The sequence below is a fragment of the Neomonachus schauinslandi genome, chromosome X (genome assembly GCF_002201575.2).
Source record: "Neomonachus schauinslandi chromosome X, ASM220157v2, whole genome shotgun sequence".
Taxonomy (NCBI): domain Eukaryota; kingdom Metazoa; phylum Chordata; class Mammalia; order Carnivora; family Phocidae; genus Neomonachus; species Neomonachus schauinslandi.
Window position 1 is genome coordinate 97,226,763 of NC_058419.1, and position 144,179 is coordinate 97,370,941.

A 144,179-nucleotide genomic window follows, 5' to 3' on the forward strand; every position below is an offset into this window, starting at 1 on the left:
TGGGGTGGCAATCCTTATAGCAGACAAATTAGATTTTAAACTAAAGACTGTAATAAGAGATGAGGAAGGACATTATATCCTACTTAAAGGATCTATCCAACAAGAAGATCTAACAATTGTAAATATCTATGCCCCTAACATGGGAGCAGCCAATTATATAAGGCAATTAATAACAAAAGCAAAGAAACACATCGACAACAATACAATAATAGTGGGGGACTTTAACACCCCCCTCACTGAAATGGACAGATCGTCTAAGCAAAAGATCAACAAGGAAATAAAGACTTTAAATGACACACTGGACCAAATGGACTTCACAGACCTATTCAGAACATTCCACCCCAAAGCAACGGAATACACATTCTTCTCTAGTGCCCATGGAACATTCTCCAGAATAGATCACATCCTAGGTCATAAATCAGGTCTCAACCGGTACCAAAAGATTGGGATCATTCCCTGCCTATTTTCAGACCACAATGCTTTGAAACTAGAACTCAATCACAAGAGGAAAGTCGGAAAGAACTCAAATATATGGAGGCTAAAGAGCATCCTACTGAAGAATGAATGGGTCAACCAGGAAATTAAAGAAGAATTAAAAAAATACATGGAAACCAATGAAAATGAAAACACAACTGTTCAAAATCTTTGGGATGCAGCAAAGGCAGTCCTAAGAGGAAACTATATAGCAATACAAGCCTTTCTCAAGAAACAAGAAAGGTCTCAAGTACACAACCTAACCCTACACCTAAAGGAGCTGGAGAAAGAACAGCAAATAAAGCCTAAACCCAGCAAGAGAAGAGAAATAATCAAGATCAGAGCAGAAATCAATGAAATAGAAACTAAAAGAACAGTAGAACAGATCAACGAAACTAGGAGCTGGTTCTTTGAAAGAATTAACAAGATTGATAAACCCCTGGCCAGACTTATCAAAAACAGAAGAGAAATGATCCAAATCAACAAAATCATGAATGAAAGAGGAGAGATCACAACCAACACCAAAGAAATACAAACAATGATAAGAACATATTATGAGCAACTCTATGCCAGCAAATTAGATAACCTGGAAGAAATGGAGGCATTCCTAGAGATGTATCAACTACCAAAACTGAACCAGGAAGAAATAGAAAACCTGAACAGACCTGTAACCACTAAGGAAATTGAAGCAGTCATCAAAAATCTCCCAAAAAACAAAAGCCCAGGGCCAGATGGCTTCCCAGGGGAATTCTACCAAACATTTCAAGAAGAATTAATACCTATTCTTCTGAAACTGTTCCAAAAAATAGAAATGGAAGGAAAACTTCCAAACTCATTTTATGAGGCCAGCATTACCTTGATCCCAAAACCAGACAAAGACCCCATCAAAAAGGAGAATTACAGACCAATATCCCTGATGAACATGGATGCAAAAATTCTCACCAAAATACTAGCCAATAGGATCCAACAGTACATTAAAAGGATTATTCGCCATGACCAAGTGGGATTTATCCCTGGGCTGCAAGGTTGGTTCAATATCCGCAAATCAATCAATGTGATTCAATACATTAACAAAAGAAAGAACAAGAATCATATGATCCTCTCAATAGATGCAGAAAAAGCTTTTGACAAAGTACAGCATCCTTTCTTGATCAAAACTCTTCAGAGTATAGGGATAGAGGGTACATACCTCAATATCATAAAAGCCATCTATGAAAAACCTACAGCGAATACCATTCTCAATGGGGAAAAACTGAGAGCTTTCCCCCTAAGGTCAGGAACGTGGCAGGGATGTCCACTATCACCACTGCTATTCAACATAGTATTGGAAGTCCTAGCCACAGCAATCAGACAACAAAAAGAAATCAAAGGCATCCAAATTGGCAAAGAAGAAGTCAAACTCTCACTCTTTGCAGATGATATGATACTTTATGTGGTAAACCCAAAAGACTCCACCCCAAAACTGCTAGAACTCATACAGGAATTCAGTAAAGTGGCAGGATATAAAATCAATGCACAGAAGTCAGTGGCATTCCTATACACCAACAACAAGACAGAAGAAAGAGACATTAAGGAGTTGATCCCATTTACAATTGCACCCAAAACCATAAGATACCTAGGAATAAATCTAACCAAAGAGACAAAGGATCTGTACTCAGAAAACTATCAAATACTCATGAAAGAAATTGAGGAAGACACAAAGAAATGGAAAAATGTTCCATGCTCATGGATTGGAAGAACAAATATTGTGAAGATGTCAATGCTACCTAGAGCAATCTACACATTCAATGCAATCCCCATCAAAATACCATCCACTTTTTTCAAAGAAATGGAACAGATAATCCTAAAATTTGTATGGAACCAGAAAAGACCCTGAATAGCCAGAGGAATGTTGAAAAAGAAGAGCAAAGCCAGCGGCATCACAATTCCGGACTTCCAGCTCTATTACAAAGCTGTCATCATCAAGACAGCATGGTACTGGCACAAAAACAGACACATAGATCAAGGGAACAGAATAGAGAGCCCAGAAATGGACCCTCAACTCTATGGTCAACTCATCTTTGACACAGCAGGAAAGAATGTCCAATGGAACAAAGACAGTCTCTTCAACAAATGGTGTTGTGAAAATTGGATAGCCACATGCAGAAGAATGAAACTGGACCATTTCCTTACACCACACACAAAAATAGACTCCAAATGGTTGAAAGACCTCAATGTGAGACAGGAGTCCATCAAAATCCTAAAGGAGAACACAGGCAGCAACCTCTTTGACCTCAGCCGAAGCAACTTCTTCCTAGAAACATCGCCAAAGGCAAGGGAAGCAAGGGCAAAAATGAACTATTGGGACTTCATCAAGATAAAAACTTTTGCAAAGCAAAGGAAACAGTCAACAAAACCAAAAGACAACCGACAGAATGGGAGAAGATATTTGCAAATGACATATCCGATAAAGGGCTAGTATCCAAAATCTATAAAGAACTCATCAAACTCAACACCCAAAGAACAAAGAATCCAATCAAGAAATGGGCAGAAGACATGAACAGACATTTTTCCAAAGAACACATCCAAATGGCCAACAGACACATGAAAAAGTGCTCAATATCGCTCGGCATCAGGGAAATCCAAATCAAAACCTCAATGAGATACCACCTCACACCAGTCAGAATGGCTAAAATTAACAAGTCAGGAAACGACAGATGTTGGCGGGGATGCAGAGAAAGGGGAACCCTCCTACACTGTTGGTGGGAATGCAAGCTGGTGCAGCCACTCTGGAAAACGGTATGAAGGTTCCTCAAAAAGTTGAAAATAGAGCTACCATATGATCCAGCAATTGCACTACTGGGTATTTACCCCAAAGATACAAAAGTAGGGATCCGAAGGGGTACGTGCACCCCGATGTTTATAGCAGCAATGTCCACAATAGCCAAACTGTGGAAAGAGCCAAGATGTCCATCGACTGATGAATGGGTAAAGAAGAGGTGGTATATATATACAATGGAATATTATGCAGCCATCAAAAAGAATGAGATCTTGCCATTTGCAATGACGTGGATGGAACTGGAGGGTATTATGTTGAGTGAAATAAGTCATACAGAGAAGGACATGTATCATATGATCTCACTGATATGAGGAATTCTTAATTGTAGGAAACAAACTGAGGGTTGCTGGAGTGGGGTGTGGGGTGGGTGGATGGGGTGACTGGGTGATGGACACTGGGGAGGGTATGTGCTCTGGTAAGCGCTGTGAATTGTGCAAGACTGTTGAATCTCAGATCTGTACCTCTGAAACAAATAATGCAATATATGTTAAGAATAAAAGAAGAAGAAGAAGGTAGCGGGTGGGGAAGAATGAAGCGGGGGAAATCGGAGGGGTAGACGAACCATGAGGGATGATGGACTCTGAAAAACAAACAGGGTTCTATAGGGGAGTGGGGTGGGAGGATGGGTTAGCCTGGTGGTGGGTATTGAGGAGGGCACATTCTGCATGGAGCACTGGGTGTTATGCACAAACAATGAATCATGGAACACTTCATCTAAAACTAATGATGTAATGTATGGGGATTAACATAAGAATAAAAAAAAATAAATTAAGAATGTTGCCTATGCATGATCCTCAATAGCAGGTAAATCCTCTAGTTTTACTCACAGTTCCTTGGCTTTGCATTTCAAGGACTCTTCACAGCCAATGAAAAGGGAGAGTCACAGTTTCCTTTAGAAGCTGGAATCTTCTGTAACTAAGTGGAGAGGTTTTAGATTGGTTAGTTCTGTTGAAACTAAAAATAGGTCTAAGTCAGAGGTATCAGAAAGGTTAAGATGAAAGAAAGGACATTGTGGTTAAAGATCTTGTAAGGGCTAATGAGATTATCTAGATAGGAGGATTAGGTCCAATAGGAAGTTAGATACCAATAAAATTGGTTTCCACAGGCACAATAAATATTACTGGGGGTTGTCTAAAGAGAGTAAAAATAATTATTAAGTAACTTTCCAGTCAAGCTCTGCAGAATCAGGTTGAGATTTTGTTTCTTCTAAGAATGGATCTGGAGATGTGAGTTTTAAGGAAAAGGGCATCAAATTGTAAACAAGTCTATGAACACAGGGAAGGGGGTTGATGTTCTGAAGAACAGTGTTAGAAACCAGGTGGGTATCTAAAATTGAAAAAGGCAGTGGATACTAGGACTTAAGAGCTGATCAAGTAGTAATTCCCTCCTAAAGAAGGACTCAGTGAAATTGCTATAAAAACACAAGTTTCTATAAACTTAAGAGACAAGGATATTTAAAATATCAGGGCCCTCTTCAGAAATAAATTCATGGATAATCAACTGATCTTCAACAGTCTACTAAGGACACACAATGGGGAAAGGATAGTTTCTTCATTAAATAGTATTGGGAAAACTGGATATCCACATGCAGAATAATGAAATTGAACCCTTATCTACACCATATAGAAAAATCAACTCAAATTGGATTAAATACTTCATTTTTAAAGATTTTATTTATTTATTTGAGGGAGAGAGGTGAGCGAGAGAGAACATGAGCCAGGGGAGGGGCAGAGAAGCAGACTCCCCGCTGAGCAGGGAGCCTGGTGTGGGACTTGATCCTAGGACTCCAGGATTATGACCTGAGCTGAACTGACTGAGCCACCCAGGCATCCTGAAATACATATATCTGATAAAGAGTTAATATCTAAAATTTATAAGGAACTCATACAACTCAATAGCAAAATAAATTTAAAAAAAAACTAAAAAAAACCTAAAGATGGGCAAAGGACTTAAATAGACATTTCTCTGAAGAGTACATACAATTGGCAAACAGGTATATGAAAAGTCTTCATTATCACTAATAATCAGTGAAATGTAAATCATAACCTTGGTGAGATATCACTTCACACCTGTTAACAGTGTCTGGCTATAATCAAAAGGACACAAGATGAGAAATTCTGGCAAGGATTTAGGGAAAAGGGCACCTTAGTACACTGTTGGTGAGATATAAATTGGTACAGCTATTATGGAATACAGTATGGAGATTCCTCAAGAAATTAAGACTAGAACTACCACACCTTCCAGCAATTTTATTTCTGGGTATATATCCAAAGGAAATCAAATCTGGATCTCAAAAAGTTTTCTGTACACCCATGTTCATTGCAGCATTATTTACAGTAGCCAAGGTATGAAAACAATCTAAATGTTAGTCAACAGATGAATGGATAAATAAAATGTGGTCTATATATACACAATGAAATATTATTCAGCTTTAAAAAATAAAGGAAATCCCACCATTTGCAAATAGCCTGGATGAACCTGGAGGACATTATGCTAAGTAAAATAAGCCAGACACAGAAAGACAAATATTGCATGATCTCACTTATATGTGGAATGTAAATTAGTCAAACTCATAGAAGCAAAGAATAGAATGGTGGTTTCCAGGGGTGGGGAGAAGAGGATATGGAGAGATGTTGATCAAACATTATAAAGTTTCAGTTATGCAAGATGAATAAGTTCTGGAGATCTATTAAACAGCATGGTGACTACAGTTAACAATAGTGTATTATATACTTTAAATTTTCTAAGAGGGTAGATCTTTAGTGTTCTCACCACAAAGAAAGAAAGAAGAGAAAATGGTAACTATGTGAGGTGATGGATATATTAATTAGCTTGATTGTGGCAGTCATTTCATAGTATATACATATATCAAATGGTCGTGTTGTACATCTTAAATATATACAATTTCTTTTTCTGAGTTTACCTCAGTAAAGCTGAAAAAAGTATTATGGCCTTCTGTAGCTTATAATTGTGATTGTAAGCAGAGTATATTCCAAGAACAGTGTAAAGCTGGAAGATCATGTCTATAGTATTGGTTCCAGGTAGGGGAAGGAGTACTTATGGAAAGCTGGAAAACTCTAGGAGTACATAACCAACAATCAGAGCTAAGGTTATAGGTTAGAGGTATAAGCTGGGTAAAAGAATGCCATAATTTGGGGCGTCTTGGAAAGGATGGAGGAATGATCAGAAGAGGAACAGCTTGGGTAAAGGGGAGAGTAGGAAAATAATACAAGTGGAGAATCATCATGGAAAGCTGTGGAGAATTAAGTGGATGTCAAGGATGATGGTGGTAACAGAGAAGAAAGATGCAGCAAAGAAGGAAAATGGAATGGTATAGAAAGGAAGCAGACACTGAGAGGTCTTATTCTGACATTTTCAGTAGAATCTGACTGTGTGGAGATGTCATCTGCTTGATCTGCAGTTCTTAGGAAAGCTGTTTACTTCATGAAGCCTTCTATTTCTTCGGCTCTTGGGAGGGCTTCAGTTTAAGATCTCCAGGTGGAGTAGATTTCCATTCTATGTATATCTTGTGCCTTCTTAATTGTGCGATGTGGACACAGGGTTAGATCCCCTGAAGTTTGGTTGGAGTGATAGTGGTAAGAAAGATGGTGGGGTGCCTGGGTGGCTCAGTTGTTAAGTGTCTGCCTTCGGCTCAGGTCATGATCCCAGGGTCCTGGGATCGAGCCCCACATCGGGCTCCTTGCTCAGCGGGAAGCCTGCTTCTCCCTCTCCCACTCCCCCTGCCTTTGTTCCCTCTCTCGCTGTGTCTCTCTCTGTCAAATAAATAAATAAAATCTTAAAAAAAAAAAGATGGTATAGATGCCCTACCAGAGTATTTCAAGGTTAGTTTTTTGGTGATGTCATCTCCAGAGGAAAAAGTGTCCAGTTTCTAGATTGTGAAGTAGTTTTGGTGACTGCAGGAAAAGCAACCCCAACTTACTTACTTACTTACTTACCTACTTATTTATTTATTTATTTATTTATTTATTTATTTATTATTACATTCAGTTAGCAAGTATTTAGTATATAGTTTTTTATGTATTTATTTATTATTTATTTTTTTATTATGTTTAGTTAGCCAGTATTTAGTACATCATTTTTGATGTAGTATTCGATGATTCATTAGTTGCATATAACACCCAGTGCTCATCATAACACGTGCCCTCCTTAATGCCCATCACCCAGCAACCCTAGCTTATTAATAATAAATATAGGTATAGTTAATAAGTCCCTCACAATTTTAAGAATATTTGAGTTAATTAGATTGAATTCTTTCATCGCCCATGTGGAGTATGGATTTCTTACAGGCCTGCCAGTAATTATTTCCTAGGTGAATAAAGGTGAGGTTCAGTAAAAGAGGACCTGAGACCAATCAGGGCCAAAGTCAAGATGTTGGGCCATGAAAGATTGAGTTCTTCCAAGAGTTTTGCAAATTTTAGTTTTAATTGTCTGGGCACGGAATCATTTCAGATAACTAGGTGTGGTGAGTACAGTGTTATTTGTAGGACAAAGGAAGAACTCAGATTTCTATGGTAACTTTACCAGTGAAATAAATTCCCTGTTCACTTGAGAGGGCGAGTGGAATGCCCTAGGTGGGGAAAATTCCTGCTACAGAAGTGTGACAGTAGTAATAATGGCCCTTTTACATGGGGAAGCTTCTAGCCACTGAGAGGACATGCAAATAATGGTAAGGAGAGCCATCAGATTTAGGGAGTTAAAGAAAATCTAATTTTCAATGGAGAAAGGGTACCACTGAAGGTGTGGCTCTCTTCCTTAATCTACCCTTACAGCTTTGCCAAGATTTTGGTTTTTGGCAGATGTGGCAAGAGAGTACCACTTGTTCCAGGTAAGGAGTGAAGTTTACATACCAAAATTTGTGGAAAAATTGATTTTTTCCCATGATTGGTAATCTTGTGAAGGTCATAGGGCAAATTTCGAGTAAGGGAACTGAGTAGAGATGAAGTGGTCTTCTGGGTGTCTCAGAATCTCATCTGAGTGGATACAATATCCATTTTGTTTCTAATTGACCTTTTAATTTTCAGGAGCCTTAAAACAAGAGATTTTGATTTCCTTGATTAGAGGATCAGGTGGTAAGTGGAATGAATAATATCTTGTCTGATTATAATGGGATTAGGACAGATTTATAAACTGCTAACTCACATATTATAAGCTAATGAGTTTCCCCTTGCCTCAAGTGTTTTATTGCCAATATGGGCATTGATTTTGAGTATAATCACCTCTTATGGTAATAATAAAGCTTTAGAAGGTCAGCCAACTATTTCCCATTTTTGATTGGTGTTCTAGCTGCACTCATAAATCCCTTGGCTTTCCATAACATACTGAGTCATGGAATACTCCAGGCAATTCGTGTAGACATTAACTCTCCTATCTTTAGCTAAAGTAGAAGCTCTGGCAAAAGCCATGAATTTTGCTATCTTAGTTGATTTTGCATTAGAGGTTCATATTCTACAGGGTTTTGGAAATTTGTGATGGCATATTTTACCTGGAAACACTGTTTTGATCTGTGGAGGTATGAACCATCAGCAAAGAGAATGGGATCTGGATCTACAAGAGGAATTTCAGCAAGACCAGGGTGGGGATGGGTTGAAGTTTGGGTGGCTGCAATGCATTTCATGTGATCACTCTGCAGTCAGAAGAGAAAGGTTATGGGATTAAGATTTTAAAAACACTTTAAGAATGTGAGAAAGAGTAGAAAATAATGTTAAAAATAGAAGCAATATGGATCTCACTAGAGAAGGGAAGAGTTTGAAAAATGTTGCATACTTTCAGTCAGGAGAAAATTTTGGACAACATGGGGTGTATGAATATTCAAAGTATGACCTAGCACATAAACTGTGGTTTGAGCACAGATCTAGAATGAGGGTAAGTATCCAATGTGCCTCTGGTTCCCATTATGATTCTGAGATGCTTAAAGTATGTCCTTTCTTACAAACAAATAGAAAAAAGGGCAAAGGAATTTGGGAGCTCCAAATTGAAGGCAGAGGAAAGGGAGATTTTTAAGGATTCAAATGCTCTTCACATATTGAGACCCATTGTATGGATTCAGACACTGTTTCCATAATCATATAAAGGAAATCTTATAGTAGAGAAATTAGGAATCAACATCCTACAATAGCTAATCAATCCCAGAAAGCTCGGAATTTATCTGTTCATTTCAAGTACAGGCTAATTCAGAATGACCTTGGTATACTCTGGGGACAAAGTTTTTCCCTTAAGGAAGATATCATGTCCTAAATAATGAGCCTAAGGACTGCAGTATTGTATTTTTTTTTCTCAAAACTTTATACCCCTTTCAAGCCAGAGCTTCTAATAGGTATTTGCCTGTCAGTGAATTATCAATTTTACTGGAGAAAAGAATGAGGTGATCTACATATTGAAGGAGTGTTGAATTATGTGGGAAAATAAAATCCTTTAAATTAATTTAATACCTGAGGAAAAATAGGTGGGGGCTTCCATAAACCCCTGAGACATAACACTCCAAACACGTTGTTTTTCCAAAGTGAAGGCAAATAGGTCTTGGAAATCATAGTGGAGGAATATACTGAAGAAGCTGGAACATAAGTCCACAAAAGTGAAGTAATGGTAACAGGGAGTGTAGAAGTGAGAAGGCTATTAAATTTGGGACTAGAAGGAATCTAAGTCTTAGTAGTTTATTTTTGGCCCCCAGGTTTGGAACCAATGGATATTCTTTTTTGTTAGGCTTTTTCACAGGAACAGTTGGGGTATTACAGAAGCTTGAGTAGGGACCAGGAATTCTTTGCTAAAAAGTCCTTAAATAATAGGTCTAAAACCTTCAATTGCTTTAGGTTTTAAAGAATACTGGGGTAGCTTAAGGAGGGACACAGTGACACCTATTTCCACTTTCAAGGACTCTGATTGTCAAAATATAGTCTGTGTCTGTTGATCCTATATCCCAAAGAGACTCAAGAATATGAGCAAACATATTCTGAATGCAAAAACTGTCAAGGGATCGGGGAAGTACAATGAGAGCAAGGAAATTCGGGGTGACAAAGCTGTTAGAGAAAAGGTGAGTAGGGGAGGATTCCAGGTCTTCAAGAGTTAGTCCTTCAGGGGGTGCCTGGGTGGCTCAGTTGGTTAAGCATCTTCCTTTGGCTTGGGTCATGACCCCAGGGTCCTGGGATCGAGCCCCACATCGGGCTCCTGGCTCAGCAGGGAGCCTGCTTCTCCCTCTCCCTCTGCTCCTCCCCCTGCACATTCTTTCTCCTGTTCTCTTTCTCTCAAGTAAATAAAATCTTTAAAAAAAAAAAAGAGTCCTTCAGTAGAATATACACATTAATATTCCAATTAGGAAGTAAGTATCTGCCTCACAGATTAACAGTTTGTAGAATTATCTATGTTGGGTGTCATGATCATGGAGTCCAAGAAATAGATGAAATAGTTTAGAAAGAGACAAATCATGTTTATCTAACACCACCACCAGGATGGTTTGTGTACTCTGAGCCATCATGGTGGGGAATTGTAAAGTATTAAGGGTGGAATAGGTGGCTCCAGTGTCTACGAGGAAGTTGGTTGGGAGCCCACTGGCTGGGAATTATTTTATCCAGTGTGTTTAAGAGTATTTGGGGGCAGACAGAAGCAGATCCCTTTGAGAGAGTCATTGAGACTTCGATTTATTTTTCTTTTTGGTTAATCTTTAGTCCAATAAACCTTTTTCCTTACAGTATCTACAGGTCTTCTGATCTATGGGAGATTGAAGGGAAGCTGAGGATGGCTTGAAGTCCTTCGTATGATTACCCTCAATTGGTTTCAGTTGGAGAGCCGTGAGTAAATACTTTTAGATTAAGCTTTAGTAGCCTGTACATCTTCATGGTATTTTGCTAAAGCATGGATCTCAGGGATGCAATTAATGCAGTATTTTTAATATGTTCTCTCAGTTCAGCATGGAACCCATTAACAACACTGGTGACTAAAGTGAATGTCATGTGATCATTTAGGATTCTATCTGAATGATTCTTCCAAATGTTTTCTAAGCAGTGCCTACAGTTAGAAACTGATCCATCTCTTTGCTGTCTGCACTCCTGAATCTTTGACTATTTACTTTTAGATGGGAATGGAATCTAACATTTTTCCTTTTATTTCCTTATCCCTGTTGTAGGTTATGGATATATTTTAGTTTAATTGTAAGTCATCATTAATTTTGACACATTCGGCCTTAAGGCCATAGGACCACAAGGCCATAGGGACATCTTCAAGTCCTTGAAGAAGTTGGACTAATTGGCACAAATCAGGAAGCTCAGGAAAATATACCACTAGCAGTAACTTAAATTTTATAGAAAATTCATCCCTATTCTTTTTTGGATAAGGGAAATCCTTTATGATGGCATATAAGTCAACTCAAGACCAAGGCTTAAATATGACTTGTTGTGGGGGCTGGCAATTGAGGTTCTGTAGCTTCTTGTCCATGGGAACCCAGCACTGGGGGAACAGAATCAAGGACTTGAGTAACTGTAGGAAGTGAGAGGGCTGGAAAAGCAGTGTTAAATTCAGGAAAGGCAGGTAAATACAAGGAGAGTGGAACCTGGAAGTGAAGGAGACAGAAACAGATTTGGAGGAGCTGAGGATGAAGGAGAGGGAATTGAGGAACATGTAAGTGCCTTTGTGTTTGGAGTGGGTGATAGGGCAACAGTTGAGGTTGGCAGATGATCCTTCAGAGACCGAATGGACTCAGATAAGATAGACTAATATTACTAAATGGGCTGATTAAGCTTGGACCGAGAAAGAAAGTACTTATTCACCTTCCTAATACCATGAGAAATATGCAAATTGTTCAGAGGGCGTTTTGGATTACCAGGATTCAAGGGACCCCCAGAGATGAACACATTTAGGGAGATCACAAGAATCCTAGAGAGTCATTGCAGTTCCAAATTAACCTTAGTGAAATAATGTTACATTTAGAGATGTTTAACTGAATTAGTGCCATAATGTTGAAGCATAGTCAGTGGGAGGAGCAGAGGGAGGGCAATTGATAGAGGTCCCCATGGGATTAGAAAATGGAATCAGAGCTAAGATCTTAAATGAAACAGTAAACAGTCCTGCTTGATTAATTTTCCGGCACAATGTTCTGGTCAGAGAAAATCCCCACCCCAAGCTTCCCATCCCTGCCAAGGAAATTTGTTTAAATGATCTCCAAATTTAAGAGCAAAGGAAAAACCAGAAGAGTTCACACAGAAGGGCCAAAGAAAAGTTTCTTAAGGAATCAAAGTAACTCCTTACAACAGATAGGACATGGCAGAACACTGGTTTGAGAGTGGAATTCATCAAATATAGTTGAATTGCTGAACAGACGACCAGTTTGAAGGACCTACAAAGTGCCATTACTGCCACAGAGATGGTGGGAGTCTGTAAATGAGGCCCATTCTCCATTGGAGTCAGGGCACCAATAACTGTCAAGTGAAAATAAATCCAGATTTTGGTAAGGAGAGTACTTGAAAGACTTAATTGCAATAAGGGGAGGAGGACTATTGCAATAGGGAAAATTTTCAGACCATAAAATCTGCAATCATCTCAAAGGTTGGGCAGAAACGGCTTTTCTTTTTAGGGAGGAGTGAACAAGGCTTAGGGCTAGAAAGGACCAGGTAGAGGAAAGTGGGAGGAGAGAGAGGTGTGATTGAAAAAAAGATCAGAGATGATTTTACCCTGAAGTCAGCCTATTTTCAGAAGGGGCCATTAAGCAGGGGCTACATGCTGATTCCGGGTAAGAGTGGGTCACAGTTCAGGAACCTAGGGAAGGAGAGAAACTTAACCAAAGTTTATGTAACAAATATTTGGTTCTGTTTGATCAGTGGGGACAAAACAGTTTAGCTGATCATTTATGAGGCAAAGAATGGACATTTGGAGGGTCTGTGTTTTTCCTTGTCATATAGGGGCAAGGGGACGTTTTTGAGTCTTAGGTCATATAAGGAAGGTTGTTTCTTTGTGGTAAGCTGTTTCCTATAACACAAATGGGTGGGGATATTTCTATCTTTCTTCTTATTATTGAAGTATAATTGACCTACAATGTTATATTGGTTTTAGGCGTACAATATAGTGATTTAACAATTCTATATATTACTCACTGCTCACCACAATAGCTGCAGTCACCATCTGTCACCATATGTTATTACAGTATTTGACTATATTCCTTATGCTGTGCCTTTCATCTCCGTGACTTATTTTATAACTGGAAGGTTGTACCTCTTAATCCCTTTTATCTATTTTGCTCATGTGCCCACCTACCTCCCTCTGGCAATCACCAGTTTGTTTTCTGTATTTAAGCGTCTGTTTGTTTTTTATTTGTTTGTTTTGTTTTTTAGATTCCACATATAAGTGAAACTATATGGCATTTGTCTTTCTCTGACTCATTTCACTTAGCATAATACTCTCTAGGTCCATCCATGTTGTCGCAAATAGCAAGATCTCATTCTTTTTTATGGAGTATTTTTCCATTGTATATACATACCACTTCTTTATCTATTCATCTATCAGTACACATTTCATTCCCTCTCTTATCTTGGCTATTGTAAATCATCTGCAATGAACATAGGGGTGCATATACCTTTTCAAATTAGTGTTTTCATTTTCCTTGGATAAATACCCAGTAGTAGAATTACTTGATCATATGGTATTTTATTTTTAACTTTTTGAGGAACCTCCATACTCTTTTTCATAGTGGCTGCACCAATTTACATTCCTACCAACAGTGCACAAGAGTTCCTTTTTCTCCACATCCTCATCAACACTTATTTCTTTTTGTTACTAGGCATTCTAACTGGTTTGAGGTAATATCTCATTGTGGTTTTGATTTGTATTTCCCTGATGATGAGTGATGAGCATCTTTTCATGTGTCTGTTGACCATCTGTATGTCTTCTTTGGAAAATGTCTCTTCAGGTCCTCTGCCCATTTTTTAACTGGATTGTTTGTGGGGTTTTTTTTTTTTTTTTTTTTTTTTTGGTATTGCGTTCCTTATATACCATTGGATATACCATTGGAAAATATCTTCATCCATTTACTAGGTTGCCTTTTTGTTTTGTTGATGGCTTCCTTTGCTGTGTAATTTTTTTTTTTATTTTGGTGTAATCTCAATAGTTTATTTTTGCTTTTGTTTTGCCTGAGGAGACATATCCATAAATATGTTGCTAAGGGCAATGTCCAAGAGATTGCTGCCTATGTTTTCTTTAAGGAGTTTCAGGTCTCACATTTAGGTCTTTAACTCATTTTGAGTTTATTTTTGTGTATGGTGTAAGAAAGTGGTCCAGTTTCATTCTTTTGCATATAGCTGTCCAGTGTTCCCAACACCATTTATTGAAAAGACTGTTTTTTTTTCCCCCATTGTACATTCTTGCCTCCTTTGTTATACATTAATTGACCATATAGGCTTGGGTTTATTTCTGGGGTGTCTATCCTATTCCATTGATAAATGTGTCTATTTTTTGTGCCGTTACCATACTGTTTTGATGACTACAGCTTTGTAGTATATATTGAAATCTGGGATTGTGATACCTACAGCTTTGTTCTTTCTTAAGATTGCTTTGACTATCCAAGGATTTTTTGTGGTTCCATACAAATTTTAGTATTATTTGTTCTAGTTCTGTGAAAAATGCTATCGGTATTTTGACAGGGATTGCACTGATTCTATAGATTGCTTTGGGTAGTATGTACATTTTAAGGATATTAATTCTTCCAGTCCATTAGCATGAAGTATCTTTCCATTTGTGTGTATCATCTTCAGTTTTTTTCATCATTCTCTTATAGTTTTCAGAGTATAGGTCTTTCACCTTTTTGGTTAAATTCATTCCTAGATATTTTATTCTTTTTTGGTGCAATTGTAAATGGAATTGTTTTCTCAGTTTCTCTTTTTGCTACTTCTTTATTAGTACATAGAAACACAACAGATTTCTTTATACATTAATTTTGTATCCTGTGACTTTACTGAATTCATTTATCAGTTTTAATAGTTTTTTGGTGGAGTGTTTAGGATTTTCTATATATAGTATAATGTCATCTGCAAATAGTGGATTTTACTTCTTCGTTACCAATTTGGATGCCTTTTATTTCTTTTTGTTGTCTGATTGCTCAGGCTAGGACTTCCAGTACTATGTTGAATAAAAGTGGTACAAGTGGACATCCTGATCTTAAAGGAAAATAGTTCAGTTTTTCATCATTGAGTATGATGTTAGCTGTGGGTTTTTCATGTATGGCCTTTATTATGTTGAGATATGTTCCCTCTAAACTCATTTTGTTAAGTTTTTATCATTAACAGATGCATTTTGTCAAATGCTTTTTCTGTATCTATTGGGATGATCATGATTTTTATCCTTCATCTTGTTCATGTGATATGTCACATTGACTTGCAAATATTGTACTACCCTTGCATCCCTGGAATAAATCACATTTGATCATAGTGAATGATTTTTTAATGTATTGTTAAATTTGATTTGCTAATATTTTGTTGAAGATTTTTCCATCTATGTTCATCAGAGATATTGGCTTATGGTTTTCTTTTTTATAGTGACTTTATTTGGTTTTGGTATCAGGGCAATGCTGGCCTTGTTAATAAATTTGGAAGTTTTCCTTCCTCTTCTATTTTTTTGGAATAGTTTGAGAAGAATAGGTATAAACTCTTCTTTAAATGTTTGGTAGAATTCACATGTGAAGTTATAGCATCCTGGACTCTTGGTTGTTGGGAATTTTTAAATTACTGATTCAATTTCATTGTTAGTAATTAGTCTGTTCAAATTTTCTACTTTTTCCTGATTTACTTTGGAAAATTATATATTTCTAGGAATTTATTCATTTCTCCTAGGTTGTCAAATTTGTTGGCATACATATAATTTTTCATAATATTCTCTTATAATATTTTTGGTGTTTCTGTGGTGTAAATTTTTATTTCACCTCCTTCAGTTCTGATTTTATTTATTTGAGTCTTCTCTCTTTTTCTTGATGAGTCTGGCTAAAGGTTTAAAAGTTGGTTTCATTGATCTTTGCTATTGTTTTTTAATCTTTATTTCACTTGTTTGTGCTCTAAGCTTTATTATTTCCTTCCTTTTACTGGCTTTGAGCTTTGTTTTTCTAGCTCCTGTAGGTGCAAGGTTTGGTTGTTTATTTGAGATTTTTCTTGTTTTCTTGAGTTAGTCCTGTCATTGCTATAAACTTCCTTCTTAGAACTGTTTTTGCTGGGTCATAAAGATTTCAGACTGTTGTGTTTTCACTTTCATTTCTGTCTATTTTTTTTCATCTTTGAGTTTTCCGTTGACCCATTGGTTGTTAAGTAGCATGTTGTTAACTTCCATGTGTTTGTATTTTTTCCAGTATTTATTCTTGTAATTGATTTCTAGTTTCATACCATTTTGGTTAGAAAAGACGCATGAATTGATTTCAGTCTTTTTGAATTTGAGACTTGTTTTATGGTATAACATGTGATCTGTCCTGGAGAATGTTCCATGTGCACTTGAAAAGAATGTGTACTCAGCTGTTTAGGGATGGAATGTTCTATATATATGTATGATAGGTCCATCTGGTCTAATGTGTCATTCAAAGGCTCTGTTTGTTGATTTTCCATCTGGATGATCTATCCATTGATGTAACTAGGGTATTAAAGTCCCCTACCATTACTGTATTACTGTCAATTTCCTGGGGAAATTTCTTTAATTGTATCTGTTTATAGGATCACAGGGCCTGAGTAAAAACAACATTGTCAATATCTTGATAGCTGTATACATTACACCCATGTATTGTAAGCTATTGTCAAAGCTCATCAATCTGTTCATTTAAGATCTATATATTTTATTATACGCAAATTTTCTTCTCTAAGAGGATACTAAAGAGTAGGAATATTATGGATATATGTGCGTGTGTATGTGTGTGTGTGTGTTTATGTGTAGCACTGAGGAAAGGAAAACAGAATACTTTCCATTCTAATGATTTAAAAGAAAAAGAAAATGATCAATGCTGATCTCAGAGATGTTGTATTTTTTGACAGTCAGTTTTTCTGGAAATTTCCAAGGTGTCCCTGTGAAATAAAATCCTTTTGAAAGATCAATATACATTGACAAACCAGGGTTAGCTGAAACTTTTGTAAAAAATCATAATCTATATTCTGCGTCTGTATTTGGGCCTGATTTATCCATGCTGATTATCTGCTTTGATCTACATTACTGGGTAATTTCTTTCATTGTGGCTAACTTCTTTTCATTCAGATCATATTCACATATGCAAACTGAATGGGCCACCCTCCTGACCCATATGATTATTTTGGCTGTCCTTATGATCTGTGCAGGTTATTGCATGATTAGTCCAGCTGTGACCAACAGTACAGATTTTAAAGATGGAATTATTGAGTCTGCACATATACTGACCCAGTCATGTGCTATTCACTTTTTCTCCTTAGATTCCATATTATTTGTTTTTTCTATTTATACTGATGAAAGAAATGGACAGTTAATTCCCAGTTCACTGTATGCTGTGAGGATACAGTAAGTATTTTAAGCTAAATGTTTCATTTGGTGTTGTATTTTACAAATAATAATGACCCAATTACATATTTTTGCATTAATAGAATTTTGAATCATTATACTTTATATGCAGTTCATTTTTTACTGTAATAACATAACATTTCAATCCCAATTTCTCATTTTCATTAACACTAGGACAATTTTCTTTGTGAGAGTTAAAAAGATAAATATAATTATAGGTTTTATAACTTGAATAATGGACTTTTTCCTTAGATTTTCTAAGCAATAGTTCAACTTTTTAAAGAGCACTTCTTATGCTAATCCAAGATTTAAGGCATCTCTCCATGTTGTTTGAGGACTGGATAAATAAATTTTTTGTGGTTTCTTTTGAGCCAGCATAATTTATATTTTCCCTTTTACTATATTTGGTGGATCCAGGAAGACACACACCTCTTTGTCTTAAGTGACTATTATACTTAACATTGTCTTCATGTTCACATCTTTATATTCTTTTAAGTTTTAATAGTAAATTACTTAAAGAAAGGGGATATCTGTAAAAGTTAAATATGTGTTAGCTTTTTCCATTGTATTTTTCTATTACTGTTATATAGCTACTGTGTTTATGGCCAAAGTGAAGATTGATGTAGGTTCAGGTACACTGATGATTACAATTGCACAAAACAAGGAGTTTTCAATTCACATGGAATTTCAGCCATCCTGTTAGTTGTTCCTTCCTATGAGTATGCACACTCTTTAACTTTGAAGTGTGAGCTTCTGACCATAGATGAATAATGTTCCAAACCGTAAAGTTATGATTAATCCATAACTTTTTATGACTTTGCAGAATGATGCAGTTCCCAATTTCATAGTCAGATTTCTTAATGCCTGAAATCAGATTGGTCATGAGTCATCCTAGAGAGGGCTTCCATAAAAGAAAAGAAAAAAAGGTGGGGAAGGATGTGTTATTTTATTTTGATTGTTGTTCTGTATTTGTGGGCCCCGCTGGTTAAAGGACATCTGCTTAAGAACAACAGAGATTCTTTTAAGTTTAGAAATCATGAAAGTTATTTTTAAAAAAAGCAATTTGCTAAGAAGTACTTATTTCACTTTATGGAATTAATCATATGTAAATACCTAACAGCCTCAACTTCAATATACACTACAGGTATACAGCAGGGTAAAAAAAAAAAAATCATACTGCATGGTTTCTAATTCTGATTTCTAACAGTCATGGCATAATCCATATCCATAGGAAGCAAAAATCTATACTGCTCTTTTCAAATTACAAAGACCAATGGGGGAGAGAGAAAAATACATGCAATTTTGCAGTTGCTTCCAATTGTTTTCTGATGCTAAAAGTGGAAACCCAGTTATTATGGCCCTTTGTCAAAGGATGCACAATGAATCCTTACAGAAAGTGTACTAAGAATAATTGAGCCTCTGATAGTAAGTGCAAAGACTTCCTGAAAATGGAGGAGTAAAGAGAAATGAGTTATCTTGAAGGGAAAGAAAGAATTTAGCAAATTGTTCTGGAGCCTGTTAAAGGTTAAGTTTCAAAAAAGTTTATAATAATGACTTTCACACAAATATAAAATGAACACATGTTAAAGATATTCTTTAACTCATTAATTAATAAGGAAATCAGTAAGATGTTACGACTAGTTTAAAAGAGATTTCAGGGAACCACCCATATACAAGCAATAAGTAATGCTTAAAAACATTTACAATGAAATGTAAAAGTGATTTATAGTGGGAGAGATCAATTGCATTTCTACTGAACAAAATTTACTTATATGTCTGTGGATAAGAGTCATTTGTATTGATATCTATGTGTGCTTATACAATGTCTAGCTTTCCTTTGAAGACATTCAGCAATTTTTTAGAACCTATATCCTGAGAAAAGTGGCCAGTAGAAAAACACCCGTCAAGTACTAAAAAAACTTTTGCAAACTGCAATTAATATCTAAATATAATATATTGATTGATATAAATCTTCTTCATGACTCCAAACTTTTTGTAAAATATGCTACATACAGAGATGATGTAAGCGAGTGATTTTTTTTTTTCCCTAGTAATCAAGGAACATAGGCTGAGTTGCACATCTGCATATTAGGTAACAAAAAGAAGACAAGAGCAGTGAAATGTAAGATCTGGAGTTTGCTAGTGGAAGGTACTAGGAACAAGAATTTACCATGAGAAAAAAAATTCTAGGATATTTACATAAGTCTGGAGGAGGCAAGTGAATTTCCCAAAGAATTAGAGATCTTAGACTTGAATCAATTATATATAAATGTGAAATAACAAGAGTGGTTTTAATTGCCATCTATATTTCAGTGCTTTTGTTGTTAATTAGTAAAACTTTTTACGAGTGTATTGGCAAAATCCTTAGTATTGAATGATTGAGATGATCTCTTTTCTACCCCAGTTTTTATTCCATCAGTCTAGTTGAGCACACTAACAGTGTCTTCCTGTTTATGTGCTTCCCTGGCTTGTGCAAGTTGTATTATTTCAGGCCGAGAGCTTCTCTAGGTCACCCCATCAAATTTCTTTACTTCTAGAGTTATTTCTTGTCTCATTTCAAATAGCCAGGAAGTTATTTGCCTGTGGGATTGAACTTCGACTCACCAGTTGAAGTAACACTTTGCTGTTTTGTGGTTTTATGCCAGCTACATTTGTGTGTATGTGTGTTTGCATGTTATAAAGTGTCTTGCAGAGTTGCTAGATTGCAATAACATTTAATTCCCTGACCATACCTGTCTTGTTTACTGCTGTATCCCCAGTGTATAATGTAGAGCCTGGCACATGGTATGTTAAAAAAATACTAGTTTTGTAAATGCATGCAGTAAAAGGTCACAACCAGAAGTTGTTTACAAAGCTAACTCTAGGGAAACAGATGGCAGATAGTGTCAGATTTTTTTTTCTCTTTCTATTCAGAGAATGGACATAGTGTACTTGAGGAAAACGAATCAATTAATAAACTTGAAGCAATCCTTTATGACTTTCTTTCTTTTTTAAAAAGATCTATTTATTTTTGAGAGAGAGAGAGAGTGAGCAGGGGGGAGGGGCAGAGGGCGAGAGAAACTTAAGCAGAATCCACGCCGAGCACAGAGCCGGACACAGGACTCAATCCCATGACCCTGAGATCACGACCTGAGTCAAAACCAAAAGTTGTATGTCCAACTGACTGTACCACCCAGGCTCTCCTCTTTTTTTTTTTTTTTTTTTAGAGAGAGAGCGTGTGAGAGCTCGAGAGCATGGGGGGCACTGAAGGAGTGGGAGAGAGAGAATCTTAAGCAGGTTCCACACTCAGCATGAAGCCTGACACAGTTCTTGATCTCACAACCCTGAAATCATGACCTGAGCTAAAATCAAGAGTTGGACACTTAACTGACTGAGCCACCCAGGCACCCCTATGACTTTCTAATATATATATATTTTTTTATATTTCAAGATGGTGTTGCAGATGGTTTGAATAAAATGTCCATGTTCAGCAATTTTTTTCAGCACATGTGATTAATATTAGTCCCATGACTGTATTTTGACAAATAGAGCCTGTTTATAAAGTGGCTGCCAGTGTGAGAAGTACACTTACAGAGCGTGGATAAACATAAGGCTAATAGGCTGGGCTTTCTGGTGCTGTAGATCATGGACTCAGTATAACTTAAAACATGCATACTTACACATACATATATATAACGTCCTGACTTTTAATACATTAAGAATGATGAGAAACAACAAAATGGTTTGATTCCTCTTAGCACATGGATGGCCTTTCAGAGTAATACTCCCTCTCACTCTCTGATATTAGCACATGTCACATTCTTTACTTCTAAGAGGCAGAGTATTAAACAGTTGAGACAGAAACATTTATGATGACGATCAGCAACACAATGAGCAGGATAAATTTTGTGTCTTTTTTTTTTTTTTAAGATTTTATTTATTTATTTGACAGAGAGAGACACAGCGAGAGAGGGAACACAAGCAGGGGGAGTGGGAGAGGGAGAAGCAGGCTTCCCGCAGAGCACGGAGCCCGATGCGGGGCTTGATCCCAGGACCCTGGGATCATGACCTGAGCCGAAGGCAGACGCTTAACAACTGAGCCACCCAGGCACCCCTAAATTTTGTGTCTTAATAATATGAGCCAAAATTCTCACTTAAGAATGTGTTTTCCAGGGACACCTGGGTGGCAGAGTTGGTTAAGCGTCCGACTCTTGGTTTCAGCTCAGGTCGTGACCTTGGGGTCATGAGATTGAGCTCCATGTCAGACTCTGTGCTCAGTGGGGAGTCTGCTTAAGTTTCTCTCTCCCTCTCCCCACTCTCTCTCTCTCTCTGTGTGTCTCTAAAATAAATCTTAAAAAAAAAAAAAAAAAGAATGTCTTCTCCATTGCTTAAATATAGTCACTTTTCTAAATGGAGCACAGGTAGTTCTTCCCTGAAAGATGAGGAAAATTTACAAATTTGAACTTTTTCAGGGCTTACAGCCTAACTTGGGGTGAAAAACAGTATGATATCTTAATATTGTCAAGTGGAAAGAGCTTCAATTTATAACTTCCTAAAAGATGGCTGCTCTGGCAATACTGGCCTGTCATCTGACCTGCACATGGAAAATCTAATAGTGAGTTGGGTTTTGAGTCAGACTGACTGAACAGGGTGATGTTGCATTCTTAGTCTCCAAAGCTTACAAGTAATCATACTAGTTTTCCATTGAAATTTGTCATTGAAGTACAAAAAATCAGTTTATGAGATCAGAAAAAAGATAGGACAATGAAGGTCACAGAGCCTACATTCTGTGTCTTAATTAAACATTTTCTGACACAAACATTTTTCCCCTAGGCCAAGTTCATTTCAGTGAAGAACACTTTAAAAGTCTTGTATAACAAGCAGCTTCTCTATGAATAAATATGATTTTTAATAAAAGCCAAAGAAGTAAACAAGCAACAAGTATATTTTACTCTTGTCCAATTCTAATAAAGTGATGTTATCAACATAAATGAAGACAAAATTTTATACATGCCAAACCTCTCATATAGTTACTTGCTAATTCTACACACATTTGGTATCATCATAATTAAGGACATATTACTTTTATTTTATTTATTTTTAAATTTTTGGACCTTTTTATTTTTTTTAATTTAAATTCAATTAGCCAGGTATAGTACATCACTGGCTTTTGATATAATGTTCAATGATTCATCAGTTCAGTATAACTTTTAAATCTCAGATTAGTAAAGTTTGGTTGCAGTAAAATACGATAATCTGAAATAAGATGACCGGCATCAATTTTAAGGAAATTGTTGAGGTCTGTCTTTTTTTTAAGGTTTTATTTATTCATTTCAGAGAGAGAGAGAGCACATAAGCGGGGGCGAGGGGCAGAGGAAGAGGGAGGAGCAGGCTGCTGGCTGAGCAGGGAGCCCGATGTGGGACTCTTTCCCAGGACCCTGGGATCATGACCTGAGCCGAAGGCAGATGCTTAACCTACTGAGCCACACAGGCACCCTGAGGTCTGTCTGATGCCTATTATCAAGTCCATCAACCTTTCATTACCATTATTATTTCTTCTAACATGTAACCATTTTTTTGTTGTTGTCATATGACTACCAAATGATCCATTACAGCCCCCTATATAGGTCTTTCCTTCTTTCTGACACATTATTAAACAAATACCAGAATTGTATTGTTCTTTTCCCCTCCTTCATATGCTGTCCCTCCTTATATTTTGTCAACTTACTTCTTAATAAAACTGATTAGCATATTTGTTATATATCATTTATAGATATTGAAGTATTAGATTGTTACCCTTCCCAGTTGACTAGCATGTATTATATAGAGACCTTCTGTGTGCAACACCAAAAAATTTTTTAAAAATATCTCTAAATTTAAGCATTATTGCATCCAGTGAGGGATATGCTCAAGGGGAAAATGGGACCATTAGAACACATAATATACACCATATAGTCAGTGTAGATGCAGAAGATTATATGGCCTATATTCTATTTGTTAACAATCCCATTCTGGCTCTTTCCTTTCTGGATCATAAAAATTTGCACTATTCCTGCTGGCCTTCTTTTTAAATCCACTTCTTAGCTTTATAAAACAAAAAGCATTGTAGTTTTTCCATGAAAAAATCTCCACGAAAAGGAAAAAATAGTCCCTCTCTAAAGATACAAAAAAAGGACATTCTTTCTTCATCTTAAAGCTTTTCTTGCTTAAAATTTTCCATACATCTGACAAAAATATTTAGGGCACCCTGAAACAAGATGGTTGCTAAAGCTTTTAAATGCTAACCTTTAAAAAGTTTGTAATTCTAATTGGATATCTAACTTAGTAACTGCAGCCCCAGTAATTCTGTTTAAATGGACATCTCTGTCTGATAGCTATAAACTTATCTGTTTTCTTTGCTAGGCCAGAAAAGCCTCATTCATATTTCACTTTTCTCTTATATTCATGGGGAATCCAAGTCTCTGTGGATTTCTTATTTAAAAAGAGTGACTGAGGGGTGCCTGGGTGGCTCAGTCGGTTAAGTGTCTGACTCTTGATTTTGGCTCAGGTCGTGATCTCACCATTGTGAGATGGAGCCTGGCTTCAGGCTCCATGGTCAGCGTGGAGTCTGCTTGAGATTCTTTCTCTCTCTCTTCCCATGCCCCTCCTCCTGCTTGCTCTCTCTCTCTCAAAATAAATAAATAAAATCTTTAAAAAAATAAAAAGAGTGAGTGAACTTTTTATCATTCAAATTAATAACAGTTATAGTGGGGACATTAGCACAACTCCCTAATATTTCCAGTTTTTCTCTTTGTGGGGATACTGAAGCATTGCATGGTCCTCTTCCCCTTTAAAGCTGAGAGGGGCCACATGACTTGCTTTGGCTAAAAAAGAGTGAGTGGAAGAAATATGTTCTACTTTCAGATGAAAGTAATCAAGAACTTTAACTTGGTTGACCAACCTGCTTTTTACTCTTTCATGACATGAGGTGTCATAAAATCCATGCATTCTGGAAAGCTGAGCCAACACATGGAAGACAGCTGAACTGGAATGTCAGTCAGAAATGCAACATACTTTGTACAAGATACTTTTATTAGATTAAGCCACTGAGATTTGGGGGCTGCCTGTTAATACAGCAAAGCTCATCTTTTGCTACCTCTATCTTCTATACCTGTAAAATATCTATGGTGATTATTAGAATATGTTTGAATATAGCTGAACTTACTTTATCAAATGTTAAATGCTGTGTTCTGATTAGGTGGAATTTGGAAATCTCTTAGTATCATGGATTTTTAAATTAGCACAAGTATTTGAAACACAGAGAATAGTATATAAGCACGGCAGTGATAGGACACATAATTTCGGAAGCCTGCTTTACTGTTTATAGTGCGTCTATCTGGGCACCTAGCTAGCTCAGTCAGTAGAGCATGACACTCTTGATATCAGGGTCATGAGTTGAAGCCCCATGTTGGGCATGGAGCCTACTTAAAAATATAAAATAATATAAAGTGCATCTATACAGTCTTTATTATCCTGAAATATTTAGTTCATTGAATACAATAGCATTATAGTAGAGAAAACATCATGAATAGATAAGATGTAGTTATTCATTTATTTTTTATTTATTTGTTCACCAGGAAAGTTTTTCAGTGTGTTCTTTTATTTGTAAACATCTCCTTGATAACTAAGAGACATTAAATTAAAAATTAAACTGACTTTGCCAGGTGATAAAATTCTGATCCATAATAAACTTTGTGTATGAATAAACAGCAGATCTGTTTTTTCCATCCAAGAGGTATTTCTTTACATTTCTAAATCCAAGTGTCTCAATATTAACTCCTTGTAGAATTTTTATAAGTGTATAAAGGTAAATGTGCAAATAGTCAAAGAACTATAAGAGGGTATTGTGGATTATTTGCAATGATGACTAGAATTATTCTCTCCCATTACCCATGCCCCTTTGAAATGTGACTTTGTAGCTCATCCCATCAAGAGAAAAATTCTGTTTCCCACCACACGGATCTAGGTTGTTCTTGTGACTTCTTTCACAGATAGAATGCAGCAAGAGTGACCTGACAGTTATAAACCTAGAACTCAAGAGGCATGGCATGCTTCCACTCACTCTCTTGGAACTCTGTCATTATCAAGCAGTGACCTCCAAGATAACCTGTTGAGTGATGAATGACAACGTAGCTCAGCCACCCTCGTCCCTGCGACCACCTATTTGTCCTATCTCCAGATATGTGAAGGAGACTATCCTATAAGAACCAGCCTATGGCCAACATATTTGCTAAACAAAGACATAGGAGCAAACCATCCAATATCAGTCATGGCTGGCCCAGATCAGCAGAACTGCCAACTCAGTCATAGGTTCAAGAACAATGACAAATTATTGTATTAAGCAAATATATTTTTTATTCTCAATGCATAATTATTGATACAGACCATTATTTTTTTTTAAAGATTTTATTTATTTATTTGACAGAGAGAGACACAACGAGAGAGGGAACACAAGCAGGGGGAGTGGGAGAGGGAGAAGCAGGCCTCCCGCCGAGCAGGGAGCCCGATGCGGGGCTCGATCCCAGGACCCTGGGATCATGACCTGAGCCGATGGCAGACGCTTAACGACTGAGCCACCCAGGCGCCCCAATACAGACCATTAATTTATATAGTTATCCTGTTTTTGTAAGATTTGGATAGCTGCAATGACATGCAACAGTGTATGAAAATTATGGATATACAATTAAAATATGTGTTCAGATTATACATAGAATCATTAGCATCATGACTTGGTGATTGATGGCCAGAAAATATAAGATATTTAAAATTAGTCTGGTATGCTATATAATATTAACAGAGATGTTTAGAAAAAGGTCAAAGTTTATCTTAATTCTTTGAAAAGTGAAAAAATCAGGAATTATTAGAAAAGCATATTTTATATAATCCTCAATTTTTTTTTTCCAACAGAGTTTTCTTGTCTAAATATTTACTCAAAAAGAGCAAAAAACAATGGGAATCTGGTAAAATGAAATATTATTCTTTCTTTCTCTCCTCATTTAATTTAATTATCCATAAGAGATCAATAAAACATCCAAATGGTAGGAATGTACCTGTAGACAGGAGGGCACAAGGAATTCTGGGAGCAAGGACCCATGTAGAAGTTATAAAGAGAAGTACAAAGCTACAGACTTTGGTAATAGTGATTTACTAAATAATCTCCAGTTACCTGAAAGAAAATACAGACAAAAAGGAATATTAAATACATCTTTGAAAGGTAACATGGAAAACATCTCATGATAATGGTCTCAATTTAATGATGTTTCCATATAGTCAAAGCTTACTTTTTAAATGAAAAAATAGATTAATATTAGCCATTTTGCATAGGAAAAATTAAAAGTGTTATATACATGCCAGCCTGTTATTGTTTATTTATTTAACATATTTTAACCTGAAAATTTGATTCATTTTATTGTCAAATCCAATAATTTGAGTGTAATAATAATTATAACAGTTATATTTACATAGCTCTTTCCATTTCATCTAATTTAAGGTTCAAAACAATCCTTTGAAGTAGATACTTTATTATCTGAGCAAACACTAAGGCACAGAGATGTTAAGTAACAGAGCTACTAATGACTCAAATTAGGGAGCGAGGTTCTAGATTCTGTGTCTAACGCCGACACCCTAAAGCAGATACATGGAGCAGTGTGGAGAGGATGATACTATGTTCTCATTTAAGTCAAAGTGTTAAATGTTGCCATAACGGACTAGCTATGTCTTTCATGGATGAAGAAGGATAGAGTGGCAATACTTGTGTTTTATATTTACTATTCCTCTGTATAAAGTAGTATAGTATTTATGCATATCTATTCAACTTGTGTGAATATGTGAGTCATAGCAGTTTTCATTTGCTTTTGAGATTTTTGTTTCTTTTTTTTTTAACCTTTTTCCCCCTCTGTTTTTCAAGTTATCAGCAGGATCTGCTCTGTGCTGTCTGTAAACCAGATTTTAACATCTTCCTCTATTTTACTGATCATAGTCTACCCTTCATTATGATTTATGCATATCATTAATAAAAATTGAGAAAACACAAACATATTTTGAAATTATTTGGTGAAATATTTATTATAATTAAGCATATTAATTGAGTTAAATAAAATAGCTGATCCTGTGTGCCTACTATACTGAGCTAAGAGAATTACATATATTTCTATGTAAATACTTCACCATAGTTCACCAAGAGGATGCAGGGGGAGATGGGGGTACATGGTAACTAGAGTTAAAATGGTTGAGGAACTTAAAATTTGCAGAAGACAATTTGAATTTGGCATTATAGAAACTAATTGAGCTGCTTTTCCTTAGGATTTGAAATTGGAAAAGCCTAGGTTTGAAGCCAGGGAGCCCAATTCTTGATCAGTGCATTATGTTGCCATTCAAGGAGAACACAAGTTTCCTCTTGGAATATCGTATCAGTATTTTGTGTGCTTAAAATTATTTGGCTCTTCACTCTTGTTTTGGGGCATTGCGTGTCAGAATTTGTAGATACAAAAATCTGAATTCTGAACCAATTAGTTGTCACTTTAATAACAAAAGGGCAACATAATGGATATGGAAACAATCTTGTTCAATTTTATATTACCTTACTATAGAGGGAAAAAATGGTTTTAAAATGCAAATATTTGGAATCTTTTTCAAGTATTCATCATCACAAAGAAGGAAATATAGTTTTTTACTACCATGGCCCTAAAGAATATGCCTTACACAGAGTAGGTGTTTAATGTTGTGTTCACAGAACACATACAAATAGTTACGCACATGTGCACACATATACACACATAAGTATCTTTTTTAAATATTTAAGTCTATGATACAAACCATGTTTTCTTTTTTGCAAATCGAGATACTCAAAATGATGATTTATGAGTAAAGAGAAAATGTTATAGCATTGAAGGGATTAAGAAATGCTTTGATTTCTGTGAAAAGAGCTATCACATACAGATTTACAGATAAGGTGCATAACATAATTCAACAGACTGCCTAATGTTCATGGGAGAGAAAAAATGGAATGAATTTTTAAAGTTTGATTTAATCAAAGAGATTATAACTGGATGTGAAGGAGTGCCATGATTGAAAACAATCTTGTTTCTTAAAAATGAACAATCTGAGGTAAAAAGAATATACTCAAATTAGATGAATGGTAGATTTTGTACTCTAATAAGCAGTCTTTATAGTGGAATCAACTGGAATCAGCAAAACAATTATTGGAAATCTATGTATGAGATGATGGTCCAGGGCCAGGTATAATTCTTTATCCTTTGTTTTATTTAAAATGGTAAAATTTTACTCTTCATGGATAGAAATACAAATGGAAACTTCCTGTAACATTAACAGTTTGATTTGATTCATTCTCTAAGAAGTGAGAATGTCCGTGGATTCACTTATCTATTTTATATCTGAAAGCACATATAATTTCAGTCCCTGCAAAAATCTGTGTGAGTTTTGTCTGAATGAACATCTAGTAGTGACTTATTCACACATCCAGTTAATCCTTTTGGCATTTATAGCATTAGAATTGTATTAAAATGAGGATAATAATTTTCATGTTTAATCTAGTGTAGTATCTAATGAGTGTCATCTCTAATATTTGTAAAATACTAGAATCCAATAATATCTTAGAATTATGACACAGCTCTCCGATAACATCAGTGCTTTTATTGTACATATGCTAATGGAATGTCATATGTTAATGAATCCTTCTTTTTATGTTGGATATATTGACCTGAAACCTAACCAGCTAAAGGATGCTGATTGGGAAAAGCCCTTTTATTTCCCTCACATAATGTTGTTTATTTATGTACTTCTGTAGGCTTTAGAAATGTTAGATATGGATCTACTAAGTACAAAAGGAAATTGGAGTTTTATTGATTGCAGTTTCTTTTTTTTTAAATTTTATTTTATTATGTTATGTTAGTCACCATACAATACATCATTAGTTTTTGATGTAGTGATCCACGATCCATTGTTTTCGTATAACACCCAGTGCTCCATGCACTACGTGCCCTCCTTAATACCCATGACCGGGCTAACCCATCCCCCCATCCCCTCCCCTCTAAAACCCTCAGTTTGTTTCTCAGAGTCCATAGTCTCTCATGGTTCATCTGTCCCTCTGATTTCCCCCCCTTCATTTTTCCCTTCCTTCTCCTAATGTCCTCCATGCTATTCCTTATGTTCCACAAATAAGTGAAACCATATGATAACTGACTTTCTCTGCTTGACTTGTTTCACTTAGCACAATCTCCTCCAGTTTCTTAAAGTCAATAGACAAAATCTAAAGAACAGTGGCTGAATTATTTTTCTAGGTAGACAATTTAAAGTTCTCCTTTGTGAGCTTTTATTTTCTTAGCTATTTTGATTCTATTTGCCAGGCATCCATACCTTTACCTGAATCCTAGTACTGGGTCTTCATTTAGTCATGCCTCGACTAACCCAACTATTTCTTCACACTGAGCAAACATATGAGAACCCCATGACCATCCAGTGGAACACACATGTCCTAAGTCTAAATCCATTGAACTCCCTATTCCCTTCACTACATAATATGTTCACATTAAAAATATGTAGTAAATTGACCTCCAGGGAAGATGGTAGAGTAAGAGGACCCTAAGCTCAACTTGTCCCACAGATAACAACTAGATAACACTTACATCAGTGTAAATAACCCAGAAAATGACCTGAAGACTGGCAGAAGACCCTCCGCAGCTAAGTGTAGAGAAGAGGCCACATTAAAGAATGTAGGAAAAGAAGAAACATGGTCCGGACCTAAACAGACACATGGGACTATCTGTGGGAAGGTCACCATAGGTGCAGAAAGGGGAGAGGACCAGACCAGACCCTCATAGCAAGCACATCAGGCACAGGGAACCCGCATGAAGACCAGAGGGGCGTGATTTCATGGGTTTTTACAGTCAGTTGGTCTCAACACTGAGAACTTTAAAAATCAGTGGGCTTGGCTCTGGAAGAGCCAGGAGGGCAAGAGGAAACTGAGTCCCTGCCCTTAAGGAGACAGCACAACAAGCAGCCCCACTGAGATGCAGCATAGAAACAGTAGTTTGAGGGCGCCTGGGTGGCTCAGTCGTTAAGCTCTGCCTTCGGCTTAGGTCATGATCCCAGGGTCCTGGGATCGAGTCCCACGACGGGCTCCCTGCTCAGCAGGGAAGCCTGCTTCTCCCTCTTCCACTCCCCCTGCTTGTGTTCCCTCTCTCGCTGTCTCTCTCTCTGTCAAATAAATAAATAAAATCTTTAATAATAAAAAAAAAAGAAACAGTAGTTTGAAAATGAAAAGGAGGGAGATTTATTTACTAATCTCAAAGCATATGCTGGATGGACACAGATCATTGGGAGACCTCCCCAGGAACGAAGGAGCTGGTGGGCACCATTTCCCTCCTCCACCCCCCAACCTAGACATAGGGATACCTGCCGGAACCAACACAGCACCCAAACTCTCCACCTAACTCACTAACAACAGGCCCACTGCTGAATTCTCCTGCAAAATGCCCCCTCCAGCCAGGCCCCAGCTCCAAGTCCCCTCCCACAGGAGACCATGCAAAGCTTGCTAACACTGTGCACCCCAACCCCATGTTTTCCTGTCGACCCGCCCCGTCCAGTATGCCCTTGGTCAGACCCCACCTAAAGCAGTACCACAAGCCTGTCAGTGTGCAAGCAGCCCTGACGGGCCAACACCACTCCAAAATGACTTGGGCCCTGGGGAGAGGGGACAATAACCACACACATATACCAGTCTGACTACAACCCCAGCAGTGGGCTGGGGGCAGACATCTGGTATGTCTTCAGGTTCCACCCACCAACTCCAAGCTTCTCAGGGATAACACAGGGACAGTGCCCAGCAGTACAGTGCTACTGTATCTCTGGAAAATGCCTGGTCTGACTCAACTTAAGCCCAAGGTGGCCCCAGACTGGCCCACTAACAACACAGGGACTAAAATCTTCCCACAACAGGCAGAGAGCCATTGTAGATGACTGGACTGAAGGTAAAAGTGGCTAAGCCACAACACCGGGGTGCATGCAACACACATAGGAGATATCCCTGAAGTGCCAGGTTCTGTCAACAGGGCACACTGCACTGCAGGGCAAATATTGGGAAAAACCTTAATAATGCCCATACAAAGAAAGCTGTTGAATAGACTATGGCACATACGCAGAAATGAGTACTAAAAAGGTATAAAAAAGAATTTTGGAGATTTTTATGACTTGACATGGATTAATTTCCAGTATATATATTGGTAAGTGAAAAAAATCAAAGTACAAAAAGTACCTGTAGTAGGCTGTCATTCATGTAACAATGAGGATGCACACAAGCACGCTCAACATAATTATGGAAAGGACAAAATAGAATCTGATGAGATTGATTACCTATAAGAGGTGGGTGGTTGTAAGAATGGAGGATGAGAATTGGGTAGTAAGGATAGAAGGGTGACACTTCTCTGATGATACCTATTAGTATAGCTTTGACTCTAAGCTGTGTTAATGTTGCACATACTCCCAAAATAAATAAAATTAAGACAGAGTTAAAAGCAACCCAAAATATGGGAACCAAAAAAATAGAATGCAAACAGTAATAAATGAATCTAACCCTATTATAATTGAAACTTATAGCCATACTGAAGGGAAAGAAGAAAAGAACTAACCCAACTAATTTTGAAAAACAGTAAATGTATCCTGTAGGGCAAAACAGAAACTGAAACACAAATACTCTAGTTAATAAATTTGTCCTCAAAAGAGTATGAGTTAGAAATACTAAACTACAATATGTATATACTAGAAATAAGTAAATATTTTGTGGATAATGAGAATTGGGTTTCTCAATGTCAGAGAAAGTTGTTACAAATAAGGAAAGAGAGAAGACTAAAATGGACCCTAGATGTTCTATTGGAATTGGATGTGTCAGTATGAAATAATGGGTATTACTATATATACTGATCAATAGATTTAGAAATAAATAAAGATGATTGTGTGTGAAGATGGATGGATGGATGGATAGATAGATAGGTAGATAGATAGATAGAGAGATTTCTTAGCTCTGTTTGATGAATGATCTAGAAGCAATGACAGCCCAGTAGCAATAAATGGTCAAACTTAGTGCTACTGTCTTAGTTTTTAAATACTATTCTCTAATTAAAGGAACCAAGGATTCTTGGAGAAATAGTTGATACCTGGGAGAGAGTAAGGAAAAGGGAAGATGATTTTCTTGGTACTTCTGGTACTGCCAGAAAGTAAGAAATCACTAAAAAATGATGGGTTTGCAGTAGGATGAATGTTTGTATTCCCTCAAAATTCATGTGTTGAAATCCTAACCCCCAATGTGATGGTATTAGGAAGTGGGGTCTTAGGGAGGTGATTAGGTCCTGAGGGTGGAAACTTCATGAATGAGATTAGTGCCCTCATAAAAGAGACCCCAGAGAACGCTCTAAATCTGCCATGTGAGCATACAATGAGAAGTTAGCAGTTTACAACCTAGAAGAGGACTCTCACCAGAATTAGGCCATGCTGGCACCCTGGTCTGGGACTTTCAGTCTCCAGAATTGTGAGAAATAAGTATCTGTTATTTATAAGGCACTCAGTCTATGTTTTTTTGGTGTAGCAGCCCAAACAGGGTGTATGACTAAAAGGTACACAGAAGCCAACTTCTTGGAGTTCCTAATGACCCATATAGGAATAAACATCCATGAGTCCATACTGACATAAATAATCATGTAAATAAATAAATAACGGGGGGGGGGAGGGACAGCTCTTCCTTACAGTAGAATTCCAGTTAATAAGTACAGGAAAAAATGATAGAAAATCATAATTAGGTAAATACTGCAATAATAATTGTTATAAGCAGGAATCATTAATGGTTACTAAAATTTGTGGGCAAAAGCAGGAGGGACACGATATTTATAGTCTTAGCTTATCATCATAAAGTATACTTATTAATGACAAAGGTGGAAAAATTGGCCAACACAACCTAAATTAAGGGACTAAATTAACATAACCAATAATAATACATGTTGATATCACATAGCCCCAGAAATGATGCACTGGCAAAGGGACATTGTCAATTCTGTTGCATTTGTGCCAAAAATGCATAATCTCTATGTAATCATTTTACAAAATAATTGGCCAGTAATCTTCAAAAGTGTCAATGTGTTGAAAGACAAAGTAAGGCTGAGGAACTATCATATAATAGAGGACTTAGGGAGACACAAAAATTTATGTGATCCTGAATTAGAATCTAGACTGCAGAAGAGGCATAAAGTAGAAAACTGGGCAAAAATAGCTCTAGATTAGTTAATAGCATTGAATCAGTGTTAATTTCCTGATGCTATAATAAGGTTATGTAAAATAAAACCATTTTGGTTTAGCTCAATTAAGGACATTTAGGTATCTACTATTTTTGCAACTTTTCAGTAAAATTTAAAATACTTAAAATTTTAAAAAGTAAAAAATCATTCTGTTAAATAATAAACCAGATGAGCCTCAAAAACAAGACATAAGTCATGAGTTTTTGGATAAACTAGAAATATGCTATCCCTATATGATGAGCCTTTAAAATTTTATATTACAAACATAAGAAGTATTTCAGAAAATAAAAGTCATCATAATTAAAAATTATATATATGATAAATAATATTTACAACAACATATTCATATTCAGCAAACATGAAATAGAGAAATATAATTCTTCAATATATTATTCTCCATATAACAAAATATGAACATAGCTATAATTTATTCTGTAATAGCAAGTTCATAAAAATGTAGATTTAACAAAAATAAGATAACTATTATATTTAGAGATAACATTTGAATCTGTAATTTTCAGTTGAGGAATATTTCAAATTTCACATTATGTACATTGTCCTATGAATTAGGAGAAATATTGATATTATTGCAACTTTCATATTTTCAATTCAAAATTTTAGAGTAAGTCCTTAAAAACTTATTTTGGAGTTTTGGATTTTATTTTCCCTGAGTAGCTGACTCATTCAAAGTTTGATATGAAATGCTAATGTCACCTCCATATCCTATTAAAAAAATCTCTGTCCTGCCAGAGGTATTTTTTCATGTAACATTCTGCCTCATAGCAAGAAGTAAAATAAGTCAAGTCACCCTTACATAACATTTTTCCTCTAGAGAGCCTAAAAAGTTTCCACAATTATTTCACATTTCAGATATTTTACCTATATAAATAATGTCTGTCTGAATGTTTTATTATATATATTTTCTGACTTACCATCGCCTTCTCATTTAACTTACTTATCATCATTTTGACTAATGTGTTCCTCCTCTCCTAGCTTTCTTCTCTGTCATCTTTTACCATGTCAGACTTATTTCTCCTTCCTTTAATTTCTTTCCTTAGCCATATTCTGATCCATTGTCCTGTGTAGCACTGCTTGCCTGAAATAACTTATTATTTTCTAAATCGGAAATCTACTTCCTTCTCTTCGGATGTGACCCACTTATTCTGGAACTGCTATCAAAAATTGGAAAAGGACAATAATAACTGTAGTTCTTAGACACTTTCAGGATTATGTATTTATTGTATTTATAGTTTTGTTTTTTCATATAACACATTTAATGTAAATTTATGAATTCAAGCAATTTTGGAAATTGATGTTTGTGTTAGATCAAACCATTGGCTATTTTTTTTTCAATGTAGCCTACCATAGCAACTAGACTACCAGAGGTCAAATCCTGCCTCTAATGCTTGATATCTGTGTAGACTTGGGAAAGTTAGAAAAACATGTTAGTAGTTATAAAGCAAAAGAAATGATTTCTTGAAACTAAAGCAAAAAAATCTACAAATAATAAATGGTATATGAATTTTTTAAAAAAATGAACAAGGTCCACTTCCAGTAAAAGTGGAGTAACTTGCATAATAATCCTCTCACAGATAATACCTATAAACTCCGGATAAAATAGGAAAACAAACAAAACCAAAATGAAACAAACAAAAACACTTGTTAAAATAATGGAGAATAATCAAAAGCAGGCAGAAACTCAGAAAATGGAAGGAATCCACACTTGGAAGAAGAGATTTACACTGGGTAACATTAGAGTTTAAACAGCTTTTTATAAGAGCAGCCACCCCAGATTATGGACAACATGAAATCACTAGGACTCAGAAATAAAGCTGTTATCTTGTTGGCAAAAGCAGTCAGAGAATGGAGGTTAGGGCTGCAAGAGCATCTAAAATGTGATGTAGGAAATCAGAAAACAAAGTGAACCACAGAAGAGAAAGCATCAAAATATGCATAAGATCACAGAAGAAAACAAGAAAAGAAGGCTTAAGGAACTGAGCAGACATTTCAACTACTTCCCACAACAAAGAAGACAGATTTGACAGCCTTTTAAAACAAAAAATAAAATCAACACTCATCAGAGGAAGATAAAATCAGAGTATTTACAATGTAACATTCACAAGTCAAGCAAAGAAATGGGAAAATGTGACCTGTAGTGAAGAGTCAAAGAGTAAAAGCAGTTAATAGACACAGACTCTGAGGTAAGTCAGATGTATTATTTTTTAAAGATTATTTATTTATTTATTTGGAGGGGGAGGGGCAGAGGGACATGCAGATTCCCTGCTGAGAAGGGAGCCTGATATGGGGCTCCATCCCTGGACTCTGGGATCATGACCTGTGTTGAAGGCAGACACTTAACTAAGCCACGCAGGTGCCCCAACTCAGATGTTTTAATAAACAAACTAGGACTTATAACTATTGTAAATGTGCTTCAGTATTTTAAGGAATAAAAATGGTCTAAATGAGTGAATAGATACAGAAAAATAAGTGGACACAGAAAAATAACAGAAATTCTAGATTTAAATGTACAAAATACAAAATTAAAAATCTCTTTAAAGGATTAACAGGAAAAAGGAGATGACAGAAGAAAAAGTCAGTGAATTTAAAGATAGATCAACAGAAAGAATAAAACCTGAAGAAAATGGAGGATAAAGAGTAAAAAGAAATGAACACTACTTCAGTGATATGTAGGACAATATCAAACAGTTTAACATACATGTTTGCACTCCCCAAAGGAGAGAAGAAAGAGAATGGGATAGAAAAATATATGAAGGCATAATAGCTGAAAACTGACCAATTTTATGAAAAACAGACTGAAAAACCCAAGTGTCCCATCAAGCCCAAAGAGGAATAAATAAGAAAATCAGATCTAAGTACAGCATATCTGATTTCTCATCAGAAACAACAGAGGCCAGATATCAAAGGAATTACATATTTAAAGTGCAGGAAGCAAGAAAAAAAGTCAACCTATAATTTTATACCCAATGAAAATATCTTTCAAAATACCTATCTTAAGATGGGTGGCTCACTTGGTTAAGCGTTTGCCTTCAGCTCAGGTCATGTTCCCAGAGTCCTGGGATCAAGTCCCTAATCAGGCTCCTTGCTCAGTGGGGAGCCTGCTTCTCCCTCTGCCTGCTCTTCTCTCTCTCTCTGACAAATAAATAAAAGATCTTAAAAAAAAGATAAATGAAAACTGACAGAATTTATTGCCAGCAGAAATAGAATACAAAACTTTCGAAAGAAAGTTCTTTGGTCTAAAGGGAAATTGTACTAGATGCAACTCAAATACACAGAAGGATAAATAACACAGACATGGTGAATATATGGAGAAATTTAGTGTTTTCTTTTTCTAAAATTAATTAAAAGTATTTAAACCTTTCCAGGAGAAAAATACAATATTGTGAGATTTATAATTTATATAGATGTAATACATACCATAATGATAGCTTATAGGGGCGCCTGGGTGGTTCAGTCAGTTAAGCATCTGCCTTCGGCCCAGGTTATGAACCCAGGGTCCTGAGATCCAGCCCTGCCAAATAATAAATAAATAAATAGATGATAGAGAAAATCTTTAAAAAATAATAGCATATAAAATGGTTACTGAATTTTCTGTGAAGTGGTAAACTATTAACTTTGAGTGAACTTTATAACTTAAGTATGAACATTTTAATCCATAGAGAAAATACAGTAAAAAAAGAATAATGCAAAGGGGGTATTGCTAAAAGACCACTAAATGAATTGCAATGGGTTTTAAAAAATACTCAAACAATCATAAAGAAGGCAGTTAAGAAAGAAAAGAAAAACAAAGAACAGATGGGCTAAATAAAAAATAAATAGTAAAATAATAGATACAACTCAAAACATATCGAGAAAAAGAGTAATATCACAAATGCAAGTTATTTCATAATGATCAGACTTAATACATCAGAAAAATATAAAAGTGACAAAGTGTATTTGCTTATTAAAAGAGTTAAAAAATGCATTGTAAATGGGTTGAATTGTGCCTCCCCCAAAAGAAGATATGTTGAAGTCCAAACCCCAAGTGTCTTAGAATGTGACCTTTTTGGAAATACTATCATTGTGGATATAATTACTTTTGTTAGCATGAGGTCATACTCAGGTAGGATGTACCCTTAATCTAATATGACTGGTGCCTTTATAAGAAGATGGCCATGTGAAGACCCATAGGCATAGAATGCCATGTAAAGATGGAGGCAGAGATTAGAGTTATGCTCTACAAAGCAAAAAATGCCAAGGATTGTTGGCCATCCCTAGGATTCAAAGAGAGGCCTGGAACAATTTCTCCCTTAGATCCCTCAGAAAAAAATCAACACTGCGACAGTCTGATTTCAGATTTCTGACCTCCATAATGTCTAACAGTAAATTTCTGTTGTAAGCCATTAAGTTTGTGATACTTTGTTATGGTAGTTTAGGAAGCTAATACATACATGAAACAAAAAGTGACACAATCAAAAAAGCTGACGAATCCACAAAGTTAGAGTTTTATTATACCTTTACAAGTGATTGATTAGCAAAAAAAAAAAAGTAAGAATTTAGAAGAGATAAAAACATTCTTTTTTTTTCCATCTTAATCAACCCAACTATATTGGCTTTAATCATCCACTACAATCAATAATTTTAGAATACACATACTTTTTAGGTTCACATAGAATGTTCAATAAATATAAAAATATTTAAATACTACAGATTATCATTACTAGCCACAAGGGAATGTAATTCAAAATAATAAGAAAAAAACATACAATCTTCAAATATTTAGAAGTTGATCAAGACACTTTAAAATTCCTACATGTTAAAGAATAAATCATAGAAGAAATAAAATATTTCAAGCTAGATGACAATAAAAATAAAACATCTGCTTTTGTTACGGAACAACTCAAGCAGAAATTACAGGGAAAGTTGTAGCTTTATTTTTTATTTATTTTTTAAAGTTTTTATTTTAATTCCAGTTAGCTAACATACAGTGTTACATTAGGTTCACATGTACAATATAATGATTCAACAATTCCATACATCACCCAGTGCTCATCGTGGCAAGTGCACCTCTTAATCTCCATCACCTATTTAAGAGTCTGTACCTATTTAGGAGTCTGTTCCTTGATTTGTCTTTCTCTCTCTCTTAGATTTTGCCCTTTGCTTGTTTGTTTTGTTTCTTAAATTCCACCTGTGAGGGGGCGCCTGGGTGGCTCAGTTGGTTAAGCTACTGCCTTCAGCTCAGGTCATGATCCTGGAGTCCCGGGATCGAGTCCCGCATCGGGCTCCCTGCTCGGCAGGGAGTCTGCTTCTCCCTCTGACCCTCCCCACTCTCATGTGCTCTCTCTCATTCTCTCTCTCTCAAATAAATAAATAAAATCTTTAAAAAAAAAAATTCCACCTGTGAGTATTGTATTTGTCATACAGTATTTGTCTTTCTCTGACTTATTTTGCTCAGTATTATACTCTCCAACTCCATACATGTCATTGTAAATGGCAAGATTTTGTTCTTTTTTATAGCTGAGTAGTATTCCATTGTATATATATACTACATCTTCTTTATCCATTCATCAATCGATTGACACTTGAGCTGCTTCTATATCTTGGCTATTGGAAATAAAGCTGTAATAAACATAGGGGTGCATGTATCCCTTTGAATTAGTGTTCTTGTAATCTTTGGGTAAATACCCTGTAGTGTGATTGCTGGATCATGGCGTAGTTTTATTTTTAACTTTTTGAGGAAATTTCATACTGTTTTCCCAGGTGGCTGCACCAGTTTGCATTCCCACCAACAGTGCATGAGTGCTCCATTTTCTCTATATCATTGCTAACACATGTTGTTTCTTGTGTTGTTGATTTTAGCCATTCTGACAGGTATGTGATTATATCTCATTTTAATTTTTTAAGTATGTATAATTAATTTTTTATTATTAACACATAATGTATTATTTGTTTCAGGGGTATAGGTCTGTATTTAATCAGTCTTACACAATACACAGTGCCCACCACATACCCTCCCCAATGTCCATCACCCAGCCACCCCATCCCCTTACCCCCTCCCCTCCAGAAACCCTCAGTTTGTTTCCTGAGATTAAGAGTCTCTTATGATTTGTCTCCCTCTCTGGTTTCATCTTGTTTCATTTTTTTTCCTCCTTCCCCTGTGATCCTCGGCCTTGTTTCTTAAATTCCACATATCAGTGAGATCATATGATAAGAAAGTTGTAGCTTTAAATGCTTATATTGAATTATAAACACTAGTGGTTTGATTTCCGTTTCAAGAAGTCAGAAAAGGGGAGAGCAAATTAAATCTAAAATAAGAAAAAAAGAGGAAATAATAAAAAAATAAATGATATAGAACACAGATGAAAAGAGAAAATTCGATAAAACCAAAAGTTTATTTTTCTGAAAGAGTAATAAAATTGTTAAATTGCTATCAAGAATAATCAGAGAAAAAGCATAATTTACCAATAACAGAAGTAAAAGAAATTATATCACTACATAGCCTACAGACACTGAAAGATAAAAAGAGAATTTTTTAAAAGCATTATGATAATAAATTTGATTACTTGGGAGAAAAGGACAAATTTGCCAAAACCACAGTTTTCGAAAGGTGACATAAGAATTAAGAGAATAAATATGCATAATCCTAAATTTATTAAATAGGTTGAATTTTGGGAAAAAAAAAAAGATCTAGGCCCAGATGGTCTCAGTGCAGAATTCTACAAATCACTTAAAAAGAAAATAATATCAGGGATGCCTGGGTGGCTCAGTCGGTTAAGCGTCTGCCTTTGGCTCAGGTCATGATCCCAGGGAGCTGGGATCGAGTCCCACATTGGGCACCTTGCTCGGCAGGGAGCCTGCTTCTCCCCCTGCCTCTGCTACTCCCCCTGTTGTGCTCTCTCTCTCTCTCTCTCTGACAAATAGATAAAATCTTTAAAAAAAAAGAAGATAATACCAATCTTACAAAACTATTTTTTTATTATGCTATGTTAGTCACCATACATTATGTCATTCGTTTTTGATGTAGTGTTCCATGATTCATTGTTTGCGTATAACACCCAGTGCTCCATTCAGTACGTGCCCTCTTTAATACCCATCACCAGGCTAACCCATCCCCCCACCCCCCTCCCCTCTAGAACCCTCAGTTTGTTTCTCAGAGTCCATAGTCCCTCATGGTTCATCGCCCCCTCCGATTCCCCCCCTTCATGCTTCCCTTCCTCCTATCTTCTTCTTCTTCTTCTTCTTTTTTGTTTTTAACATATAATGTATTATTTGTTTCAGAGGTACAGGTCGGTGATTCATCAGTCTTACACAATTCACAGCACTCACCATAGCACATACCCTCCCCAATGTCTATCACCCAGCTACCCCATCCCTCCCACCCCCATGACTCTAGCAAAACTATTTTTAAAAATCGAGAAAGTAGGAAAATTTAGCAACTTGTAATAGGACACCAGCATAACCCTGTAACAAAACCTGAGAAGATCCTAAAACAGAAAAATTGCACAGCAATATTTGTCATGAACCTAGAAGGAAACCTTTTTATTTTTAAAGATTTTATTTATTTATGAAAGAGAAAGAGAGAGCGAGCACAAGTGGGGGAGAGGGGCAGAGGGAGAGGGAGAAAGAGGTGGCTCTATCCCAGGATCCTGGGACCATGACCTGAGCCGAAGGTAGATACTTAACCGACTGAGTCACTCAGGTGTCCCTAGAAGCAAACCTCCTTAAAAATAAGAAAATCGAATCTAATATTATATGCTTCATGACCAAGTGAGATTCATCCCAGGAATGTATGGTTTGTTTAACATTCAAAAATCAGGTAATATTTTTCTCCACATTAGCAAAATAAGGCAGAAAAACACTTGGTTGTTAAATAGAGAAAAAAGCTATTAAAAATGCAATACTCATTTATAATAAAAACTTGCAAAAACTAGGAATAGAATATTTCTCACTTTGATATAAGTTATGTATGAAATTCCTTCATCTAAAATTATGTTGCATAATGAAATATTGAAAACATACCTCCTAATTTCCCAAATAAAGGAAGGGTGTTTAGCCTAAACACTTTTTTTTTTTTTAATTCAACATTCTCTGCAAGCTTAAGCTAGAACAATAAAGCAAGGACAAAAAAATAAAAATCTGAAGGTTGAAGAGGAAGATGTAAAACTGACTATATTAACAATGTGATTATATGTAAAGTCCTATATAAAAAGTCCTAAGAAATCAACAAAGCAATGAGTATAATTGAACTTAGCATAGTCATGGTTTATTAGGTCAATATATAAAAATCAGTTGTATTTCTCTATACTAGCAGTGGTAGCGCCAAAAGGACTGCTATACTAAAAATTACAAAGCATTAATGAAAAATATTAAAGATGACCTAATTATATGAAAAGATATATGACTTTCAAACGTTAGAAGACATTATTTTTAATATGTCACCTCTTCACAAATTGATATGTAGAATCCATTTCAATGACAATAATAACCCCATGAATCAACCAGAACTCATATATTGCTGGTGGGAGAGTAAAATAGTATTACTACTTTGGTGTACTATTTAATAGTTTGTTATAAAATTGAACATACACCCAATCTAGGTGCCAGCAATTTCAATTTAGGTATTTATCCTATAGTAAAGAAAATACATGTTTACAAAAGACTTGTACAGGAGAGTGCATCGCAGCTTTTTTCCTAATTATGAAAAACTTTACAAACAATCCAATTTTCCATTAACATGAGAATGGATAAACCAATTGTAGTATATTAATATGAGAAATAAGATTCAGTAATTAAAAGGAACAAATTATGCATTCCTTCCACCATAGGAATGAATCTCACAGACATCATGCTGCACAAAAGAAACTGGTTATAATAGCACATGCTACATTATTCCATTTCCATGAAGTTCTAGTACAGATAAATCTAATCCATGTTGAAAGCAATCATCAAATAAGTTGTTTTTTTGGAAAAGCGAATTGATTGGAAAAGGGCATGAGGGGATATTCTGGGATGATGAAAATGTTCTATATCCTAATTTATTTGTGGGTTATACAGTTACATATATTTGTCAAACTCATTAAATTGTACAATGAGGATTTGTATATTTCACTATATTTAAAAATAAAATATTGAACTATAATTAGTAAGGTGATTTTCAGCAGTAGCATGGGCTTGTCAATTCTGAAATTATTTTCTGTGTATTCTAGACAAGTAAATATATTGCAGTTAATTGGGATACAAGTTTCTCACTATTGGAGAATGGGGTTGCTGATAGGAAAAAAGGAAGATATACCTTGTACTATTGGACTGGAATCGGAAGTTTTTATATAAACTTAAACTTCTTGCTAAGAGACTTAAGAAGGAATGACCTGTGAATAGCAAAGAGCATACCCAGGACATTGACCTTGGTTTCTAAACACCATTTATTCAGGGCTAAAATAGGAAAAATGCAAGATGAGCCTAGAACATCCATTTACACCAGAGAGTAGTGAAGACTCAAAGAAATACGGATATATCAAAAGAACACAAGAGACTAACCTGAAAATATATGAACTCAAAATAAATAATAGTATTTATGGGTTATAATTGATTAAAGGAAATAAAAATCCATTAGTCCATGCTGTTGAATAAATAATCAAATGGATTAGGATTTACAACTTTCAATTAATGCACAAATTTTATAGGGTAGGAATCATAGGCATTTATTTGATCTTATAATTATGTTGCAAGTTAGGAATAATTATTTGTGTTATACATATGAAAAATAGAGACTGAAATATTTTGAGTAAATTTGTAAATAATACATACTTAATGCTAGGCAATCCAGGATTTATATGCTACTCTGTCTTACTCTGAAACTTAATTTTCTCTATTCTGTACCATCCTTTCTCTTAAATAAACAGCTAACCTATTGGTTCACTGAATTGACTTCTTTTGAAACAACTTTAGTTAATATCTGAAAATAAACTTTTTAAAAATAAACTAGAAAAAAATATGAAAAACTCTACCATTCCATCTAACAAAAACAGTATTAAGTATATAAAAGTACTCCCTATCTTGGAATTCTAATAGCAAGAAAATCTGAACACTTTGGAAGATTTAAATTTTTTTGAATGATTTCCTGGTTATGAAGATATCCATAGTAATACCCCCCCATACACACATATACACATACGTAGTTCACATATATGCTTTAACCTCTTTTTTTAAAATGAAATAATTGTAGAAATCACTCATTTTGAAACACTGATAGGATGGATTGAGTCTTTTTCTTTCAGAGAATCTTCTCTCCATGTTTTCAGGTGGTTTCTTCATTGGGTTTTAAGTGCAAACTGGCTACCCCAAGTTTGCCTGTCTAGAACCCATGTATTTTAAAAGGGGTTCCAACCAATATGACTCATAAGTGACCCTAATGTATCTACTTGGAATTGCTAAAAAAAAATATGATTTGTATTGAATTCAGATTCTAAGAGAGATGACAACCTAGACTGCAAAACTCCCAATATGTTTAGAGGTTCAATAAAAACATTTTAATATATATAATAAATGGTTTTGTTGTATGACCGAACTTCAAGCTTTGAGTTACTTTTAAGTGACTAACTGCAAACCAGTTGTAGGGTACATCATTTTGCTAGTAAGTCTATTTTTACATTAAATACACATGATAAAATATTTGTAATTTCTATTTTCTTATTGGCATAACATGCAAAATTGATTTTGCATTCTAGATTTGTCATTTACCTATTTTAATAACCAGTCATATTTGTGATTTCCCAGATCTCACAGACACCTTAAAGTATTTGTTTTTTACAGACATCTTTACTTTTAAGCACTGCCAACATTCAACCAAAAAAAGGAAATTAAAAGGTAAAAAAAACCACCTGAATATATATACACATAAACTATAGATAACTACCACTAAATATTTTGCGTATATAATCAGAAAAATGTGAGAATACAAACATTTCACCTATAAAATTGGCCCTTGCTATTTCATACATCTTGTGGAAACTCAACACAGCTCTAATCTACTAGCTTCTAAAAGTTCTTAATTTGGACAATTCACTTCCAATTTAGCAAAATGTATTACATCCAGAAAAAAAGTCTATTTACTAACACTTTTCTCAACTATATACAACTAATCTTTCCAGTCAGAAACATTGAGGTTTTTCACCAACAGAAACTCAACAACAACAACAAAAAATACTTGAATTTCTACTGTTTTCAATATCAGAAATATATTTTATGAATTTAATTTAGTAAATATTAGCAAGGTTTACCTCTTTATTGCTAACTTTTGAGGTATTCATAAGTTCCTTAATTTCTAGGTTTAAAAATTTTCTTTCATGACTTTTTACAGCAAGGTGTTGTGTTTTCTTGATCACTTAATCTTACCGAGTTCAAGGATAAAATCTTGTGTGTATGGGTGGTGCGTGTGTGTGTGTGTGTGTGTGTGTGTGTGATGTGTATACGTACCCGAGTGTTCTCTAATTAGATCATAGCAATACAGAAGAAAGTCTAGAGTGAACCTCTTTCTTTTCTAAAACTGTTAGTCTCTAAATTTTAAGTGGCAGTCAAGTCTAAAGTGGCTTGGTACATAAACCATGCCTGAAACACTCTAGAATTTCAATATTCCCAAAATTTAAAAATGAAACATTTCTACATTGATGTATCAAGCTCCTGATAAAGTCTTTCTAAGTGCAGATTAGGCAGTGATTTCAAAAATGAAGGAAAAGATCAGAATCAAAGTACTGTCAAATAATTCTATTCAGAAAGTAGAGCCATCTGGTTGTATATATGTAATTTAGGGCCTTTCTCTAGATGCGTTCCCTTATTCTACCAGGCAAAATGTTATTTCCTCATCAGCTTAGACCCACTAAAATAATTAATAAAGGAGAAAAACAGATTTGTTTTTCTCCTAAAATGTGCACTCTTTACTACTTAATTTCATTGGCATAAAGCAGTACAGTATTTATATTTCTGAATATGATTTTGAAAAAAATCACAAAACAAATATGTATAGGATACTATTGATGTCCCTTTCAATACTTTGTTGGTTACCTGAGTAACATTACAACTGAGAAAAATGCCTAGCATGCTGAAAGCTTTCATTCAGAACACCTGTGTCTATATATTTTCTTCTCTGTCTGAAGGATTTGTCCAAGAATATGGAGCTTGCTCAGTTGCAAGCTGTTCATGTTGGGTATTTAAGCCCATGCATCTCTTCCCGTACAACTCTCAGTCAGTAAGGGATGGGAATCAATAAGAAGTGCCTACAGCTGCTTCAGCTGTACCAGCTGCCCTGGCTACCAGTGAGGTAATTCCAAGGCATGTTCTATGTGGTACCTCAGAGGACCCCTTTTGGACTAAGTCCCAGTTTCTCTCAACAACAACAACAACAACAACAACAACAAAATGTACTTGTTTCCACATCCTTTTTTGACTTTTCCTTATTTTTTGCTATATCTTCCTCATTCGTTTCCTTCGATCACCTCCAAATAAATGATCTTTGTTTCACCCTTTGCTTTTGAAAGAACCCAAACTAACAAAGTGTTTACCCAATTTAGTTAGAGAAGTTAATATCTATGGATGCTTTCATGGTAAAAAAGAAGGATGCAAGTTCTTATTTGTAGTGAAATTTCAATCACCGTTACCAACTCCCTGAGCCGGGTCCATGCCCTTTTCTGTTTCACTTCCTGTGTAAGAGGGATGCATTACATATCTGGGAAGTTCGATCCAATGCTTCAAAATCCTATGATATACTCTCCTGTAGTAATGCTGGACTCATGCTGAAAGCATTAAACATTTCCATCTCATAAAGGGAAGTCTTTGTAGCAAGTTTTCCTAAAGGTTAATAGTTTGCAGCCCTGAGAGATTTGTGTAAGATATACTAAAAGAGCTTGCATTGACAAATAAAGAGAACAGTAAAGACCTAATAGGAGATGCACACTACAAGGCTCTAAATGGCACTTATAATCACAAAATTGTGCCTGGATTTACATGTGTCATCAAATTTCTTCATGACTTGACATTTAGCTACTTCTAAAAGCCAGTCATCTTACCAGGGAAATATATTTTGATAAAGGAGAATTTGAATTTATCTAAATCTTTTCAGTCTTCTCACTACACAGAAGGCCTTCCAAAATGTATGAAATCATTGGTCAGTGGTTACTTCCTGTGGAATACAGATCTCTGACTCCTGACAACAAAGTGTCGGGATCATCTCATTTAATGATATAGTTTATAACGTACCTTTTATTGCTGCTTGGTTTTTGACAGATGCTGATTTCATAACCCACTGAAATGAAGCAACAGAGTTTCTCGTTACTGCCATATTTTTTGTGTGTTCTTTCTGTTCATTTCCACTTTTCTGTCATTTTATGTCTATACAACTTGCATAAGAACGTCCTTCTGAGCATCACTAATACTCTGCTCTTCATAGCAAGATCTTTAAGATCTAACTCAGCAGACAACTGATTTCATTTTCTATGTTACTCTTATCTAGTCTATTGCACTGAAGGAAATATACATCTTTAAGATTTTGACTGTCAGATGTTGCAACACCTTGAATGTTTTGCTGTTGTACCAGGCACTTAAGACTGTCATATTAAGACTGAAGTGTTGGGCACCTGGGTGGCTCAGTTGGTTAAGCGACTGCCTTCGGCTCAGATCATGATCCTGGAGTCCTGGGATCGAGTCCCGCATCGGGCTCCCTGCTCGGCAGGGGGTCTGCTTCTCCCTCTGACCCTCACCCCTCTCATGTGCTCTCTCTCTCTCTCATTCTCTTTGTCTCAAATAAATAAATAAAATCTTTAAAAAAAAAAAAAGACTGAAGTGTTGTTGTAGAAACACTGTTAGTGTCAAATCTCTTTTGCATTGAATATTATCCTCTGCATGTCCTACATTGCAGTCAATTATTTTCAGCCCATTGACAGTTTTAAACTCCCTTGGATTAAGCACCTTGCTAATTAGTCACACCATGAAAGCTCTACTGAAATGTGAGGGTCTGTACAACAGGATGCCTCTAACGTGTTTGACACTAACCTGTCTGTTCCACTTCTCTGAAGGAAATATGGGCATATACTGCAAAATATCTCCTTCCAATAACATTTTGCTGGCAAACTATCCCTTTGATTTTAGTGTTTCAAATTGATAGAATATGTTTTTACATCGTACAATATTTCTGGCCAGTGTTTATATGTGACTTTTCCCTTGTAACTAAATGCATTTGAAAAAAAATGATCATAAAGTCTTGAATTACAGTCCTAATGTAGGGTGTACATCAGAACCATGAGGAAATATTTTGAAATCCATATCAAGTATCAACAAGGGCAAGAGCCTATCTATTTTGTTTGACATTCCTAGATCACTAATACCTAAAGTATGTGTTCAGAAATGTTTTCTAACTAAGTAATTAATTTAAAATGGATTACTGGGCCCCCAAACCTCTCATGTTCTATTCACGGTAAAAAAGTCAATTTTCCAATATTGCTTATAAATTAGGTTGATAATTTTCACATTTCAACTTAAATCCTCCCTTCATTCTTAGATGACATGGCCCGCCCATATTACTATTGCACTGTAGGTCTCAAATCAATCTGTGAGTTAGCTTGCTGGTATGTGCGTGATGCAATGGCCATTAACGGCATTATAATATTCAAAAGAAATAACTGAGAGAAGAGTCCAGAAAAGGCACTGAAATTTTTATGAATGCGGTTTTCTGTAGTCAGTTACTTTGTTCAGTACCATCATGTAGGTGCTAAAAGCCATGTCTTTTTGGTCTCTGGGGCTCTTTTGGAATTTTCCCAGATCTTTGGGAATCTCAGGATTGTGTTTTATGAACATTTCTCTTTATATCTGACATACCAGAACACAGACTAAAATAATAAAGACACAGATTATTAAAATAAATACTATACAACTTGAAAATGTATTTTGAATTTTACTATCTATATCCATGTATGATAAAGTATATTGTAACATAAATGTGCTGTAATTATTTACCTGCAGAATGCCCTAGAACACAACATAAAATCAGCATTATGTTCCATGGTTCATTTTATAGAAAATTACTGGACCATCTCACTTTATCCCAGTCTTGCCTTTTACCCCATTTCAATTTCTAAATCTCCCCCACTTTAACTATCATAGTTTGATTTCTGCTATTTGTTTGTTGTTAGCCCCTTTGTTCAGCTTTTCTTGTTTTCATTCTCAATGCTTTCTTGCATTTACTGCCTGGATCTTCCTCCTTCCAGCCACTGATCCCGGTAATTGCTACACTTAGACAAGCCCAACTCCGTGAAGGTAAGGGAAAATTTTCTCTCTCTCTCTCCTCCTGTCTCTCTGTCTCTCTCTTTCTCTCTCAGTATCTCTCTCACAATGTAGTTATCTTATTTTTATTTAAAAGATTCTTTTTCAAACAAAATATGCATAATTCTGATTCCTAAAAAGTTAATAGTAAATTCAAGACAATAATCTTTGTCAGTTTAGGTGCACCCAGAAACAAACACAAAGATAGAAATAAAAGTGTAAGAGATTTACTGGGGGAAATGCCTGTGAAGGAAGAAGTGGCAAGGAAACAGGAGTAGGAAGGGAGAGACATAGACCATGAATCAGATCTGACACCAATGAAAAGAGTTGAAAAGAAGGAAGATTAGATAAGAAGAGCCCCAGACTATATTTCAGATCTTCATATTACCCACTATAGGAGTCACACACTGAGCAGGAATGGGCATGCTCTAGTTAGTACCTTTGTTGTGTTCAGTCATTGGCTAGAAGCCGTCCTAGGGAGAGCTTGCCTTCAGTGTAAACATTGCAGTGAATTTCACAGGTGCTGCAGCTGGAGGCTATCAGCTAACTTCATACCTTGCAGCTGCCACATATTCTAATATTGAACCATTTCTTTATCAAATATTTTGGAAGGGTCTAAAACATGGTTTTAGGCACTAGGGAAATAGTGAACAGAACATGATATATGATATCCTTTCTCTCCTGGAGATTACACATAGTGAGGGGAATAGAAATTAAACAAATGAAGAAGTAAATTTATTATATGACAGATGAAGACAAGTGATACGAAAAAGCATGAAACAGGTTAATGGTAGTAGGGATATAGCTTACTACTTTACATAGGGTATTGAAGAAAACCCTTTCTGAACATGCAACATTGTAGCAGAGACACAAAAGAACCTATGGAGCCTCGCAAATATCTGAAGGAAGACGATTCCTGACAGAGGGAAAAACAATTGCAAAGGCCCTGAGGCAAGAATATGCAGAGTTAATTGGAAGAACAATAAGGAGACTTCTGTGTCTAGGGCCTGGTGACTGACTGAAGAAAAAATTATGTCACGAGGATAAGATGGAATAAGCTGGATAAGATAACTTCAGTTAGGGTGGTAGCATTGGGAAGAATAATAATTGGTTGGATTTTTTATTTTAAATTTTTTGAAAGAAACTGACAAAGTTTACTGATGCATTTGATTATGAATTATCAGGGAAGAATAGTTGAGAACACCTCCAGTATTTTGGTTTGAGCAGCCAGTAGCATAGAAATACACATTCTCTGCGTTGAGGAAGACAGTGGGAGAAATAGGTTTTACTGTCACTATCACTTTGTTTTTGAGGGACTCTTGGGTGGCTCAGTCAGTTAATCCTCTGCCTTTGGCTCAGGTCATGGTTCGACGGTCCTGGGATCGAGTCCCAAATTGGGCTCCTTGCTCAGCGGGGAGCCTGCTTCTCCCTCTGCCTGCCACTCCCCCTGCTTGTGCTTTCTCTCTCTGACAAATAAATACAATCTTTAAAAAAACGAGTGATGTTTTTGACATGTTAAGTTGAAATGTTTACTTACTGTATCACTTCAGTGAATAATATTGTTTTGATATATAGCCAAAAATGACAGCAGTAAGGCCATTCTTATAAAGACACATTTTAATTACGTGTTTAATATTTTAATATAATATCAGTGTTATCATCAAATTTATTTTTGTGCTTTTTCTAGTTATATGTAATTAAGACTGTCCTGAATCTCACAAATACGTAGTTTTGTTTCCACTTCTACTAGTTTGAAAATGGAACATTATAAAGGCCTAAAATTAAAAATAAGGAAATGGTAGATGAAATTTTCTTCATCAGAAGATCTTTTTTTAATTTGCAGCAAATATCCAATGTGTATTGTTTATACATATTACTCTTTTTTAAGTTAACATAGTGTTCTATTAGTTTCAGGTGTACAATACAGTGATGCAACACTTCCATACGTCACCAGATGCTCGTCATGAAAAGTGCTCAACTTAATCCCCATCACCTATTTAACCATCCCCCCACCTCCCCTCTAGTAACTATCAGTCTCATCTCTCTAATTACAAGTCTGTTTCTTGATTTGTCCCTCTTTCTTCACTTTTTTCCCTTTGTTCATTTGTTTTGTTTCTTAAATTTCACATATGAGTAAAGTCATATGGTATTTGACTTTCTCTGACTTATTTTGCTTAGTGTTATACTCTCTAGCTCCACCTATGTCATTCCAAATAACAAGTTTTCTTTCCTTCTTTATGGCTGAGTTATATTCCATTGTATTCTTTTTTTTATTTTTTACTTTAAATTTTAGGTAGTTAACATACAATGCAATAATGGTTTCTGGAGTAGAATTCAGTGATTCATCACTTATATACAACACCCAGTGCTCGTCATAACAAGTGCCCTCCTTAATCCCCATCACCCATCTAGCCCATCCCCCACCCACTTCCCTCCATCAACCCTCAGTTTGTTCTCTATTTTAAGTCTCTTATGGTTTGTTTCCCTCTCTCCCTGTTTTCTTTGCCCCCTTCCCATAGGTTCATCTGTTTTCTTTCTTAAATTCCACATATGAGTGAGATCATGTGGTATTTGTCTTTCTCTGATGGACTTATTTCATTTAGCATAATACTCTCTAGCTCCATCCATGTCATTGCAAATGGAAAAATTTCATTTTTTTTCATTAGCTGAGTAATATTCCATTCTGTATATATACTGCCTCTTCTTTATCCATTCATCAGTTGATGGACATTTGGGCTCTCTCCATAGTTTGGCTATTGTTGATAAAGCTGCTATAAACATCAGGGTGCATGTATCCCTTCGAATCTGTATTTTAGTATCCTTTGGGTAAATACCTAGTAGTGCAGTTGCTAGATTAGAGGGTAGTTCTATTTTTAACTTTTTGAGGAACCTCCATACTGTTGTCCAGAGTGGTTATACCAGTTTGCATTCCCACCAACAGTGCGAGAGGGTTCCCCTTTGTCTGCATCCTGACCAACACCTGTTGTTTCTTGTGTTGTTAATTTTAGCCATGCTGACAGCTGTGAGGTGATATCTCATCGTGGTTTTGATTTCTATTTCTCTGATGAGTGATGTTGAGCATCTGTTCATGTGTCTGTTAGCCATCTGGATGTCTTTTTTGGAAAAGTGTCTATTCATGTCTTCTGCCCATTTCTTAATTGAGTTATTTGGTTTTGGGGTGTTGAGTTTGATCAGTTCTTGGTAGATTTTGGATATGAACCTTTATCATATATGTCATTTACAAATATCCCATTCCACAGGCTGCCTTTTAGTTTTGTTGATTGTTTCCTTTGCTGTGCAGAAGCTTTTATCTTGATCAAGTCCCAATAGTTCATTTTTGCTTTTGTTTCTCTTGCCTGTGGTGATAGGTCTAGTAAGAAGTTGCTTTGGCTGAGTTCAAAGAGATTGCTGCCAGTGTTCACCTCCAGGATTTTGATGGTTTCCTGTCTCACATTAAGGTCTTTCATACACTTTGAATTTATTTTGTGTTTGGTATAAGAAAGTGGTCCAGTTTCATTCTTCTGCATGTTGCTGTGCAGTTTTCCCAACATCATTTGTTGAGTAGACTTTTTCCCATTGGGTATTCTTTCCTGCTTTGTCAAAGATTAATTGTATAGTTGTGGGTTCATATCTGGGTTTTCTGTTCTGTTGATCTGTGTGTCTAATTTTGTGCCAGTACCATACTGTCTTGATCACTACAGCTTTGTAATATACTTTGAAGTCTGGAATTGTGATCCCCTCCAGCTTTGCTTTGTTTTTTCAAGGTTGCATACAAATTTTAGGATTGTTTGTTCTAGCTCTGTGAATAATGCTGTTGGTATTTTGATAGGAATTGCATTAAATGTATGGATTGCTTTAGGTAGTATAGACACTTAAGCAATATTTGTTCTTCCAATCCATGGACATGGAATGTCTCTCCATCTCTTTGCATCATCTTCAATTTCTTTCATCATTGTGTTATAGTTTTCAGAGTATAGGTATTTCACCTCTTTAGTTAGGTTTATTCCTAGGTATCTTATTGGTTTTGGTGCAATTGTAAATGGGATTGTTTTCTTAATTTCTCTTTCTGCTGCTTCATTATTGTTGTATAGAAATGCAATAGACTCATGCTTTTTTTTATTATATTATGTTAATCATCATACATTACATCATTAGTTTTTGATGTAGTGTTCCATGATTCATTGTTTGCATATAACACCCAGTGGTCCATTCAGTATGTGCCCTCTTTAATACCCATCACCAGGTTAACCCATCCCCCCCACCCTCCTCCCCTCTAGAACCCTCAGTTTGTTTCTCAGAGTCCATAGTCTCTCATGGTTCATCTCCCCCTCCGATTTCCCTCCCTTCATTTTTCCCTTCCTGCTATCTTCTTCTTTTTTTTTTTTTTTAACATATAATGTATTATTTGTTTCAGAGGTGCAGGTCTGTGATTCAACAGTCTTACACACAAAGAAAGATATGGTAATAACAATAAAAAAAAGAAAGGCAATATATTTCTATATGTTGATTTTTGTATACCACAACTTTATAGAATTAGTTTATCAGTTCTAGCAATTTTTTGGTGAAGTCTTTCTGGTTTTCTATATAGAGTATCATGTCATCTGCAAATAGTGAAAAGTTTACTTCTTCCTTGCAAATTTGGATGCCTTTTTTCTTTTGTTATCTGATTGCTGTGGCTAGGACTTCCAATACTGTGTTGAATAAAAGTGGTGGGAGTGGACATTCTTGTCTTGTTCCTGACCTTAGAGGAAAAGCTCTCAGTTTTTCCCCATTTATGATTATATTAGCTGTGGGTTTTTCATACATGGCCTTTATTATGTTGAGGCATGTTCTCTCTAAACCTATGTTGTTGAGAGTTTTTATCATTAATGAATGTTCTTTGTCAAATGCTTTTTCCTCATCTATTGCAATGATCATATGGTTCTTATACTTTCTCTTATTTATGTGATGTATTACATTGATTGATTACATTGCAACCTGGGACTAAATCCCACTTGATTGTGGTGAATGATTTTTTTAAATGTTTTGTTGGATTTGGTTTGCTAGTATTTCGTTGAGGATTTTTGCATCTATGTTCCTCAGGGATATTGGCCTGTACTCTTTTTTTTTTTTTTTTTTGTGGTTTTGGTATCCAGGTAATACCTGGATAATGGCCTCATAGAATGTATTTGGAAGTTTTCCTTCCTGTTCTATTTTTTTGGAATAGTTCGAGAAGAACAGGTATTAACTCTTCTTTAAATGCTTGATGGAATTTTCCTATGAAGCCATCTGCTTCTGGGCTTTTGTTTGTTGGGAGTTTTTTTGATGACTGACTCAGTTTCTTTGTTGGTTATTCATCTGTTTAAATTTTTTATTTCTTCCGATTTCAGTTTTGGTAGGTCATATGTCCTAGGAATTTATCCATTTCTTCTAGGTTGTCCAATTTGTTGTCATATAGTTTTTCATAATTTTCTCTTATTATTGTTTGTATTTCTGTGGTGTTGGTTGTTATTTGTACCCTCTCAGTTGCAGCTTTATTTATTTGATCCCTTTCACTTTTTTTCTTGATAAGTCTAGTGAGAGGATTATCCATTTTATTGATTTTTTTTCAAAAAACCAGCTCCTCATTTCATTGATCTGTTTTATTGTGTTTTTTTGTTTTTGTTTTTTTTAGTTTCTATTTCATTTGTTTCTGCTCTGATCTTTAATATTTCCTTTCTTCTGCTGACCTTAGGTATTGTTTTTGTTCTTTTCCTAGCTTCCTTAGGTGTAAGGTTAATTTGTTTATTTTGGCACTTCTCTTGCTTCTTGAAGTAGGCCTGTATTGCTATACACTTTCTCAGAGCCACTTTTGCTGCATCCCAAAGGTTTTGGACCATTGTGTTTTCATTTCCATTTGTTTCCATGTAATTTTTTTTTATTATGTCCATGTAATTTTTTATTTCTTCTTTTATTTCATGGTTGACCCATTCATTGTTTAGTAACACATAACTTAACCCCCATGTGTTTGTAGTCTTTCCAGATTTTTTCTTGAGGTTGACTTCTAATTTCAAGCCTTGTGGCTTGAAAAGATGCATGATATAACTTTGATCTTGAATTTATTGAGCCTTGTTTTGTTGACTAATATGTGATCTATTCTGGAGAATGTTCTGCATGCACTTGAAAAGAATGTGTATTCTGCTGTTTTAGGATGGAATGTTCTGAAATTTCTGTTAATTCCATCTGTTCCAGTGTGTCATTCAAAGCTATTGTTTCTTTGTTGATTTTCTGTTTAAATGATCTGTCCATTGATGTAAGTGTGGTGTTAAGTCCCCTAGTATTATTGTATTATTATCAATTAGTTCCCTTATGTTTGTTATTTACTGTTTTATGTATTTGGGTGCTCCCAAATATTTGATGCATAAATATTTATAACTGTTATATCTTCTGTGTTGGATTGTCCCCTTTATTATATCTTTCTTTGTCTCTTGTTACAGTTTTTGTTTTAGTCTAGTTTGTCCAAAATAAGTATTGGTACTCTGTCTTTCTTTTGACATCCATTTATGTGATAAATGTTTCTCTTCCCCATCACTTTCTATCTACAGGCATGTTTGGGTCTGATATGAGTGCCACATATAGGCCACATATAGATGGGTCTTGTTTGTTTATCCATTCTGTCACCCTTTGTCTTTTGATTGGAGCATTTAGAAGGAATTATTAGAAGGAATAGATAGATTTGTATTATCATTTTATTATATTTTTTGTATTTTTTTCTGAGGGTTTTCTCTCATCCTTTTTGTTTTTCTCACCTTCATGGTTTGCTTATTTCCTTTAGTGATATTTTTGGGCTTCTTTCTCTTTATTCTTTGCAAGTTCATTGGTGGTTTTTGATATATGGTTACCATTAGGCTTGTATATAACCTTTTCTGCATATAACAGTCTATATTAAGTTGATGGTTGTTTAAGTTTGAACACATTCTTTTCAAGTCTCCCCTCCATGTTTTAGGTATATGTTAGTATATATGTCCTTTGTCTTGTGAGTTCCTTGATTGATTTTTTTACAGAAATATTTTTACTGCTTTTCTGTTTCCTGCTTTATACTCTCACTTTTGGTCTTTCTCTTCCACTCAAAGTGTTGCCTTTAATATTTCTTGCAGGCCTAGTTTAGTGGTCACAAACTCCTTTAGTTTTTGTCTAGGAAACTATTTCTCCTATTCTGAATGATAGCCTTGCTGGATATAGTATTCGTGACTGCAGATTTTTCCCATTTAGCACTTTGACTATATCGTGTCACTCCCTTCTGGCTTGCCAAGTTTCTTTCTGTGAAAAATCCCCAGCTTGCCTTTTGTGTTTTCCCTTGTGTATTACTGTCTTCTTTTGTCTTGCTGTTTTAAATTTTTTTTCTGTATTACTATATTTTGCCAACTTAATTACAATATGTCTTGATGTGGATCTGTTTTTATTCATTTTGATGGGAATGTTCTGTGCTTCCTGGATATATGTTTTTTTCTCCTACTAGGGAAGTATTTTGCTATTGTTTCTTCAAATATATTTTCTGCCCCCTTTTCTCTCTCTTATTCTTCTTTTCAGAGTCCTGTAATAAGAATATTATGTTTGATGGAGTCACTGATTTCCCTAAGTGTATTCTCATTTTGCATAATTATTTTTCTCTTTTTTCAGCTTGATTACTTTCTGTTACTCTGTCTTCTAGGTCATTAATTCATTCCTCTGCTTCTTCCAGCCTGCTGTTCATTCTGTCAAGCCTGTTTGTCATTTTGTTTATTGAACCCATTATCTCTACTATGCTGCTCCTTATCTCTGTGTTAAGGGTCTCACTCATGTCTTCCCCTCTTTTCTCAAATCCATTGAGTATCCTTATGATCATTACTTCAAATTCTCTATCAGGCATGTTATTTATATCTGTTTTGCTTAGGTCTCTGGCTGTGGCCTTGTCCTGTTCTTTCATTTGGGATAAATTTCTCTGTCTCCTCATTTGGTCTGCCTTTCTTTCTCTGTTTCTGTGTGTTCAGAAAGTCAGCTGTATCTTCTGTTCTTGAAAGTAGTGACTTTATGAAGAGGACCTGGAGTGCCCTGCAGTGCAATGTCCCCCATTCACCACAGCCTGGCACTTCAGGAAAGTATCCTCTGTGTGTTGCTTATGCCCTACTGTTGTGTGTGACTCATTTTTCCTTTCAGTGCAGTCATCTATACTACCTTTCTGCCTGTTGTGGGCTGTGCTTGCTCTCTGTGGTGTTAGTGGGACCCAGGCAGGCCAGCTCGGAGGAGGCTTACCCACTGGGGAACTTGGGAGTGGGGCAGTGTTGTTAGCAAAATTTGTGCTGGGCCACTAGTCCTATGCTGGATTCGGTAGCACTGGGGCAGCCGTGGGTATAAGGCTAGTCACAGTGCATCATGATGGCTGCATGCGGCTGGGCTCAGCATGCAGTGGTGGCTGGGGGCATGCAGCTGGGTGTAGCAGCTGGGTGCTGTGTTAGGTGGCAACAGTGCACCAGGAGCCTGGGCATGGTGTGCACACATAGCTTTAACAAAATTTGCCCTGAGCCCTGGGCCAAGGCTACAAATGGCTATGCAGCCCTGCCCCTAGCAGGTGGCTCTGTGTTTATGCTGGGAGTTGGGAGGGAAAATGGTGCCTGCCACCTCCCTTGTTTTCAAAGAGGTCCCTCAACACATGCCAAAATCAGTATGAACAGATCTGTCTCCTCTTTGCCCCCTGCATTGTGCAAACTGCTATTTTTATGTTGCCTCTCTGTGCAGGCTGCTGTCTTTTTTATTTTTTGTTTTTTTTTTAGGATTTTATTTATTTATTTGTCAGAGAGAGCACAAGCATCGGGGATGGCAGGCAGAGGCAGAGGGAGAAGCAGGCTTCCTGCTGAGAAAGGAGCCCTATGCGGGACCCAATCCTAGGACCTCAGGTTTATGACCTGAATCCAAGGCAGATGCTTAACCAACTGAGCCAACCAGGCATCCCAGACTGCTGTCTTTTTAAGGGTGGCAACACAGCTATCACTTGCCCTCAGGTTTGCCCAGTGCTGAGTCAGCTGACTTACCAAGCTCCAAGCTCCAAGACCCACTGGTCATACAAACTCATGGAATTCACCCCATCTAGGTTAAAAAACCAAATGTTATGGGGATTAGTCTTCCCTGTGTGAGCTTCCTGCTGTGAGGGCCTGTTTTTGTGCCCTCTCTGTGCACACACCTCCCTCCCTCCTGGAGGAGACTCCCTCTGCTTTTCTGACCTTCCCAACCTTTCAGATGCAACTTCTTCTCTTTATTTAGTTGTAAAGTTTGTTCTGCCAGTCTTTGAATTGCTCTCCTGTTTATTTACTTTCATGTGGATGATATCTAGCTGTAAACATGGGATGAGGTAAGCTCAGGGTCCTCCTACTCTGCCATCTTCCCAAGGTCCTGTCTCATCAAAGATCTTTTTTATTTTATCATCAGGAAATATGGTAGGGAAACTTTTTGTTAAAAGGTATTTTATTTGTTCAGTGGCATTAATGGATTACTGGGAGTTTGTTGCCAGATTTATAATATTTAAAATTTCTTGAGATATTACAATTATGGGGCATTGAGTCAGGAAGTATTTATTAATATTTATCCTTTATGGTGTTTGTTTCTACTCCTGAACACAATGAAACACGTATAGATTGAAACCAAAATGGCCCAATTAATGTGATCAGTCTTTGGTGAATAATGTAGATCTTGGCTAATAATATCAGAAGTGGAATAGTGGACTTTGAGTCATATCTGAGCATCTGGCAATAGTGCATTGGAATTTTAGTTTTAAGGGATCTATAACCCACTGGTCTCTAGATATATGTTCTTCAAGATAAGACCTGTATTCTGTTCTCCTTATTCTAGTACCTACTACAGAACATTGCCCCCCAAGTTTAATGAATGAATAAATTCTTTAAAAATTACTTAATTTTCTTATCTATGAAACTGCACTCATTTTTTATTAACCATCATTTCATTTCCTGCCAATTTGATAACCTCTCTTTGTTTATTTATTTTGTTTCTGTCCTCAGCAGTTTGCCACACAGTTTTTCCATTTCCTATCATTTAGAAGTCTAATTAAATGCTGTTATTCTCCACAAATGTAGAAACGAGAGAAAAAAAGAATACAGGAAATGTTATTGAGGTTTTTTAATCAATAATACTTACCTGTGTGTTTGGTTGTCTATGTGTCAGTAATAGATGCTTGCATATTTATGGACCAGAATAGAAAAGAATTTAAGTTAGGGCATTGGTGTGATAGTCTTTGCTCAAAAAATGTAATGAAATGAAATGAGGATATCCTATGAGTTTTTTATATTTTAATTAGATCATAGTAAATAAATATGATTAATGTTACAACTTAGAACAATATATAGAGATTAATAACTCAAAAATAAATATGTATTAGTATAAACAAGAATTATCTTTTTTAAGAAAGAAAAGAGGGAAATTCAGAAGCCAACTTAAACACAGGTTTAATGGTCTTGGTAGCTCTTAAAGAAGATCATTATGAAAATAGAAGGAGTATAAAAAACAAAACCAAAGGAAAACATTGCATGAAGCATTTCAGATATAGTACAGAAACAAACCAATCAACTAACCAACCAACCAACCTACCAATAAACCAAAATTCTAAAATACCAAATAAATGGAGGTTTGTGATAAAATATTATGATAACAGAATAGAGTTATTTCAATTATGCTTAGAAAATAGAAAAAAATCACTATGGGGGGGTTAATGTTACTAGAGAACTAAGAGCATAAAAAAGAGAAAGTTAAACTGCATAGCTTATAATTCTTTCCATCTTCCCTGTCATAGGAAATAGAGGATGCCAGTAAGAAGACATTGAGTTCCAAAATAATCAAGGTGATTTTATAGAGATTGCTGAAAACTTTCTAGATTTTTTAAAATGGAAGATACTATAGCCTGTCAAGATTGATATTAACCTAAGATATAAATCTATAGTAGATTATGAAACAGATCATCGATATTTTAAAATATAGGGAGTCATGCCTAGGATGTAAGATACATTTAATAAGAATAACCAAAATGAGGTGCACCTATGTGGCTCAGTTGGTTAAGCATCTGACTCTTGGTTTTGGCTTAGGTCATGATCTAATGGGTCCTGCGAGCCATGCCCCTGCATCAGGCTCTGTGCTTAGCAGGAAGTCTGCCCACCCCTTCTCAAATAAATAAATAAGTCTTAAAAAAAAGAATAACCAAAATGAGGGTAAACATATTTGTTTTTAAATATTTTCTGTATCAAGGAATAATCACTGGACATGTATTATTGATTTCAAATATATTTTAATACATTTTAAGTTATATTAGTTATAGGAAAGTAAACTAGGTACATTAATACTTAATTGAAATATATTATTGGTACATAAGCATAAAATTATGACACTTCAATATTTGGGAACAATGTTTCTTACTTAACATAAAAATGTGGAAGAAATAAAGGCAGCATGTAATAGTTAAGATTTTCCATTTGTAGAAGCATTCCAAATTTAGCTAATAATCCTTAAATTAATTATTTCACAGTATTGGTGTATAAGTGATCTATTGTTTTATAGCATATTATCTCAAAATTTAGGGCCTTAAAACAATAAACATTTATTATTGCACAATTTCTGTGAATCAGGAATCTGGTCATGGCTTAGCTCGATGCCTCTCCTCAAGACATCTCATGAAAAACCTTAACATTGGCCAGGGCTGTGGTCTTATATGAATATGTGACTAGAGGAAGAACTGCTTACAAGCTCACTTACATAGCTTTGACAGGCCTCAGTTTTGCCAGAGACATCAGTTCAATTTCATATGCATTATCTCCGTAGGGTGACCCATAACAGGACATCTTTTTTCTCCCAGAATGAAGGGAAGAACAGGAATGGAAACTACAGTCCTTTTGTAACCTAAACTTATGAGTGATATCTTACCATCTTTGTGAGATTCTTTTTGTTTGAAGGAAGTCACATAATCCAGCCCACATTCAAGAAGTAGGGGATTCATAAGGGTGCAAGGACAATAATACCAGGAGGTGAGGATCATTAGGGGACATCTTGGACATTGCCTACTGCTCTCAAATTATTCACATCCCCCACATGCAAAATATACTAATCCCCTCTTCATTCTCACAAAAGTCTTATCTCATTACAATATGATCTCAGAGTCCAAAATCTCATCATAAAAAATAGGTTCAGGAATAGACAAACCTTTTGGATGTAGTTCAGCTATTCCTGCACAATTCTCAATTTGTAGACCTGTGAAACTAAAGAGACAAGTTGTCTGCTCCTCATATACCATATATACATTGGTAAGACAGGCATGAGATAGGTGCTTATAGACACTCCTGTTAAAAAAGGGGCAAAATGGGAGTCATAAAACTTCATTGCTCCATGGAAATTCTGAAATTGACCTGGATAAGTATTGGAAGTTCCTTAATAATTGTCCACGGCTCTCACCTCCACCCTCTGAACTCTACCTTATGCATTGGTGGGAGCTGGTTAAGCAGTATCTGAGAACCTGTTGTTTTTACATCTGATGGTGGTGGAGCTGGAAATACAGGGTAGGCTTCAGGTAAAAAAAAATGGGTGTAAATGCTGAGAACAAGAATTAATTGGAATCCAAAAGCACAAGGTAAAGACAATGAGGACAAAACCAAGCCAATGTCCGTTCTTGCTTCCCCTGAGCTTGGTAGTTTGAATATCCTGCTGAAGCTAGGGTTCTTTGTCATGGAGATTAACCTTCACACCTAGCCCAGGAGTTGGAGAAGCTGAAGAATTGCAAGGGAATAAATAAATTTCTGTTGATTTTAGCCACCAAGTGTGTGGTAATTTTTTATACCAGCCTCTGTAAACTAGTACAAAGGCCAGTGGTTCCAAATGGCCCCTTATCAAATTGTACCAGTATCTCTGTTGGTCTTATTCAGTCTTATTTTATTCTATGTACTTTTCAGTGGTTCTAACAGGGGTAAGAATTACATTTTTGAATGATGAAAGCTGAGAGTTTCTCAGTAATTTTAGATAGTAGAAGGGATTTCAACCTTATCTACCAGCACTTCAATTTTTCGTGTGTACTACAACTACCAGTTCCAGAAAAACTTGTCACAAATTGATAGTAATATTCTGTCTTTATGTCCAAGATTCAACTGAAAAATACAATATTAAAAAGACGTGACCTAATAAAAGGGGTAAAATTATTCAGTTTTTTAATGGACTCAAACTAAATATGAGTCATTGTGGTGACTGAATTAAATAAAAATGGTGGCGGTAAGGGGATGAGACTTAGATTTCAGTGACTGGATGATTATGTTTTCTACCCAGGGCATCTCCCTTCCAGTAATAAGGCCTTTGAGAAATCAAATGAATAATCAGAAAGTCTCTTGGTGACCAGGAAAAAAAAGGATAACTTGAGAGAGATTTCATCTAGGACATTCCTGTACCATTCCTGCAACCCAAATCCAATGTCTGATAAAACTGGAAAATTCTTTACATTCTTTTCAAAATTCCATACTGACTACTCCCTTAAATTAATACAATTTTTACTCAGGGTACAATGTAATTGATTTTTTTTTTCATTTTTCTTAGCTAAAATGATATTCTTGCCCTGTCTCCCTGAGATTTCATTGATAAAATGTTAAGGAGAGATTAGGAGGCTAATGGCATTGTATTCTTCTGCCTCAAAATTCTTGATAATTACATAGGTGAGATCCTAATTTTTTAATTATATTTGATCCTTTCTAATTTCATCCATTCTTAGGAACTGGGGTTTGGGAGGAAAAGGTGACCAATTTCCCATTATCAGGTTTTGATTCCACACAGTAAGTAAGGAAAACCAACTTTTATTTTATCAAATCACATGAACACTTCTCTTTAGTTACTACAATTTAAGGAAAACATTTTCAAATTGGAATACCCAGAGGAGAGCAATCAGAACTTTTAACGACTTGCAAAATCAAGATTTATGAGGATTCATTGAAGGTTTGGGGGATATTTGGCCTGAACAAAAAGAAACCTAAGAAGTCTATTGTAACTATATGTTATGTTTTAAGGCTATCACATGAAAAGGGATGAATAAGTATCAGTGAATAAAATTACAGAAGAATCAGATTTCAGTTAAGTAGAAGGAAGAACCTTTTTTTAAAACAATTACATATATCCAAAAAATGAAAATATTGCTGACACTAGAGGTATTCAAGAATGATCAGATCATCATTTATGTAGGTGATGAAGCTGATTATAAAATATAAAATATATGGACTGGCTAAATCTAAGGCAGGGGTTTTTAACCTGGAATATATGATCCCTTAGAGATCTTCAGAATTTCTTTAAACTACCTATAGTAAAGCAAGATTTTAAGTACGCTTCAGGTGTACATTTTTCTAAAGAGAGAGCTCATAGCATTAATCAGATGCATGAAAGAATCTTGTCTCTTGAAAAAGTTAGAAATCCTTGCTCTAAGTTTTCTTGTAATGCTAAAGTTCCAAGATTGTACTCAAAGTAATAACGTGCCTTTAGGTATATAGCTCTGGGGTAATTATTTTTTCTTTGATCTTTTACGATTTTAGAAAAATTCTAGCTTTTTTACCCACATTGTTGTTAGTTCCTTTTGGCCTCTGCCCAGTAAGTGTTTATTTTTTTATTTTATTTATTTTTTAAAAGATTTTATTTATTTGAGAGAGAGTGAGTGAGTGAGAGAAAGAGAGAGAGAACAAGCAGGGGGAGGGGCAGAGGGAGAGGGAGAACACTCCCTGCTGAGCAGGGAGCCTGACATGGAGCTAGATCCTGGGACAAGATCTTAGGACTCGATCCTGGGACTCTGGGATCACGACCTGAGCCAAAGGCAGATGCTTAACCAACTGAGCAACCCAGGCACCCCTCTGCCCAGTAAGTGTTTAATTTCGTGTTTATTACTTTATTTGCCATAGAAAAGTAAATGGCTTCTACTTGGAATTACTTTAAGAATATCGGTTGTTTATTTTCAAAGTTATGAGGCATCTGTTGCATCAGAAAGATATATTGAATGAGTCCACATAATATACTCAGTATCTCTGGAGCTTTGAAACTGTTAAATAAAAATGATTAATAATTGTCACAATGGGCAAACTCAGGGGAGATAGATTTCTAAACTGTTAAATATAGCTGAGAGACTATTAAAAATGGCAGTTGGAATGACCTCAAATGAATTGAAAGATCTTTTTATGAATTTATATATGGAATAAAATGTGCCTCTAAGGGCAAAATTGTTCCCCATAGTACCCAATATCAAGAACTTTAGTGCACTTTGTACTTCTTTATAATTATTGCTGGGAGTTGAAGGGCTCTGTTTTCTGTTAGCCACTGGGGAAATCAGATGAAAATGACCTTTAAATAAATAATTATAAACTAGGTTTCATTGCAATCTTCAATCACTTCTCTCCTTTTAAATGCACTTTTAATATGTTTTTCTGATTATTCTGAAGAGTAGATTTTGAATAAATTTGGGCTTTGAAGTACTTTAGAAAGATTTCTATCCAGATTCCTCAAATATGTAAAAGAGAGAGGAATATAAACTGATGCAATAGCTTAAGTGCATCCAGAATAAGCAAAAAAGAAACATATTAAATTTAATTAGGACGAAAAAGTGGCTTTTATCTCATACTTATATGGATGAAGAAATGATTCTAAATTATAACTTTTCTTTCACTAAATTAGCCAAATGCATATCCAGGGAGATAGAGTTTTCAGCTTGAGATTTCTAGACCACTTGGCTAGTTATCTTACCTCCATCAAGATAAGTGGGGACTTATAGCTCACTGTGGGTTGTTGCTTCTTTCCCCTTTCATCAAAAATGAGAACATCTGTAATCATCACAGCAGGTTGCTGACCTGTGCCTCTTGGTTGGTGTCCAACAAAGACCTCCATTGGGCAAAGCTTGGATAGCCCCACATGAGGAGAATAGACAATTACTGGGAATGGCTGAGAGAAAGAAAATTCCGAGTTTGTAAAACAAAAATAGCTCACACTGTAAAACAAACTAGAATGTGCAATATGAATGCAAAGAAATGAGATATATTCAAGGATAAACTTAAAGATGTATTTTCTAAGAAATGCATTTTAAAAGTTCAGAAAGAGATTATCATGATAATTTCCATTATTATTACATAAAAATGTACAAAGTAGGAATACATTCATGTGTAAGCTGTAGCTTAGTGTCTACACACAGGGAAATGATTTTTGAGAGGAGAGGGAGTGATATGGGGGTGGGCTTAGTTCATATTTTACAATGAGATAAAGTGATAAGAATTTAGTGACTGCATTCATGTTTAAGAACAGACAGTATTGTTATGTGACAGGGAATGGAATGACAGACAAACCCAGGGAGAGAGATATGAAGAAAGAGGAAACAAATTATGGAAGAGAATGATAACTAAAAGGTATTTTAAAAAACAGAAAAGGGAGAGAGGAAAGAAATGAAAGAGATAACAGAGGTATGAACAGAAAGAATGAAAAAATGTATTTATTTTTATGCCTGGTTTGTATCTGTACTGACATGTTTCTCATATTGCACCTGCAATCCTAATTTCCTTATTAGATTACCTGCAGTCGTATCAACTATTCCTTTGGGGGAAAAGAACAGGCAACAAAGACTTTTTTTTTTTTTAAAGATTTTATTTATTTATTTGAGAGAGAGAGAATGAGAGACAGCACGAGAGGGAAGAGGATCAGAGGGAGAAGCAGACCCCCCGCCGAGCAGGGAGCCCGATGTGGGACTTGATCCCCGGACTCCAGGATCATGACCTGAGCTGAAGGCAGTCGCTTAACCAACTGAGCCACCCAGGCGCCCCAACAAAGACTTTTTTAAGGATAGTTTCAGCTAGGCTTCCACAGTGCTCTCAAATTATAAACATAAGCTGTAATTTACATGGGATAAAATATATATTTATTTTAAAGTTCCAACAGAGAAAACCTGCAAAAAGAAAAATATGTATTGTTCAACCATTGCTATGTTCCATCTTATCCTAGAGATTTGGCCGCAGTGTTTTCCTGTAAGCAGCATTAAAATGCACAAGTAGATGATCCCTGAATTACTGCCCAGATCCTTTACTCTAAGTGGTTTTACCCTAAGTCTTCTGTATATCTACCTGGACTCACAAAATATACAGTTAAGACATAGTCCTTCATCTTTTGTCCCATACTCTAGATTCTGAACTGTCACTAAGCTTTACTTCACTCCTGATGTGTACCATAGAGGTAATGACGTAAAGCTTAGAAAAAGATCTGAATATGAATTCCAGTTCTGCCTCTGTTAGCTCTGTGACCTTAGAAATTTACTCAATCTCTCTATAAAATGCCAAGAATATGAGCTACCTTGAGGTATTGTTTTGAATATTAAACACTTAAAGAACATACCATAGCACAATGCATGACACATAAGTGTTCAATATATATGGGCCATTGTTTTTATTATTTTTTTGAATTTTAAAAATTTTTTATTAACATATAATGTATTATTTGTTTCAGGGGTACAGGTCTGTGATTCATCAGTCTTTTTTTTTTTAAGATTTTATTTATTTATTTGACAGAGAGAGAGATAGCGAGAGCAGGAGCACAAGCAGGGGGAGTGGGAGAGGGAGAAGCAGGCTTCCTGCAGAGCAGGGAGCCTACTGCCAGGCTCGATCCCAGGACCCTGAGGTTATGACCTGAGCCGAAGGCAGATGCTTAACAACTGAGCCACCCAGATGCCGCTTTGATTCATCAGTATTGCACAATTCACAGCACTCACCATAGTACATACCCTCCACAATGTCCATCACCCAACCACCCCATCCCTCCCACCCCCTCCTCCACTCCAGCAACCCTGTTTGTTTCCTGAGATTAAGAGTCTCTTATGGTTTGTCTCCCTCTTCTTAATGGTACTCTGTATTCTCCAGCTAACCTTAATAGATTGTTCCTTAAGTTCTGCATTCTGGCCAGAATCATCACATTTTCTCAAAGACACTTTTAACTGTTTGTAGAATTGGTGGTGGAAGACAGGTGTGTCTGTCTATTGTGTTCAGTATCTGGAAGAAATAAGCAAAATATAGGGAAGCCTTCTACATAATACTTTAATACTTCCAACAACATCTGTTTCAGTTTACCCCTAAATTATTGTAGCAGGCAATAATATGAAATCAAATGGAACTTAATCCTTAAAAATGCCCAGTTGTATTATTTTTCAAACTTTAAATGGTATGTTTTATGGAGATAATTACAAATTCACATGAGGTTCTAAGAAATAATAAAAGGAGATTCCATGCACCCTTTATCCAGGTTCCCCTCATGGTAACACTTTGAAAAACTATGGTACAATATTAAAACCAGGATATTAGCATTGATACAATCCATCTATCTTATTTAGATTTCTTCAGTTTTATTTGGTCTCATATGTATGTGTGTTTGTGTGTGTGTATTTGCTCATGTTTGCATGTTTATTTAGTCTTATACAGGTTTACATATGTGTACATTTTTCTATCCGGCACTAGAGTCAAGAAACTAAATAGTTATATATCACTATGAGAATTCTTTGTATTGACTTTTGACAACCACAACCCACCTTCCCATTGACTATACTTTTTTTTTTTTTTGCCAGAAAGCACTAATCTCTTCTCCATTTCAAAAAGTTTGTCATTATTTCCTCTTTATACATTAGTGAGAATTTTTACAGCAAAGGAGAGACTGGAGATATATATAGATAAAGTAAGACTCTTCCCCGTTAGAAGAAAAGTCTTGGCTAGAAGAAGGAAGGATTATGACACTCATGCATTATTAATATTTGGTCAGGTTACCATAAATAATATTTGACTCTACTATATATATAAAATAATTACATGGCCCCTGACACATGGTTATCATTTGCTAAGTGCTCTTTACTTGGGTCATCATCATCATATTATTATTACTATAAATAATAAATATTATATATAATTTATTCTTCTACTTCCTTAAATACATTACTACTTTTCATGCCACTGTGACTTTGCTTTCTTGAGTATCTGTTTGTCATTATTCAATGGCATAATTTTTATCTTCAAGACCTAGATTTTAAAAGCTCTCTCTGAACTGTATCCTTTCTCCTTGTAGTGGATATAGTGGGTTATAGTGGATGACATCAGGTAGAGTCCAGATCATTCCTCAGGGTGGACTCACTCATTCTCCTAGCTGCTCGTAGTCTTCAGCTATGGTGGATATTTCACTCATTATAAACAAGTATGGTATTTAGTAACACACCATTTCAGGTGAAAAGGCAGCATGACTTGTGTAAAAAAGATCTACCCTTAAATATTAAATGAATTTTTAAAAAAGCATTAAATACATTAATTTTATAAAATGCTTGAAATTGCTTATCTACTTAAAACTGAACACTTAGTTGGCATTGAAATTTGAATATTTTTGGTCTTATTTCTCCCCTTTTTGTTAAACATCCATGTGGTGGAAAACTGACTTGTACACGTTGAAAAATTGTTCTATATTATTTTATGTAGACTTTTATCTTCAAAGACTATGCTTGTAATAAGAAAGTTTAATGATGATTTATGAAATACAACTTTTTAAAAAGTGTGGTTATTATGATTAAAACTTTTTTAAAAGTTTATGATTATTATGATTAAAAATTTAGGGGGCACCTGGGTGGCTCAGTCGGTTAAGCATCTGCCTTCAGCTCAGATCATGATACCAGGGTCCTGGGATTGAGCCCAATTTAAGGCTTCCTGCTCAGTGGGGCTTTTCCATCTCCCTCTGCCCCGCCCCCCACTTGCGTGCTGTCTCTCGAGCTCTGCTCTCTCTCTCAAATAAATAAAAATAAAATCTTTAAAAAAAATTTCAAATCTACTAAACCTTCAGCTTGTGGGAGAGGAACTATGTCCCAACACAAAATTTAATCTTTTGTAATCGTTAACAACAGATGGTGTAGTGTTTGTCTATAGACAGTCTCTTTGGACTTATGAAATATAGGATCTCTGAATAGCCTTTGGAGTACATCCTCTCTGTATTCTGCTGCTCATTATGATGGATCTGCCCCCTCATTCACCATTTGGTATTGTATTGACAAAGTGGCTAAATTCAAGAGAAGAACACAAAGTCATATAAATAAAATAATTTTAGATGGAAAATAAGGTACAAGTTAATTTTAAACTCTTCTCTGTATAACTGACTAGATTTTGAAAAGACACATGAATATTCTCTAAATTTTCTTAGTGTCCTGAGTGACTTGATAAGAAACTGTTTTAGAAACTGATACAAAACTGGAAGAACTTTAGAGATCACTATGATAAGATGACTTGTAAGCAACTGCTTTTCCTTTTTAAATATCCTAACATATTTTTCAAACTATAATCAAATCAAAGAAAGTTTTAGAGTTAAAGTCTTTTTCAACATCAGAATCATAAGGAAACACATCCAATATATCTTACGGTTTGTTTTTTTTTTTAAGATTTTTATTTATTTATTTGACAGAGAGAGAGACAGCGAGAGAGGGAATACAAGCAGGGGGAGTGGGAAAGGGAGAAGCAGGCTTCCCGCCGAGCAGGGAGCCCGATGCAGGGCTCAATCCCAGGACCCTGAGATCATGACCTGAGCCGAAGGCAGTCACTTAACCAACTGAGCCACCCAGGCGCCCCTATCTTACGGTTTTTTATACTAGAGCATTTTTCCCCAGATGCCTAAAAGTACATTCTATTAATTTGTTTCTTCTTACTAAATCCTTGAGTGATGCTAAATGAAACAGGGAGAAAAAATATGACCAATTTCACAATGATTCACCACTCCAGTAATGATTGGATTATATAGAAGAACTTCAATGTGAAAATCTATAAAATGGTGATATATGGCCTACATATAAATACACAATTTTAATTATGAATCTGACAGGATATAGCATGTGTTACATCTTTTAGATAGGGTGGCCCTCTCATCATGTTCACCTTAGCTTTTCCCTTTCATAGTCATTTTCTGCCTTCCATTCTCAATGAAGCATTTCCTTAATAATTACCAGAAATAACACATTGTCAAGTTTCTATGCTACATCTACTTGACATCACATTTTCCAGTCACTCTATAAATGCTCTTATCACTTTGTTCTTAGCTAATATAAATGTTTTCCTTTAGCGTCTACATACCCAATATTTTCTAAATTATTCTAATAATGCAGTAGAAATATTTCTGGAATTGGAGTTAGAATATCCATGCCAAATTCTACCTCAACTAGGGTTTGAGAGAACATGGGCAATTCACTTACACCTTGTGTTTTAGTATCCTCATTTATAAAATGGAGATGACATCTACCTTACAGAATTATTATATTAAAATATTAACTCATATAAGGATGTAATTTGTACAATAACACTAAAATGATATACACAAAACACATGCAATACAAGTGTGTCTTATATTCAATGTAAAAAAAATCACTATATTGTATACCTGAAAAAATAAAAATAATTCTGATATTGGGCCTTTGCTCTTGTGCCCAATTATAGCTATCATTAATTCTGTGATGCTTTCTACCATCAAAGATGTCATAGAATCAAGGAATTATAATATATATGTATCTGAGATAAAATGCTATTTAAAGTCACAGCTGACACAGACATGTTTGCTTCCTAAGATCTCAGCATAATCTCACTCTCAGGTGTGTGGCCTTTTGTTAAAGAAAATACCTTGATAGACTATTATGAACACAATAGAGAAAATCTTTAGGGCACTCTCTGGAAGCCCTTAAAGAGAACTAAATTACTTTGTGTAATGAAGTATCAATTTTGAGCTACCCAAATTGTCCAGGAAGAAGACAGTTTGGACTTCAGTGGGTGAGGGGATGGCTTATACAAAAGGTGAGACACAAAGGAGAGATTCAGGATCAAGGGGGCAAGAAAATGAAGCCAGAGATAAGGAAGAAAAATGTAAGATATCCAGGGATCCTCAAGGATAATATGTACACTGGATTTTATACCGTGAGAAGTATGATCAGTTTTATTGCAATTTTAAAGTTCAAAGTGACTCCAGCAGGCTAGAGGACACAGAATTTTGGCAGTAGATACCTATGTCACACTGAACACTATCAGTCAGGAGATTTATAATTTTATTCCATTTTTATAGCAAATGGATACTAAGAATGGATACTAAGAAATGGATTCAAATGGATATTCAAATGGATACGAAGAAGTATGTTTTGAAAATATACTACCATGTAAAGATAAAATACTTAACTTACCAAAAAGTGGTCATCCATATGTAGAAAAATGTATAACCATTCAGATAGGTAAATGAGTAATGTCTAATACCAAAACTGGCAAAGAAACAATTGAAGAATTGGAACGGATCTACCATTTTGACTAAAAGCCTTACTTTTATATATATGAATTAACATATAATCTATTTTATGCTTTAGAAAAAATTAAAAATTAAATATAATTGACATATAATAATAAAAATGACTGACCTAAAAATTTAAGAGGTAAGATTTATTTGGCATTTATGTGTCCTAAAGTGAAAAGTGAAAATTTTTAGATATAAAGGCCTTATTTTCATGAAATTATTATTCCTTAATTTGATGGTTCTTTGTAATATTTTTCCATTTATGATAGCAGTATATTTTATAAAATCTTATTTAAGGAAATATAACTTAATACTGATATTTAATGTCAGTATTTAAAAATTTAGTTTTTGAGTGAAAACATTGGAAAAAGTTTTTTCTAAGATATCACAAAATATACAAAATACTGCAAATATTAAATTAATTTTAGTGCCACTGTTCTCCTTTGTGTTAATATATTTAATTCTGAAAACAATGGTTCTTGAGATTGACAAATGCAAAATTTATTATATTTTTCCCATGCACGTTATTTTAAAAAGGAATTTTCATTTTTTATATCTCAAAATTCTTTTCTTTTTTTTATTATGTTCAGTTAGCCAACATATAGTACATCATTAGTTTTTGATGTAGTGTTCAATGATTCATTAGTTGCATATAACACCCAGGTGCTTATCACATCATGTACCCTCCTTAATACCCATCTCCTGGTTCATATATACAATGGAATATTACTCAGCCATCAGAAAGGATGAATACCTACTATTTGCATCGGCATGGATGGAACTGGAGGGTATCATGCTAAGTGAAATAAGTCAAGCAGAGAAAGACAATTATCATGTGCCCTCACTCATATGTGAAGTATAAGGAATAGCACAGAGGACCATAGGGGAAGGGAGGGAAAACTGAATGGGAAGAAATCAGAGAGGGAGATAAACCATGAAAGTCTCTGGACTCCAGGAATCAAAATCCTTTCAATTAGTGTCTCACAGCATACTTAGGATAAAAGTAAATGTAGGCAATACTTTCCTCATTTTAGAGATGAAAAGTTGGAGATTAGAGAGATTAAGTGATTTTTGAAATGTGTGCTTTTCAAATTTCACTGGATTTGCCACACAGAAATTCGTACCATTGTTTTTTCATTAGGTTGCATTGACTAGTAATTCTTACTCTAATGACCTACACCCCCTGTTTTCTCACTCTCAACTCCATAAGATTCCAAGAAGCTCCTATTTCTCACCAGCAGATTCTAAGAAATATGAAGAAAATAGTAATGAGATAGATCTTCTACCTAAATATGGGTTTGGCATTCAGTGCTGTTTTTTTTAAGATTTATTTTTTTATTTTAGAGAGAGAGTGCATGTACGGGGGCAGGGCAAGGGGAGTGAGAGAGGGGAAGGTGACTCCCCACTGAGCATGGAGCCTGTTGCAAGGCTCAAGGAGGGGACTCAACCCCAAGCCCTGAGATCATGTCCTGAGCAGAAACCAAGAGTCCGACACCCAACTGACTGAACCACCCAGGCACCCTGCAATGCTATTTCTATTTTGAATTGACAATGGTAGAAACAGAGGCTATTTCCTCCTAAATACCAGGATTGCAGTTAGTCTGAGCTACCCTGGGGTGAGCCTATATGCATATTAAATTAAGGCAAGTGTGAAGGTAAGCTATTGCCACAAACTGTGTAACAAAAGAGAACACTTAAGTAAAATAGTGACTTCTAACACCTATTAGAATTATTTTAATCCTGAAAGCAGAAGGTAGTGTTTGATAGAACTAACCTCATTTTAGTTGCTGACTTTATTTAGCATGTGTAAGAAATTTAGTTTTGACAGATCCAGTTTATTCATTTTAATTATCATATCAGCCCTATTCAGAGTATCTCCTTAGCTTAAGTAGCATTTTATTCCATTTATATGCTGTTATTTCAGCAATGTACTATGCCAAAAACTTAAAATCATCATCATTCTCATTTGACAGATTTTTAAAACTGAGGTTTAGGGATACTGAGTGACTTGACTTCTTAAAGCACACACCACAAATATGTAGCCTATTTAAGGTAAAAGCTCAGTTCCCAAATATAAAAATACATGTTTTTCTTTTCTACCATAATATCCAATCAAAGAAAGACTTGAATTTTCAAACAACAATTCAAAACTTTTACAAGCATTTATTCTATGTCAAATGCTGTTTAAGGTTCTAAGTGTAAAAAAAATAAGTAAGAGCCTATACCTATTTTCAAGGAGCTTATAATCTAGTGAGAAATACCAAATATTCAACAGATCACACTGTATTAAATAAAAACTACAGCAGAAAGAAGAAACAGACTGACAGTAGTTACATACAGTTGACCCTTGAACAATATGGGTTTGAATTGTGCAGGTTCACTTATATGCAGATTTTGCATAGTATAGTACTATAAATGTATTTTCTTTGTCTTACGATTTTCTTAATAACATTTTCTTTCTTTTTTTAAAAGATTTTATTTATTTATTTATTTGATGGAGAGAGAGTGAGAGAGAGCATGAGAGTGAGGTGAGGGGCAGAGGGAGAAGCAGACTCCCTGATGAGCAGGGAGCCCGATGTGGGACTCAGTCCCATGACTCTGGGATCATGACCTGAGTTGAAGGCAGTCGCTTAACTGACTGAGCCACCCAGGCACCCCTTAATAACATTTTCTTTTCTCTTTTCACTTAACAACATTTTCTTTTCTCTTTTCTTTCTTTTCGCTTACTTTATTGTAAAAATACAGTATATAATATATATAACATACAAAATATGTGTTAATTTACTATTTACATTATCAGTGAGGCTTCTGGTCAACAGTAGGCTATTAGTAGTTAAGTTTTTGAGGAATGAAAGGTTATATATAGATTTTTGACTGCACAGGGGGTTGCCCCTCTCTAACCCCCATGTGGTTCAGGGTCAACTGTAATGTACTTGTTGATAGTATTGTTTTTGGAATCCTTACTCTGCCATTGTGTGATTTTGGACAAGTGACTTAAACTCTAAGTCTCCATTCTCCAAGTTTCATATCCAGTAAATGAAGAAAGCTCTGCATGATAGTATTGAAAATTAAGCATTAACAAGGTGATTGATATGTGGTACATATTCAATAAAAGTTTAACAAAAGTTGGGATATGGGGAAAAGGGGAACATTTGATCATTTGAGATATATGGAGAGAGAGAGTGAGTTCAGCAAATAGAGTGGGGGAACATGTGTAGTCCAGATTACAGGGAGATCTTATGCTAAGGTATAGAAAGAACAAAAATCCATATACTTTGGCTACAACAAAAGGTATAAGGAATTGAGGGACAAGGAGAACATGGGCTGTGGGAGGAAGATAAATCTGGAAAGATAGCATGGAATCAGCTGACTAATTAAAATAAATAAGATGGAGGAGTTGAGGATATCCCCAAGATTTCCATTTTGTTCATCAGGATAGATAGTGATGGCATTACCATATTTTGTCAAGTTTAGGTATTATGTATTACAGGGTATAGCAGTAATTTAGTCGTACTGTTTCAGGGTGGGGGAATTACATATTACAATTTGCTATTCACCAAAAATCACTGATGTTTACAAATATAATTATATACATTCTGTTTTTAAAGTATCTTAAAATGTGAGGACAAAGGCACTATTCTTCAGTTTAATACATTTCTTGAGCAAAAAAATTATAATAACAGATATCCATTGAGTGTTTACAATATGTAAGACATTGCCTAGGGGGGCGCCTGGGTGGCTCAGTTGTTGGGCGTCTGCCTTCGGCTCGGGTCATGATCCCGGGGTCCTGGGATCGAGCCCCGCGTCGGGCTCCCTGCTCGGCGGGGAGCCTGCTTCTCCCTCCCCCACTCCCCCTGCTTGTGTTCTCTCTCTCGCTGTCTCTCTCTGTCAAACAAATGAATAAAATCTTAAAAAAAAAAAAAAGACATTGCCTAGGGGTGTCATTTCTTTATTTCCTAAAATTTTAATACAGTTCTACAAGTAGTATTAGCCCATTTACATATGACAAAATTCAGAAAGCACTACCACGATTATTTTATAATCTTCTAACATTGATTTTGTTATGCATTAGACTTAGAGAATCTTGAGAGTGATTCAATAGGACTAACAAGTCAAGGAATTATAATTATTCTGCATAAGAGTCAAACAAGGAAATGGGGTGGTCCAAGATGGTTAGCAAGTGCAAATGGATATGGCATTCTCCTGCTCCCTTGCTAAAGCTGGCAAGGACAGGCAGTTGCAGTACTCTCCCCATTTCCTGGGCTGGGACTAATGAGCTTGAGTTGTCACAGCATTTTCCTTCTCCCTTGCTAAAGTCAGCAGGCATGCACAGACAAAGCCCTCTCCCACTGCATTGCTGAAGCTGACAGCCATATGCAGTCAAGGCATTTTCCTGCTGCCTTTCTCAAGCCAGTGAGTACACCCCACGCCCCACACTTTCCAGCTGGCTTACTAAAGCTGATGAGTATGTGCATTTTACACAGAGTACATCCCTTGATTGCATGGCCCATGTGGCCAAGAGAGCTGGTGTTCCACAGCTCCACAGGACTGAAACAATTGAATAGACAGTTCTTGGCAGGCCACCACCCCCAGGGCACTGCAGACAGCAGACTGAAACAGTCTCAGTCTTCCTGAGAAGAAGGCCTATTATCTTGTCCCAGAGCTTCAGCCTAAGTGACAAGCTTCAGATTTGTCAAACATTTAGAGGCTAAAGAGGTACTCCCAGGGAATGTAAGCCTTAAAACCTTGCTCACTTCCTTGAAGTCACCACAGCTCAACAATACCTACCAGAAAGGAGCTTGCAACTGTTGCCCAGGGGCAAATCCAGATCTCTTGGTTTGGAGGCCAGCAGGAATTATAACTGTGGTCCCACAAGACTGTATATATTTGCATATTTTAAAATTTGTTGCTTGAGGCTCTGGCTTCCATCAGCCTGAAACTAAGTGCTAAATGATATTCTTCCCCTTGGATCACTGATAGGTCTTGGAATCCTCAACAATGGAAGCATATCAAGAATAAATTTGAATGCCTAGACAATCACAATGGTTTGAGAGACAACCAAGAGCTAGCATAAGGATGAACAATAAAGTTCATCACCTACAGAAGGCTACTTCTTGAGGACTGGTAGAGGTAGCTGCTTCACATAATAAATAAAAACAAATACACAGAGTCAAGCAAAATGAGGAAACAGAGGAGTATGTTTTAGATAAAAGAACAAGATAAAACCTCAGAAAAAGATCATAATGAAAAGGAGATAAGTATTTTACCTGAGATTGTCACTGAACATGGAAGAAGAATGGATAAACACAGTGAGAATTTCACAAAGAAATAGAAAATATAAATAAAAACCAAACAGAAGTCACAGAGCTGAAGAATACAATAACCGACCTGAAAAAATAACACTACAGGGGTTCAAGAGCAGACTAGATAAAGTAGAAGAAATCTCACTGGTAAAGGGAAATATATAGTACAGGTAGTGGATTAATTGCTTATAAAACCAGTATGAAGGTTAAAAGACAAAAGTGATAAAATTAGCTAAAACTAAAATAATCAGTTAAGGGATACATAAAATGAAAGGATGTAAAGTGTGACATCAAAATATAAGATGATAAGATGTGTGGTGAGGAGCAAATATGTAAAGTTTTGGAATGTGTTCAAATTTAACTTCCTATCGACTTAAAACTGACCATATGACATAGGACGTTATATGTGAATCTCATGGAAATTACACAGCAAAATCAAAATAAATAAAACATAAAACAAACAAAAAACCCACCATCACAACAACAAAACCTGAAAAACATACAACAGCCCTAATACATGTTATTATATTTTACTATCTGCAATTTTATCTTCTCAAAACTGGTCATGCCTTAATATGTAACTTAAAATCTCCTATAGCCTCATATTTTTCAGTGTAGTTTCCTTCAATCTCTTTTTGTACTAAAATCTAGCTTTTCCCTTTTGAGACTACTTCTGTTTCAGTTTTTACAAGTAATGACTGGTTTTCCCATATCCTCCTGGAACTAAACCTGGAAGAAGCCTAAGTGTTCTGTTTCCTGTTGTGACTTCCAAAGCATTCTCTCACCCCTCCATAAAAGTTTTCAACTATGAAGTTTTCAATCTCCTTATTAGAATATAAAACCTAAGTTCAGTATTGTTTTTCTCCTTGTGGTATTTGCCAATTCAGAAGGAGCAGTTAGTTGGCATAGAATTGAGAAGAACGTGACAGCTAGTAAACTAAGAATCTATGAAAATCTTTCAAAAGTTTTGTGGGGTTGAGGAAAAGTGGAAGTTCAGAGTCTTCCTAGTAAAGGAACCTAACTAGAACCCTAAACTTTCTGTTGATATTCCAAAAGGCTATCCTCAATAAGGACTAAAGCCCCACTTCCAATTATAAGGTCATTCCCATTTGATAGAAGCAATATTCCATCAGCATAATTGCCTAAGAGAAGCAAAAGTAGATCTCTTAGGTGAATAATATCAAATAGAGCTTCAAAGTTTCAGTACACTTTTTATACATACTATCCTATACTCAATAGAAAGTAGTAAGACATAGGAAAAGATACAACTTAAGGAAAAATTAAGAGGGAAAAATGGCAATCGTAGATAATCTACAATATAGTCTAATAATGAAGATATTAGACAAAGACTAAAATTACTAACATTAATGACATGTTGGAAAATTTTAGCGTAAAACTGAAACTCTTTTTAAAAAATTGATAGCCTAGAAGGGCAACTGGGTGGCTCAGTTGGTTAAGCACCAGATTCTTGGTTTCAGCTCAGGTCATGATCTCATGGGTCATAAGATGGAGCCCTCTGTTGGACTCTGCACTCAGCGAAGAGTCTGCTTGAGATTCTCTCCCTCTGCCTGTCCCCCAACTCTCTCTCATTCTCTCAAAATAAATAAAATCTTAAAAAAATTGACCCTCTAGAACTAAAATATATAATAAATAATCAGAAGTACTCAGTGAATGGGTTTAATACCAGGTTCAATAGCTTAAGAGAAAAAACCATGGTCTGGAATGTAAACCAGAAGGGAATGTCCAAAATCAATTGTTTATTGAAAAATGGGATATATACAGGGAAATCAATGTAGGGGACATTTGAGACATGGTGAAAAGGTATAACAAATGTATATTTAGAGTTCCAGGAGAATAGAGGGAAAGATTGTATAGCAACATTTGAGAAAAAGGCAGAAATTTCCAAAGCTGGAGAATATTACTGACACAGATTCAAGAAATGTTACACAGTACAAGAAGGATAAGTAGAAAGAAAGCCACACCTAAGCACATAGTATTAAAACTGCTGAAACCAAACATAAATATGAATATCTTAATATTTTTATCTTAATATCAACAGAGAACAAAACACTGATGAAAGAAAAACTAAACAAATGGAGAGACATTGTGTACATTAACTAGAGGATTCAAAATAATAAAAATGTCAGTTATCCACAAATTGCTGATAGGTTTAAAGTGATTCCTATAAAAATACCACTCATATTTTTGGAGATATAGATAAGATTATTCTTAAATTTTTATGGAAAGTTAAATATACAATTTTGAAAAAGAAGAAAAATGTTGGATGTTTACTATTCCTTTTTGGAAGATACATATATGTCTACTCTATAGTTACAGTAAATAAGATTATGGTATTAGCAGAGGGATATATACATAGAACAATGGATAAGATTAGAGAAGCTTGGAGTATATACGTACAAGGATGGACAACTGATTAATAACCTCAAATGACACGGTTATGTTGACTCAGGATGCCTTCATTCCTCCCAATTTTCTGGATAACCATTTTATAACTCTTCTCTTCAAACCTCCATCACTTCCCCTAACTTGACCTAGAGGTGATGATGTTGCTTTCCATATGACAAAATAGATGGAATCTACTGATAATCGCTGCGGTCTCCCATTACTCCATCTACCAACTAAACTGCTCTTGTGCATATAAACTCTGTCTTGCCTCTTGTTATGTTGAATGAACTTTCCATGAACCTAAGTTCAAAAAATCTTTTTATGCAGTATATATATCCACTTTCTCATACTCAAGAATTTCACTGCACAATGTCTCCTTCATCATTTTTACTTATTGGATCATTTTCAGTATTATATGTATTCTAATTTTCCCCATTACAAAAATGACCTCACTTTCCATTTAACTACCTTGAAATTCCTCTGCTCAACTTGGCAGAAAAATTACTTAAGGATTTGTAGTCATTGCATCCTACCTTTCCAAATTTCTATTGAACCTACTTCAATCAGGCATCTGGCCCCACTATTCCACCAAGTTTTTTATGAAGGTTATCTGTGCATTTTTAAGGCTAATTACTAAATCTCTGTCTTCATCTTATTTTGATACAGATGGTCAGTCCTTCCCAAATTAAATGCTTTTTCACTTTGTTTCTATGACACTATACTCTCTTGATTTTTCTCCTAAATTATTGGCTGCTTTCAATTTCCTTTCCTGATTCTTCCCTATTCTATGTCTTGACTTCAGAATGTCTCAGATTTTTTTGTATCTCCTCTTTACTCTGTGTGTACTGACTGGTAAATTCACTATTCATATGGTTTTAATATCTATATGCTGATAATTCCAAAGTGTCCAGAAAGACCTTTTCCTTGAACTTCAGATTTGAATTACTAGTGATTTAGATATATAGAAAGCATTTCAAATTCAACATATCTGCACTGGATTATTCTATTTTCAAGTTGGTTAAGCTTGGAACGATAATGCATGAAATCTGTTTCTCTATGACTTCAAGTTAGAGTTGTCCAAAAGATGAACTTGTACAAAATTAAGGAGGGTATTACTCTCTGAAGATCATCATGGTTAAATATGGTGATAGATGGATAAAGAAATTCCCCGGAATTTGCATCTTGTCCTTGTTCTTCTCTCCTCCATGTCTATCTCTTCTTTTTCATTGCTTGACCTTGAACTATGGTCTGGTAGATCATCTTTGTTGTTACAGATCTAATCTCCTTTTACTCACTTTACCCTTATAAGAAACATCAGTGGGCCTCCTTTGCCTTTGGGTTCCAGTCAGTTTCAATCAGTTAATTGCCCTGGCAGAAAATTGGAGAACAGTAAGAAAATTAATTTATGATATTTATTCATCTGGCTCCCACTCTTTTGGGCTGTCAATGGCTATGTTCCTCTGAAGAAGGTAACAGCTGATTTTGTTTGAAATCCTGTATGTGTAGCTACAATCTCAACCACAGCTCTTTCTGGCAAGCACTGTTTTCTTTTCCCCTTCATTGAATCTAGGGTGGATATGTTTTTTCCCAGTGTTTTTACTACCATGATTCTTCAGTTTGCAGTGACCCGTAACTGCCCTTGTCCAAGTCTGTTCCTTAAACTCTCCACTGTTTCCCCATTTGAATGTGACATCACTTTCCTATTGACATCTAAATTAATATATACTTGATGTTTTTCATATTAAAGATGACACACCCTTTGAATCGTGATATAATAGGAAGAGCTGTATGAATTATACCTTATTAATGTGGAATGCATTTAACTTCATTTTCACAACTGTCCTGGAAAACATCATTCATGTAAAGATATTCATGATTTTTAAATTGCACCTTTATAAGTCACATAGCCATTTTCTTTTGTTATTGGTTTTCTCTGCTGATTTTCCTTTAGTAAAGTGAAAATCAATAATTACATAATGAACATGATACTCTTGCAAATAAGTAGTCTGGAGATCTTAATTCTAGTCACAACTCTGCCATTATTAGCTCTATGTCCTAAAGTAATTTAATCACTTTGGAGCTCATTTTTTGTAATCTGTAAAAAATTTAAACTAGTTGATCTTTAGGGCCTCCCTACTCTAACATTTATGATTCTAATCTAAATGATTTTCACATTTAATATTCTGAGATGATTAATTGTTTACCATAAATGGATAATGGTTAAACAAACCTTCAATAGAATTGCACTATATATTAGCAAAAACTATGTTAGTAGCATCCCCAAACATTTTAGCTTAAAAAGATCATAACAGCTGAAAAGAAAACGAGATACTAAGATCATATCCTTTCAATTATAAAACACATCAATCCTTTCTTCCTCCATAACTGACCTCTTGCTCCCTAGCTAATAATACCATTTTAAAATTCTCTTTAAACTTTCTATTTACTTTTATTTTACTATTAATATTTATTTTTAATTAATTCAGACATACAGAAAATATCCTGAAAGCATGTCAAGCACCTACCACTGAGATTTAAGAATTGTTAATATTTACCATATTGAGAATGACATCAGCAAAATTGTACAAGAATTTTATTTTTTATTATGTTAGTCACCATACAGTACATCATTAGATTTTGATGTAGTGTTCCATGATTCATTGTTTTCATATAACACCCCGTGCTCCATACAATACATGCCCTCCTTAATGCCCGTCACTGGGCTAACCCATCTCCTCACCTCCCTCCCCTCTAAAACCCTCAGTTTGTTTCTCGGAATCCATAGTCTTTCATGATATGTCTGCCCCTCCGATTTCCCCCTTCATTTTTTCCTTCCTTCTAATGTCCTCCATGCTATTCCTTATGTTTCACAAATAAGTGAAACCATATGATAATTGACTTTCTCTGCTTGACTTATTTCGCTTAGCATAATCTCCTCCAGTCCCATCCATGTTGATGCAAAAGTTGGGTATTCATCCTTTCTGATGGCTGAGTAATATTCCATTGTATATATGGACCACATCTTCTTTATCCATTCATCTGTTGAAGGGCATCTCAGCTCTTTCCACAGTGTGGCTATTGTGGACATTACTGCTATGAACATTGGGATGCATATGGCCCTTCTTTTCACTACATCTGTGTCTTTGGGGTAAATACCCAGTAGTGCAGTTGCTGGGACATAGGGTAGCTCTATTTTTAATTTTTTGAGGAATCTCCACACTGGTTTCCAAAGTGGCTCTACCAACTTGCATTCCCACCAACAGCATAAGAGGGTTCCCCTTTCTCCACAACCTTTCCAACATTTGTTGTGTTTTGCCTTGTCAATTTTTGCCATTTTAACTGGTGTAAGGTGGTATCTCGATGTGGTTTTGATTTGAATTTCCATGATGGCTAATGATGATGAACATTTTTTCATGTGTCTGTTAGCCATTTGTATGTCTTCTTTGGAGAAGTGTGTTCATGTCTTCTGACCATTTTTTGACTTGATTATTTCTTTTTTGGCTTTTGAGTTTGAGAAGTTCTTTATAGATCTTGGATACCAGCCCTTTGTCTGTAGTGTCATTTGCAAATATCTTCTCCCATTCTGTGGGTTGCCTCTTTGTTTTGTTGACTGTTTTCTTTGCTGTGCAGAAGCTTTTTATCTTGATGAAGTCCCAAAAGTTCATTTTTGCTTTTGTTTCACTAGCCTTTGGGGACATGTCTTGAAAGAAGTTGCTGTGGCCAGTGTCGAAGAGGTTACTGCCTTTGTTCTCCTCTAGGATTTTGATGGATTCCTGTCTTACATGGAGGTCTTTCATCCATTTTAAGTTTATCTTTGTGTATGGTGTAAGAGAATGGTCGAGTTTCATTCTTCTGCATGTGGCTGTCCAATTTTCCCAGGACCATTTATTGAAAAGACTGTCTTTTTTCCATTGCATATTTTTTCCTGCTTTGTCGAAGATTATTTGACCATAGAGTTGAGGGTCCATATCTGGGTTCTCTATTCTGTTCCATTGGTCTATATGTCTGTTTTTGTGTCAGTACCATGCTGTCCTGGTGATCACAGCTTTGTAATTTAGCTTGAAATTGGGCAACATGATACCCTCAGCTTTGCTTTTCTTTTTAACATTTCCTGGGCGATTCAGGATCTTTTCTGATTCCATACAAATTTTAGGATTGTTTGTTCCAGCACTTTGAAAAATGTCATTGGGATTTGGATCAGGATGGCATTGAAGGTATAGATTGCTCTGGGTAGCATAGACATTTAACAATGTTTATTCTTCCAATCCATGAGCATGGAATGTTTTTCCATCTTTTTGTGTCTTCTTCAATTTCTTTCATTAGTATTCTGAAGTTCCTAGAGTATAGATCCTTTACCTCTTTGGTTAGGTTTATTCCAAGGTATCTTACGGTTTTTGTTGCTATTGTAAATGGAATCGATTCTTCAATTTTTCTTTCTATAGTTGCATTGTTAGTGTATAAGAAAGCAACTGATTTCTGTGCATCGATTTTGTATCCTGCCACATTACTGAATTGCTGTATGAATTCTAGTAATTTGGGGGTGGAGTCTTTTGGGTTTTCCACATAAAGTGTCATGTTATCTGCAGAGAGAGAGAGTTTGACTTCTTCTTTGCCAATTTGAATACTTTAATTTCTTTGTGTTGTCTGATTGCTGTTGCTAGGACTTCTAGTACTATGTTGAACAACAGTGGTGAGAGTGGGCATCCTTGTTGTGTTCCTGATCTTAAGGGAAAGGCTCTAAGCTTTTCCCCATTGGGAATGATATTTGCTGTGGGTTTTTCATAGATGCATTTTATGAAATTGAGGAATGTGCCCTCTATCCCTAAACTCTGAAGAGTTTTAATCAGGAAAGAATGTTTTATTTTGTCAAATGCTTTTTCTACATCAATTGAGAGGATCATATAGTTCTCTCTCTTCTTATTAATGTGTTCTATCACACTGATTGATTTGTGAATGTTGAACCACCCTTGCATTCCAGGGATAAATCCCACTTGGTCTTGGTGGATGATCCTTTTAATGTACTGTTGGATCCTATTAGCTAAGATTTTGTTGAGAAATTTGGAATCCATGTTCATCAGGGATATCGGTCTGAAATTCTCCTTTTTGATGGGGTCTTTGCCTGGTTGTGGGATTAAGGTAATGTTGACCTCATAGAATGAGTCTGGAAGCTTTCCTTCTGTTTCTATTTTATTAAACAGCTTCAGTAGAGTAGGTATTATTTCTTCTTTGAATGTTTGGTAGAATGCCCCAGGGAATCCATCAGGCCTTGGACTCTTGTTTTTTGGGAGGTTTTTGATCACTGCTTCAATCTCGTTAGTGGTTATTGGCCTATTCAGGTTGTCTGTCTTCCTGTTTCAGTCATGGTATTTTATAGTTTTCCAGGAAGGCATCCATTTCTTCCAGGTTGCTCAATTTATTGGCATATAGATGTTAATAATAATTTCTAATAATTGTTTCTAGTTCCTTTGTGTTAGTTGTGATCTCTCTCCTTTCATTTATAATTTTATTAATTGGGTCCTTTCTCTTTTCTTTTGGATAAGTCTGGCCAGTGGTTTATCAATCTTATTAATTCTTTCAAAGAACCAGCTTCTAGTTTCATTGATTTGCTCTACTATGTTTCTGGTTTCGAATTCATTGATCTCTGCTCTAATCTTAATTATTTCTCTTCTAATGCGTGGCTTAGGCAGCATTTGTTGTTTTTTCTCCAGTTCTTTAAGGTGCAAAGATAGTTGGTGAATTCGGGATTTTTCTATTTTTTTGAGTGAGGCTGGGATGGCTATGTATTTCCACTTTAGGACTGCCTTTGCAGTATCCCATAGGTTTTGGACCGATGTGTTTTCATTCTCATTGGTTTCCATGAAATGTTTAAGTTCTTCTTTGATTTCCTGGTTGACCCAAACATTCTTGAGCAGAGTGGTCTTTAGCTTCCAAGTGTTTGAATTTCTGCCAAATTTTCTCTTGTGATTAAGTTCCAGTTTTAAAGCATTATGGTCTGAGAATATGCAGGGAATAATCTCAATCTTTTGGTATCAGTTGAGATATGATTTATGACCCAGTATGTGGTCTATTCTGGAGAAAGTTCCATGTGTGCTCAAGAAGAATGAGTATTCTATTGTTTTAGGGTGGAATGTTCTGTCTATATCTATGAGGTCCATCTGGTCCAGTGTGTCATTCAAAGCTCTTGTTTCTTTGTTGATTTTCTGCTTAGATGATCTGTCCATTGCTGAGAGTGGACTATTGAGGTCTCCTACAATTAACATATCGTTATCAATATGACTCTTTATTTTGGTGAACAGTTGGCTTATGTAGATGGCTGCTCCCATGTTGGGGGCATAGATATTTACAATTGTTAGATCTTCTTGTTGGATAGACCCTTTAAGAATGATATAGAGTCCTTCTGTGTCTCTAATTACAGTCTTTAGCTTAAAATCTAATTTGTCTGATATGAGAATTGGTACCCCAGCTTTGTTTTGAGGTCCACTGGCATGGAAGATGGATCTCCATCCCTTCACTTTCAGTCTGGATGTATCTTTAGGTTCAAAATGAGTCTCTTGTAGACAGCATATGGATGGGTCCTGTCTTTTTATCCAATCTGCAACCCTGTGCCATTTTATGGAGCATTTAGGCCATTCACGTTGAGAGTGATTATTGAAAGATATGAATTAATTGTCATCATGTTGCCTGTGAAGATGTTGTTTTTATAGATTGTCCCTGTAAATTTCTGTTGTAGATCATTCTTGGGGTCTTTCTCCTTTTATAGAACCCCCCTTAATATTTCTTGCAGGGCTGGCTTAGTGATCACATATTCTTTCAGTTTCTGCCAGTCTTGGAAGCTCTGCATCTCTCCATCCATTCTAAATGACAGCCTTACTGGATAAAGTATTCTTGGCTGCATGTCCTTCTCATTTAGTACCCTGAATATGTCTTGCCAGCCCTTTCTGGCCTGCCAGGTGTCTGTGGATAGGTCTGACGTTATTCTGATGTTCCTCCCTCTGTACGTAAGGAATCTCTTTCCCCTAACTGCCCTTAAGATGGTTTCCTTGGTTCTAAGATTTGCGAGTTTTACTATTACATGCCGTGGCATTGATCTCTTCTCCTTTATCTTGGGAGCGGTCCTCTCTGCCTCTAGGACACGAATGGTTGTTTCATTCCCCTGATTAGGGAAGTTCTCAGCTACAATTTGCTGAAATATATCTTCTAGTCCTCTCTCTCTCTCCACCCCCTCAGCGATCTCAATAATTCTTACACTGGAATGTTTCGTGCCGTCCTTTATTTCTCTAATTCTGTTTTCCTGGATTTTAAGCTGTTTCTCCCAGGCCTCCTCGTTTTCCTTCTTTTCTGTCAGTTTGTCTTCTAGATCACTAATTCATTCTTCTGCCTCGTTTACCCTAGCTGTTAGAGTATCTGGATTAGATTGGATCTCATTGATAACATTTTTAAGTTCTGCCAGTTCAGCTCTCATTTCTGCCCTTAGAGACTCTATTAATCGATTTCTCCATTCTAGCTATTGTCCTCATAACTGCTACCCTGAAGTCTATTTCCGACATCTTTCTTATATTGATATCCCTTAGGTCTGCGAGAGAGGCCATTATCTCTGGGTCTTTTCTTTGCTGGGAGTTCCTCCTCCTAGTCATTCTGTTGAGTTGTGGCTGAGGGGATGTATAGTTGAAAATATCAACCACAATTCAGGCAAGGTGCACCCTGGGAAAATTTGGAGCAATTGGAAGGCAGCACCAAAAATCCAGGCAAAATGAAACCCAAGAATAAGATTTATAAAGTACAAAAATAAAAACAAACAAACAAACAAAACCCACAAAAAAACCACCCAAACCTGTCAAACAAACAAACAAACAAACAAAAAAGGGGGAGGTGCCGGGAAAGTGGCTATAATTCCTCTGTGTGGGCAAGGTGGACTGTTTGAGCTCTTCCTGGGTGTATTTTGTTCTCTTTGTTAGAGAACAGTACTTCCCAGAGATATTAAAACTGGTATATATATAAAGGTAGTATTGAGTAGGGAAAAAAGGACTACATTGAAGCTTATATCTATATATAAAAAAAGAAAAAGAGAAAAAAAGTATATGTATGAAAAAGTTCAAGTTAAAAAGTTACTATGGAATATGTTGTATTAAACATCTTGTTGAAATGATAAGTAGGAAATAAAACAGAAGAAGCATGAGAAAGCATTAAAAACAAGAGAGAGAGAAATTGTATCTAAGAAAAACACAGGCCGTGAGGCAACACCAGAAGCTTAATATACTAATTTTCCCCTGGTGTTGGGGTTTTACAGTTTTATGGGGACCCGGCGGTTGTTGTCCTCTTGTTCTTCCAGCTTGTCTTCTGGAGGAGGGGCTTGCCACCAGGCCACAGCAGTAGCAGTGGCCGGCCTGGGGTCTGTGGGCACAGTTCCAAGCTGGGTCCTCTCTGGCACGGGTGCAGGTGCAGGCAGCGGTTGGTGGCTCTGCAGGCCCCTGTTCCCAGCATTTGCCCCTTAAGCCCCTGTGTTCTGTTTGATCACTGTTATCATTCCTTTCCGTCCCTTCGCCACTGCTCTCCAAGCTATCGCTAGTCCCCAGGTGCAGGATGCCTTTGCACTGGGGTATTACTTTCCAAGGTCTGACTTCTGGCAGTCCCCTCCCCCTTCTGTTTATCCTCTGACATCTGTCTAAGCAATCCCAACTCCGTCTTCTGTACCTCTGGACTGATGATCCTCTGCCCCTGTAGAGATCCAGATGTATAATCTTATATCTCAGGCTGATTTCGTTGGTGTTCAGAGTGGCATGGTAGATATCTAGCTAAATTCAGGGGACTGGTTGAAACGGAGTCCCACACTCCTCTGCCATCTGGCTTCCTATCCAATAAGAGTTTTCTACCATCTTTTCTATCAAAGAACACTAATTAATTAATTAATTTTTTAAAGATTTTATTTTTTATTTGAGAGAGAGAGAGCACAAGCTGGCAGAGAAGCAGGAGAGAGAGAAGCAGTCTTCCCGCTGAGCAGGAAGCCTGATGTGGAGCTCGATCCCAGGACCCCGGGATCATGACCTGACCTGAAGGCAGACACTTAACTGACTGAGCCACCCAGGCACCCCAAAGAACACTAATTTAGATAGCCACCCATGGACAAGAGTACTTTTGTGGAAGCTGAGAGTCCAGAGAAGAACTTTCAGCACAGCATTGGAGCAAAAAATATGAGATTAGATGCACTGAAGAGGATAAGGGGAGTAGTTTTATTTTATCCATGTTACTGCTCCCCCAAGAAGGCACGATTCAATGCCACAGGAGACCCTCCTGGCCTGGTAATTTCTCCCATAGGGGAAAGTGAAAGTGTGAGAGTGAATGCCTGGCTTCCCCAGCTATGTAGGATGCTTCCAGTGAGGCCCACTCTTTCTCAACCTACCCATAATACTGAGGCAAACTGAATGACTGATGTGCAGAGAGGAGCCAGGAAAATAGGCAGGGCTTAGAAATTATCAAAGTGATATAGATCCTATAAACAGCTTTTGCAGACTCCATTGGAAAGCCCACCCATGGGCCACTGGGGATGCCTCACCTGTGGACCACCCCAACTGGCCCATGAACACACCCATCACTTTGTAGGTATCTCCCATACCTGTCCCACACTGTGGCTGGCTTCCTGTGCATGCCCCTGAGGACAGCGAATATGAGCCCTTGCAGATGGCTGGTGAATATATGCTGAAAACCAACCCAACTCTGTGAGACTGAAAGAAATGACATAAATTTGAACATTCAGCACCACCCTAGAGAAAACAAACAGGAAGTTGTTGAAACTTGGCCTGGCTTTGCAGGATCACCTTGTCTCCCCTCCGCAAAAAAAGAGAATTCAAAATAGCTGTTTTAAGGAAGCTCAGTAAGCTACAAGAAAACACAGAAAGACAATATATTGAAATCAGGAAAACAGCACATGAAAGAAAACGAGAGAGATAGATGATAAAAAAAGGACAAACCAGAAAATCTGGAACTGAAGAATTCAATGAATAAAATGAAAGATGCAATAGAGAGCATTGACAACAGACTTGATCAAACAGAAGTAAGAATCTGTAGGATTGAAATAGGTCATTTGAAATTATCCAGTCAGAGGAGAACAAAGGATAAAAAAGAGTGAATAAAACATACCCAAAATATGAGAATCAATCAAATGAAATAACTTACACATTGTTAGAATTCTAGAAGGAGAGAGGGAGAAAGAGACGGAAAGCTTATTTAAAGAAATAAATGCTAAGAACTTCCCAAATCTAGGGAGAGGTTTAGATATCCAAGTTTATGAAGCTATAATCTCTCACCAGATTTTTAACTCAAAACAATCTTGTTCAAGACACATTATAATAAAACTGTATAAAATAGAAGAGAGAATTTTATTTTTTTAAATATTTTATTTATTTATTTGAGAAAGAGAGAGAGAATGAGCAGGTGGGAGGGGCAGAGAGAGAGAGAGAAGCAGTCACCCCACTGAGCAGGAAGCCTGATGTACAGATGTAGGGCTCTTTCCCACGACACTGAGATCATGACCTGAGCTGAAGGCAGACGCTTAACTGATGGAGCCACCCAGGTGCCTGAAGACAACGAATTTTAAAAGCAACAAGAGAAAAAAAAAAATTCCTCACATCTGAGGAAACTCCCATAAGGCTGTGAGCAGATTTCTCAGCAGAAACCTTGCAGACCAAGAGAGAATGGGAAGATATATTCAAAGTGCTGAAAGAAAAAAAAACCTGCCAGCCAAGAAATCTTTCCCTAGTAAAGATATTTTTCAGAAATGAAGAGGAGAAAGACCTTCGCGCAAAAGAAACATTGAGGGAGTTCATTACCAGTAGATATGTCTTACAAGAAATGTTGAAAGGAGTTCTACAAGTCAAAATGAAAAAATGCTAATCAGTAACATGAAAACATATGAAAATATGAAATACTTGGATAAAGATAAGCCTATAGTCAAATTTAGAATACTCTAATACTATAATATGTTGATCTGTTAGTCACTTTAGTATAAAGGTTAAAGGACAAAAGTTTTTAAAGGCAACTATAGCTACATTAACTTGTTAATGGATAAACAATATAAAAATATATGAATTGTAACATCAAAAGTATAATGGGGTGAGGAATAAAAGGGAAGTTTCTATATGTAATTGAAACTAAGTTCTAGCAGCTTAAAATATACTCTTATAAGATGTTTTATATAATCCTCATAATAGCAAGAAAACAAAAACATACAGCTGATCCACAAAAGATAAAGACAAGGGAATCAATTTTTTTTATTGTATCTGTATGAGGTGATGGATGCTAACTAAACTTATTGCAGTAATCATTTCGTAATATTTTTAAGTGAAACATTTATGCTATACACCTTATACAGTGATGTATGTCAAATTTATCTCAATAAAACCAGAAAAAAAAGACATGGGAGCCACAGCATACCACTATAAAAAATCATTAATTCACAAAGGAAGCCAACAAGAGAGGAAGAAAGGAGAAAAGGAAATACAGTCCAGCTATAAAAAAATTAATTAGATGGAATTAGTAAGTCCTTTTCAATCAATAATTACTTTAAATGTAAATAGATTAAATTCTCCAATCAAAAGACATAGTGTGGCTGAATGGATACCCATGCAAAAGGATGAAACTGAATAACTATATCCCATCATTATCAAAAAGTAACTCTAAATAGATGAAGGACTTAAATGTAGGACCTGGAAAGATAAAACTCGTAGAAGAAAATAAGGAAAAACTTAACATCAGCCTTGGCATTGATTTTTTTTGAATGTGACACCAAAAGCCCAGGCAATAGAAGCAAACATAAATAAGTGGGTCTACATCAAACTAAAAAGCTTCTGCACAGGAAATGAAGCAATCAACAAAGTGGGAAGGTAACTTATGTAATGGCAAAAAATATTTGAAAACTATATATCTTATAAGGGGTTAATATTGAAAACATATAAGGATTTTATACAACTCAATAGCAAACATAAATAAATAATCCAATTAAAAATGAATAAAATGCCCAAATAGACATTTTTCCTAAGAAGACATAGAAATGGCCAATGGGTGCATGAAAAGATGCTGAACATCAGTAATTATCAAGGAAATTTTTATGATTTCTTTTATTAAAAAGAGAAGAGATAACAAGTGCTAGCAAAGTTGTGGAGAAAAGGGAACACTTATACAATTTTGGTGGGATGTAATTGCTGTAGACATTATGGAAAACTGTGGAATTTCCTCAAAAAATTAAAAATAGAACTACTATATGATCCAGCAATTCCACTTCTGGGTATATATTCAGTGGAAATGAAATCTGGAATTTGAAAAGATAGTCTGCCTTCCCATGGTCATTGCAACATTATTCACAATAGCAGTGATATGGAAACAACCTAAATGTCCATCTTTGGCTAAATGGATAAAGAAATAAAGAAAATGTGACCACACACACACACACACACACACACACACACACACACACACACTACAATATTATTCAACCTTAAAACAGAAGGAAATCCTGTTAACTGTGAAAATATGGGTGGACTTGGAGGACATTATGCTAAGTGAAAAAGCCAGACAGAGAAAAATAAGTCAAAGACTGGAGAAAGATACATCATGCTAACAGTAATCAAAAAGAACCTGAAGAAGCTATATTAATCTTAGACAAAGCAGACTTCTGAGGACGAAAAGTTATCAGGGATAAAAAGGAGCATTGCATAATGATAAAATCATCACTTCCCCAAGAAGATGTAATAATCTTTCATGTGCATACAACTAACAAAAGAATATCAAAATACATGTTGCAAAAACTATAGAACTGTAGGGAAAAAGATGAATCCACTATTATAGTTGGAGACTTTAACACACTTCTATCAGTAATTGACAAATTCAGTTGGCACAAAATCAGTAACATAAACTGAACAGTATCATTGACCACTTGGATCTAATCTACATGTATAGAATACTTCATAAAACACTAACAGAATACACATTCTTCTGAAGCTCTCCTACAACATTCACCAAGATAGACTATATTCTGGATCATAAAACAACCACAATTTAACTAATTTAAAAGAATACATATCATACAAAATATGCTATCATACCACAATGAAGTTAAACTAGAAATCAATAACAGAAGGATAGCCAGAAACTCCAACATACTTGAAGATTAAACAACACATTTTTAATTAAGTTTTTTATTTTAATTCCAGTATGGTTAACATACAGTGTTATATTAGTTTCGGGTGTACGATATAGTGATTCATCAATCTGTACATTACTCATTGCTTATCATGATTAGTACTCTTAATCCCCATCACTTATTTCACACATCCCCCCACCAAACTCCCCTCTGGTAACCCTCTGTTTATTCTCTATAGTTAAGAGTCTGGTTTTTGGTTTGTTTCTTTTTTGCCCTTAAACAACACACTTTTAAATTACACAGGGATCAAAAAAGAATCCTCAAGAAAAATTAAAAATATTTTGAACTAAAGGAAAATAAAAACATAATTTATCAAGTTTTGTGGGGTACAATGAACAGTGCTAGGGGAATTTTACAGAATTGAATGCATACATTAGAATTGAAGAAAGATCTAAAATGAATAATCTAAGCTTCTACTTTAGAAGTAACAATAAATTTCACCACAAGTAAGAAGAAAAATTTTAAAAATAAGATTTAGAGCAGAACTCAATGAAATTGAAAATAGGAAATCAGTACTTTAATTCTGCTAGTAGTATAGATCTTAAAAACTCTCCCCACACACACCCAAAATATGTGAAGTAATGGATACGTTAATTATCTTGATTGTGGTAATCATTTCATAAGGTATACATATATCAAAACATCAGGTTGTACACAGTGAGTCAATCAAACCATAAGCTTATTCTTTGAAGAGATCGATAAAATTGATAAAACTCTACCAAGGTTAAGTAAGAAAAAAAGCAGTAAGACATAGATTACTAGCATCAGAAATCAAAGAGGGGACCATCACTACTAATCTAATGGACATTAGTGAATAAAAAATATTACGAACCATTCTATGACCATAAATTTGATAACCTAGATTTTGTCAAATCATAAAAAAATCAATCATAAAATTGATAACCAATTTCTTAAAAAATACAATTTACCAAAAATCACAAAGGAGAAATAGTCTGAAGAGGACTGTTTTTTCAAAGGCATTCGATCAATAATTAATAACCTTCCCTACACTAGAAATAGAAAGCACTACAGAGCAGTTCATAAAACAATGGAATATACATTCCTAGTCTGATAATCCTCAAATCCCTGCCATATCTGAGCCTGGTTTGATGATTGCTTCATCTTTTCCAACTGTGTTTTTGTCTTTTACTATGATTTTTAATTTTTCTTGAATGCCAGATATGATGTATTGAATAAAAAAGAATTGAAGAAAATAGTCCTTTAGTGTTAGGTTTTAGATTTATCTGGCTAGGCATTAGGCTGTACCTGTAGATGTCAGAAGCTAATATTTCCTCTGGTGGTAGTGTTTTTGCCGTCCCTGTTGTCTTCGGGTTTCCGTAGAAACTTATTCTTTTTTTTCTTAAATAAGTCTGAGATATGCTATTCTTTCGATTGTATTCTCCTATTGTTATTGTTATACAAGACCCCTACTGATGTGGTAAAATGTGGGAGGAGAAGTGTTCTATAGTCCCATGATTGGGTCTTAGACTACTGGTGAACCTTTGCTCTGGTTTGGGACCTTCACAAGTGCTTCTCAGGGACTACCACCCCTTTAGATGAGACAGGAAGGTCAGAGGGGGCTGAAGTTGGTGTTATCCTCCCCCCACAGAGAAGGCTAAATGGAGTTGGAGTTAAGTAGTTTAACTCTAGTAAAACTGATACTCTTGAAGGCAAACCTTGTTAAGAACAAAGAAGCTCTGGGTGAATTTCAAAAGAGCAATTTTTTCTTCTCTACTTGCTAGAATCTTAAGGGGATTTTCTTCTGATCTTCACTGTGAAAACTCAGGAGGCTCCTTGAGTTAAAACTCACCAAAGTATGGGGCCCTCTACTGAAGTTTTTAACCTTCAACTATGTCCGCACTGGGCCTCCAGAAATTCATCATAATAGCATATGTTTGTCTACTTTGTACTAGTTCCCATATTTGTTTTTGCTCTTGAACTTCTGCTCCCTTAAGTTATGATTCTTTGTATGTACCTTCCTGTCTCTTCAATTATGGATCCTGTAGTTCGCTCTGTGGCCTTGATTCTCTGATGGGTCTAAGAGGAGGTATTCATTTTTAATTTGTTCAGCTTTTTTCTTGTGAGGATTAAAGACTTCTAAGCTCCTTACATGCCAGAACAGAAACTAGAAGTCTCTATTATTTTTTAAATTTAATCATTTCTTAAACTCAGAGTTATATTGAGATCACTGAATTCTCACTTTTAATAGCCTCTGTTGTTATTTCATAGATGCTTTAAGGTCTCTTATTTTTGAGGAAATTTGTATTTGTTATTGCTTTATTTTCTTCTATTTCAGAGTTTCTTAATCTTGGTCCTACAGACACTTTGAGCAATATCATTATTTGTCCTGGGGGGATATTTTGTGAATTTTAAGATGTTTAGCACCATCTCTGGCCTCCACATAGTAGATTCCAGCAGCACCTCAGTAATTGTGATAATCAAACTATCTGCATAAATTGCAGAATGTCCGTTGGGAGAAAAATTGTACCCAGTTGAGAGCCACTGTTCAACCTATACTGTCTCTTCATTTTTTAATTTTCTTTTTCAGATTTTTTGTCTTGGTCTCATATGTTAAGGCTTTCCTAAAAATTTTGGAAGCTTTAAAAGAATGAAGAATTAAAAAGCCAATTGTAAGCCTTAAACATGTGAGTGGGGCTTATTGAGCCCAGTGCTTTATGGTAATGACAGTGGTTAACTATTGATAGGTCCTTTCCTGGATCCATTCAGTTTTCCAAAGGTCAATTTTCTCATATCCATTCTGGCACATTATATACCTGGCTATAGTAACTTCTTTTCATTTCACCCTTAAAACTTTCTGTTCCACTAAATTTTCTAAATCACAGCTCTAATCAAGTTATTCTCTGTTTAAAACCTCAATGGTTCTTCACTACCTAGAGAAGTAACAGTGGTGCTCTTGACTTTTAAGGCAATGTACAGTATGACAATTCATTCCATTTTCTACATTTATTTACTGCTATTTACTTTATGTCAAATAGAACCTGTGCTCTTCCTCCCTCCAGAGCTTTTGTTCCTATTGTTTCTTCCTGGTAGAACTACTTTTCTCTTTCAGAAAACTAAAATCCTAACCTTTCCTTTGAACACCATTTGAAATGCCATGTTTTAAATGCCATGTCATTTTTCTGAATTTTTTTATTTACTTGTGATAACTCCATTCTCTGAACTTTGTATACTTTTATTCTATATTTTGTTTCATTTGCAACATATGATATTTTGCTTTATATCCCAGTTATTTGTGAACTCATTATTCTCCTGGATTATAAAATCTTTGAGGACATGGTTCAATCATTTTTATATGTTCTGCACCATATAGCACAGAATCTCACACATAGATGGTGCTAAAATATGTTGTTTGGATATAAATTTTAAAAAATTGATATCAGCGACAGCAAAAATGCCATTCTCTTTCAAGAAGACTTCCTGATCATTCAAGTTTTCTTCTATTTCTCTCTAGTCTGAAATTCTATAGTACCCAATCTTTGTACCAGTTATTTCAGCAGTTAGTTACTTATTTAATGGTGCCATGTGTCATCCCCAGTAGTTTAAAAGTTGCTTGAGGGCTGGGGCAGTTTTCATTATCTCTTTTGTATTCTTTATAGTGCCTTGAATACATAAGTGGATTCATGAATACTTGTTGAATCAGATTGAACATAGTAGTCTTTCATACTTCCTTCAAAATGCCACACATTTGGCATGCAAATTAAGCATCAATAAATTAGTGGACTATTGTGAAAATATCCTGAAAGTTGCACATAAAATTCAGCTTCTTGAGAGGAATATTTTTCTCATCGAGATAGTCGGCTAACTCCATTCCAGCTTCATTTACTCTAAAATGATTTATTACAAAGCTAGAGTTTGGTGTACAACTATTATTCTGTATAACCAGCCATTTGTTCATCCTTTAAGTCTTTGTTTCAAAAGGATTTTTCCCCATTCCTCATTTCTTTGTACTTTACAAAATATAAATATTGTACCCGCTATCTTGCCTTTGCCTTCTTTTTTGGCAGGATTCCAGTCACAGTAAATTATCCTCAAAATAATAAGTACATTTGTCAATCAAGAGAAAAACTGTATGTAAATAAGTCTTCCTTAAAGTTTCTCATAACTCCCAATGTGAGAAATACATTCTCAAAAAGTAATGTACAATCTGGTTACAGAGAGGAATATGATTCCCTCTTTAAGCATTCAGCTGCCATTTATAGGTTTTATAGGTTTATATAATATGTGACTTCAGAGTTGATCAGGGCAATACTAATACTGTTCCTCCCTCTTGAAGTTGATAGTTATTGAAAGTATTATAATTAACAAAACTCTCTATAATTTTTTACAATTAATATTTTTTATTTTTTTATTTTTTACAGAAAATTAATATTTAAAAAATCTTCATAGAATTTGATTATATTGTTTAATGAAACCAGTGAACTTGTATAAATCTAGAAGCTAATTATGATGCTTTATCATTAACAATTATTAAATCATCACATTGTGATAATCAGAATTTTTAAATTACTAATTACTTCTTAATTTGATATGTCCTGAGTGTTAACATCTGGGTCTAGACAATAAAAAATGCTAAACAATATATATGACAGAAAATCACTGACCACACTAACCATAGTTTTTTGACATATATGCCACTTTTGTAAATCAGGTCAGTATATTTTACAAAGGGCCAGAGTTGCTCAAAATCATTACTCCTCAATTCACATTAATCAATATGCTAGATGCTTTTTCTGATATATTTATTACACACACACATACACACAGAAAAAATCCTTCAAGATTTTTATTTCAAAGATTGCAAGAGGAAGCTGCAGGGAAATTTGCCAAAAGTACCATAAAAATACCACTGTGGAATCTTCAAATTTAAAAGAGAAGAATGGAAAAAGTGTAAAATTAATTGTATTGTTTTCTAGTGATGACCAGGATGTTTAAGTATAAACACTTCGTAAAAAATGGGCCTCATTTCCATTATCATTTTAATATGCTTTCAGACATATGCAATATTATTGCTATATCACTAATGGTGTTCTTTCAAGCCTGCCTTCACACCCAGTGCTGTTAAACTGCTATTATAATGCTTTTTTTATAACAATTTCTATTTAAATGCAAAGTCCCATGGAGCTAAGCATTGCTGGCTTTTTCTTTTATGTGCATTTTTAGAATACAATTCAACTTAACATTTCCTCCATTTATTGATTTTATGATGAAAATAAAATGCCTTAAAATATTTTGTAAATAATATTATTTTTATATTTATTGCAAAATATCAGACTGGAAAATTAACATATAACAAAATTTTTACAATTATTGGAACTTTTTAAAGATTGTTACTCACCTACTGTCTCTTACTGTTCTAAGCAAAACCTTTATTTCATCATAATGTCTGAAATGTGTCTCTTCAGAGAATATATACTTTTGTGTTGCTTTAAAATACTATTCTCTTTATAGCTGTGAGCATCCGTAAGATTGTACTATGGCTTGTTATATGAGCTAAAATTTTCACTGTGTGAATTCTTACTTGCTGGTAACTTTTAATTAGCTATGCAGGTAGACCAAAATACTAATAAAAATTTCAATTAGAATAAAAGTTCTGCCTTAATCCGGTGTTTTGAAATTTAAAATATTTTACTCTGTCCCTTCCCTTTCTGTTTGGGGTTCTATAAGGCACTGCATCATTACAGTTTGTTTCCCATTCCTTATTATCTCATATTGAAAGTCTCCATCCTTTCCTAAATTTGCAATCCCTGTCCAATTTCATTGCTAGTCTATTTTAGCTCCCATTCTTTCAAAGACTGGAGAAATAGTAAAATAAAATTCATGAAGAAGAAAGTGGAAAGGAAAGAAGATGGCAAAAATAGAGGGAGATTCATAGAATGCTTGAACTTTCAGCACAGAACTTTCAATTTTGGGTTAAGATAGAGTACACTCATTCCACTGCATTTCTCTCACTGTATACAGTTATAAAACCTGGATAGAATACATAAGGCAGCTATTTGAGATTTCTAAAAGGTAAATATTAACAGTCAGGTTAAGGAAAATGACTGGAATTTGAAATGCCCCCAAATTGGTGGCAAATTTACCATTTTCTCTTTACCAGTATCTCCCAGCCTGAAGTTAACGAATCAAAGTGTCACCAGAATGCAGAAAGAGACCAGAGAAGCCCTCTAATTCTAGCTAAAGGAGAATGAAAGGGAACTCCTAAAGTTCAGAGAGTGTGAAAATCCCTCGTAAGTGTGTGTGTGTGTGTGTATAATTTTCTCTGTTCTTTCACTCTCCAATCCCCAAGTAATTCTATAATTCTATGGTGGTTGTGGCAGCAGGAGCCAAAACTCTGATTAAGAAGAACCTTCATTTCTTTTCAGTGGATTTGTGGTTCCAAGAGTACGAGGACAAAATTTGTTTCTCTTTTTCTCTTTCTTCCTACAGCTTGGCCCCTCTCATACAGGTAAAACTGCGTAAGTGTATAGTAGAATCAGGGAATCAAAGCCCAACTTTCTGGACAGAGAACTAAGAGGAGCCTCAGGGGAAAAGAGGAGATGTCATTGAGAGGGAGGAGCTGGGACAGTGACCTCATAACATTGTTTTGTGAAATTCTAGGCTCACCCTTAATTGGCTCATACAGTGGATCTTTTCCTATTCAGCACAGCAAAAACTTTGAATAAACTAATAAACTAAACTGATGAATAGACCAAGGCTTAGATTCCAGATTGTTGGCACACAGTAGACAAATTAGAACAGTACCACAAATGCTTTGAAAACTGAACTGTCATTGGAACCATAGCCCACAGAATGCGAGATGGAAATATGAGATGGAAATTTGAGATGGAAAAAAATAGGTTGATTAGCTTCTAAAACAAAAACATCAATGTTATCTTGGAATTTAAACAAGACTCAGTGTTTCATAATATATTCAAAACATCTAGGATATGTAAGTGAAGCCAATATCAATGCATAGGGAAAAGAAGCAAATGCCAAGATGACACAGATGTTGGAATAATCTGACAAATATTTAAAATAGCTATTACAAAAATGACCTAGGAGGCAATCACAAACACTCTTAAAACTAAGGATATCTCGGGGAAAAAATTCAATTATAAAAAGGAATCAAATGGAAAGTTTAGAACTGGTAGTGCTTTAACCAAAAAAGAAAAAAATAAAAGGAAATACACAGAAACAAAGATGAAAACAAAACAAAACAAAATTCACTTGATAGAACAAAACAGCAGGATTGAAATAATGGAGGAAACAGTGAATGCAAATAAATCTGTAATTACATCAAAATTTTAAAAGTCTGACTCCTCTAATTTGAAGACAAAGATTATCAGACTGGATCAAATTCCAGCTGTATGCTGCCCAGAAGAAAGTAAGATAAAAATTTTAAATAAAATAATAAAGGTATGTGATGAAAACATTCAACAATAAACTTGTAGAGCTATACACATTTCAAATAAAATTGTCTTAAAATTAAGAATTGTTATTAATTATAAAGAAAGATATCATAATGATAAAACGGTCAATCAACTAGGAACATATGACTATTCTTAATTTTTATGATCTTAATTACATATTTTAAAAATATATAGAGAAAGGAAATGACAAAATTAAAAAGATAAATAAACTTCACATTTGGAGTGGGGGATTTTAACAGATGTCTCTCAATACATGTTAGGCAAAAAATCAGTAAGCATACAGAAAACTCAGGACACAGTTATCAGACTTTATCTAATTTGCACAGAGCACCTATAGGCAACACATCCTAACAAAGTCTGTATTTCTGAGATTATAGCATTTATAAATTTTCTAAAATTAATTATATGCTCAGTTATGAAGCAGGTTCCAATAAACTTTACAGGACTAAAATCATACTGAGTATATTATTTATGCTCAATGGAATTAATAAAAAAACTCCAAAATAATAACAAACCTCCAGTAATTTAAAAATTAGGCACTACATCTCTATATTACCCAAAATTCATAGAAGAGGACAAAATATGAAGTAGATCATAATATGAGCTAATGATATTGGAAATATGTTTCAGCGAAACTTGTTGAATACAGCTATAGCAGTGTGTAGAAGAAAATTAATAGCTTTAAAATGCGTACAGTTGGGGCACCTGGGTGGCTCAGCCAGTTAAGCGGTTAAGCATCTGCCTTTGGCTCAGGTCATGATCTCAGGATCTTGGGATCAAGCCCCACATCAGGCTCCCTGCTCCTTGGGGAGCCTGCTTCTCCCTCTCACTCTGCTTGTGCTCTCGCTCTCTCTGTCAGATAAGTAAATAAATCTTTAAAAAGAATAAAAACTAAAATGCATACAGTAGAAAACTACAAAAAGTAAAAAATGAATTATCTATATAGTAAATAATTTGTAAAGCAGAGAAAGTAAGAAATAAGTTAGACATGAGCAAAAATTAATAAAACAGAAAACAATATAAAATACAGGAAATCAAAGGTAAAAGTTGGTTTTTGGAAATTTCTAATGCAATTTATAACTGCTTGTCATAACTGACCAAGAAACAACAAAGGAAGGCACAGACTTCCAATGTCAGGAATAAGAGTGGGAGTAATACTACATGTCATACAGAAGTTACCAACACAAAAAGATGTAAATGGATTTATTCCATTTATTTTAAAAATGTGATACAATGGAACAGAAAAATAGAAAATATGATTGCTTGATAAATATAATTAATCTTCTGACATAGAAATTCCAGGATCAGATGACTTGCTTTGAGACTTTTACCAATAAATTAGGCAAGAAACTTGACTCTTAAAGGAATTATTTGAAAAAGAGAGAAAGCAGGAATAGTTCTTAACTCACTTTATGATGCTAGCAAAACTTTGATTCCTAAATCTGTCAAATACATTTTAATAAATGGAACAAATCCAGATCAATCTCTTTCACAAACATAGATAAAAAAATCCTAAATAAACTTTTTCCTACACTAATCAATAATATATGAAAAGGAAAAAAATCACTATCTGTTTGTATTTATTGCTAGAACACATAGCTTAACATTTAAATATCTGAAAACAGAATTTACTATATTAATATTTGGTTCTACCTCTCAGTATTGGGACATGCTCATTCAGCCAATATTTGTTCATGAATTTCATAATCAAAATTCTTTGATATGCTTATCTTGTTAAAAAAAAAAATCTCAGAATCACGTGACTGTTTTGATCACTCCTTCCTGGACAACTGTTTCAGTTGCAACAATGTAGAAAAAAACTGTTACTTTTTCTTCTCATTTATATCTTTTGAGCAATATAAAACAAACAATTCACTCAGAGTTTTGGTGGGCATGAACTCCTAACTATAGGTTACATTTTCCAGAAGATTTTGAAACTGCATGTGGCAATTTGACTAACTTTTGGCTATTGGAGAGTGAATAGAAGTGATGTGCGCAACATTCTGCTTACATTATTTTAAAAATAAAATTTCTTTCCCTCCACTTTTTCTTTTACTCCCCTTACGGGTTAGAACAGTGATTGATATGGCCATCGTGTCAATGCTGTCCCTGTTGATGAGGGCACCACCAATGGAGCGGGGAGGGATTGACAAAGAAATGAAATAGGATACACCTACTTTCTTGCCCAGCATTGTAGAATCAAGCAGCCTACTCACCCTGGACAGCCCGTGCATCACTGTCCTGTTACATACAGGAAAATAAAACCTCATCTGGTTTGAGCTATTATATTTGTGGTTGTCTTTGTTACAGCAGAGTAATTTATATACTAGTTAATAACTAAAGAAAATAAAACTCTACAATAAAGATGTTTAATTATTATATAACAAGAAATTTGGAGGTTCCCAGATTTGGCAAAATGCCTAAGAAATGGTGGCAGGTAGCTAGGCTTTTTTTTTTCCCCCTATATGTCCCCTATGCCACTCTCAGCACATTATTCTTAGTTTTATACTCTCATGGTCCCAAAATGACTGAAGCATCTCCAAATATCTTTTTCTCATAAAATAAATTTCATTTAAAGTTAAAAGGAGTATAATTTCCCCCAAATTTCCAGTATCCTTTACCTTATGGCTCTGCACAGAAGTGTGTTTACTTTCTTACCCCTAAAAGGAATCACTCACAAAATGGTAATGGGATTATTTTGCTTGGTTTAGGTTAATCATAGTTTCCCTAAGGCTTGGAGAATGACATACATATTGCCAGTGACATGTCCACTTATTTCCTGTTTAAATATACAGGTGCTTTCCCCCAATATATACATATTAATTTTTTTCTTTTCTTTTTCAATGCATTTATAGCCTTTCAAAGTGAGAAATGCTGAGAGGCTCATCTAGTTAACAAATCTAGCTTGAAACAAATGATGTTTGGTTTTTGTACTTATTTGTTAAGTTCGGATGTGGCTCCTCTATCTAAAAAAGATAAATTTTCCACCCCCAATGTATTCATTATACAATAATGGAGAAGGAATAAGATAACTTCATTTTAAGTGGAAGGGGAAGGGATTCACAGTTGTTAGTCCACAGTATGTATCATAACTTACTGGAAAGGATTAGTATTGATTTTCTGCCTTCAGTGGGATAAGCTATTTGCTGATGTGATGGATTAATTATATTAATTGATTTTTGAATATTGAATGAGCATATTATATCTGGAATAAATCCAACTTGGTCATTCTGTATTATTCATTTTATACATTGTTGAAGTCAGTTTGCTAATATTGTGTTGAGGATTTTTCCATCTATGTTCATTACAGATACTGGTCTGCACTTTTCCCTTCTTGTAATGTTTTTATGAGGTTTTGGTATTAGAGAAATGCTGGCCTCATCGAATGAGTTAGAAAGTAGTCCCTCTGATTCTATCGACTGGGAGAGATTGTAAAGAATTGGTATGATTTCTTAAATTATGGTAGAATTTACCAGTACAACCATCTGGGCCTGGGGTTTGTTTTGGAAGGTAATTATTAATTCAATTCCTTTCATAGATATAGGCTTATTCCAATTATGTATTTCTACTTGTGTGAATTGTGGTAGCTGTCTTTTTCAAGTAATTTGTCCATTTTATCTAGATTGTCAAATTTGTGGGCATAGAGTTCTTCAGAATATTCTATTATCCCTTTAATGATTTGGGATCAGTAATAATATCCTCCCTTTTTTCTGATATTAGGAATTTGTGTCTTTTTTTCCCCTCTGGGTTAGCCTGGCTAGAGTTTTATCAATGTCTCGAATCTTTTCCAAGTACCAACTTTTGGGTTTACTAGTTTTCTATTGATTTAGTGTTTTCCATTTCATTCATTTCTGCTCCATTTTTTTCTTCTCTTTGCTTTAGGTTTATATTTCTCTTCTTCCTGTAGTTTCCTAAGGTGAAAGCTTGTACTATTAAATTTAGATATTTTTTTCTTTACTAGTATATGCATTCAATGTTATAAATGTCCCCTTAAGCATGCTGTTTACCAAATCACACACAGTTTGATGAGTTGTGTTTTCACTTTCATTTAGGTCAAAATAATTTTAAATTTCTCTTGGGATTTCTTTGACCCATTTGCTACTTAGAAGTTTGCTGTTTACTCTCCAATTATTTTCCAGCTACCTTTCTGTTATTTTGTAGCTTAATTTCATTGTGGTCTGAAAGTATGATTTATCTTTTTAAAAAGTTTCTTAAAGTGTGTTTTATAATCCAGAAGGTGGTCTATTTTGTTGAATGTTCTATGTGAGCTTGAGAAGAATGTGTATTTTCCTGTTGTTGGATGAAGTGTTTTATAAATGTCAATTAGATTCGGTTGATTGATGGCACTGCTCTGTTCAACTGTAACCTCACTGATTTTCTGCCTGCTGGTCTGTCAATTACTGATAGAGGGGTTTTGAAGCCTCCAACTATAATAGCGGATTCATCTATTTTTCCTTGCAGTTCTATCAGTTTTACCTCACTCATTTTGACATTCTCCCATTAAGCACATGCACATTAAGATTATGTTATATCATTTTGGGAAAATGATCAGTTTATCATGATAAAATGTCCCTTTTTATTCCTGATAATTTTCCTTGTTCTAAAGTGTGGTTTACTTGACATTAATATGGCTATGCAAGCTTTTTTGATTAGTGTTAGCATTATATATCTTTCTCCATCCCTTCATTTTTAATATAGCTGTATCTTATATTTAAAGTGGGTTTCTTGGGGCACCTGGGTGGCTCAGTCAGTTAAGCGTCTGCCTGGGGTCATGATCCTGGGGTCCTGGGATCAAGTCCCGCATCAGGCTCTCTGCTTAGCAGGGAGTCTGCTTCTCCCTCTGCCCCTCCTCTCTGTTCATGCTTGTGCTCTCTGTGTCTCTCTCTCTGAAATAAATAAATAAAATATTTGAAAAAAAATAAAAGTGAGTTTCTTGTAGACAACATGTAGTTAGTTGGGTCTTGTCTTTTTATCCATTCTTTAAGTTTCTGTTTTTTATTTGGCATATGTAGAACATCACAGTTTAAAGTGATTATTGATACAGTTGAATTAATATGTACCATTTGTGTAATTATTTTCTATTTTCCTTATTTTTTTGTCTACTCTTTTTTGCTTCTTTGGTTTTAATTATTTTATATAATTCCATTTTTCTCTTCTCTTAGCATGTCAATTATACTTCTTTTGAAAATTTTTTGTGGTTGCTCTAGAATTTATAATACATGAACATTTATGAGTAATTTAAGTTCATTTTCATACAACACTCCACAACTTCATGGGTAGTGCAGGTACTTTATGACAGAGTATTTCCAATTTGTCCCCCTCATCCCTTAAATCATTGCTGTCATTAATTAACTTATCCATAAGCTCTAATTACTCATACATTGTTGCAATAATTATTATGAACAGGTAATTCTGTTAAATCAAATAAGGATGAGAAAAATGAAAATTTTATTTTACCCTCATGTATTCCTTCTCTGATGTGTTTCCTTTTTCACATAGATTTTAGTTTTTGACCTATGTCTTATTCCTTCTCTTTGAAGAATATATTTTAACCTTTGTTGCAAGGCAGGTCAATTGGTGACAAAATCCCTGTTTTTATTCGTGTGAGAAAGCCTTTATTTTTCCTTCACTTTTTAATTTTTTTTTTAAATCTAGGTGAAATTCACATAACACAAAACTATTTTAAACTATACAATTCATTGCATCACCCTAAAGGGAATTTCCATACCCATTAAACAATCACTCTTTATCCACCCCCGCCCCCAATCCCTGGACCCTGACAATCACTAATCTGCTTTTTTTGTCTGTGGAGTTACCTATTCTGGAAATTTTCTATAAATGAAAGCAAATTATATGCCACATTTTTGGTCTTGATTCTTGCATTTAGCATAATGTTTTTAAGGTTCATCCATTGTATTGTGTTGAATTGGTATCCTGCTGCTTTGCTGAATTCATTTGTTAGTTCTAACAATTTTTTTTTAGACTTTTTGGGTTTTCTACATATAAGGTTATATCATCTGCAAACAGAGACAATTTTACTTCTCTTCCAATTTGGATGCTTTTCCTTTCCTTTTCTTGCCTAATTACTCTGGCTAGAACTTCCAGTACTATGTTTAATAGAAGTGGTAAAGCAGGCATCCTTGCCTTGTTCTGGATTTTAGTTGAAAATCTGTCTTTCACCTTTGAATATGATGTTCACTATGGGATTTTTATATAGGGCTTTTATTATGTTGAGTAGTTTCTTTCTATTCCGAGTTTCATGTTTTTATCATGAAAGATTACTGAATTGGGTCAAATGCTTTTTATGTACCAGTTGAGATGATTTTTTCCTCTTCATTCTGTTGATGGCATATTCCATTAATTAATTTTTGTGTTGAACCATCCTTGCATTTTAGGAATAAGTCCCACTTGGTCATGGTGTATAATCCTTTTAATATGCTGCTGAGTTCTGTTCACTAGTTAGTACTTTTGGGGGAGTTTTTCATCAATGTTCATAAAACATATTGGTTTGTACTTAACTTTTCTTCTAGTATTTTTGTCGGCTTTGGTATCACGGTAATGTTGGCCATTTGGAATGAGTTAGCAAGTATTCTCTACTCTTGAATTTTTTGGAAGAGTTTGAGAAGGAGTATTATTAATTCTTCTTTAAATGTTTGGTAGAATTTGCCAGTGAAGCTATCAGATTCAGGGCTTTTTGTTACTGGGAAATTTCTGATTATTGATTTAACCTCCTTACAAGTTATAAGCCTATTCAGATTTTCCATTTCTTCATAATTTATTAATGGTAGGTTTGTGTTTCTAGGAATTTGTCTATTTCATCCAAGTTCTCCAATTTGAGTTTTAGTGATTTTGTCTATTGTTTCTCTCTTCTCTATTTCATTTATCTATGCTCTAATCTTTATTATTTATTTCCTTCTTCTAGCTTTGGGTTTCATTTGTTCTTAACTTTTAGTTCTATGTGACTATCCACATTTAACCTAAGCACCCCTCTCTCTTCTGGAAGCTTCAAGAAAGAGACAACACATGATAATACCCTGAAATTTCCTCTTACTTCTTATGATATGTCATCATTTGGCATGTAGGTTGAATCACAGGATATAACAAGAAAAAAATTGACCACACATTTTGCTCCATATAAAAAGAGTAACAAGTTTCTCATCCTGATATGATTGGGTCACCACTTGCCCTCATTTGCCCTCCTTTACTTATCTATTTTGCACAGTTTAGGGACTGTTGTTTATACCACCCATTTTTTTAGTAATCAAGGTATTTATCAAGTATGGGATGTTTGGATAAAATTAATAGCAAATATTACTATTAGTGGCTTAAATAATAAAGATCTCTGATTACATACAATCACAGAACTGTAATCCTTTTTTAGAACCCTCCAGAAGATTTCCCCTGACTTCTCATTGACTAGCATTTTGTCACAAACAAATCTATAAAATAATCACCAGCAAAGGAGTATGAGATTAGCACACTTTATTAAGACCAGTCATGATTCATCCTTTGTGGCTATAGATATTTCCCCCCTTCCCTGGGCATATTGCTGACTCAACACAATTTAGAGTTTGTAAAATTATGTTGAAGGAGGGAATGGCTATTAGGTAAGCAACCAACTCTATATCAAGCATATATTTCCTTTGATTTGATTATATCACAGTCTCCTGAGTTTTCTCCCATTTCTCTAACTGCTCATACTTATTTTATGAGGCTTGCTTCTGTTTAACTCTTAAATAATGGTGTTATTTAGAACTCTGGCTTTTGCTCCCCCCTCCCCCATTTTCCTACTCTACAGATTATTCTACAATACACTCATCTAGTTTCTTGGTTTCAGTTGCCTCAAAAGTGCTGACAATTGCTATATATATATATATATATATATACACATACACACACACCTGCACTGAATATATTTTACTATTTAGGACTGTATACCCAGCTAGTTACTGAATATTTCTGACTTTCAATAACAGGCATCTCAAACTCACGATGATCAAAACTAACAATTATTTTCTTACAAAACCTGCTTCTTCTGTTGTCATTATAATAGCAATTCATTAAACTGCCCAATCAAGGACCATACGTATCATCTTACATTCCTATCTTTCCTCAATCTCTACATCCAGATAATCAACAAGTCAGGATAAATCTAGTTTTGAAAAGGTGGGAGAAGATAAGATTAACCAAAAGAACGTATAGAGTAAGAAATAGACCTAGTAATAAGTCTAAGAAATGCCAATATCTAAAGAATAGCCATGGAGAGGAACTACAAAAGAATGCATAGTAATTATAAATAATAATGTATTGTATAATTGAAATTTGTTAGGAGAATAGATCTTAAGTGCTCTCTTCACACACACAGAATCGAACTATGTGAGGTGATGGATATATTAGTTGAGTATGGTAATCGTTACATAAGGTATATTTACTTCAAAACACCATATTGTATACTTTAAGTATATACACTTTTAATTTGTCAAACGTATCTAATAAAGCTGGAAAAAATTTAAAAATAAAGAATATACCTAAGTGACAAAAAAAACAGGTATATATCAAGAGAAAAATATGACTTTCTGAGAGGAAAGTGAAAAAAGACTTTCAGGAGGGTAGAAATAATTCTTTCACAGCCAGTGCTGATAGGGGTGGGCATCTCTCGGGACTAGTGCCACACACGCTGCAAGACTGGGGGCAAGAGAAAGACCTTCCACAAGAAGCGCAAGTATGAGCTGGGGTGCCCTGCTGCCAACACTAAGATTGGCCCCCACTGCCCACACACGGTCTGTATTCTGGGAGTCAATAAGAAGTACCATGCCAGGGACCTGGGTGGTTCAGTTGGTTAAGCATCTGCCTTTGGCTCAGGTCATGATCTCAGGGTTCTAGGATGGAGCCCTGCATTGGGCTCCCTGTTCAGCAGGGAGTCTGCTTCTCCCTCTCCCTCAGCTCATACTCTTTCTCACTCTCTCTCAAATAAATAAATTTTATTTATTTATTTGACAGAGAGACACAGCAAGAGAGGGAACCCAAGCAGGGGGAGTGGGAGAGGGAGAAGCAGGCTTCCCACGGAGCAGGGAGCCCGATGCGGGGCTCGATCCCAGGACCCTGGGATCATGACCTGAGCCGAAGGCAGACGCTTAACGACTGAGCCACCCAGGCACCCCTGAATAAATAAAATCTTAAAAAAAAAAAAGTACCATGCCTTGGGGCTGGACATGGGGAATGGCGAACTTCTCCTGGGGCTCCAAGTGTTGTATGTGCAAAACAAGGATTATTGATGTTGTCTGCAGTGCATCCAACAATGAACTGGTCAGCACCAAGACCTGGTGAAGAACTGTATTGTGATGTCAATCACACCCTACTGACAGTGGTACGGGTCCCACTATGCACTGCTCCTGGGCCTCAAGAAGGACTCCCTAGGAACAAAAGATTTTAAACAAAAAATGATCAAAGGAAATTCAGAAGAAATATAATGAAGGAAAAAGAATGCCAAAACCAGCAGTCTTCTGGAGGAGCAGTTTCATCAGGGCAAGCTTCTTGCATGCATCACTTTAAGACCAGTCCACTGTGGCAGAGCAGAAGGCTATGTGCTGGAGAGTAAAGAGCTAGAGTTCTACCTGAAGAAAATCAAAGCCTGCAAAGGCAAATAAATCTTCCTCCCTCCTATCTTCAGTCAGGTAATAAAAGTGTTTATTGTTCTGAAAAAAAAAAGGTAGAAATAGTTATTTTAAAATAAGGCAAAGTAATTTAATGTAAGTGCAGCAAAATGTCCATTGTACTTAGCAAAAAAAAAAAAAAAAAAAAGATGTTGGGACAGAAACCTGATTTTGGTTGGCCAAAAAGTGAATATAGAAAGGAAATTTGGGGATATGGTGATCTGAATACATGTTATTTTTCTCATTTTTTAATTAAAAAATATTTTTTGAATATGTATTCTTCTTCATCTGTTCCTACACTCAGCTTCTTGGATGGAAAGTTTTAACTAAAATGTGCTTCATGGTAACATATATTTGTTGGAAATTTTAGATGTATTTGTGGAAAGTTTTCTACAAAAGAGAGTAAGTTTTAAAGTTCATTGTTTGTAATAATTAGTATTTCTCCTTTAGAGCCTGGGGCAAAGAGTACAGCTTCCCAGCTATTCCAGAGACGCAAAGTTGCAGTGTACAGGAACTCTAGGCAGTATAAGTAGCTATATGCAATCTTTGAAGAAACTACCTCATCATGAAAATATAGGCAGCCTCCAAAGTTATTTATCCTAACAAACTAAATTGATCCTAGTCAGGACACTTAGGAGCTGACTGCCTTTCTTTTGTACTAATAAAATAAACATTATTAGATGGTTTACCAAAAATAAGATGAAAGAAAGAAAATCAATTATATTAGTTATCATAATAAATCAGAATAGACAAATTCATCCTAAATGCCAGAAATTAAAGTGAAAAAATATTTGGGCAAATATTTAGTTCCCAAACATCACTTTTGAAAGATAACACAGTTATGTTGAAAAAAAAAAGAATGAGAAACAATTCACCAAATATAAACAAAAATCAATCAAAAGAGGCAATATTTATATCATATAAGGCAGCATTCAATACCAGAACCAAGATCATTAATTATGACAAAAGAGAGAATATTCCCCCATCCCTACATGTGGATGCTCCAGCCCCTGTAATTTGTGAATATGTTAAACTAAGAAGAGAGATTTTGGAAATGTGACTCAGGTTAAGGATCTGGAGAAGGAGATTATTTTGGATTATCTGGGATGACCCAACCTAATCATTCAGTCCTTAAAAGCAGAGAACCTTTTCTGGATGTGGTCAGAAGGAGATGTGATTACAAGAAGGATCAGAGTTATAACATTACTAGCTTTGAAGATGAAGGAAGAGGGCCATGAATCAAGGAGTGTGGGTGGCCACTGGAAGCTGAAAGTGTCAGAGACACTGATTTTCCCCTAAAGCCTTCAGATAGGAATGCAGTTGATTTAAAGCCAATGAAACCCATGTCAAACTTTTAATCTACAAAACTGTAAGATAGTAACTGTGCATCATTTTAAGCCACTGAGTTGTAGTAATTTGTTACAACAGAAATATAAAACTCATACAGGTTTTTACAATAACACAATTAATAATCAACAGAGAATATAAAACAGCCACAATTTTTATGCTCCAAACAAAAAAGCAATAAAATACATAAAGCAAAAACTCCTAGACAATACCTAAATCCAGAAACATCATAGTAAAATGTTTTAATATATTTGTTTAAGCCAAAGGAATGTAGTTGCTTGGGATTTAAGCAATACAATAACATTTTTTTTTTTTTATGAGTAGAGACAGTGAGGGGAAGGGATTAGCCTCTGTAAGAAGGTAAGTTTTTACCCTATATAAGAGAGTATATATTAATCTATTTTATTTGTGTAAAGCTTACAAATATAAATTTTGAGCTTGGCTGCAAACAAAAATTGAATATATTCTCCCAAACAAATTTTTATAGGCCATATTCCCAGACCTTAAAAAATCAGATGACAAAAGCAAAGAATCCAAAAAAAGGTATGATCCTCTGAAAATAATTTTTCTTTACTGGGAGATAATGAATAGTCATCTAAATACCTTATGGATTAAAGAGAGAATATATAAATTTTGAAACCAAATAGCATAATGTAAAAATCCATTGTGTTTAAATGGAATTCCACTTGGGTTTTTTAAGGCTGTATATTTCAACTATGTAAGTGTATAGCTCACGTGTAGTTACTCCTGTCCTTTCTGGGTGATTGCTGTTCTCATTTTATTGAATAGTCCTCGCTTCTTTAAGATGGGTATTAATAAATTTTTTCACATGGCACAGGAAATTTCCACCTGATCTATTTCTGACCTATTTCTGATAACCTGATCTATTTCTGATAACCTGATCTATTTCTGATAACCTTATTTCTGATAACCTATTTCTGATAAGGTAGAGATTACATAAACAGTGTTTAGTAGTTACAGCTTAAAAATGATCACCTCAAGAGAGAAATTTTCACTTTTTGAAAAATCCAAATCTATAAAAAGTTTAAATAAAAAGCAGAAATGTTTAGATAAATTTGGAATTTCTTATAATTTGTAAGGACGGGTTTTTTGTTATAAACTAATTATTAATTTCCAAGTAACCAACCATATTTTTAACTTTAAACTTCAAAGAGACTGAAATAGTAATAAAACAGCTTCCTCTCCCATTTCCCAAGTATCCAATAACTGTTGGAAGGTATGTGATGATCTACACAATGAGACATTTTTACACAACAGTTTTAAAAATGGTTCTGTAGAATTCCCTCAATTCGCTCACAAATCACTCATCTTATGGAATAAAATGAAAGTGTCAAAGCAGAATTGTTTCTTCTGTGGGATTTTAGAGGCATTCATTCACTGCAGAAAACATTCTTGTCCAAACAGGAAAAGTCATCAACTAGAAGTCTGAAATTACTCACCATGATGCTATTTTCAGTAAAGAAACTAGGAACAATGGCCTTGACACAGAAAATCTGAATGTCTTAAAACCTCCTCGCCTGGCATTTTGGGACTTCCAGATGTGGTTGTCTTATTCTAATAACAAAGAATGAAATAGCTGGCAAGGTACATCTAACCATCTAGAGAAAGCTGAAAGCAGTATAAATGAGTAGGGATTCATTGACTTTTAATAAAGATTTGAACTTTATTTTAAATATAAAATGAATTAAATGTATAACCTCTAGGCCACATATCAAATTAATGCCTATTAATCCTTTACATTTAAGAGATAGCTTTCTGAAGAAAATTGCAAATATAAATACTGGTATATTTTTGCTCAAGAGTGTCACTTTTTTTTCAGGCAATCAAGGCTGGATATCTTGATGTCATTTTTTGATGTGTTTAATGTGTTCCCTACATACAAGCTGTTAAAAGTTGAAAAATTCTTTCCTTGAATTTCCTCTTATTTATGTCTCCTTCTTTCTTTTTTTCTTGTCATTGTCTTTGTTCTGAATTATGTTAGCCTATGTCTGGATTACTATAACAGATTATTAGCTGGATATTTTTGATTGGTCTTCATTACTTCAAGGTCATCCCAAATAGCCCCTGTTTAACTGTCCTTACAAACTAATATCAACTTTACTACAAATGCTTTTCATGGAAAACAGTCCCAGAAGCTCTCAAAAATCTCATTTATCAGGCATCTTCACTTTATCCACAAGGCTAAAGGAGTCAGCATCACTTCTGATGTTCCAAGGGTAGGCATCATCTTCAATCTACTGGAATGCACAGGACTGCTATCATCAAAGGCTTATGCTGAATAGTATAATTGACTTCCTAGACTAATCTGTCAACTTCTACTTTCTTGTCAACTTCCTTGAGGGCTCTCCTTCAAATATATCTTTTCATATAAATGTGTTACTTGAGCAATAGTTACTTTTTAAATTATATATACGTAAATGTGTGTATTTATAGATACACACACACATATATCCATATAAGCTTTTCATATACATGTGTTGCTAGAGCTATGATTACTTAATTATATTTGCATATGAAACAAATACACTCACAGGTTATAAATATGGAAATCTCTCAAGAAATAGTTGATGGCCTTTTGTCTGGCATTACACATGATGGCTGGAATCTATTTTTTTTTCCCTAGCAAATTTTTATTTATTTATTTATTTATTTATTTATTTATTTATTTATTTATTTTATTAACATATATTATTTGTTTCAGGGGTATAGGACTGTGATTCATCAGTCTTACACAATTCACAGCACTCACCATAGCAGATAACCTCCCCAATGTCCATCACCCAGCCACCCCATCCCTCCTACCCCCCTCCACTCCAGCAACCATCAGTTTGTTTTCTGAGATTAAGAATCTCTTATGGTTTGTCTCCCTCTCTGGTTTCATCCTGTTTCATTTTTACCTCCCTTCCCCTATGATCCTCTGTCTTGTTTCTCAAATTTCTCATATAAGTGAGATCATATGATACTTACCTTTCTCTGATTGACTTATTTCGCTTAGCATAATACCCTCTAGTTCCATCCACGTCATTGCAAATGGCAAGATTTCTTTTTTTTTTTGATGGCTGCGTAATATTCCATTGTATATATGTACCACATCTTCTTTATCCATTCATCTGTTGATGGACATCTAGGCTCTTTCCATAGTTTGGCTATTGTGGACATTGGTGCTATAAACATTGGGGTGCATGTGCCCCTTCGGATCCCTACATTTGAATCTTTGGGGTAAATAGCCAGTAGTGCAATTCCTGGATCATATGGTAGCTCTATTTTCAACTTTTTGAGGAACCTCCATACTGTTTTCTAGAGTGGCTGCATCAGCTTGCCTTCCCACCAACAGTGTGAGAGGGTTCCCCTTTCTCCACATCCTCGCCAACATCTGTCCTTTCCTGACTTGTTAATTTTAGCCATTCTGACTGGTGTGAGGTGGTATCTCACTGAGGTTTTGATTTGGATTTCCCTAATGCTGAGCGATGTTGAGCACTTTTTCATGTGTCTGTTGGCCATTTGGATGTCTTCTTTGGAAAAATGGCTGTTCATGTCTTCTGCCCATTTCTTGATTGGATCATTTGTTCTTTGGGTGTTGAGTTTGAGAAGTTCTTTATAGATTTTGGATACTAGCCCTTTATCTGATATGTCATTTGCAAATATCTTCTCCCATTCCATGGGTTGCCTCTTGTTTTGTTGACTGTTTCCTTTGCTGTGCAAAAGTTTTTATCTTGATCAAGTCCCAATAGTTCATTTTTTTCCCTTGCTTCCCTTGCCTTTGGTGATGTTTCTAGGAAGAAGTTGCTGCGGCTGAGGTCGAAGAGGTTGCTGCCTGTGTTCTCCTCAAGGATTTGATGGATTCCTGCCTCACATTTAGGTCTTTCATCCATTTTGAGTTTATTTTTGTGTGTGGTGTAAGGAAATGGTCCAGTTTCATTCTTCTGCATGTGACTGTCCAATTTTCCCAACACCATTTGTTGAAGGGACTGTCTTTTTTCCATTGGACATTCTTTCCTGCTTTGTCGAAGATTAGTTGACCATAGAGTTGAGGGTCCATTTCTGAGTTCTCTATTCTGTTCCATTGATCTATGTGTCTGTTTTTGTGCCACTACCATACTGTCTTGATCATGACAGCTTTGTAATAGAGCTTGAAGTCCAGGATTGTGATGCCACCGGCTTTACTTTTCTTTTTCAACATTCCTCTGGCTATTCGGGGTCTTTTCTGGTTCCATACAAATTTTAGGATTATTTGTTCCATTTCTTGGAAAAAAGTGGATGGTATTTTGATAGGGATTGCATTAAATGTGTAGATTGCTCTAGGTAGCATAGATTTCACAATATTTGTTCTTCCAATCCATGAGCATGGAGCATTTTTCCATTTCTTTGTGTCTTCCTCAATTTCTTTCATGAGTATTCTATAGTTTTCTGAGTACAGATCCTTTGCCTCTTTGCTTAGATTTATTCCTAAGTATCTTACAGTTTAGGTGCAATTGTAAATGGGATCGACTCCTTAATTTCTCTTTCTTCTGTCTTGTTGTTGGTGTATAGGAATGCAACTGATTTCTGTGCATTGATTTTATATCTTGCCACTTTACTGAATTCTTGTATGAGTTCTAGCAGTATTGGGGTGGAGTCTTTTGGGTTTTCCACATAAAGTATCGTATCATCTGCAAAAAGTGAGAGTTTCACTTCTTCTTTGGATGGCTGGGATTCTTGCAGCCATCTTATGATCTTGAGTATGGGAGTCATGTGAAAAAGGATAAAAGGCAGGAATATAGAAAAAGCCTAAATCATTGATGTATCCTTAGAAAACAAGATTAGCACTGGACTGAGCACCTCAGGTTTTTTTTTTGTTTGTTTCTAATAAATTGTGTTTAGGTTTCTGGTAAGAGTAGCCATAAGCTATTCTTACCTATGATACAGCATGATCTAAATTGCATTAAATTGGAAAACAGCCATTAATAGGTATTTGGTTTTGCACGTTATGTTCAATGAACATATAGATTTTGGTCAAAAGATCCAGGAAAAGGATTTTGCATGGGATAACTCTTTCCCCTTTCTTGAGTGTGACCTATACTCTGAATTCCTGCTTAATCTTGTTTCTATGCAGCCTTTAATATAATAATTTTGGAGTATGTCGATGCATAAAATATATTTTATATTATGTAATATACACACATATATATGTGTTACATAATATATACATCACATATAACATGACAAGTTATGCAGAATATCTATGTACATAAAAAAACTTAAAGCTTATATGCAAAAATGAAAATTGTTGTGTTTAGCTTGTGGGATCATAACTGATTTTATTTTTGATTTTTCAAAATTATTTTTGCTATTTTTGTAGCCTTCAAATTAAACATTTAAAGATTTTTATAAAGCAATTGATTGTGATTATGTCTGGGATTTGGGACTGTTGGGGATGAGGAATGATTTTCTATGTGTATATTTTATATTATTTAATACTTAAATTTTAGCTAAGTGTATCAGGAGAGAGAAGTGTGATTAGAGTTTGGAGGTTATAAAGCAATTACATGGAAAGGAAAAATACAATATAACTCTATAAACACAGTAAATTGAATGGTAATATTTTTTCTTCTTCAATTTTGACACTACTGATAATTTCTTCAACATTTCATTTTAAGATATATACTGTCTTCTGAGATGTCAGTCTAAAAATGTTGTTATATCCATGTCTATATTATGCTTGCTGCAAAAGCAGTAAAGTTAGCAGAGTTGAGAGCTTTCACAATGTAAGAGCTCTATCCATGAATTTCAAGTAATAAGCATCCTTTATCTAAAAATGTTCCTTTCCTTTTACCTTTTGAAACAAGAATAACATGAAAGAGGAATGATTTGTTTAAGAGGAAATACAGTCCTCCACAAAGTTCAAGCCTTGTGAGCATTTTCATTGCCCTTGAATGTTAGGTTAATAGCCAGGAGCCAGTAAAAAATTCTATACAGCACACTAGATTAATACGTGCCTAACAGAGTAATATAAAAAACATTCAGGACTAGTGTGTTAGTTAGGGTTCTCCACAGAAACAGAACCAGTGTGTGTATGTGTGTGTGTGTGTGTGTGTGTAGAGAGAGACAGAGAAATGTCAAGACATTGAAATATATAATTGTGGAGACTAGCAACTCTGAAATCTGTAGGGCAGGCTGGCAGACAAAACTCTCAGGCATGAGTTAATGCTGGAGTTTTGAGGCAGAATTTTTTCTTCCCTAAAGAAAACATAGTTTTGCTTTTAAGGACTTCCAACTAATAGGCTGAGGCCATCCCACATTATAAGAATGATCTCTTTTGCTTAAAGTCAATTGATTATAGATGTTAACCACAACTACAAAATACCTTCACACCAACACAGTTGATTAGTACTTGAATAACTAGGTACTACAGCCTAGCCAAATTGATACATAAAACTAACCATCAGTCTATCCCTTGTCAACTTGACACCCATATACATCTTCTTAACAATATTTAATCTATAAATAAACACAATAACAATGCCATAATTCCATCTAACATGAGACAACTGTTTGTGTACAAACAAGAATATATAACTCTTTTCTCAGAAGGAGATTTGAAATCTTTAGGAGATATTCATTTTTCTCCATGTTATTCTATAACTTATATTCTGTCATGTGAACTTAACTATTATGAATACATCTTATGATGTATATGGTGTATAATACTACTTATGATGTATAAGTAGTTAAGAAGAGGAAGATAATGAAATATTTTTTGTGTATATTATATATGTGTACAGATATATTTACAACAAAATAAGGAAAAAATACTCTTTAACAGTTACAGTCTTCATTTCCTCAAGTAGTCACATGATCATAGCTGGTATTTATAACTACTTTCTTTCACTACCCATTCTATATTTCCTTTGTCTTCAGCAAGTCCTGCAGCTGGTAACGGTTCTTTGCCTAATGGGGTGCCCCAAACCTTCATTCATAATGTGTCTGGTAGTTTTTCCTGATTTTGGGTTGTTGAAGTTTTCTATTGATTATAATCACAGGGCATGGTAGTACTGAGATACCCTAAGGGATCTCCTATATTACAGACATAGTCTTCTTTACTTCTATCATGTGGAAGCAAATCAATTTCCCCTTACTAATAAGAATAAATTAACCCAGCAGGTATAGTAATTATTTTCTTAGCCCATCAATTCAGAGACATGAGGAGTCAAATTGGTTACAATTTTTAAATCAGGTTCCTTCCAAGTCCCTGGCCATCCAAACCACTGGCCACAGCCCACGAAGAAGTATACAAATCACACATGTGGCCATTTTTCTTTCCAAAAAAAAAAAAAATTAACTACCAGATATACTGCTTGAAGTTCTGCCCACTGGAAGGATTTCTGTATACCACTGTCCTTTAGCAAGGTTCCAGAAAAGGGCTTTAGTGCTGTAGCTGTCCTCTTTGTGGTGGTGCTTGTATATTGCACAGAACCATCTATAAACCAGAGCTGAGTTTCTCTTCATCAGCCAACTGCTAGTAATGAACTCCCCATGAGCACATACATGCAGACTGGGAGAGAGAAGAAAATGCAGCAGAAATGGGAACCATGGGCATTTGGGCCACTTCTTCATGTAATTATTGTGCCTTCAGGACCCGCTCAGGCCCAGTGTTTTCTATACCACTTCCATTTGATAATGGAATACTGTTGTGCATCCCCAACTTTGTGGCTTAGTGGGTTAGCTAACACCCAGTTCATGATGGGCAGCTCAGGTTCCATGGGAATTTGGTGACCCATGTTTAAGTGGGTCTCTACGAGCCCTAGTAGTGAGCCAAAAGCTGCTTCTTAAAAGAAGAGTAGTTACCTGCAGAGGATGGCAGAGCTTTACTCCAAATTCATAAGGATCTGCACTGTGATCCATCTGTAGGGACCTACCAAAGTTTCCAAATAGTATCTCCACCTTCCATTGAAACTTTAAGTATCATTGGATCTGCTGGATAATATTGTCCACATGGTAGACAGATGGCATGGTGGCCTGGAGCTGTTGTAGACCCCTTTCTTCTTCTCAAAACTAGCCCCATTCAAACCTAGCAGCCTTTTGGGCCACTCAGTAAATGGGGTGGCTTAGCACAACCAAATGAAGAATCCGTTACCTCCAAAATCCAGAGGCCTATTTGGCATTGGGCTCCTTTTTTTTTTTTTTAATCATAGGAGGAATCAGATGCAATACCTTAGAAAGGTATCTCAATATGCCCCACACCACTAGACACCTAGAAATCTTGCTGGAGTGGAAGGTACCTAAATTTTTGTTAGATTTATTCCTCACCATTTGGCAGAGTTTGGCCAGAGTTGTTGCTATTACTCATTCACTAGGTCCAATCAGCAGAATGTCATCAACTTAATAGTATAGTGTGATGATGTCTTGTGGAAGGGAAAGGTGAGCAAGGTCTCTGTGGACTAAATTATGACAGAGGTCTGGGGAGTCAATATACCTCTGAGTTAAGAGAGTGAAGATTTATTGTTGGCTTGCCAGATGAAAACAACCTGTTTCTGGTGGTCTTTACCAAAAACAGGTTTAGAGAAAAAAGCATTTGTCAGATCAATTCTATATACCACGTACTAGGGATATGTTAATTTGCTCAGGTAACAAAACCACATCTGGAATAGTAGCTGTGATTGCAGTCATTACCTGGTTATGTTTATGATAATCCACTGCTCTTTTTCAAGATCAATCTGTTTTCTACATAAGCCAAATAGGCAGATTTAATGGGGATGAGGTGAAAATCACGACCCTTGTTTTCTTCTAGTCCTTGATGGTGGCACTAATTTTTCCATCTATCCAGGAATGAGGTATTCCTTTGGGTTTACTGTTTTCCTTAGTGGAAAAAATTCTAGTGGTTCCACTTGGCCTTTCCTGCTATTACATCCCTCACTCCATAGGTGAGGGAACTAGTATTTGAATTCTGTCAGTTGTTGAGCATGTCTCTTCCAATTATGTATTCCTGAGGGTACAAATAACCAGAGGGTATGTTTAGGGACTCATTAGACCCACTGTGAGATGGTCATGACGTAAAACTCACTTAGCTCCGTAGCCCCTGCTCTGACTGGTAGACCATGATGATGTTTCAGCTCTCTCGGAATTAGCATCAATTCCGTGCCAGTGTCCAGTAATCACTAAAAAAATATATCTCCTTTTACTCAAAGCAGAGTTACTCTGGTAAAAGTCTGTATGTCCCTTGGGGAAGGCTGGGAAAAAGACTAAAGGTATAAACAGTATAGCAGAATTCTTCTACAAGGGTACCCAGCCTCTCCTTCATTCAAAGAGCTCTGGGTCTGTAAACTAGCTCAACTCTGGGAATTGATTGAAGAGTCATGATTCTGTTTTGGTGATTCAAGTTAGACTTCTGTTCATTCCACCTAGAACTCTTCCATATATACAGGTCAAATAAGAATTTTGTAGACTGCCCATCTATTTCTCTTCTGGGGATGCCGTAATTAACTAGCCATTGCCATAGGTCTCTGTGAGTTAGACTATTCTGATTACTGCTTTAACTCTGCTTTCCATTATGGTAACCATACCCACCTATCTTTGGTGAATATATGCTACCACCTGGTGCCTGCTACTTTGGGATACAATTACCACCATTGTATGTAAGAATCTCAGTTAACTGGCATCAGTTTCTGCTGTAATTTCTGACCTACAGAGAAGAGTGACTATAGAGCTCTACAAGAATGCTGTGGCTCCCCTCACAAATTTATTTCTCATAGTTGTGGTGAAATGTGTGTCCTCTGGACCCTACCCAGATGGGTGAGCATTTCTTACATAAAACCAGGCCAATATCCCAATCTCTCTAAGCCTTTAATCTACAGTATACCAGTGCAATTATGGCACTGAAATTCATGTTTAGTAGGCACCTTTTGGTCCATATTTCAGCCAACCAACTAAATAAACTGTTAGATCCCTTTCTAACCCTTCAAGCTACAACACTGAATTCAAAGTCTCTCTTTAGTGGACCCATATCAGTAAATTGGCCTAAACCAACTTTGTTTTTTTCCACCCTTAGCCCACACCCTTAATCTCCATTCTCACATATATCCTCCATGTCTCTATCTATATAAATTGGAAAAAATCATTCAGTTCTTTTGGAGCACACTTCCTCATGGGCCAAACTTTATTTCACCTTCACCTTTTAAGTCTTGCTGGAAATTGAGTCTTTAGATCTAGAAGCAAAGACAGTAGAGTGGGTCCAGAAGAGAATCAATAATATCTTGCAAGGCAGGTACCTCATTGTGCATGTACTTTATGATTCCTCAGGTAAAGCAGTGTTAACCTCCTCAGATGGGGGGTAGAAAGACTGCCTCTACTGACAAAGTAGGTTTAATGGAACTTAGGGATTTGATGTACCCAGTTTTATTTGGGATCTACTCATATGTGCCCATTCCAATATTTACTCTCTGGTTCTTTCCTAACATATGACCTCACTTTAATAGAAGATACCTACAAGATTAGTTATTCAATTTGTGATGAATTTAACTACTCACAAGATGAGGTTCTGTGTTTGGTTTTCAACAATGTCAGCCCCGTGGCTATAGGAGATAAAGGTTTCTTTCAGGTCAGACATAATAACTCATATGGACTGAATTGTGCCCTTCTCCAAACTCATATATTGAAGCCCTACTATTCGGAAATAGGGCTTTTAGGGAGCAGTTAAGATTAAACAAGTTCATAAGGGTCAGGTCCTATACTAAAAGGATTGGTGACCTTTTAGAAGAGGAGGAGAGAGACATGCATCAAGGAAAGACCATGTGAGGACAAAGCAAGAAGGTGACTGTCTACAAGTCAAGAAGAGAGCCCTTATCGGAAGTCAAACCCTGCTGGACCTCAATCTTGGACTTTCCAGCCTCAAGAACTCTGAGAATAAATGTCTATTGTTTAAGCCAATCTATGGTATTCTTTAAATAGCAGCCTGAATGGGTTAAGATGCAGTTTAGCTGACTAATACAGACATTTTCCTTCATTTATAAGGTGCTTGAGCAGGGAATTTGAAGCCCTGCATTCATCTGCGTCTTTCCCCACTTTCTTCAGTACAGTTAGGACTAAGCAGCCAGTCTCATTATACTTGAGAGTTTGACAAAAATGTTCTAAGGTATCAAGTTTATGATAACCTAGAAACTTGCCTTTTTATAAATATTTTATTTTAAGTATTCAATAGTGATATTTTACATATATCTATTGCCATTACAGCATAGACTTTTAGGGCCATCTTTACACTGGAAATAGAGTCATTAGTGCTTTAAATCTAATCAGATTACAGAACCAACTTCAGAAACCCCAAAATCAATTCCCTCAACTCATTCTGAAGTTTATGTTCCTTTAGAGCTACTCTTGGTACCAAAATCTGTATCAGTCATGGTTCTCCAGAGAAAAAGAAACAAACAGACCAGTAGGAGGTAGATGTAGATAAACATGTTATATATATCTTGATAGTGATACAGATATAGGTAGATCAATCTATTTCAGGAAATTGGCTAACCGTTTGTGCAGGCTGGCAAGTCTGAAAAGCTTTGGGTGAGCCTATAGGCTGGAAACTGAAGCAACAGTTGATGCTGCTGTTTGAGGCAGAATTTCTCTTTCCTCAGGCAAACTTTGGTTTTGCTTTTACAGTATTTCCAGTGATTGGATGAGGCCCACTTACAATATTGACAATAATCTCCTTTACTTAAAATCTACTGATTGTAGATCATACATCATCCACCACAACATCACCACGTCTACAAAATATCTTCACAGCAATATCTAGAATAGTGTTTGAACTGTGCACTATAGTTTAGGCAAGTTGACACATGAAACTAACTTTCATAAGTAATATATGATAACTTACTGGATTTGTACTATCTGATGGCCTGATTCGCACTGGTCTTCCTATACTTTATGCATGCTTATTTGTGAAAATTTACCTAACAATTTTGTATTTAACTGTTTTTGCTCTAGTCAGAACTATATATGCACTGTGTATATTGCTTAATGAAGGCATAGTAGAATTTTCATTTTCTGAGGACTAATTATAAAATTCCTCTGCTTAATAAGGTTGTGTTTGGGAAAACATTTTTAAAAAATACAAAGATATTTATGAACAAAAATAGTCATAGTAATTTATAAAATTATTCACTATCCTGGTAATCTTCCTCTCTTAAAACAAATATCTCTTCTCCTGCACTGTGTGAGCATTATTCTTAGTTATCTCTCATAAAATATTGTCAGTTTATAAAGTACATTTGCATTGCCTGTTGATATTCCAATGTAAGAATATTCCATTATATATTTATCCATTCTATCATTGAAAGATGTTTAGGAAGGTATCACTTTGGGGCTATTATAAATAATGGTGCTATGAATATTACTGTGCATACCTTTTGGTCAATACATACATGCATTTCTTTTGTGTATTTGTGTAGGAATGAAACTGCTAGAACAAATGGCATGTTCATATTAAACTTCAATAAAGGCAGATTCCCAAAGTGATTCTATGTACTTACCTATTTAAACTTACAACAGTGTGTGAGAATTTCATTTGCACTGCATCTTTGCCAGAGTTTGGTATTGCTAGCTTTCTTTTCCTTTCTTTTGAACCATTCTGGTGGGTGTGTAGGAGTATCTCATTGAGATTTAATTTTCATTTCTCTGATGAATAATGAGGTTGATTGCCAGTCCTTAAGTTTATTAACCATTGGGAGAACAAATATATATATGTATTTGTTAGCCATTGGGAGAACAAATATATATATTTATTATGTTAATATCTGTATTTAATCTATATAGGTACATAAAGATATATATATCTTTATATAATATATATGTATATAGTGAGGTATCTCTTCATTATTTTGCTTGGTTTTGAAATTCAAAATTTACATCTTTATATGCCAAATCTTCCAATCTAAGGACCTGCTATATTTATTAGGATATATGAACTTCAGTTTCTCAGAATGTTTCATAGTTTCCTGTGTAGAATTTGCACTTCCTCTACTGTATAATCAGGTATTTGATTCACTTCTTCATTCTAAGAGTTCATCAGTAGAAACTTTTCAACTTTATAAACAGACAGCAGTGTTTTAACTCTTTATGTCCACTCTTCCTAATCCCTTGCCTTATTGCATCATCTAGGATTTCGTATGGTAATTAATGCAGGCAGTTGGTAGATAATAATCAGATTACAGAAGTTCCATTCTATTCCTAACAGATTTTCCTTCTAGTTGCTATTTTTTGTTTGCTATTTCTATATATATTGAAATGATAATATTCTTTTTTAATTTTCTTCTTTTAATAGGGGGGATTACATTGATTCCTGTAATATAACCAACTTGACCATTATGTGTTAGTTTTCATCTAACACTGTATTTGGTTTATCAATATTTTGTTTATGATTTGGCACCTATTCATGAGAAAAAATAGCATGAGTTGGGATTTTTCCTTCTTATAATGTCCTATGTCAGGTTTTGAGATAATTATACTATACCTATACAGTAAAATAAATATTCTTTCATTTTCCTGTCTTAAAGAATTTATTTAAAAATATGTAATAATGGGGCGCCTGGGTGGCTCAGTTGGTTAAGCGACTGCCTTTGGCTCAGGTCATGATCCTGGAGTCCCCGGATCGAGTCCCGCATCGGGCTCCCTGCTCGGCGGGGAGTCTGCTTCTCCTCTGCCCCTCCCCCCTCTCATGTGCTCTCTCTCTCTCATTCTCTGTCTCAAATAAATAAATAAAATCTTAAAAAAAAATAGGTAATATTAAGGAGGGCACATTATGTGATGAGCACTGGGTGTTGTATGCAATTGATGAATTATTGAACTCTACATCGGACACTAATGATGTACTATATGTTGGCTAATTGAATTTAAATTAAAACAATTGGTGATATTTATGTTAAAATATATATAAGAATTTACTTGTGATGTCATCTGAGTATGGGGTGTACTTTGTGAGAAGTTCTTTAAAAGGACTGATTTTAATGGAATTTGGATTATGACATCTTGTATTATTTGTGTTTCTTTAGGATATGGCCTATTTTATGTTAATTGTTAAATGTATTGGCATCAAGTTATGCATAAAATATTCTAATTTTCTTATAAGGACAATCTTTTTGCTTTCACTTTATTAATAATGTATGCCTTATCTATCATTTATTCATCAGTCTAACCCTAAGTTTATTAATTTTGTTACTCTCTTCAAAGAATCAATATTTACCTCTATTAATTTTTCCATTTTTTAAAAAATTGTAAAATACACATAACATAGAATTTACTATTTAGCCATTTTTAGGTATACAGTTTAATGGTATTAAATATGCTCATGTTGTACAGTGTACATCACTACCATCTATCTCCAGAAATCTTCTCATCTTGTAAAACCAAAACTCTGTACATATTAAATAATAATTATTTATTCTTCTCTCTACCCAGTCCCAAGCAGCCACCATTCTACTTTCTGTCTCTATAATATTGACTAGTCTAAGTACCTCATGTAAGTTGAAACACATAGTATTAGCCTCTATGTGACTGGCTTATTTCACTTAGCATAATGTTCTCAAGGTTTATCCATATTGTGAAATATTGCAGAATTTCCTTCTTTTTAAGGCTGAATAATATACCACTGTATGTATATACCACATTTTGCTTTTCCATCCATCTCTTGATAGACACCTGGGTTGCTTTTGTGAATAGCTATTGTGAATAATGCTGCCATAAACATGGGTGTACAAATATCTAAAGACCCTGCTTTCAATTCTTTTGAGTATATACCCAGAAACAGAATTACTAGATCATATAGTAATTCTATTTTTTAAGTTTTTGAGGAAGCACCATACTATTTTCCACAGGAACTATATCATTTTACATTCCCACTGACAGTGCACAAGAATTCAGATTATTCCACATCCTTACCAACAGTTGTTTTCTTTCTTCCTTGTTTGTTTATTATTATTATTTTTTGATAGTAGCAATCCTGATTGGTGTGAGATGTTATCTCCTGGTAACTTTGATTTGTATTTTCCTAACGATTAGTGATGTTGACCATCTTTTCATCTGCTTATTGCACATTTGTTTATCTTCTTTTAAGACATGTCTATTTAAGCCTTTGCCAATTTTTTAATCAGATTATTTGGGGTTTTTTGTTGTTGTTGAGTTGTATGAGTTCTTTTTATATTCTGAGTATTCATCCTTTATTAGATATATGATTTTCAGATATTTTTAGATTCTATAGGTTGCCTTTCTACTCTGTTGATTGTTTCCTTTTATGCACAGAATTCTAATTTTGATTTAATACAGTGGTACGATTAACTTCTACTTTTGTTACCTGTGTTTTTGGTGTCATATCAAATAAATCATTGCTGGATCCAGTGTCATAAAGCTTTTCCCCTGTTTTCTTCTAAGGATTTTATAATTTTAGGTCTTACATTTAGATTCTTGATCCATTTTGAGTTAATTTTTACATATGGAATAAATGTTTAACTTTGTTTCTATGTGGAAAGCCAGTAGTACTAATACCATTTGTTGCAAAGACTGTCTTTTCCCCCATTTTAAATTCTTGGCATCCTGGTAGAAAATTACTTGACCATATATGTGAGGGCTCTTTATCCTGTTCTATTGGTTTATATGTCTGTCTTTAAGCCTATACTACACTGTTTTGATTACTGAAGTGTTGTAATAAATATTGAAATCAGGGAGCATGCAACCTCTAGCTTTGCTCTTTTTTTCAAAATTATTTTGGCTATTCGGGGTCCTTTGAGGTTCCATGTGAATTTTAGAAAGGATTTTTCTTTTTATGTAAAAAACATTATTGCAATTTTGATAGGGATTGCATTGAATCTATAGGTTGCTTGATTGAATGTGGGGAATGCTGGGAGTGGGTTGCATATGAGTGTATGAGTTTTCCATGGCTGCTATAACAAATTAACACAAATTTAATAGCCCCAAGCAACACACACTTATTATCTCACAGTTTCTATAGTTCAGAAATCTGGTATGTGATAAGGAGAACAAAGCCAAGGGAAATGTAGATAAAATTAAATTTTCTCACAACTTTCAGCCCACTAATGAATAATGAGGTTGATTGCAAGGTTGATTGCCTGAGATATGCAGAGCTTAACATTCCTCCAGGAACTCATGGCTCTTTTCTTTTTTTTTCTTTCTTTCTTTCTTTTCTTTTCTTTTTTTTTAAATTTAAATTCAATTAGCCAACACATAGTACATCATTAGCTTCTTCATCAGTTGCATGTAACACCCAGTGATCATTCCATCACATGTCCTCCTTAATGCATGGCTGCTTTAATGTTAATGTTTTGCTAGAGTCTAAAAGCAAACTTACCTTGACAATAGCCAGACCTCCAGGATCCTATAACTCTTCTTTAACATACAGAAATCCCTTTAGAGACTTATATTATCTCTACCCTCCCCCCAAAACTTAAAAGTATTTAATCAGTCTCCTTACAATCACAAGTGCAGCTCTTTCTGCCCATGGTCCTGTCGCCATGCTATAATAAAAGCACCTTTTTGCACCATAAAACATCTCAAGAATTCTTTCTTGACCGTTGCACTCGGCCACCCCACATCATAGTAAGCTTGACTGATTTTTCTTGCTTAAGTTTCCAGAAGGCTAAGATCAAGGTGTTGACTGGCTTAAGCTATTTTCTGAAGCCTCTAGGGAAAAATCTTTCCAAATTCATGTAAGTTGTTGGCAGAATTAAATTCCTCTTGGTTCTAGCGCCAAGTTCCTATTTTCTTGCTGGCTCTCAGCTGAGGTCACTTAACTTAATGGTTACCTCATCATGTTGCCTCTCCATCTTCAAATCAGAAACTATAGTCAAGTCCTTCTCTTGCTTCAAATATTTCTGACTTATCCTTCTGCTTCATTTCTTCTGCCCCAGCTGGAGAAGGTTATTTTGCTTTTTTTTTTTTAAGATTTTATTTATTTATTTTACACAGAGAGAGAGAGCACAAGCAGGGGGAGCAGGAGTGGGAGAGGGAGAAGCAGGCTCCCCACTAAGCAGGGATCCAGACACGAGGCTCGATCCCAGAACCCTGGGATCATGACCTGAGCCAAAGGCAGATGCTTAACCGACTGAGCCACCCAAGTGCCCCAGTTATTTTGCTTTTAAGGACTCAAATAGTTAGATTTGGCCTACTTGGATAATCTCGGATACTCTCTCTTAATGTCACTGATTTGTAACCTTATTTACATTTTTAAAGTTCCTTTCGCTGTGTACCATAACATATTCACAGGTTCTGGGGACTAGGGCATGGACATTGTTGGAGAGTCATTTTTTTCCTACCACAATGAGGAATATTACTTTCTGTAGAGCCATGGGAGAGGAAACAAATGAAAGGAAATCATTGCACAGAAGCCTCAACTTCTTGCCAAGATGTTTAAGAGTGCTGGTTACATCACCAAAAAATTACACGGAAATTATAGAAGGGGGAAGAAAATAAACATTTCAAGAACTAAAGTATAATTTCATAAGAAACCACTAAGGAGACTAAAGATCCTTTTGCCCTAGGTAAGTGTGCAGGGGTGAAGTTTGAGGGGGTGTGTGCTTGCAGCCTGAGCTAGGAAGGAGCTGACTTGTGCTTCTGACTCTGATAAAATAGCTTGTGAAAAACCAATGTTCCTGCTACAAAACAACTAAAAGAGCCAGATTTTTTTAAAAAAATTTTATTTATTTATTTGAGAGAGAGAGAGAGAGACAGTGAGAGAGGGAACACAAGCGGGGGGAGAGGGAGAAGCAGGCTTCCCGCGGAGCAGGGAGCCCGATGTGGGGCTCGATCCCAGGACCCTGAGATCATGACCTGAGCCGAAGGCAGATGCTTAACGACTGAGCCACCCAGGCGCCCAAGAGCCAGATTTTTTTAAAGATATATTCAAACATGTACCTTCAATGGCATCTCATCAGATTACCACTGAATCTTATAGAAGCTGAGGAACCAAATCCCCAGAAATAAGTCAACTGCAGATAAGTGAGCAGATATTCTGTGAACTGAATTTTTTAGGGAACATTTGCTAATTCTTAGCATGGAGCAAGATGCTGCAAATCTACTCAACCACCACTTTTTTTAAGGCAGTAGAGCCAGAAGAGCTTTTAGCAGCCTCAAAAAGAGAGACAAAAATTGAAGTGTGGGCCTACCAAGCCTGCCAGGACCTGAGAGACCAACATCCCTAATAAGAAAGAAGAGGCAGAATGTGAAGTCAAGTTTCACTTGAAACATTGCTTAGTTATTAAGCTGTTGAGGGCAAAAGGCAGAGAAACTAAGCTAAAAGCTGCTAAAATTCAAGTAGAGTTTTCAACAATCTCTTGATGTTAAGGAGGCACAAATGGTAATCAGAACACACCAAGGAAGAAGGGGCCCTAGTATGTGCCCTAGGGTATTAGTTGGAACTGTAGGAGTACTAATCTTGAGGGACAGATGAGAAATGAAAATAGAATAAGCCTATCAGAAACCATAATGCAGTCTTAGTCTTCTGAGTCCCTGTTCAAATTAAGATCAGCCTATACTTAGTTTATCAGGGTATGGTGGAGTAAAGCCACTCTAGAGGAAAAGAGCATTATGTAGAGACTTAGACTTAATAGCAATTGCACTACTGGCTACCCCAAAGACACAGATGTAGTGAAAAGAAGGGCCATATGCACCCAATGTTCATAGCAGCAAAGTCCGCAATAGCCAAACTGTGGAAAGAGCCGAGATGCCCTTCAACAGATGAATGGATAAAGATGTGGTTCATACATACAATGGACTATTATTCAGCCATCAGAAAGGATGAATACCCACCATTTGCATCGACATGGATGGAACTGGAGGGGATTATACTGAGTGAAATAAGTCAAGCAGAGAAAGACAATTATCATATGGTTTCACTCATATGTGGAACATAAGCAATAGCATGGCGGACCATAGGGGAAGGGAGGGAAATCTGAAGGGAGAGAAACCAGAGAGGGAGATGAACCATGAGAGACTCTGGACCCCAGGAAACAAACTGAGGGTTTCAGAGGGGAGAGGGGTGGGGGAATGGGTGATGGGTATTAAGGAGGGCACATGTTGTGATGAGCACTAGGTTTTTTTTGTTTTGTTTTGTTTATATAATTTTTTTATTATATTAATCACCATACATTACATCATTAGTTTTTGATGTAGTGTTCCATGATTCATTGTTTGCATATAACACCCAGTGCTCCATTCAATATGTGCCCTCTTTAAGACTCATCACCAGGCTAACCCATCCCCCCACCCCCCCTCCCCTCTAGAGCCCTCAGTTTGTTTCTCAGAGTCCATAGTCTCTCATGGTTCGTCTCCCCCTTCGATTTCCCCCCCTTCATTTTTCCCTTCCTACTATCTTCTTTTTTTTTAGCATATAATGTATTATTTTTCTGTGATTCATCAGTGTTACACAATTCACAGTGCTCACCATAGCACATACCCTCCCCAATGTCTATCACCCAGCCACCCCATCCCTCCACTCCACTCCAGCAACCCTCATTTTGTTTCCTGAGATTAAGAATTCCTCATATCAGTGAGATCATATGATACATGTCTTTCTCTGATTGACTTATTTCACTCAGCATAATACCCTCCAGTTCCATCCATGTCATTACAAATGATAAGATTTCATTCCTTTCGATGGCTGCATAATATTCCATTGATATATATATAAATATATATATATATATCTCACATCTTCTTTATCCATTCATCTGTCAATGGACATCTTGGCTTTTTCCATAGTTTGGCTATAGTGGACATTTCTGCTATAAACATAGGGGTGCACATACCCCTTCACATCACTACATTTGGTATCTTTGGGGTAAATACCCAGTAGTGAGCACTGGGTTTTATATGCAACTAATGAATCATTGAACACTACATCAAAAACTAATGATGTACTATACAGTGGTAACTGAACATAATAGAAAAAAATGAAATAACATCTGTCCTGTTGTTCTTTTAAAAGCTATTTTTGGGACACCTGGGGGGCTCAGTTGGTTAAGCAGCTGCCTTCAGCTCAGAGTCCTGGGATCAAGCCCTTCACTGGGGCTCCCTGCTCAGCGGGTAGCCTGCTTCTCCCTCTCCCTCTGCCTCTTCCCCCCTGCCCCACTTATGCTCTCTCTCTCACTCTCTCTCTATCTCAAATAAATAATTTTTTATTTTTTTGACAAAAAGTAAAAAAATAAAAGCTTTTTGTTTTGGGGTGCCTGGGTGGCTCATTTGGTTAAGTGTCTGCCTTTGGTTCAGGTCATGATCCCAGAGCCCTGGGATGGAGCCCTATGAGCTCTCTGCTCAGCCCCCTCTCCCTCTGCCTGCTGCTCCCCCTGCTTGTGCTCTCTCTCTCTCTCTGTAAATTAAATAAATAAAATCTTTTTTAAAAAAGCTATTTTTGTTTTATAGAAGTCAGGTGAATAGTCTGAATGTTAATGTATAATGTGTACATTTAAAACAATGAAACATCAAAATGAATATGTAAATACAGAATTATGGAAAATAACTGCAAATACGTAGGGGACTAGGATTGTCTGTGCAACAGCAATTTTTAAGCATGAACAAATGTAAATTTCCAGTCAATGGCTTGATGCCATAATGATGTTATGGAGTAATATGCTTAACATTTCTCTAATACTGAAACCTGGAGAGTTTCATATTGTTGTATAGAAGGCAAACAATTTTGTCTTGCCCACTGCTCTCCTCTTGTCTTTATATCAAGAACTAAAATGTACAAAATACTCTATTTGAAGGGCAAAAAAGAAATTCAGAGGTAAATGACAAGATTTGAGTATATTAACTTATCAGATTTAGCCAACCATCTTCTATGCATCATAGAAAGGACTCTGTCTGGAGTATTATAAATGAGTGCCTCTGAATAATGAAGACACTAATGAAACATCTACAGGTTGTAACTCCATCTGCTCTTCTGTTCAATTTGCCTTGTGAGTTAAACAGTGGAACAAGAGTCAAGGAGTGATGAGGGAAAACTGCTTCAAACCAGACCAGACGGCTCTATAAAATTCTTAATAGCTTCAATTTGTACAATTTTATGTAATAAGATAAAGAAACTTCTAAACAGGAAAGAAAATTGATAATACATCTTCATAAGGTTTACTTTCCAAAAGAAATCGGCAGCAGGAATTTGGTTTCCAGTTAATAAAGAATCAATCACATACACACCCTAGATTCTCACCCAATAGCAAATATAAAAGAGACAAAACATGACTTGGTAATATCCCATTTTCAATTCTATTGGACTCTTTCTTAAGACTTTTACAGTAATTATGACAGTGCTATACAGAAAAATATTGCTCAAGGTTGAATTAATTCATTGAATTTATCAAGAAATACTTATTGAGCAACACATATATGTCAGGAACAATTAAGTTATAGAGTTTCAGCAATAAACAAAAGAAATCCATCAGGAATTTACATTACAGTGAAGACAGGATAGATGGTAAAAATATATAAATAAAATACATAATGTGTTATTTTAATAAGTGTTACAGCGAAAAAGAAAACAGGAATAGAGGAGGCATTGAATTTAGAATAGAGTGATCAGAGAAACCTCCCTGAGAAGATGGCATTTCAGCAAAACTTAATGGAAATAAAGAAGCAAACCATTTTATAACTAATGGAAGAGAGTTCTTGTCAGAGGAAATTAAAATTACAAAAAGCCCAGAGGTGAGAACATCCCTAGTTGACTGAGTTCAGCAAAAAAGACCACTGTGGTTGAAGAAAGGAAAGTAAGGCGAGAGCCGTTGGAAATGAGATCAAGGACATATACGATCTAAATGCTGAGTATCTTATAAAACCCTTGCAAAGATTTGTTCTTAATCTGAGTGAGATGACAAGCTACAGGTAGGTTTTTACTAGTGAGGTAATTTGTGCTTAAAGTTTTAGTAGTATAACTATGTATTGAGAGTCAGAGTAGATGGTTAGAAGAAAAAGTGGAAGCAAAAATAATATTTAAATCCTTATTCTTGAATTTTATGTGGTATTATACAATTACAATATTGTATGTAATATGGTCTAAAATTTACATAAAGTTTACATAAAATTTAAATATCTGTATTAGATGAAATAGAACAGATCATCTTAGGGAAATACAAAAAATTTGAATATTGCATGAAAGAGTAGACAACTAGTTGGTAGTTTAAATTGTTTTACAATATGGAAAATATGTATTATCATTGGTATTGGTTGAATGATTTGAAAACATACATATGTATATGCACATTGGGAAGCAGTTGGAATAATACAGAACGATGATGGTGGCTCAGTTCAGGAATGGTGACAAGGTTATCTGACAGATTTGAAACAATAGTATAAAAAAAGAAGGGTCAAGGATGACTACCAAGATTTTAGAGCTGAATAACTAGCATGAAATTGCCATTAACTGATATGGGAGGGTTATGAGAAGAGCAGTTTCAAAGGGGGAGGATCAAGAATTACACTTTGGACTTGTAGACTGCAAGATGCCTGTTAGATATCCAAGTGCAAATGTTGAAGAGTCTGTTCATTTAAATATTTTTAAATTTTAATTCCAGTATAGTTAATAATATAGTGTTATATTAGTTTCAGGTATACAATATAGTGACTCAACAGTTCCATATATTACACAATGCTCATCAAGATAAATTTACTCTTATTCTTAATCCCCCATCCCCTACCTGCCTCCCCTCTGATAACTGTTTTCTATAGTTAAGAGTATTTTGGGGGGTCACCTGGGTGGCTCAGTTGGTTAAACGTCTGCCTTCGGCTCAGGTCATGATCCCGGGGTCCTGGGATCGAGCCCTGCATCTGGCACCCTGCTCAAGGGGGAGTCTGCTTCTCCCTCTCCCTTGGCCCCTCCCTGAATTCGTGCGCTCTCTCTCTCTCAAATAAATAAATAAAATCTTTAAAGAGAAGAGTCTGTTTTTTTAAATTAATTAATTATTTATTTATTTTTTATTCTTATGTTAATCCCCATACATTACATCATTAGTTTTAGATGAAGTGTTCCATGATTCATTGTTTGTGCATAACACCCAGTGCTCCATGCAGAATGTGCCCTACTCAATACCCACCACCAGGCTAACCCATCCTCCCACCCCCCTCCCCTCTAGAACCCTGTTTGTTTTTCAGAGTCCATCGTCTCTCATGGTTCGTCTACCCCTCCAATTTCCCCCGCTTCATTCTTCCCCTCCCGCTACCTTCTTCTTCTTTTTGAGAAGAGTCTGTTTTTTTGGTTTGTTTCTTTTTTCCCCTTTTGTTTGCTGTATTGTTCCTTAAAAAAAAAAAGAATTTTATTTATTTATTTGAAAGAAAGCACGAGAGTGGGGTGAGGGGCAGAGGGAGAAGCAGACTTCCCAACAAGCAAGAAGCCCCACGTGGGGCTCAATCCCAGGACCCCGGGATCATGACTGGAGCCAAAGGCAGACAGCCAACTGACTGAGCCACCCAGGCACCCTGCTGTATTGTTTCTTATTCCACTTGTGAGTGAAATCATATACTTGTCTTCCTCTTACTGGTTGTTTCTCTTAGCATTATACTCTCATCCATCCGTTTTGTTGCAAATGACAAGATTTCATTCTTTTTATGGCTGAATAATATTCTGTTGTATATATACACCACATCTTCTCTATCCATTCATCTATCAATGGACACTTGGGCTACTTCCATAGTTTGACTACTGTAAACCAGGCTGCAATAAACATAGGGGTGCATATATCCCTTCGAATTTGTGTTTTTGTGTTCTTCGGGTAAATACCCAATAATGCAATAACTGCATCATAGGATAGTTCTATTTTTAATTTTTTGAGGAACCTTCATACCATCTTCCACAGGGGGTACACCAGTTTGTATTGCCACCAACAGTGCATGAGGGTAACTTTTTCTCCATATCCTTACCAACACTTGTTGTTTCTTCAGTTTTTCATTTTAGCCATTCTGACAAGTGTGAAGTGATATCTCATTGTAGTTTTGATTTGCATTTCTCTGATGTTGAGTGATGTTGAGCATCTTTTCATGTGTCTATTGGCCATCTGGATGTCTTCTTTGGAAAAATGTCTGTTCATATCCTCTGTACGTTGTTAAATTGAATTATTTATTTTTATGGTGTTGAGTTGTATAATTTCTTTATATATTTTGGATACTAACCCTTTATAAGATATGTCATTTGCAAATATCTCCTCCCATTCAGTACATTGTCTTTTAGTTCTGTTGGTTGTTTCCTTTGCTGTGCAGAAGCTTTTTATTTTGATGTAGTCCTAATAGTTTATCTTTGCTTTTCTTTCCCTTGCCTCAAGAGACATATCTAGAAAGATCTTGCTTCCTAGGAAATTATCAGAAAATTACTGCCTGTCCTCTCTTCTAGGATTTTTTACAGTTTCAGTTATCACATTTAGTTCTTTAATCCATTTTGGATTTCTTTTTATGTATGGTGTAAGGAAAGTGGTCCAGTTTCATTCTTTCACATGTAGCTAGAGACTTTTTCCCATTGGATATTCTTGCCTCCTTTATCAAAGATTAATTAACCATGTAATTGTGGGTTTATTTCTGGGCTTTCTATTCTGTTCCATTGATCTATGTGTCTCTTTTTGTGCCAGTACCATACTCTTTTGATCACTACAGCTTTGTAATATAATTTGAAGTCCAGAATTGTGATGCCTCTACCTTTGCTTTTCTTTTTCAAGATTGCTTTGGCTATTCAGGGTCTTTTCTGGTTCCATACAAATTTCAGGATTGTTTGTTCTAGTTCTCTGAAAAATGTTAGTGGATTTTGATAGAGATTGCATTAAATCTGTAGATTGCTTTGGATAGTATAGACATTTTAATAATATTCATTCTTCCAATCCATGAGCATGGAATGCTTTTCCATTTCTTTGTGCCATTTTCAATTTCTTTTATCAGTGTTTTACAGTTTTCAGAGTATACGCCTTTCACCTCTTTAAGTTTATTTCTAGGTATTTTATTATTTTTGGTGCAGTTGTAAATTGGATTGTTTTCTTAATTTCTCTTTCTGCTGCTTCATTCTTACTATACAGTGTATATGCAACAGATTTCTGTACATTGAAATTGTACCCTACAATTTTACTGAACTCATTTATCAGTACTAGTTGTTTTTTTGGTGGAGTCTTCAGGATTTTCTGTATAAAGTGTCATCTGTAATACTGAAAGTTTTACTTCTTCTTTTTTTTAAATTTTATTTTATTATGTTATGTTAATCACCATACATTACATCATTAGTTTTACTTCTTCTTTACCAATTTGGATGTTTTTTTTTTTTTTAATTTCTTTCTGTTGTCTGATTGCTGTGGCTGGGACTTCCAGTATTATGTTGAATGAAAGTCGTGAGAATGGACATCTTGTTTCTGACCTTAGGGGAAAAGCTCTCAGTTTTTCCCCATTGAGGATGATATTAGCTGTGGATTTTTTATATAATGCCTTTATTATGTTGAGGTATGTTCCCTCTAAACCTACTTTGTTCAGGGTTTTTATCATGAATGGATGTTGTACTTTGTCAAATGCTTTTTCTGCATCTATTGAAATGATCATACAGCCTTTTTTAAAAAAAATATTTTAATTTCATTTAGTTAGCATACAGAGTTATATTAGCTTCAGGTGTACAATATAGTTAGTGATTCAACAATTACAGAATCAAGTACATTCAGGGTGGTATGGCTGTAGATGTTTGTGGCTGATTCAACAATTCCATATATCATCTGGTGCACACCCTAGTTTCAATGACTAAAGCATACAGCTATTTTCATATGCTTCTATCCTTTCTCTTATTAATGTGATGGATCATGTTGATTGATTTGTGAATATTGAACTACCCTTGCATGCCTGAAATAAATACCACTCAATCAAGGTGAATGATTTTTTTAATGTATTGTTGGATTTGGTTTGTCAATATTTTATTGAGGATTTTTGCATCTATCTTCATTAGAGATATTGGCCTGTAGTTCTCTTTTTTAGTGGTGTCTTTATATGGTTTTGGTATCAGTGTAATGCTGACCTTATAGAATGAATTTGGAAGTTTTCCTTTCTCTTCTATTTTTTGGAATAGTTTGAGAATAATAGGTATTAACTCTTCTTTAAATGCTTGGTAGAATTTGCCTGTGAAGCCATCTGGTCCTGGACTTCTTTTTGTCTTTTTGCTGGGATTTTTTTGATAATGGATTCAATTTCATTGCTGGTAATCAGTCTGTTCAAATTTTCTATTTCTTCCTGATTCAGTTTGGGAGATTATATGTTTCTAAGAATTTATCCATTTCTTCTAGATTGTCCAATTTTTTGGCATATAATTTTTCATAATGTTCTCTTACAATCCTTTGTATTTTTGTGGTGTTGCTATTTCTCCTGTTTCAGTTTTGATTTTGTTTGAGTCCTCTCTCTCTCTCTCTCTCTTTTTCTCTCTCCTCTTTTTTTGATGAGTCTGGCTAGAAGTTTATCAATTTTGTTGATCTTTTCAAAGAATCAGCTTTTGGTTTCATTAATCTGTTTTTATTGTTTTCTAGTTTCTATATTCTTTATTTCTGCTCTAATCTTTATTATTTTCTTCTTTCTGCTAGTTTGGGTTTCATTTGTTCTTCTTTTTCTAGGTTAAGTTGTTTATTTGAGATTTTTCTTGCTTCTTGAGATAGGCCTGTTTTGCTCTAAACTCCCCTCTCAGAACCACTTCTGCTGCATCCCAGATTTTGTACCATTGTGTTTTCATTTTCATTTCTCTCCATGTAATTTTTGATTTCTTGTTTGATTTCTTGGTTGACCCATTCATTGTTTAGTAGCATGTTGTTTAACCTCCATGTATTTGTGCTCTTTCCAGATTTTTTCTTGTTGTTGATTTCTACTTTCATAGTGTTATGTCAGTAAAGATGCATGGTATGACTGCAATCATTTTGAATTTATGGAGACTTGTTTTGTGGCTTAATTTATGATCTATTCTGGAGAATGTTCTGTATGCACTTGAAAAGAATGTGTATTCTGCTGTTTTAGGATGGAATGTTCCAAATATATCTGTTATATCTATCTGGTCCAGTCTAGTGTGTCATTAAACATCACTGTTTCCTTGTTGATTTTCTATTTAGATGATCTGTTCATTGATATAAGTGGGGTGTAGTTCCCTACCATTATTGCATTACTATCGATTAGCTCCTTTGGTTTATTATTATTAGTTTTATGTATTTGGGTGCTCCCATGTTGGGTGCATAAATATTTACAGTTGTTATATCTTCTTGTTAGATTGCCTTTATTATTATTGAGTCCTTTGTCTCTTGGTACAGTCTTTGTTTTAAAGTCTACTTTGTCTGATATAAGTATTGCTACCTCAGCTTTCTTTGGATATCCATTTACATGATTAATGTTTCTCCATCCCTTCACTTTCATTCTGCAGGTGTCTTTAGGACTGAAATGTGTACCCTGTAGGGAGCATAGACATGGGTCTTTTTTTTTTTTTTAATCCATTCTGTTACCCTATGTCTTTTGAGTGGAGCATTTAGTTCCATTTACATTCAAAGTAATTATTCATAACTATCTATTTATTGCCATTTTCTTACTTGTTTTGTGGTTGTTTTTGTAGTTCTTCTCTGATCCTTTCTTCTCTTGCTCTTCTCTCTCAGTGTGCTGGCTTTTTTAGTGATATACTTGGATTCCTTTCTCTTTACTTTGCCTATCTATTACTGGTTTTTGATTGGTGGTACCTTTAGGTTTGTATATAACATCTGCTGCATATAGCAGTCTATATTAAGTTGATCGTTGCTTACATTTGAGCCCATTCTTTATTCCTTTTCCCACCATGTTTTTGGCATATGGTGTCATAATTTACATACTTTTATTTTGTGAGTCCCTTGACTTATTTTTATAGATAGACTTATTTATAGGCTTTTGTGCTTCCTACTTTTCTTACTCTTATTTATGGTCTTTCCTTTCCCCTCAAAGAGTCCTCTTTAACATTTCCTGTAGGGTTGGTTTAGTGGTCATGAACTCCTTTAGCTTCTTTTTGTCTAGGAAACTCTATCTCTCCTATTCTGAATGATATCCTTGCTGGATAGAGTATTCTTGGCTGTAGATATTTTTTTTCCTTTCAGCTCTTTGAATGTATCATGCCATTCCCTTCTGGCCTGCAAAGTTTCCACTAAAAAAAATCTGCTGATAGCCTTACGGGGATTTCGTTATATGTAACTGTCTTCTTTTTTCTTGCTGATTTTAAAATTTTCTCTTTATCACTACTTTTTGCCATTTTAATTAATGTGCGTTGGTGTGGACCTCCTTGGGTTGATTTTGTTGGGGGCCGTCTGTGCCTCCTGGATCTGGATATCTGTTTCCTTCCCCCAGATTAAGGAAGTTTTCAGCTATTATTTTTTAAAATAAAAAATTTTTCTGCCCCCTTTTCTCTCTCTTCTACTTCTGGGATTCCTATAATATGAATACTACTACACTTGATGGAGTTACTGCGTTCCCTAAGTCTTTTCTCATTTTGCATAATTTTTTTTCTCTCATCTGCTCAGCTTGATTACTTTCCATTACGCTGTCCTTCAGGTCACTAATTCATTTCTCTGCTTCCTCTAGCCTTCTATTTATTCCATCTAGTGTATTTTTAATTACATTTATTGTGTTATTCATCTGTGACTGGTTCTTTTTATGTTTTCTCTCTCTTTGAAGGGGTCTCACTGATGTTCTCCACTCTTTTCTCAAGCCCAGTATCTTTATGACCATTACTTTGAATTGTTATCAGGCATATTACATATATCTGTTTCACTTTGGTCTCCTGCTATGGTTTTGTCTTGTTCTTTCGTTTGGGACATATTCCTCTGTCTCCTCATTTTGTCTAAATCTTTGTGTCTGTTTCTGTGTGTTAGGAAAGTCAGCTATGTCCTCTGCTCTTGAAAGTAGTGGTTTATAAAGAAGAGGTCCTGTAGTGCCCTGCAGTGCAATGCCCCCTGTTCACCAGAGCCTATCACTTCAGGGGTGTCTCCTATGTGTGTTGTGTGCACCCTGCTGTTGTGTCTTGGCTGCTTTTTCCTTCAGTCCTGTAATCTTCAGAGGCTCTCTTTCCCTGTTGTGGGCAGGGTTTGATCCCTCACTGTGTAGTTTTAACAAGATGCACTGGTCTGATTGCAAAATGAGACCTTCTGACACCACTGCTGGGACCTTGGCTGTGTGGGCAGGGCACGCAATTTTAACAAGGTGCACCTCAGATAATGTGTGGGTTGGCAGGTGTGGTGTTGGCAAGATTTGTGGCAGTTTTCTGGGGGAGAGAACCCAGAGTACAGGGACTGAGGCAAAGGTGACTAAGAAGGGCAGGTCCACCAAAGCCCAGAGAGGTTGGGCTTGGTATAATTAAGTTAGGTAGAGTGAATGTGGGCACTATTTCCCACAGGTGGCCATGTGTTTATGTTGGGGGGTGGGAGAGGAAGATGGTGCCTGCTGGCTCCTTTGTTCCTGGAGAAGTCCCTCAGTGAACACTGCCCCTATGGGACATGCTGTGAGATGTGTAGATAACTCTCCCTCCCATGTGCCCTAGATGTTTTTAGAACTCTTGCTCCTATGTTGTATCTCTGAAGCTGGTTGTAGTGCTGTCTCTTTAAGGGTTGGGACTCAGCTTCCTATTGTTCTCTGGGCTCTCCCAAAGCTAAGTCCTTTGATTTTTAAGATTCCAGGGTTTAAGTCTTGCTGTTTATAAGAACTCATGAAACTCAGCCCCTCTAGTTTTCAACATCAAGTGTTTTGGGGATTCATCATCCTTGTGTGGGCTCCTCCATGCGATAATCTGTTTTTCTCCCTTCTTTCTGTTTGTGGCTCCCTCCTGCCCATTGATGGCTGTGGTCCATTTAGTTCCCCACCTCATCTCTGCCCTCCCTACCCTCTTCAGTGTGGCCTTTTCTCTACCTTTAGTTGTGAAGTTTGTTCTGCCAGACTGTGGGTCGTCTTCTGCATTATTTACCCTGCTGTGAGTGTTATCTAGTTGTATCTGTGGGACAGGGTGAGCTTAGGGTCCTCTTACTCTGCCATCTTCATCCCCTTCCTCCTGTTAATTTAAATATTAATTTGGCTTGATCTGGCTGGCTAAATATTTTTCTCTTCTCTACTCACAATTTTTTTGTGTCCTTCCTGAAGCTATTTATTCAAGGAGGACCTCTCTGAAAGGAAAAATATTTTCTTTCAATGACCTATGGGAAAGGCCCATGTCAACATTTCAATAGAGGGAGAGAATGTATACTTCTGGTTTGGAAAAAGAATTAACAGTAGAAATTAAACCACATATTGCCATACTCTTGCACCTATCATTGATCTGGATTGTCACCACTCAAACTTTGAAGCTGTTGTTGTTATGTCACCAATGGCTAGGTTGAGGGAATGTAAGGTCATATCTATACAGTGATCCCAAAACCCAAATGCATTTTTTAAAAGTTCAAATTCTGCTTTTTTGGGGGGGATTGATGATATCCTAAACTGAAGTTGTGACACTTTTATTATACTTCTTAACACAATTTATTTTCCACTGAGCTGATTAACATTACCTCAAATCAATACAAATGTCATGAATCTTTTTCTGACTTCTCCAGCCTTCTAGAAACACAGATCCATAGAATGCCCAAATGCTAATGTGAGCCCTCATGCCACTTGACTTTGGAATTTCAGACATTTACCAGATTCTTTTTGCAGTGTTATTCTAGGAGTTCTGAAGTTATTCTTGCATGTTCCACAAAGAAGTCCTGATTTTGAATTGTAACTTTTTGGATTTCTACTTCTCTACATTGCAGAAGCACTTCTTGCCTTGATACTGATTTTCCCTTGTCTATTATTGCTCCTCTCCTATGGACACATGCTTTTCTCCATCCATGGGCAGGTGTCCAGACCTTTGTTTCCCAAAGCAGAGCTGTAAAATTTAGCAGTCTGTGAAACCTTACTGAAACCTTGAAGATATCAACACTGTCGCCATCAACAACAACAGAGCCAACTTAAGACTATGTAAGGCATGACTGCTTCCCAAGTGCATTGGCCAAGGAACCCCACACATTTCCAAAATAAATCTCTCTATCCTTAGCTTTAGATGTGACACAATACTGTAGAAGCCATCTTGTTTCTTCCACATGAAGAATCAGACTTCAGTCCTAATTTTAGAGGGAACCAAAGGCAGAAAAAAGTCATTTAGTTTTCAAAAGGGAAAGATGCCTTCAAGGGCCTCAGAAAAGTTTACTTTGCAAATAAGATAAAATTTTATTTGGAATTTTTTCTTAAATTTTGACATCAATTTGAATCATCAGAATAGTTTTTCTTTTTTTAGATCAGTTAACTGGTCTCAGTCCCTATGTAATGAATCAGAATTCTAGGTTGTCGGTATTTCTGACAAATTATCCATGTTATTCTTATGCACAATACATTTGAGAGCCGCTACAGATTACTCTGCAGAATAGCAGACTCTTCGTTGCCTGGATCTTCACTAGAGACTATTTGTCTAATATTTGTATAAATGAAATATTTTACCCAACATAGGAGCCTCTATATCTTTAATCTCCAAATAAATGCACAGTGCTGGTAGGTTTTAACTGGACAATTTCCACCTGGAACTGATAACCGTAGGTACAAGTATCTCTATCTTCATAATATATGTTACATCTCTTATAGGGTTTGAGTGACCAGGAGAAGGGTGTTTTTGACCAGATGGGAGGACTGATTCACTTGTCTCTATTATTAAATATACCCCCTTCTTTTTTACAGACTGCACTAAACTTAGATTTATTTCCATGAGTGGAATTAAAGAAACTTCTGTTCTTCTCAAGGGACACTCCTTTTTGAACCTTGCTCCTTTCTGAAAGATATGGTATATAATCATTTTCATCCTTATGACTCTCTTTTAGAGAACAATATCCAAGGATTCTTAGATTCTTGCCAGCTTCTGATTCTGGGGTCTTCCTAGATTTTTCTATCTTCTCCATCCAGAATCTTACAAATCTTTGAGAGAGAAGTTAACTGTGTTAACTCAGTCTATTGGCTTGGGCAGTTAGGGTGATTTATTTCACCAGTTACTACTTTTGGTTCTTGGTTCAGCCTCCAGGATTTCACTGAGCATACAAAAATGGTCACAAAGTAGAGTCTTCAACATAATTAATAAGGTTTACCTGACAACTCATTGTTATCACATACAAAACATCATCTCTGATTTACCTATGTATAATCAAAACATTTATTAAAGCATTTGTTTTATGTGTCCTTTAACAGAATTAAGGAGTAGTTGAACATCTAGAAAAATAAAATAGCAGCATTTAAATCAACATGCTGTTGGCATTTCCCACCACCCCTGCCTTGTTATAAACATAACAATTAAATATATTTTTATTTGTCAAAACTAGGATAATTTATGGTGTTTTTAAATTTTTCTATGTGTATAATTCCCTATACCCTTATTTTTCTAACAGTTTAAATCATTCTAATCCAATAAGGTCAAAATCTATCTCCAGTGTGATCTTCTTCATTCCTGGACTTGTAAATGCTCTTTCCATAACTTATGGTTTACAATACTATTGAGAATATTAAATGAGGTAAAATTCAGTAGCTTTATTCTCTTTTATTATTTGAAATCTGTAATGAATACAAAAATTGTATAGACCTCAAAGACCAGAGTGTGGGAGTGAATATACAATATACAATATACAATGTAGTGAAAGGTAGAAAAATGGCTAAATCTTTCATAATAATTCCATTGGGCATGTATATTAATTTTCATTGATCTTACCAACTCTGTATTTGTCTTAAGTGAATGTCCATTTATCTTCATGGTTTAACTTCTATTTCTAAATGTTCTGAAATTTGGTGTCTAATGTCAATTTTGTTATTCTAACCAAGACTGTAGTGATTTTCTAGATCAAATCATTCTCAGATGTCAGCTTTCTAGAGCTGATTTTTGCCTTTTCTCTTCAGGAAAACACCTTCATTCCATTTATAATTTTAGTTGCCATTTCTAAAACATGCCAAACTGCGTCTTGACTTACAAGGCCACCACATGTAATTATGCAAGTTGGGTTTTATGAAAATCCAGAAGATGTCATTCACAAGGACTCTTAAGTGAACAGCAATACATAGAATTGTGGAACAAACAAGTTACTCAACCATAATGACTGCCTTCAAGTTTTTTCAA

At 35.6% G+C, this 144,179-nt stretch overlaps 1 pseudogene; it reads left to right on the top strand.

Moving 5' to 3' along the window:
* The first annotated feature begins 9,031 nt into the window (after window positions 1-9,031).
* On the top strand, window positions 9,032-109,696 carry LOC110569892 (annotated as a pseudogene).
* Window positions 109,697-144,179: the final 34,483 nt, after the last annotated feature.